Below are 125262 nucleotides of genomic sequence, written 5' to 3'. Positions count from 1 at the left end.
TACTGCTTTCCCAGAGGATCCAAGTTTGGTTTCAGTTATGGTTCCCAGAACCAACATTGGGTGCCTCACAATTGCCTGTACATGCGCACACAAACATACAAACACACACATATAAACACACACAATTTTAAAATACCTTTAAGAGCTGGGGAGGTGGCTCAGAGGTTAAAGGTACTGGCTGCTATTCCAAAATATCCTGGTTTGGTTCCCAGCAGCCACACGGCAGTTAACAGCCACCTATGAATCCTGAAACCTTTTCTGGCACTGCCTGCACACGCTACAGAGACAGATATACAGGCAAAACACTCATACTGATCAAAAACAAATTCTCATGTATATTTTTGAGCCCAGAAAGTACCAGTAGTAAAACGGACCTCTTTATACTCGTCATCCAGATTAACATAGTTTTTTCTTTTCTTCTTGAAAGAGGGTATCACCCTGTAGCTTTAGATGGTTTAGAACTCACTACGTAGATCAGGCTGGTTCCATACAGTGATCCTCTTGCCTCTGCTTTCCCTAGGAACTACTGGGATTAAAATCATATGTGCTTGTAGGCCCAGCAAAAAAATTCCAAGTGTCTTATAATTTGTGTGGCAATTCACTCAGAAATCCACTTCAGGAAGTTCTCTTACTCTAATGTTACAGCCGCACTTCATGATCTTAACAGTGATTCCTAGTGTCATCTAACACATGCTTGTCTTCAAATCCATCTTCTTTCCCTTATAACTTTTTTTTTTTTTTTAATTCAGCTGGGCAGTGGTGGCACACGCCTTTAATCCCAGCACTTGGGAGGCAGAGGCAGATGGATTTCTGAGTTCCAGGCCAGCCTGGTCTACAGAGTGAGTTCCAGGACAGCCAAGGCTATACAGAGAAACCTTGTCTTGAAAAACAAAAAAAGCAAAAAAAACAAAAAACAAAAACTCAGTTTATTCCAAGCAGCCTCTAAATGAGGGATGCATGCCACATTTGGCTACATAGAGGAAACCCTGTCTCAAAACAAACAAAAAAGAAAGAAAGGAAGGAAGGAAGGAAGGAAGGAAGGAAGGAAGGAAGGAAGGGCTGGAGAGATGGCTCGGTGGTTAAAAGCATTGACTGTTCTTCCAGAGGTCCTGAGTTCAATTCCCAGCAACCACATGGTGGCTCACAACCATCTGTAATGGATCAGGTGTCTTCTTCTGGAGTGTCTAAAGACAGCGACAGTGTACTCAAATACATAACATAAATTTAAAAAGAAAGAGAAAGGCACACTTCTTCTTTTTTGGGGGGGGGGTTGTTTTTTTTTTGTTTGTTTGTTTTTGGTTTTTCGAGACAAGGTTTCTCTGTGTAGCCCTGGATGTCCTGGAACTCACTCTGTAGACCAGGCTGGCCTCGAACTCAGAAATCCAAAAGGCACACTTCTTAGACTTGAAAGCGGTGGGATGAAGGGAGTCCTGCCATGCAGGATGGCTTTAAAAGGGACTACTCTTTGCCCGCTGCTGTGTGAACCAGAGGGGACCCATCAGATGGAGGCCCAGGGCCCCCCACGTCTTGGGTGGGAGAAGGAGACAAAGCCTTGAAGAGAAAATAATGAGCTTGTTCCCTTGCAGCTGTCCAGATGTCCCCAAGCCTCTCTCTTGGGAAATGGTGTTTATGACATGACAATGTCTGTAATTTGGCCTTTTGCATGCCTGGGTAATTAGCGTAAGTTATCCATCACTGGTGTCTCATTCAAAGCATGGACACTCTTCCATTCACTCTGAGGAGGCCTGTCCTCTACGGGAGTCACGGAAGGGGCCCCTGAACCTGTGCTAATACATCCTTATTGTGGTCTCTAAGTGGTGGAACTTGGCCAGAGACTGAGGCTAGGGCCAGGTGAGTCAGCTGTCTGCCCTGAAGCTGGAGTCAGTAGGCGGGGCAGGGAGCACTGGGATGTGCACTCCCCTCAGAAGGTAACTGCCTGGAAGAGGCAATTACACAGCCAATGAGAATGGCTTCCATAAGCTTATGTATCTGAAGCTTAGTAACAAGCAGTCACCCCATCTATCTTTCTATCAGGATGTAGCTCTGGTATTCCTCCAGTGCCTGCTTGCCTGCCTGCATGCTGGCATACTCCCCCCCGCCCCCCCCCCCCCGTTCTGATAACAGACTAAACCTCAGAAACTGTAAGCAGGCCCCCAATTAAATGCGTTTTTCTCTAAGAGTCATCTTTGATCACAGTGTCTCTTCACAACAATGCAACAGTGACTAAGAGCCAGGACTGTGGCCTAGGAGTCAATCCCAAGGAGGATAGGAGACAGAGACCTTGGGAAGAAATCAGTATTTAAAAAATAAAAAATAAAAAAATCAATAGCCAGTGCAAGGCCCAGGGTTCGGTCCTCAGCTCTGGGGGAAAAAAAAATCAAGGACAAGGACACAGAGGCTGAATGAGGGTGGCACTTAAAGAGAAAGGGGGCAGTTCTGCATCCAGGAGATAGGGACGAGGGAGATTTTGTAGGGCTTGGTTTTGTGGGGAGGAATCAGACAGAGGATGATGGAAGCTGGGAATGACTCCCAGGGAGTCAGCCGCCCTGTCTAGGGAGGCTGGGAACTGAGGTAGGACCTGCAGGTAGGGGTGTGTGTGTGAGTTCAAAAGTGAAATGGAGAAGGATCTGGAAGAAGGGATTCAGTGGAGACAGAGGGGTGAGAGGGAATGGGAGAGAAAAAGCATTCATGATTTACACTTGTGAAATAGTCAGAGAACGACAAACAACAAACCACGAAGGGGTTAGAAACAGCTGCTGGCTCAGCAGTGTAGAGTTGCTCTTGCAGAGAACCAGGGTTCCGTCCCCAGAACCCACACGACCACTCATAACCTTCTATAACTGCAGTTCCTGAAGATCTAATGTCTTCTTCTGGCCTCTACAAGCACCAGGTACGTGGTGCATTCATATATGTGTGCAAAATATTTATATGCATAAAATACAAACACTCGCCAGGCAGTGGTGGCGCATGCCTTTAATCCCAGCACTTGGGAGGCAGAGGCAGGCAGATTTCCGAGTTCAAGGCCAGCCTGGTCTACAGAGTGAGTTCCAGGACAGCCGGGGCTACACAGAGAAACCCTGTCTCCAAAAACCAAACCAAAACCCAACCCAACCCAACCCAACCAAACCCACTCTACCTTGCCTAATAAGGTTTTTCTGTGTAGCCCTGGATGTCCTGAAACTTACTCTGTAGACCAGGCTGGCCTTGAACTCAGAGATCTATCCACCTCAGCCTCTCCTCTCAACCGATGGGGTCAAAGTTGTGCGCCACAGTGCACCAGGTAAAAAAATACATCTTTAAAGAGTAAAGGGAGATTTTAAAATCATTGAAGACAGGTTTCTAAGCACAGAGAACTGAAAAGTCAACTGGAGCCGGAGCTTGGGGCCAGGAAACTGAAAGCACACTGGGGTCTCAACAGGAATAGGCCCTAGAATATCACCTGCTGAGTGGAGCTACCAGCAAAGCCAAGGGGAAGTGGCCACTTGAGTATAGCACACAGGCATGAAACCGTGGACAGGAGAATATGCTTACCTCTAGGCTGCCCCGGGCATGAAGACTGAGCAGGGAATTCCATCTTCCAGTCTTCTTTGTAAACATTTACTGAGAATCTAGTTCCTGCCAGCCAATCTGAGGCTATACACAACCTCCAAAGACCCTCTCTTCCTGGTACTCACATAGGAAGGGAAGTCATTGAGAACAGGTTACAGGGATGGGAGCACGGGAGTGCATCTCATTTTTATTGCTTTTATGGGCTGAGGCTGTAGTGCAGTTGGTACAGCACTTGTCTAGCATCCAGAAAGTCCTGGGTTCAATTTCCAGCATGGAATACAAGCGAGCATTGGTAGTACATGCCTGTGGTTACAGCACTGTGGAGCTGGAGACTGGAGGTCCAGAAGAAATCCAAGGTCATCCTTCCCTTGAAGGCTGGCCAGCCAGCTTTGACTACATGAAATCCCTCTTTAAAAAAATTATCTTTGAGAAAAGGTTCCTCTCTATAGCCCAGGTTAGCCTAGAACTTGCAATTCTCCTGCCTCAGCCTCCCAAGGGCTAGGATTATAAGCCCACCATACCAGGTTTGGAGTACAATGTTAAATAGAGTCTACAAAGGTCTTGACAGAGGAACATTTTGAGAAATGGCCAGGAAGCCAGCTTGGCTAGAGCCTAGTGTGGATGAAGTCCAAGAGATAGAGCAGAGGGATGGGGCGGCAGGTTACTGGAGACCTTTTGGGTCTCTTTCTGAACATGACAGGAATTTTGCGATCATACATTGGCATACATTCACAGGAACACCCACATACACACAAAAATAGATCTTGGGAATTGGAGCCCTGGGAACTGGCATTACAGATGGTTGTGAGCCACCATGTGGGTGCTGGAAACCTAACCCAGGTCCTCTGTAATAGAAGTAAGCACTCTTAACCATTGGGCCATCTCTCCAGTCCAATTTATTTTATTAATGAATTTATTTATATTTATTTATTTATTTATTTATTTATTTATTTATTTGAGACAGGGTTTCTCTGTGTAGCCCTGGCTGTCCTGGAACTCACTCTGTAGACCAGGCTGGCCTCAAACTCAGAAATCCGCCTGCCTCTGCCTCCCAAGTGCTGGGATTAAAGGTGTGTGCCACCACTGCCCAGCCAATGAATCAATTTATTTATTTGATTTTTTTCTGAGTCAGGCTTTCTCTGTATAACTTTGGCTGTCCTGGAACTCTCTCTGTAGATCAGGCCAGACAGATCCATCTGCCTCTACCTCCTGGATGCTGGGATTAAAAGCATGAGCTACCACTAACCAGCCCATTTCATTTTTATTTCATTTATTTGTTTATGTATGTGTGTGTGCCTGCACTTGTGCACTTGGTAGTCAAAGGATAGCTTGTGGGAGTCCTCGGGCTTCTGGAAGTGCCTTTACACACTGAGCCACCCATCCTGCTCATTTTGTGTTCTGGTTTGTTGTTTTTGAGAGTCTCATCCAACCTGGAACTCCTGATCCTCTTGCCTCTGCCTCCCAAATGATGGATTACAGGAATGGACCAGCAAGCCCTGTCTTTTGTTTGTGAGAAGATGGATCCCACTTGGTATCCCTGGGTGACCTAGTACTAACTCTGAAGCCCAGGCTGGCCTTATCTAGGGGCATCTCCCTTCCTCACCCTGAGTACTAGAATTCTAGCTATGTTTGGCTTTTTTGTTGTTGTTGGGGTTTTTTTTGGGGGGGTGGGGGAGTGAGACACGGTTTCTCTGTGTAGTCCTGGCTGTCCTGAAACTCATTCTGTAGACCAGGATGGCCTTAAACTCAGAGATCCACCTACATCTGCTTCCTGAGTGCTGGGATTAAAATCCTGCCCCAATTCTGCCCTGGCTGGTTTGTTTAACAGCCTCTTGCTGAGTAGCTTTGGATAGCCACAGACTTGAGAGTTCTCTTGCTTCTGCCTCCTGAGTTCTGGGACTACAAGCTACACTACCATGTCCAACACCCATACTGTTACAATGTACTGTGTGTCCACTTCTGGGACATGGAAACTGGCTACATAATAGGAGCTCTAGTACAACAAGACCTTGGGTTCAATCTCCAGCATGGCACAAATAAGTAAAATTTAATCCGTGAATTTCTAGGGAGTGAGGATTTGCTCACTGGTAGAGAACTAATCTAATACAAGAGGCCCTGGGTTTGGTTTCTGCCATTTCAAAATAAAGTATGTTCTATCACATATAAATTGTACCACACCAAGTCTGTTTCTAAGAAGCAGAGAGCTGGGCACAGCAATGGTCACCTACAATTCCAGACAAAATGCAGAAGGCAGAGGCAGGACAATGGCAGGAAATTCCAGACAGGGTAGTCTTACCTTAGGAGTCTCAAGCTAGCTGGGACTACAAAGCAAGACCCTGTCTCAAAGAACCAGGCACCTTAATAAAGGAGAATGTTTGAGCCGAGGAGGTAGAGTTATTAAGTCCTTGCCACCAAGCATGAAGTCCTGAGTTTGATATGATCCCTGGAACCTGTATTTAGAAAATAACAGCAAAAAAAACAAAAAAGCTGGGCGGTGGTGGCGCACGCCTTTAATCCCAGCACTTGGGAGGCAGAGGCAGGCGGATTTCTGAGTTCGAGGCCAGCCTGGTCTACAGCGTGAGTTCCAGGACAGCCATGGCTACACAGAGAAACCCTGTCTCGGAAAAACAAAAAGAAGCAAAACAAAAACAGAAAATAACAGCAAGACCAGGTGGGGCTGGAGACGTGGCTCAGCAGTTAGGAGCACTGGCTACTCTTCCAGAGGACCTGAGTTCAGCTCCCAGTACCCCTATCAAGTGGCTCACAGCTCCTTAGGCACTCAAATGCAAACGCACACACATAGACATACCCATAATTATGTTTTAAAAAAAAATCTTTAAAGAACAACAAAGCTGGGCATGGTGGCAAGCACTTGCAATCCCAGCACTGGGAAGATGAAGACAGGTAGGGCCCTGGGACTCTCTGGCTGGACAGCCTAGCCTAGGTGGCGATTTCCAGATCCTACCTGGAAATCAGGCTGGCCATGCAAGCATGGCGTGAGTGTGATCTCTAGAAACCACATAGCAGAACTCTGATTCCTTCCCATCGTCCTTTGCTCCAAACACGCTTGCCCAGTGGCATTCCTGTACCCACATACATATAGAAATTTACATATGTGTGTGTAATTATGTGTGTGTGTTTAAAAGGAGATCTTGTCTAGTGGTGAGTTTCTGAGGAAGGATACCTGAGGTTGACTTTTGGCGTCAACGTTTACACAAACACACACACACACACACCAGACTATATGCACTCTGGTTACCTTTTTTTCATATATATATAAGTCAAAAAAAGTCTTTTACTGCCGTATTTGTTTTCCTTCCTTCTTTAGGAGGAAGCCCTCCATCCCAAGCAAACCACTACCCTACTTCCTCTGACCTCCATCTCCCAGTGTTCCTCTAGGTCACAGACTGTCTCTGTGAAGGCTTGTCTGGACTCCCTTAGCCACACATGAATCAACTGTCGGACCACTCCTCAGTCCTGGGTTCCCAGGACTATTGCCCCTGGGGTCCTTCCACCTGCTCTGGATATGCTTCACACTCTCCTTCCTCTGTCCCTTTTCACATGTCATGTCCCGTTGTTACTCCTGTCCTCTCTGCACCTGCCCAGCCTCCCATCACGACAGCATCCCCTCCAGGCACCATCTATTCCCAACACTGACGGGACAGACATCCATGAGGACATTTTAAAGAGCATCAGGGGCACGTGAGGAGGTAGGGAGCTTTGGTGTGGAGCCTTTTGATAATTTTAAGGCAATATACATGCATGACCCTCTTCTGGGATAGCTGGGGCCTGAACTTGGCAACTCTGCCAACCTTGCCCCTCCTCCTCCTCCTGCAGGTTTCCTGTGGAATCCTGAGAGTCACGCAGTCTGTGATCACCAACTGTCAGTTATCCCTTCAGTTCCATGGCCACAGTCTGGTGAGATGGTGCACAACTTTAATCCCAGCACTCAGGAGGCAGAGGCAGGTGGATCTTAGTTCAAGGCTAGGCTGCTCTACAGAGCTGGTTCTAAAGCAGGCAGGATTTTTGGGAAAATCCTGTCTCAAAACCCCTGCCTCCCAAAAATGGAATTGATTTTCCTGCCATAAATTCACCCCCCCCCCCACTCCACATGTAGGTTACTCCTACAGGAGAAAATTGTTAATTTTCTTAAGAGTAGGGCTCTTGGGCCTAGCACATAAAAAGCACTGCCCTGGGACTGGGAAAGCGTCAGTCAGTCAGTGCCAGGAGGTCAGAGTGCACTGCCTGAGCAAGGTGGCAGCACCAGGGCCTTTGCATGTACTGGTGGTCTCAGGCTGAGGCGTGGCCTCTGGTTACCTTCAGGCCATGGCTGAGCTCAGAGCATCACTGCGGCTCTTCATCTCTGGCTTCCTCTGCACCTGCTCCACCCCATCATAACTGGTGTATGTCACACGAGTTGTGCTTCCCCAAGCCACTTTCATCTCTACCCTAACACCTGCCCTTGCCCCAAAATACTGGGTATTGAACCCAGGAACTTGTGTGTGCTACGCAGGCTGACACTGAACTAAATCTCCAGCCTTCTTTTGACACCTCTCCCCTTGTTCAAGTATGGGAACATGGATGTCCCCCACTACCACACATTACTTGGCCCAGTGCCCCACATCTGGGGAATCCTAAGAGACAGCACACCTGGAGTGTACCAGATAAGACGCACAATCAAAGTGTCTCCTCTGCCAGCTGAGTTGTTATTAGAAACACAGTTTTATCATGTAGGCCTGGCTAGTCTGCATCTTATAAGTGCTGGGATTTTAAGTGTGTCCCACCCCTTTCTGAGATACTTTTAAGTTGTCCAGGCTGTCTTGATTTTTCTATTTGTAGATTTTCATTTATTTATTTACTCTACCCCAGGCTGGCCTTAAACTCAGTGATCCTCCTGCCTCAGCCTCCCAAGTTTACAACTGTGTACCACCCATCCCAGCCCAATCTTAACTGTCTTTCCTCTCAATCTGTCAGTCTCTAACCTGGAATTTTCCAGGCTGAGGTCACCAGGCCTGTCCCTCCTACAATCCTTCCTCTCACTTCCGGGTGGCTTGTGACCACTACCACCTGTATCCTTAGTGCCTGTCGGTTTTCCATGAGACGAACTCTACTGGCTCTGGTGACAGGCTGCTTGCCCACCCAGCATCTTTCCAGTTTAGGTCTTCCATAGAAGCAGACCAACTGGAACAGCTGAGTGTCTCCTGAGAGGTGCCACCTCCTGTACCACAGACCCCAGAGTAGGCGTCAGTCACGATGCTTCACTCCTGTTTAATTGCTGAGTGTACCCTGGAGCCAACCCCCTTTGCCTTACCTTGCCACTCGGTCCCAGTGGCCTTACCCCTACCACCCTATCTCCTTTACACCCAGCCCAGTCTTCCCCACCCCTGCTCTGGTGTCCAGCGAGCCCTCCTTCACCTTTCACCTGGACTCCTGCATGTCCGCCCCTCCCCCACTCCATGCCCAGCTCTATTCAAGTATTCAGGTTCACTCACACATGGCCTAGGAGCTTATCAAAAAAAAACGCTAGATCCTTAGGCTGGGCCTGGTGGTACAGGCCTACCACCCTAGCAACGAAGAAGCTGAGGCCAAGGGATTGCTGTGTGTTTGAGGCCAGCCTGAGCTAGGGAGACCCTGTCTCAGAAAACTTATTTAAAAAAAAAAAAAAAAAAAAAAAAAAAAAAAGGCAGCTGCATTTGCATTTGAATAAAACCCCTGGGAATTTACATGAACTTTAAGACCCAGAATAACTGCAGTAACTACCTCCTAACTTCTAGTCTTCATGCTAACCCTAAGCGTATTATATGAGAGATAGTGAGTGGATGAGTGTATATAGCCAACCACATTTTACCCAAAAGGCCCCAGGCCCTGGGTTCTATTCCTGAATCATACAATTAGGAGGATCTAATTATCTTATTGTCATTTTACAGTTTGGCAAACCAAAGCTATTTGCATCTATTTGCTTATAAACCCTAAGTGCTGTGTCTTTAGCCCCCAGGCTTAAACCCAAACCTTCCGACAAGACACTCATGGCCCCTTCATCTGTTTGTTGCCTATTGCCAGCTCCTTCCAGTCCTTCCTCCAGCTGCATTTGCTAAGATTTGGTTGTCACAAAACACAGCTTCAACACACTGGGTTGGGGGCTCCTGTCTCTGTCACCTGGAGCATGCTGGGTGGGTCCTTGCCTGGAATCTCTTCTGCCCTTATCTGCCTATGAACCCTGGCTCAGCCACTGGGCCCCAGCTCAGGCCTTCCCAGATGGACCTGATGAACACACTGACTTCCTGTTCACAGCACTCTTACAGACTGACCATGGGGAATAAGTGATGTCTCTCTATTGCTGTCGCTCCCACCAGGGCAGGTGTTATCTGTATCTCTCTCTGCCAGCCCAGGAGTCTCTGAAGTATTTGCTCAACGTTCTTGTCCTCAAGTCTGTAACTATATCATGAACCCAAAGCTTCAGGAAGACTTGGTGGCCCAGAGGAACATGGTAGGGAAAGCATACATCGGCTCGTCCGCAGGCTGGAAAGTTCCCCAGGAACACAGTCACCAACCCACAGTGTTAAGTCCAAGGGGACTTCCAAGATAAGTCACCCAACCAATTGTCAGACAGTAACTAACTGCTTTGCACAAGGCTACACTGAGGAACAGAAGGCTTGGGGACTGGATTCCAAGTAGCTCTGAAGTCTAGGCTCATGACTCTTACGAATTTTCTCCCTTCCTACCCATGCTAACTCCACAGAAGTAGCTGTTGCCCTGATGTGGTCAAAGGGAATACTTCAGGCTCACTCGGTTTGTAAAGTCCTAGCACATGCTAGGACTACAGGTTGGAGAAGGGGCATCTATCCTCATTTTACAATTTGGCAAACTAAAGCGATTTGCATCTATTCGCTTATGAATCCTAAGTGCTGTATCGTCCTGTGAAAGAACATATTCAGGACCACTGAGACAGCGATGACTCTCCACTGCCTAAGGCCTGGGAAAGCCCCAGACTGCCAAAGTTCCTCTTCTGATCGCATCTAGCACAGGGCCTGTGATTTAAAAAGGAACATGCTGGCTCATCTCCCTTCCCCCAATAGACAGGTCATGGGTGGTCATAACCTTTGGTTGGGAAATCACCGTTCCTTGTACCCTGTACAACTTGCCCATTTCAATTCCTGGGCTGGTACAGCCTATTTTGGAAAAACGGAAGGTCCCGGCTATGGTATTCTACCCAGTCATAGACAGTAAATGGCAGGGCTGGGACTGGCACCTGAGCCAACTGGAACACCGTTTTCCCACTACCCCATGCCACACCAGACAACCCCACCACCAGAAGCCTCTCACGCACTGGCTGGGTCCCTCCCGCCCCCCGCAAAAGCACTTAACCTCTCCATGCGCCCCCCAAGGTCAGCGGCTTTGCTTTGGGGGCTGAAAACAGTTCGCAAAGGAGGCGGAAGGCAGCCGCGCAGTCCGTTCTTCCAGCCCAGGTCTGTCTGCATCCCGGGCCGCCGGGACCGACGAAAGCAAACGTAGGGCAAAAAGCGAAACCCGCCACTCTCTTCAGCCTCCCACGCACCGTTCCGGGAACCCGTAAGCCAGACTTCGCGGAAGCGCGTCCCGCGGCAGGCGCTTGGGCCCGGGACCGCCCCGACCGCAGCCCGCAGCCTGGGCCGGGAGGTGCGGGGGCCGGCGCGGTCGGGCCCGAGCAGCAGCACGGCGCGCGCTTCCGCCCCGCTCGGCTCCGGCGGCGGCCAAGGCGGCCCCACAATCCCCTTCTGGCTCCGGGGACGGGCGGGGCGGGGCGGGGCGGGGTGGGGCGGGCCGAGAGGGCGGAAATAATTTTCTGTTTCGCCCTCTCTGCCCCAGTCCCTTTGCGGCAGGACGTGCTAGGCAGACGGAGATGCAGGAGCGGGACGCACCGCCTGCACTGGCGCGTATCATCGGCGGCTAAAGAGAGGAGCAGCAGGGATTGAGCGCCTACTGTGTGTTAGGTCTTTACGAAGGTATTCTAGGTCCACACCGCAGGGTAACTCCCCACTTATGGAGGGACCTGCGGAGCCCAAGAGTTGAAAGCTGCACGGCCAGCATATGCGTGACACCTCAAATCAGTGATAAGTCATGCTACAGAGAGCCCTATAAACTTAAACCACTTGTTGGTCGAGACCTGCTCTTGCTCGTTTTCTGTGGATATGTACAAAGTGGATGCACAAGAAAGGTTGGAAGCTGGCGAATGCGCCTGACAGCCCAGCCTCCGCTACCCACTGCGAATCCAGCCTGGCCTGCAGAGGGTTCCCCAGGATTAGATGGGGAGCCCTTGCAATAGGGTGCGTAGAGAAGAGGCGAGCGGGCAGTTCAGCTTTTCACAGGCTGGAGACACGGTAGCAGAGTCCTAGCAGAAGACAAGACTGGGTTTAAATCTTGGCTCTGTAGCTTTCAAGCTGTATGCCTTTGAGCAAGTCATCTAACCCATGGCAACCTCCTCAATCATCCCATCATAAAATGGAGGACGTTTCCACCCACTTTAAATGATCATGGAGAGAATTAAACCAAGTAGCATTCCTAAACCACTAACCGTGCATCAAACATCCGTCCCGAAAGCTTTGGGTACATGTTGGACACGGGCTTGACTCAAGGCAGGCTTTCTGTTCCCAAGCCACCAATTCTTGGGCACAGAGAACAAGGGGTTGTGACCCTCGTCCAGCGAAACCCAAAAGTGGCCACTTTTTGACAATAAAGGTTTCATATGCAAATACTCCAACGTTTTGAAACTGACGCAGTTAGTTAGGACAGACATTTTCGCGGCTTTCTTGTAGTTTGGTGGTAGAAATAATTCGTTAAAAACTCCGAATAAGGTTTCTCTTCTGAGTATTAACTTTTCATATGAGCAATTTTCACAATCTGAGTAAAAAGCGTCATAGCCGTGATCCCGGCCTTCGACGTGTCCTGACTCAGAAGTCCCAAGATAGACTACCGAAAGTCCACTTTTCTATCACCGTCTCTTCGTCCCCTCAGTCTCAGTGATTTCCAAGGTCCTAACTGAGCAGAGTTGAGGGCTCCAGCCCAGAACTCAGCTTCACAGACCTCCCCAAACTCCCGCCTCGCCAGGATTAAGGGAGTAAATCCCTGACGCCACCGACCAGGTCAAGGACAAGTTCTTCCCCGCCTCGTTCCCCCCTCCTGGGCGGGGAATCATCCCCCCCCCCTTCCGGGATGAAAGGTACTAAAGAAACGCGGAGGCTCTGGCCCCTTGATGTTCCGGTTGAACAGGTGCTAGTGAAAAGGAGGCGGGTCTGGCGGAAGAGTGGGCCGGGGGGCAGTGCGCTGAAGGGGGAGCGGCCCCCTCCACCCTCAATCCCCACGCCCGCCTTCTCCTCCCCAGCCCTCTGCCCCTCCCCCCCAGGAAGCGTTCCCGGCCTAGAGGTCTTTGAAGTGTGGATGAAGCCCCCAGGGCTGCCTTCTCCCCTCTGCCGCCCAACCTCCCGCTGAGGGGGTATTTGACCTTTGGTCCCTGTGGGGCACCGTCTTCCCCCTTGCAAAGAAAAAAAAAGGGGGAATCAGATCTCGTCTTTGGGCTTATACCAGTCTGGGGGAAGTCGTGGGTCGCTCTCCATCAAACCTTAGACCCAGTTTCGGGGACTTTAATCCTTCGTTATGCGTTTCTGTGTGCTATTGTGTTTCTGTGCATGCCCAGAAGTCAGGCGTGATTCTGTTGGCAAGTGCCTCCAAGGCAGCGATCTCTTAACTCGCGTTAAAACGCGAGGCACGCCTGGAGGCTAGAGGTGGAGTTACGTCTTTTAGAGATCAGAGATCTTGGAGGAAGGTCGGGTACCTCAGTGTTCGCCTAAGGTGTCTTGAGACCTTGACAGTCAAGACTTCAAAGAGAAGCTCCCAGGAGGCAGGAATACCTCTATTCTGGCGAACAGCCGACCCTAGCATTCAACAAATATTTGTGCGGGGCGTGGTAGTGTACCGCTTTACTCTAGCACTTTGGTGGCAGAGGCAGAAGTAGGAGTTCAAGGTCATCCTGCACTACGTAGTGAGTTCGAGGCCAACCAGAACTACTGGCGATCCTGTCTCAAACTAACAAAAAGATTTGTAGAGTAAGTAAAAGTTTACACGTGGCATTGTCTACCCTGCAGAGTGGCCTCCAGGGACAGCACCCACGAACTGCCATCCAGAGACAACCTTCCCCTTCCAAGAACAAACACGGGTAAACGGTTTACATAGCTCCTGTTCCTTTTAGAACCCCTGGTTTTTCATCTCCCCTGGATTTCCCTAGGGTTGAAGAACACCCAGAAAAGGGGGATGGGGGATCGGAGACCCAAAGTGTGACACAGAGGGCCGGCCGAGGGGAGGACTCGGGAACTACCCACTTAAGAGTCATAAAAGGGAAAAGAAAAGACGGGGAAAGCAGCACTGAGCGCACGAGCGAAAAGCTCCCTACCAAGCCAGGCTTTGTTCCCTGAACCTAAGACTTTACCCGGCGGCGGGCGGGCCGGGAGCGAGCGAGCGAGCGGAGGCGCGCGGCCATGGCTGCCGCGGCCGGGCAGGGGGGCCGGGGGGGCGGCGCGTGAGCGGGCGGCGCGGGGCGGGCGGGCGGGCGCCCGCGATGTGCCACTCGGCGCCTCCCCCGCCGGGCCCTGGTTGCACCGCGGCCGGGCGGCCCTGGTAGCCGGCGAGCGGCGCGGAAGGGGAGCGCAGCGCGCGAGTCTCATTGTTGGGGGGGGGGGGCCCGTCGGGGCATGAGGGCGAGAGCACGGCGGGGGGGGCGGCCAGACAGAGCGAGCGAGGAGGAGGAGGAGGAGGACGCCGAGGAGGAGGAAGGAGGAGGCAAAGAAAAGAAGCGGCGACGGCGGCGGAGGAGGGGGCGAGGAGGCGCGCGGCCCCCGCTCCCTCCCTCCCCCCCTGACCCCCGACCCCCGCCGGCCGGCCCCCAGCCCCAGCCCCGGAGGGAGCTCATGGGAGTATGAAGGAGATGGTAGGAGGCTGCTGCGTATGTTCGGACGAGAGGGGCTGGGCCGAAAACCCGCTGGTCTACTGCGATGGGCACGCGTGCAGCGTGGCCGTCCACCAAGGTAAGGGGGGGGGACGGCCGGCGGGGGGCTGCGGGACCCCGGGGCGGCGCGCGCACTGGGTGCCCTCGGCCGCGCCCTCCGGAGCCCTCCTGGGGCGCGTGCCCCTCCCCCACCCACCTGAAGCGAAAGGCGGCGTGGGCTCCCCCCCCCCCAGCCTGGTCCTCCAGGACCGGGTCAGGCATTGTTTTCTTGCCTATTGTTCAGTCCCGCGCCCCCCACCCCAAGTTGAAGGAGTTTGGGGGAGAGTCCAGGGAGCAAGGAGTGAACTCCCTGAGCCCCGCACCGCCGGTGTCAGGGCTGTCCCGGGAATGTTTACCTGCGAGGTCTTCCCCCCCCCCTCCCTCCCGGTTTATTTTGGTTCCCGCTCCGGGAGGAAGAGGTCAAGGGGGGGTCATCCCCCTTCGCTTCCGGATACTGGGAGGAGCGGAATTGGGAAGGGAGGAGAAGGGTCCCACGGGAGAAGGGATCCTGAAGCCCTCCGGGGAAGAGCTGAGGCTGGGAGAGCGGTTGTACAGGGGGCCGGAATGGAGGAGAGGGAGGTTTGGAGTTTCCCCCTGCCGCACATGGTTCGGGAGTTAACTCCTTAAGGAATCTTGCCGAGGGCGCAGGCTGGCATCTCCGCCTGTCTGGCACAGGCAACCACCACCACCCCCTTCCTGAGACAACCCTTAATGCTGTGGCTGCGGGCCTTTCCCGCCACACTCCTCTGGGTACCTGCACGGCACCTACCCTCAGTTTTGACTTTTGGCCTGTACGTGTGACAGAAGCAGAAGATGAGGTCCTTGAACCCCCGACTTCCTTGCCTCATCCCTTACTGGCCCTTTAAGAAGCACCCCCCCCCCCCAATAACAACAAAACGTGTTACAATCATGACTATTTCTTGTTCTGGTGCCTAGGGGACTGGTCAGGGCAGAGGCTGGGGAAACAGGTCCAGAAAAAAGGGGTAGGAGGTGGGGTGAGAATGGTGAGTGAGATCTTTGCAAGTTTAAGGTCAAGGACTCTGTCAGAATTTTTGCCCCCTTGCAATGCTTGGTTCTGTGACTTAAGGCTGGCTCTGTGCTGTTGGAGATTTCTTGTGGTCTTGTTTCATAGAGTGATCCTGGGTCTGGGGAGCAGCCCCAACCACTGGACTGGTTTTAGTCCGCTGGGTCTCTTCCCCGGCCCCCAGTCACTCTGGGAAAAAAACCAGTGGCTGACAGCTTTGCTCAGTGACTCTCCTTCCCCCACCCTTAGCTTGCTATGGCATCGTCCAGGTGCCAACAGGACCCTGGTTCTGCAGGAAATGTGAATCTCAGGAGCGTGCAGCCAGGGTGGTGAGTTCAGCCTCTCCTCTCTCCTTTTCCTCTTCCCCCACACCTGAAGCATCTCCTGCTGGTTGATAGGTACCCTGAGGCTGGGGCAGGACTAAGCTTTGTCACTCAGGATTTCCTGTTTCCTGCCCCCTATCACCTGCCCCATCTCTCCCTGGGCTCAGCACTCAGCTCTGCCCCACCTCACCTCCAGCTTGGGGGCTTTGATTTTGGGGGGGGGGGGGTATGTGTGGTGTAACTTTTTATTGTGGAAGGTTTTCAAGATTGTGGAAGCCTAGGGGTCACAATAGTTTTCCTTACTCAGCCTTCAGCAGTTATGAGCTCATGGCCAAGCCTCTGCTCTACATCCTCAGCCCCTACCCCCCCCCCCATCTTATGCCATCCTGGGGCCTTTTGGATGAGTTCAGGGAGGGTCCGGCTCAGCAGATTCCCCCAATCCCCTGTGCTCCTTGCGTTGGCAGAGGTGTGAGCTGTGCCCACACAAAGATGGGGCATTGAAGAGGACTGACAATGGAGGTGAGGGAGCCCTGAACGCCTGCTGAGGTCAGCCAGGCCCCCCAGCAGATGTGGGGTGGAGGCTGGTTTCCCCTGCTCTGGTTGGTACAGGAAGGTTGTGGATGCAGGGGACATCTACAGCTTGGTGTTGGGGGTGGGGGGGAGCGGGGTCTTGTGCTTGCCGTCCTGCTGAGGCCGGTCCCCACACCGCCCCAGGCTGGGCCCATGTGGTGTGCGCCCTCTACATCCCCGAGGTGCAGTTCGCCAACGTGCTCACCATGGAGCCCATCGTCCTGCAGTACGTGCCTCATGATCGCTTCAACAAGGTTAGCACACACTCCTCCCTCCTGGCCAGCAGTCCTGGGGTGCCAGCATTATGCCCTCTAGTACTCTTGGGGAACTCAGGAGATGGATGGATACTGACCTGAGCTATACTACCTTCTGTGCACAGACAGATGTGTGCCTGTGTACTGTAACTCTGTAGGCTCCCTCAGAGTGGCACAGTCAGAGGGTGCTCAGAGGTCACGTTTTATTAAGCTTCTAATATATGACAGGCCGGGTACGGCAGGTACCCAAGTGCTTGCTGTTGATCAAGACAAGTCTAAACAAGCTTTGAGGAAAAGGACACCCAGTGAGGCTTGCTTGGGTGTAAGGTGGTCATGGAAGGAGACGTTTAGGTTGAGACCTGGGGCATAAGAAAGAACTGACTTTGAGGATGGCCGGCCAGTTCCAGGTTCCATGAAAAAGACACACAGTATATGCACACCCCAGCAAGTGTGGGAGTGGGCACGTCGGGGCCTCTCAAACCTTACCAAGGAGTGTGCTGTCTGATTACTTGTGGATGTGGAAATTAAATTGAGTACTCGGGCTGGAGAGGTAGGTGGCTTGGTTATTAAGAGCACTTGCTGCTCTTGCAGAGAATCCAGGTTCAGTTCCTGGCACTAGTGTGACAGCCTGACAGCCCGAAACCACGTTTACATCCAATTCCAGGGAATAATCAACCTGGTGCCCTCTTCTGGCCATTAAGGGCACCAGGCACGCAACGTGGTATACATATATATACATACATACATACATACATACCTATGGCCAGATACACATACAAGATACACATACAAGAGATAAGCCTTTAAATTGAATACTTAGAATTTACTTCCTCAGCCTGACCAGTTGCATTTCATGTGCTTGCTGGTCCTGTGACTAGTGGTTGCTGACTTAGATTGTACAGGTTAGAGAGCCTTTCTCTCCCTACAGAAAATTCTATTGGATGTTACTGATCTGGGTGGTGGGAGACAGGATGGAATTGAGGACAGGCCAAAGGATCCCTCAACAGGAGAGGTGGTGTTCTCTGTTTGAGGAGGGGTCAATTGTGCTGTGCTCCACAGACCTGTTACATCTGTGAGGAACAGGGCCGGGAAAGCAAAGCCGCCTCAGGAGCCTGCATGACCTGTAACCGCCATGGATGCAGACAAGCTTTTCATGTTACCTGGTGAGACTCCTGCGCCCAACTGCTCTGAGGTATAAGGTGTCTGCTGAGTGGGAGCGGCCTGACTGCTGTCTCCTGGGAGATGGCAGCAGTGCCATGCTTAGGTCTTGGGTCCAGGAGGAAGGAGGTGGGGGCTGCCGTGGTTTGTGGCTACACTCTTCTGACCTACCTCTCCTCAGTGCCCAGATGGCAGGCCTGCTGTGCGAGGAGGAGGTGCTGGAGGTAGACAATGTGAAGTACTGTGGCTACTGCAAGTACCACTTCAGCAAAATGGTGAGTCCGCCCGCCTGCCCGCCCGCCCGTCCGCCCGTGAGGACACGTGGGCTCTGGGCCTTGCATGTGCCTGGTGCCGGGAGAGGTAGAAAGACCCCACCCCTCGGTCCCAGGTCGACAGGGAATGAGTTGCAGCCTGAGGGTTGCAGCAAATTAGAACTGAACCAAGCAGTTCAGCCTGGGAGACACTCCCCACCCCATGTCTGTCAGTCTAGGGGTCTACGCTACGGAGAACTAGAAGGCTAACTAAGATACACACTCTTGCTGGGACAGTTTCTGCCACATTCATGACTTGTGTGGTTCTCCCTCAGCCCCAAGTATGCTGCATGTGCTCCATTTCACAGATATGTAAGTTAAGGTTCCCCAAGGTTAGAAGGCTTGTTTCATAGCTGGTGAGTGGGATTCAGGCCAGTTTGATCAGAAAGCTCCTGAGGAAGATGGAAAGGAACCTGTGTTGGTGGCTGCAAGGGAGGCTGTTTGGGACCAGGCATGGAATGAGTTTGAGTCATGGGAATGAGCTTCATTCAGTCCAAGGGTCTCATGGCTGAGCAGACTTGGACAGTCCTCATACTGAGATGATCTGCAGAGGCAGGGTGCAGGCAGGACTCTGTGCCCCAGGCCACAACTTGGAGAGTTTCTAAGCCAGAGAGTAACAGGATCAGATTTGAGTTACAGGCAGATTACCCTGGCAGGCAACCATGGAGCTGGGTTGAGAGACAGCTGGGAGGATGGGGGCGGGTGACAGAGGCTGATGTTGCAGTCACCGTAGGTGGACCTGGTTGAGGAGCCTGAGAGTGGCCAGAGAGGCGGAAGGTGAATGTGAGCTCATATCCAGGCTGTAGCTACCACGGGGTGGGGAGGGGTGCACTCCAGAGCATCCTGGTTTGTGCCTTTTGCCCTGCTGTAACGATTAATAGTTAGTTCCCTTCTTGGTGTCCTGGGTTGCTTATAAATTATCTGGCTTCCAAGCTTTTAGAGTCTCAGAGTGACTTAGGACAAGGTTAGTTGTTTGTTACCTTTGTGGGTGACACCAAGTGGAGACAGTCAGATTGGGTGGGAGTCCCCAGGCAGATCACAAGGGTGGATGGAGGGTGCAGGCTGAGGCTGTCTCGATGGGTGTCTAGATGTGAAAGAGACAGGGGAGAACCAATCTAGAGCTTGATGAGGTCGAGTGGAGCCTGAGGAGGCCTAAAGTTAATCCGAGGCTTTGGCAGTTGGCAAGAGGTTGGTGACCTCAGGGAGCGGCAGCTGTGAGCCTGGGATGAGAGCAAACCCAGGAACGTAGTGTAGTTTAGGTTAGTGTTCATTGCCAGCAGCCCACCCCCCACCCCAGTCCAGGGCGTACGGCTGCACAGAGGACAGCAGGGCCAAGGGGGGAGGGGGGAATGGTCAGAAAGAATGATGTTCCTGGGAGCAGGGGTTCCCTGCGTGTCCTTTGCAGACTGTATTTCTAAGGGAAGGAGATGGAAATGGGCCATGGTCGGTTCTGCTAGCGGGGAGCACTGTGGATATAGGAGTGGCTTAAGAAAGCCCAGGTCCAGCTCCACCCCCAACCCCACTGCACCTTGTTGGGGCCTGAGGCTGGTCCTTGCTTCTTCTGAGCCTCTGTGGTTGAGTCTGTGCTTTGGTTAAGACACCCAGGGAAGGTCTAGGATATCTAGGCTGAGTGAGCACCGTGGTAGACACAGGCAACCTGCAGCAGCAGGGGAGCTGCTTCTAGGATCATGCGACCTTCAGGAACCCTCCCTAAACTGAGAAAGAAAGGCAGTTCCTCTCAATCTCTTCCCCCAGAAGACGTCCCGGCACTCCAGCGGGGGAGCAGGAGGAGGAGGAGCAGGAGGAGCAGGAGCAGGAGCAGGAGGAGGAGGCAGCAGCGGCAGCAGTGGTACCAGCGGTGGTGGAGGTGGCTCCGGGGGAGGCAGCAACAGCTTTCTTAGTGGCAGGAGAAGCCGGTCAGCCTCACCATCCACCCAGCAGGAGAAGCACCCTACCCACCATGAGAAGGGCCAGAAGAAGGTGAAAGCCCGCTCTCTTACACACCTCTTTTAGAGACTGGCACCAGGCACCTGGGCCTTCTGAGGCCACTGAGGTTGGAGAGGGAGCTTGGGAAGCACAGGCGCTGAGATTGGGACCTGTCTGTGTATTTTCCAGTTTTTCTCATGACAATACAGTGTCCCTACACGTTTACACACATCTCCAGTCTGTCTCCTTGTGCCCCATCCCACAGAGTACCCACTCGTGTTCAGCTTGCGTTCCAGGAGGGACACTCTTGTGAGTGCCTGCTTGCTAGCGTGTGTGCGTGTGCGTGTGTGTGTGCGTGTGCGTGTGTGTGTGCGTGTGTGTGTGTGTGTGTGTGTCTCGCTCTGTCACTGGCACGATAATGGGACAGGCTATTTTTAGCAGGAGGGAGGATGGGGGAGGGGCTCTTGGCTCTCAGAGGATCTTGTGTGAGCCTCTCCTGTCCAGCTGGAGTTTTCCATCCCTCTATAGACAGAGAGGACTCTCTAAGCCCCATTCCTAAGAGGGGTTCAGATCTCCACACCCACATGTCACGGTTGACCTCCCTCGAACAACCTCTGTATCAGTATCTGGTCATGTTTCCCTCCTCCAGAGTCGAAAGGACAAAGAACGCCTTAAACAGAAGCACAAGAAGCGGCCTGAGTCCCCCCCCAGCATCCTTGCCCCGCCTGTGGTTCCCACTGCTGATAAGGTACCACTGTTTATACTTGGGATGTAGGGTGTGCTGGTCTGGGGGTGAGGAAGCGTGATGTCTGAAGGGTTACAGTGAGCAGCGGCCTGCTTGGGCATCCTCTCACAGCTCATGGTTAATGTCACCTCTGCTGCCACCACCCGGTTGAGCTCACAGAGAGTCCACTCTGCCCTGCAAGCCTTGACACTTCTTGAGGACGATGTGGGGTGCCTTTCTGCTCGCTAGCTACCATATGTGCATCTTTGTCCAGGCAGAGGCTCAGCATTGGGATCTTCTGAGAGCAAAAGTATGGCCCTTGGGCTTCTGAGGGCCCCACCCTGCAGGATTGGTGAATTTTTACCAAACTCCTACCACCAGGAGACAATCTAGATCCTATTTCAAGCCTGTGGGAGTGGAGGTGGGACCGCACCACCTTTATCAGCAGGCTTGGCTCTAGTGGTAATGGGTAGTGTCTGAAGGAGCAAAAGGCAGGCCCTACCCTAGACCATTGAGTGATAATCCAAGCCTGAGCAGATTAGCCAGAGTCTCCTGGGGGCTGGAGAAAGCACTCCCTCCTGTCCCATTACTGACAGTCACCTCCACTCCCTCCTGTGGTTGGCAGGGCACTGGGCATCTTAGCAGGAGGCTCAGGTATCAGGTTTCCAGGGTGATGTTGCTGTGGCAACTGCCCCAGTAACTCTCCCCTCCTGCTTTGCTTCCCTGAGCTCACCTGGGAGGCTGGCCCGACCTTTCCAGGAGCCTACAGACTGGTAGAAAGACTTGGAATGTCCCCTACTAATTGGGTAACCCTGGACAAGCTTTGCCTACCCCCCACACCCATCCCAACATTTAAGCTCCCCTTCCCCCAGCTCCTCTCTCCCTGGCTTTCTGAACCACATCTGGCTCCCTTCAGAACTCCAGCTGCTGAAAAGAACAAAGGAAGACAGAGAAGAGGGCTCCACCCAGGGAGGGGCAGCAGTAATGGGGTGGCTCAGTCTTCCCCCTCATTTGTTCCTTGAGCACAATTTGAATACCTGGTATCCACCCAAAAGAAAATCTTCCCTGGTACTTGAGGCACGCATACATAAAGCCCAGACTGTCTTCAGAACCAAGAGAAGGGACACATGGGGAGGCCTTAATTTATTCCTCAAAATATCCCAGTGTGGTAGATGGCTTATCACTTCCCCTTAAGTGAAGCAGAGGCACAGAGAAGCTGTATAATTTGTCTAAAAGTACAATGTAATACTAAATGGTGAGGTTCTGAACCAGTGTAGTCTGGCTTGAAAGGCTTTGTGCTTACTTAGCACACAAAACTGTCCCTGCTAGGTCTAGTAGCAGCCAGCATCAGACTCCTTGTGTACTGAACCCCACCCGTGTCCCTGGCACGGAGCTGGTCCTGATTCCCAGGAACATATAATGATGTAGCTGAGCTAGGTCCAGAGGCTTCTGGGCTCACAATAGGGCCCCTCTCATCCCTGCAAACACCCTGCTCTCCCAGTATTACACCTCAGACATGGGGCAGTATCCTTCACTCCAGGGCAGTATGGCTTCTGCTGTCCTGCAGGCATGGCTCCCAGTGGCCTGAGAGGAAGACAAAATGGGTCACTTGCCTAGGTGTGTCGGGGAGGCTTCCTGGAGTGGGGAATTCTTGGCTGGACGTTGGCTGAGCAGACTGGCTGCGCGGTGAGGGTTTGCATGTAGGCCCAGGTATCCAGCAAGAGCTTGCAGTGGTCAGAGATGGGCTAGAGCCACGTGGCTTGTGAATGGTAACCACTGAAGGGTCCTAGGCCAGTGCAGGTTGTAGACTGGTCTCTCTGTTGGGTCATGAGGCAAAGAGAGAGACTTTGGGTTTAGGGCATTCCCTAGAATTCCGTAGCTGCCTTCCCATTTCTGTGTTCCAGGGCTTTCCACAGGCTCCTTGCCTCCAAGTCCTGCAGGAAGGACTCCAGCCCAGGTCGCAAGCCTTCACTCCTGCATCAGGCTGACCTTGACTGCAGCTGACGCTGAGACTCTTGTCTCTGTCTTAGGTCTCCTCAGCGACTACTTCCTCCCACCATGAGGCCAGCACTCAGGAGACCTCTGAGAGCAGCAGGGACTCAAAGGGGAGAAAGTCTTCCAGCCATAGCCTGAGTCATAAGGGCAAGAAGCTGGGCAGTGGGAAAGGTGTGAGCAGTTTTACCTCCGCCTCCTCCTCCTCTTCTTCCTCTTCCTCCTCCTCCTCTTCTGGGGGGCCTTTTCAGCCTGCAGGTGAGTCTGGGTGTCCTAGAGGAGGCGGAGAGTGGGAGCCCCTTGACCTGTGCTGTTGTGGCAAGGGTCTGTGCCTGGTGGTTTCCCTGTGTCTCTCCTTTGTTTTTACAAACTGGTGTGGGGTGACAAGGCAAGGAGCCCCTCCCCCCAGCTGGATTCTCCACCCTCCTCTTTTTTGTATGGGTGCTTTGTCTGCACACCAGAAGAGGGCATCAGACTCTGTCATAGATGGTTATATTGGAACCTGTTACAAATGCTTGGGGCCACCATGTTAGTGCTAGGAATTGATCTCAGGTCCTGTGCAAGGGCAGCCAGTGCTGCTTTAGACTGTTGGGCTGTCTCTCCATCTCTTTCCCTCTTAAACCAGAGCTCCCTTTCCTTACAGGGCCCACCCCTGTAACCCCACAGTAGCATCCCCAAAAGGATGTCAAAAGGGCCATTTGAAAAAAGCACCAATATTAGTTCCAGACACAGAGGCCCGTAATCCCAGCGTTTGGGAGCTGCAGAATTACCTGAATGTGAAGCCAGCCTATGTTACGGCATAAGAACCTGTGCTACTGTCACAGTAATTTGCTCGGTTTGCTCAAGGGTGGGAGTCACTTCCCTCCAGGTTTGTTTCCAGCAGGGACTGTCATCCTAGGAAAGAGGTGGTAGAGCTGGCGGGGACACCAGGCTGCACGAGTACCTAGTGGGGAAGAAGGGAGATGGTCCAGCAGTAAAACCCCTCCTTTGCTCCAGGCTCATCGCTGCAGAGCTCTCCTGACTTTGCAGCCTTCCCCAAGCTGGAGCAGCCTGAGGAAGACAAGTACTCCAAGCCCACGGCCCCCACGCCGCCAGCTCCTCCCTCACCCACGATCCCTGAGCCCCCCAAGGCTGACCTCTTTGAACAGAAAGTTGTCTTCTCTGGCTTTGGGCCCATCATGCGTTTCACTACCACCACCTCCAGCTCCAGCCGGGCCCGAGCCCCTTCACCTGGAGACTATAAGTCTCCCCATGTTTCAGGGGCTGGAGCCTCAGCAGGCACCCATAAACGGATGCCTGCACTGAGTGCCACCCTTGGGCCTGCTGAGGAGGCCCCTGAGACTACCCTGAAAGAGAAGAAACACAAAGCCAGCAAGAGGAGCCGACATGGGCCAGGCAGACCCAAGGGTAGCCGAGGCAAGGAGGGTGCTACAGGCCCGACCGCCTCCCTTCCTGCAGCTCAGCTGGCTGGCTTTACTGCCACTGCAGCCTCACCCTTCTCTGGGGGTTCCCTGGTCAGCTCTGGCCTGGGGGGTCTGGCCTCTCGTACCTTTGGGCCTTCAGGAAGCTTGCCCAGCTTGAGCCTGGAGTCACCTCTACTGGGGGCAGGTTAGTGTCCCCTGTAACTAAAAAACATCTCTGTGTACAGCCAGTCCTGTGAGAGAGTAGGGGCATAAAGAGGAAATACAGTTCTGTGGAAACGACCAACAGGCAGAATGGAGGTGGCTGTTCTAAGATGTTCCCTTAAATGTCTCCTGAATGAAGAGGTTGGGCTGGACACTGGCAGAACTTACAAGGTTTTGATAGAGGAATAAGAAAAGCTAAGAATTTCCCGGACTGAGGCAGAGTCGTAGAGTATGTAGACCTCCCGGCAGGCTATGTTCTCTGAGGAGGAGGGGCTGCCTTTACCTTTGTCTGGAGGACTCGGGTAGAGGGTGACCTTACCTCTTTTCCTGTGTCTTTGTACCTTTAGGCATCTATACCAGTAATAAAGACCCCATCTCTCACGGTGGAGGGATGCTGCGGGCTGTCTGCAGCACCCCACTCTCCTCCAGCCTGCTGGGGCCCACAGGGACCTCAGCCTTGCCCCGCCTCAGTCGGTCCCCATTCACCAGCACCCTCCCGTCCTCTTCTGCTTCGATCTCCACCACTCAGGTGAGACCCTGTTCCTAACTCCTTTCTTAGGCAGGATGCGGACAGAACTCCCCTGTGGTCCATGTCCTGTCTTCTCCAGCTATTCCTTGTTCCCTACCACACAGTACAACTGTATTCAGCTGTGCTAGCTCTGAGAGCAGACATGAGGCTTGTTTGTTCCTCCCAACAGGTGTTTTCTCTGGCTGGTTCAACCTTCAGCCTCCCTTCATCCCACATCTTTGGAACCCCCATGGGTACTGTTAACCCTCTCCTCACCCAGGCGGAGAGCAGCCACACAGGTATGCTAGCCCTGCTCCTGTTCCCCTTCTGAAGGGTGCATGGGTCCCCTCCCTCTGAGTTGACATCTCATACTACAAACCATGAGGCACTTTATCGGAAAACCAGTGCAGGGGTCAGGCATGGCAGTTGTTAGATGTCCACGCGCAGCTTAGAACAGACCACACCAGAACCAGCGGTTTCAAGTGGGGTTTATTCAGGAGATAGGGCAAAGATGGGGGCGGGGAGAAGTAGAGGAAGAAGATGGAAGAAAGGAAGAAGAGAGAGAGGTCAGGGGGTTCTGCCTGTGTTATATGGACGGTGACATAGCCATCTGGGTAAAGGTGAGGCAGCCAGGTGGATTCTGGGAATGTATGGCGGTTGGTTGCCTTGGCAACGGTGTGGGGGTCGCCTAGATGTGATGTTACTGGGTTCAGAGCTTGATACTTAGCCGTGCCACTCCATCACACAGAAGAGACCTCAAAGCAGTGGACAGAGAATGACAAAGCCAGTTCAGCCAATCAGGTCCCAGCCCAGTGTAAACCCTCCCTCTCCCAGTTCTTGCTGTACAGTTGTAGTTGGGGTCACAGGTCTTGGCAGCTGGGCTCTCTGCTCTCCGGGTATTTAGGAGTTAGGGGTAGGAGGCACTCCCTACCATCTCCCTAGAGTCTGCTCAGTCCGAGAGCCCAACAGACACCCAGCCTGTCAGCCTGAGTGGAGGGCTTAGCTGCAGGCTGCCAGTTCAGGTAAGCTTTTCAAAGAAAGCAAATCTGACTTTAGTTTCAGGGCCCAGTTGGGTAACATCAAGGTTTTCTGTAGCCCAGAACCAGGGTTCTGTGGCCAACAGTTTTTCTCATCTGAGTTTATGAATATAGAAAGTCAAAGCTAATTATGCTAATACAATGATTAAGGGCTCTTGCTTCGCGCTTGGTGAACCCTCCAGCCAAACACTTCACTTTATGGCCTTATTTTAATCCTCATTTAATCACTGGGCGGAGGCTGGTTACCTACACAAGGTCACCCAGCCAGCACCCACTTTCAGTTTATCCAGGTTTATCTTGACCTCAGATTCTGTAGCTGAAAGATCTGGAAACAGGTAGCAGGAACCAGTGGCAAGGGGAAGAGCTTTCCTGAGGTGGGGTGCCATGCTCAGCTCCTAGCCAACATGAACTACCAGGCTAGGATTGGGAGGGTACTGAAGAAGGTCTGTGCTGAGGTCTTGGGAGCAGCACCCTGTTCCGGAGGGCTCTGAGTCCCCCTTCCCCCCTGATCCTTGCCTTCTCCTTCCAAGAGCCAGACCTAGAAGACTGCAGCTTCCGGTGTCATGGGACCTCCCCCCAGGAGAGTCTCTCTTCCATGTGAGGGAGGGTGAACCTTGGAGGAGGGAGGAGTGGGCGGGGACTGGATCGGGATGCCCTGGTGGAAGGTGGGGGGGCCTGGAATCAGGGTGCTAGGTGAGCCTCTGGAGCTAGGTGCTAGGTGCTCGGTTCTCCTCTGGACCCAGGTCTCCCATCAGTAGCCTCCCTGCGCTCTTCGACCAGACAACGTCAGCGCCCTGTGGGAGTGGCCAGTTAGACTCCACAGCCCCTGGAACAACCAACATGGAGCAGCTGCTGGAAAAGCAGGGTGACGGAGAGACTGGTGTCAACAGTGAGCAGGGGTGCACAGGGATGGCAGGCCTGCCCCAGCCACACCCCACCCTTCCCCAGGGCTTCAAGCCTCTTCACTGGCCTTGCCAGTGGTGGGCGCCAGGGTCATCTCTAGCCTAGCCTAAGTGAGCTCTGGGTGCTTTCTGTTTGTCAAGACCTCCTGGCATAGATGTTAACCAAACCCCAGGTTGCACCTACTCCCCCCCCCCATCCCATGGAGCATCGGGGCCCTCCTAAGATCAGCAAACTTATGTACCTCAGACCCACCTTACCGCTATCAGGAGGAGCCTCTCAAAGGAGATCTTGGTCACCTCTTCCCTCCAGACCCTGTCCCTCATGCTGGCCCTGCCTCTTTGATGCATTATCCACTAACCTCAGGCTGCTCCTCTCTCTCAAGTTGTCGAGATGCTGAAGGCCCTGCATGCACTGCAGAAGGAAAACCAGCGGCTGCAGGAGCAAATCCTTAGCCTGACGGCTAAGAAGGAGCGACTACAGATCCTTAATGTTCAGCTCTCTGTACCCTTCCCTGCCCTGCCTGCTGCGCTGCCAGCCACTAACGGCCCTGTCCCTGGGCCCTATGGACTGCTTCCTCAAGGTGAGGGGATCCAGTCCAGGCTAGGGTGAGGATTCTGCCTGGTGGCCTGAGCTCCATTGCAGCTCCTGTCTTCCCTCCATTAGCTGGCAGCAGTGACTCCCTGAGCATCAGTAAGAGCCCGCCTGGGAAGAACAGCCTTGGCCTGGACAACTCCCTGTCCACATCTTCCGAGGTATGCTCTGTGGGGAGAGGACAGGAAAGAGAGCTGTAGAGGGTCCTTTTGGTCTACTTACTAACCAGCAGCTGTTGGAGGCTGGCCAGTGAAGAAGTAGTTGACTGAATAATTGGTTATCTTCTTATTCATTATTTTAAATAAGTAATACGAGTGAGAACCTTTTTAATACAGGGCGCTCACTAAGTGAGCAGTGAAGGACAGACTCAGTCCTCCTGAAGGTAGGCTGAGTCCAAGGCTGAGTCCAAGGCTGGGCCCAGGGAAACATTCAACGGTTGCAAAGGAGAAACAGAAAGATGAGCTCGGTTAAAGGCTGAAGGAGTGTGAGGGCAGTGGTGGGGAAGGAATGCGGAGGGAGAAGCGTTGCGAAGGGTTTATTACGGGGCCTCACACGAACTAATCTCTGTGTAATTGGTGGCGGCTGGAATAACGCTATTGTTATGTTGTGGTTATTATTGGAATCGAGCAATCTTTGTTTATTCTCTGCCACTTACTGAGACTTCGGGCAGTCGTAATCATAAAAGTAACGCCAGTTGCAAACTTGGAACTCAAAAGCATGAGTCTCTTCACTCTCTACACTGACTTTATGGGATGCACAGTACTGTCACCCATAGGTTATGAAGACGTAAACTGAGGCAGAGATGTTGAGCCCAGGGCTCCCCAAGCCATTGAGTAGTGGGCATGGGATTTGAACCTAAGCCTCGCTAGTGTGAGAGTTCCGGTGCTCTTGGCTTCAGAGCTCTCTAACCATTAAAAGTCAATGGCTTAGCATTGTGGCAATAAGAGCCCTAACTCTGGACCTGGTTCTCTTGAACAACCACAGACTTTGCCGGTTGTTTGTCCTTAAGCCTGAGGAACTAAGGGTGCTGGGCCTCCTGGGGTGCTCAGTAAACCTCGTCTGAATACTGTGCAGATCTAGCCTTTATCCTTGGGCTTTGCTGTTTCTCCAGGGTGTCTGCAGGCTTGGGGGGGGGGTTGCTATGGAAAAATGCTGGTGGATTCTGGGCTGAGGGCCAGAAGGGTCACACTGGCCCTCTGCCCTCTGACCTGTCCCTTCCCCCTCCCTCCCCAGGACCCACACTCAGGCTGCCCGAGCCGCAGCAGCTCTTCGCTCTCCTTCCACAGCACGCCCCCACCGCTGCCCCTGCTCCAGCAGAGCCCCGCTACTCTGCCCTTGGCCCTGCCTGGGGCTCCTGCCCCACTCCCACCCCAGCCACAGAACGGGCTGGGCCGGGCGCCCGGAGCAGCAGGGCTGGGAGCCATGCCCATGGCTGAGGGGCTGTTGGGTGGGCTGGCAGGCAACGGGAGCCTGCCCCTCAATGGGCTTCTGGGAGGGTTGAATGGGGCTGCTGCTCCCAACCCTGCGGGCTTGAGCCAGGCTGGCGGGGCCCCCACGCTTCAACTGCCAGGTTGTCTCAACAGGTGAGGGAAAGTTCAGCCCTAGGGAAGGGAGTGGGAGGGTGGATGTGGGAGGGATTTTCCCCCCATGCCCCTTATTCCCCCAAAGGAAAAAAAATAACCCCTGGCCCTATGGGATTTATAGTCCTCGCAGAATGTTGGCTTAAGGGACTCCCCAGATTTTCCAGATATAGTCCAGGGGACAAGATCTTATCCATGTCCCTACTGTCGGTCTAGACAGGCTGTCCATCTGCCTGGGCCTGAGGGAGTCTGGGAGCTCCTGGGTGTGGGGTATGCTCTGCACCTCCTCATCTGTGTTCTCCCTGCCTCAGCCTGACAGAGCAGCAGAGACACCTCCTCCAACAGCAAGAGCAGCAGCTGCAGCAGCTGCAGCAGCTCCTAGCCTCTCCACAGCTGACCCCAGTGAGTGCCCCCTCCCTGCTGTCCCCCCTCCCCAAATTGCCTACCTCTAAGAATGAAGGCCCCCAGGGAGGGTTCCAGGCTGGTGAGATTGAATCTGGGGGGGGGGCCTGCGGGCATTAGGAGATGAGACTGTTTACAGAGCCTCCTGGGCATTGGGCAAGGGGTCTTGTGAGGCCCTGGGGCCCTAGGTCACATCCCAGTGAGAGTTTGGAGATGCCAGGTCCAGTGACTGAGCTTTGCAGTCCCTGCCCCAAGTCTCCAAGGGAAGGTGTCTGAGCAGGGAAGGTTCAGTCAACACCTTGGTCTGTCATATGCTTGCTCTATCACTCTTCTTCGGAGAGAAGTGGTTTCACCTATTAAAATGAGGGACTGGCTGGGTGTCCCAGCGTGCATTAGGTCCTTGTCTGTGTCCCCAACAAGGCACACGAGTGCTGTGAGCTGTAATCTAAGCATCTTGGCAACTGAGCCTGGAGGATGGCTATGAGTTCAAGGCCATCCTGGGCTACATAATGAATTTTAGTCTACCCAAGAGTACAGAGTAAGACTCCTGTAACAACCAAGAAAAACAAAACAAAACAGAAAACTCCAAACAGTAAGAAAGTTGTTAAGGTGGCTCCACAGATAGAGGCCCTGCTGCTGAGCCTGCTGACCTGACTTTTCCCTGGACTCATAGAGGGAGGGAAAACAGATTTCCTGACCTGTGCTTGCAGCCCCTAACACACTAAATATGCATAACTTCACTTATTATTAGTTCTGTGTTGTTGTTTTTGAGATGGAGTTTTTTTATGTAACCCAGGTTGTCCCGGAACTCACCTTGTAGATCAGGTTGGACTTACAGACTGTTGAAAGCTACCTCGAAGCTGCTAGGACTCAAACCCTAGTCCTCTTGGAAAAGCAGACAGTGAGCCAACTCTCTTGCCCATAAACCAGTTTTTTTGTTTGTTTGTTTTTGTTTTTTGAGGCAGTATCCCACCAGCCTTGATTGGTCTTGAACTCATAGAAAGCCTCCTGCCTCGCGTTTGCCTTTGAGTACTACCACATCCAACCCATAACCTATTTTCTAAAATATTTCAAGCCATTTCTTGGAAGGAGAGAGGGGATGGGGGAGCATTTGGAGATTGCTGCCCCAGTAGAGTGCTTTTCCATTTGGAATGGCGTTGTGGTTGTCTGAGGGACTGAGGGCCTGACACAGTGGGCAAGGCCAGAAATGCTCCCGGCCTGCACTTGCCCAGGTACTCAGCTCACAGGTATTTACCTCATATGTCTGCATTTTTTTTTGTCCAGATGGGAAACAGGCTCAGAGTGCTAAAGTGGAGACAGAACCTTGATTGTCTTCCTGTCTTGGGCTTTATGGTTCTAGTATGAGGGGCCCTGGTCGAGCAAGGCAGGCAGCCCTGGGGAGAGACAGCGGGAGCCCACTGCCAATAACCAGGCTGTCCTCCTTGCAGGAGCACCAGACTGTGGTCTACCAGATGATCCAGCAGATTCAGCAGAAGCGGGAGCTGCAGCGGCTGCAGATGGCTGGGGGCTCCCAGCTGCCCATGGCCAGTCTACTGGCTGGAAGCTCCACCCCACTTCTGTCCGCGGGCACCTCTGGCCTGCTGCCCACAGCATCAGCCCCACCCCTGCTGCCTGCTGGAGCCCTAGTGGCCCCTTCACTGGGCAGCAATACAAGTCTCATGGCTGCAGCGGCTGCGGCCGCAGCAGTGGCGGCGGCAGGCGGACCTCCAGTTCTCACTGCTCAGACCAACCCCTTTCTCAGCCTTCCTGGGGCAGATGCCAGTGGGAATGGCCCCAAAGGAGGGGTGAGTAAGAGACCCAGGCCTTCCTATATTCCTTTGAGACAAGCAGAGGAGGATGGTTATAGCAACATCATCAGATAGGTTTCTAGTGGGAGGCAGCAACCCATAGGTCAACCTGATAGCCTGCTGCAGACAGCAGGACCTCAGCTTTCATTGGTGGTCCCTTAGAGGAAAGGCCACTGAGCAGGTACCAGTAATAAAGGGACCATCTAGAAAACAGCCGTCCAGCCTGGTGATGGCCCAGTGTGTAAAAAAATAGAGGAAAAGAAAAAGGTGTTTGCTACCAAGCCGGGTGACCTGAGTTTCATCCCAGTGACCCATGTAGTAGAGAGAGCTAATCAGAATACTGTCCTCTGCTGTCCACACAGACGTGTGTGTACATACACACACACACATGCACACACACTAAAGAAATATATTTTTTGTTTTGTTTTAAATTCTTTTTTTAAAAAGAACATTTTATGGGAGGAGTAGCTGGGAGGACATTTCTGTGTACAGCGGTTAGAGAAAGATGGCCCTCTGCGTGGGCTCACAGAAGGAAAGGCCGTCCTTGGCAGGCCAGCCTGGGCCCAAGAATCCAGCTTTTGGCACATGCTAGACACCTCCTCACTCCACAGACTATGCCCTAGGCAGTGGCCTGGCCAACTCAACTTCTCTTTCAGCAGCCTTTTCCACCCTTGAGAGCTGGTCCTAACTGGGTATCAGGACAAGATGTGTACACACACACACACACACACACACACACACACACTAAAGCCTTTCTTCTTGTCTTTCCAGACCGCTGACAAAGGAGCCTCAGCCAGCCAGGAAAAAGGCTAACTCTACCCTGCCCCTCCTGACCCCTAGTTGGCTCAAGAGTCCTTGCCTGGAGTGGGGCACCTGGGCCCAGACTCTGGAGAGCAGGCCCAGAGCCTGTGCTGATCCGCAGGGAGTATGTATGTGCCTGGAGTTCCAGGTGCTGAGGAGAGAGACTGGAGGGATCCCTTCCACCTGGCCCACCCCCTCACTGCACTGGCTGCTTCAGAGAGGATCTGAGGAGGACAGGTTCCTAGCCTGCCTAGGGGCCCTCATCCTCCCCAGATGCCTAGGGGCCCCCAAAGAGCAAAATAGGTCTTGGCATAAGAAGTGGAGGGTTGGACCTACCACATAAACCAATCAGCACTTGAATGGGGAAGGTGAAGGGTGGGCCCCCTGGCCTATCCCAGTGTGGAAATTCCTTATGGAAAAAGGGCTGGTCCCACCTGACCTTCAGTTTCTTCCCAGCAGAAGGGATGCATCCCTTTGTTTCTTATCACCCCTCCCCGCTGATGGTCACAAGCTGAGCTTGGAAAAGCCTACAGATGTGGGGGGCTGAGGAAGGGCAGGATAGCACCTCTTGGGGCCGCCCCCCACCCCTGATGGGGCTGGGCGGGGAAGTCCCTTGCTGTCCTTGGTGTCCTGCCCCTTTTTGCACTATTGGCTTGAGGAGTGCCGAGGGTGGGGAGAGGGAGCTGCCTGACTCCACAGATCGTGAGTGTGTGTGTGTGTGTGTGTGTCTGTCTGTCTGTGTCTCTGTGTGTGTGTGTATGTGTGTGTGTGAGAGAGAGAGTCAGTCTGTTTAACCTGTCTGTCTGTCAGTTCTTCCTCTGGACCTGGGGCAGCCAAGGGCAAGGACAGGAGCAGTGGCCAGTATGGGAGCAAGAGCTTCCAGCTCTTGTACTCTCAACCCCTCACTAACTCTGGCCCTTTTCCAGGGCATGAATGGTTAACTTATTAAAAAAACAAAAAAACAAAAAACAGACCAGTACTCCAGTATTGGAGAATTCTTAGGGGCTGGGGGCTCTGAATCAGGGTAATATCCTACCTTCCTTCCCCTGGACCCCACTCCATCTCAGGGCCCCCTCAGGGCCTCCTCCCCCACTGTTAGTTTGATGGTCCTGGCACAAGAGCTTGGGGAGGGGTTAAGAGTCACTTCTTTGTAGCAGAAGTGCCCCTCCCGGCAGTAGGTAGCCTGCCTCTTGAGTCCTTCACCAGCTAGTAGAGCCACTTACGCTAACCACTGTCCCTTCACCCACCAGCTATTTCCCAGGGTGTAGTAATAGGCGGCAGAGACTTTCTGCCCAGGGCAGTAATGAAAAATGTTGAGTGGGACACAGCACTGCCACGGGAGTCTGTGTCCTTTCGGTTGCACTGGCTGGGACTGAGGGTCAGTCCCGGTTCCCTTGCTCATGTCTGTGGGTCTCTCTGCATGTGTGCATTTTGGTGTGTTTATGTTTTCAGTTTCGTTTTGGGGGTTTTTCGTTAATTTTTTTTTTGAATAAAGAAAAGATGTGTATATTTTTGGCAAGGACAGAAATGTAGTGCAGATATATTTTTGCCTGTGCTGCTCGACTGTTTTATTTTCCCCCTCTGATCTGGGAAACAATATTCCTGTTGATAAGACTGTAAGATGTTAGGACAGGCCGGGACCCTTCAGAGGCAAACTCTGGCACTTGGAAGGGTTTTGGGAGACAGTTGAGATGACCTCAGAAATACTCACTTTTCTAACTGCTTAACATTAGAAAGACATCTTCATCTTTTCAGCTCTTGTAGATCACTTGTCTACAAGACAGTGATTCTTCAGATTCTTAGATGACCTTTTTATCCAGGCCCACACCCTTGTCCCACTCAGAACCAAGTATCTTGTATTGTGGTGTTTGGTGAGGTGTTTGACAGGTGATCACCTGTGGAGAAGCCGCTCAGTGCTCTGCAACTCAGCTCTCAACTGTCTCCAAGCTGCTTTCCTACTTCGGGCCAGGATACCCTAGCAGGGAATCAGGTTAGGCTTACCGAGAGCTCTGGGCTGTATGGTTTGGTGGTGCTCTTCTTTTGGGTGGGGGGAGGGATTTTTCAAGACAGTTTTCTCTGTGTAGCTCTGGCTGACCTAGAACTGGCTCTGTAGACCAGGCTGGCCTCGAACTCAGATCTGCCTGCCTCTGCCTCCCGAGTGCTGGGGTTAGAGGTGGAGATGGGCCGGTGGTGCTCCTCCATATACTGAGATGAGGGAAGTTAGGACTCGGTGCAGCACCCCAGGAGAATTATGAGGATCCTTGAAAGGGAGAAGGACACTGCAGAATGGCTCTGACAACCTCACATTTAAAAAAAAAAAATTTTTTTTTTTTGACAAGATCTTCTTACGTAGCTTTGGTCGTCCTGGAACTTGCTATGTAGAACAGGGTGGCCTCTGCCTCCTGAGTGCAAGGATTAAAGGCGTGTGCCACTATGTCTGGCTTTGGTCTTTTTTTTTTTTTTTTTTTTTTTTTTTTTTTTTTGATAAAGAGCTTGGTAGAAGGAGGGAAAGGATGCAGATTTGGGGCCATCTCTGTCTGGGAGGGGGAGGATGTGGTTTGCAGAGCGGAAGTGGAGTCTGAGAATGCATGACTAGATCTTAATGTCACCACCCTCAGTGAGAAGAGGTGAGGGAGTGACATGTTAAGCCTGTGCCCACAAGGGGTAGGGGGGTGGTTGTAGCTGGTAGATGTCAGAAGGGACCTGGCTGTATTTTGGGGTCATTTGAGCTGGCTTTACAGGTGACTATTCTAAGCCTAGGAGCGACAGGACCTCAGTAACAGCAATGCCGAGCCTTTGTACCTGACCTTCTGGTCATGACTGCCCCACTGTCGAGCCTTTTAGCTGCAGTTGGTTGGCTGGCTGTCCCTGTGTGTGTGGTGGGTGTGTGGTGTGTGAGTGCCGGTGGCAGGAAGGTATCTATGTAGCACTGACTGTCTTAGCTCTGAGCTGACGAATCCTCCACAGACAATGACACTTTAAGGGTTGCCTTTAAGAGAAGAAATAAATTGTATCTCCCATCCCCCTCCCTGATCCCAGCTTGTGGGTTTCTCCCTCAGGCTCCTGGGTCTACTGCTGGCTCTGGGTAGCCTGATCATGAGGCTGGTGACCTATTCCCTTCCCTATGTTGAGACCCAGGGAGTGCCCATCCTAGACTCCTAGGAAGGGCCTAGACAAATGAGGGGAGCGCAACATTTCCATTTCCTTTTCCCACCCTGGAAATGCTGGCGGGTTTTCAAAGACACAGGCTGGCCCTGCTAGTCTCTTGTCATCCTAATAGTGCAGTGGGCCAAAGTGAGTAACAGGCAGCTGGTGCCTAGGGAGGGGTGCCCAATAGGATGGAGGGAGGTGGGGCCAGGGAGCCCTTCTGTTCCCTCCAGCCACGTCCTCCTGGATTACAGGTGTGTCTAGTTCCCAGCAGACCACCTTGTCTTGACCTACTGAAGAGCTGGGGACTGAGGGCTGTCCTTTCTCCTGTGTTCGCTTTCTCCAGCCCTACTTGGGACTGGAGACCGGAAGGAGTCTGGCTTGCTTTCTTCCATCCCAGCCTGTTTCCATGTAGCAGACCCTTCCTGGGGGAGCAAGGAAGGGAAGCCACAGATTGCAAACCCAGGGGCTCATTTTCATTCTTTCTGAAACCTTTATATCCTCAGCCCAAGAGGCAGTGTTCCCCTGCGACCTCCAAGCCTGGAATTGTGCATAGCCTGGGTCTTGTATCTTTGTATAACGGATGTTATTTGTACGAAGGGCAGTTCGTAAACAGCACTTGTTCTTTTAATAAAAGAATGTTTTACTAAAAAAAGAAAACCCAAAGAGACCTTGCTTTGTCTGGCTTCATTGTAGGGAGGGAGATGGGTTGCCAACTGTGGAGGCCTGTGGGCGGAGGACAGGATATGGGCAGTGACCCTATTTCTCAAGTACTTGTAAGAATAGTTCAAGCCGGAATGCACAGAATGTGCAGTGCAGGTGAAGATGCAGACATCCGAGCCCTGCAGAGTGATAGATCCTCACACTGCCTTGGACTCTGTAGGGCCAGGGCGGCACCTGCCGGATCCAGGGCGACTCGGCCCTGCCCCTCCAGTACGGGGCCAGGCGGTGTCTTCCTTGGGGGCGGAGCAGAGAGGGCGGCGACCCGGACGCGGCGACGCGCAGAGCGGCCATGCGCAGCGTGGGGACGAGCCTGCACGCTGTGGTCATGCGCGGCGTCTGGGTGAGCGTCCCCTCTTTGGTGACCCCAGGCCGTTCGGCCCCGCCTCCCCGGCCCAGGTCAGACTCCACCCCTCGGCCGCGCGTCCCCACGGGGCAGTCTTTTTCCGGAGGGAGCGCCCGAGTAGATGCCAAGATCTCCAGGGACTCTTCTTTGACCCTTTTCCCAACGTTTTCTTTAAAAAAAAAAAAAAACAAAAACAAAAAAAACTAGCTCCCACGCTCCTTTGGCCTGTGGTCTTTCCCTTCCCTGATGGGCTTCCGGCGTCTTCCCTTCTCCACTGATTTTATTTTTCTGTTTCCAAATCACATCGGCCTGCCTGCCTTGTCGAAGCTGTGTCAGAGGCGGGAAATCTCCTCTTGGCTGGTGAGTACACCTCACGTCTTCTCTCAGCAATTGCCATCAATTCCCCAAGCCTCAAGAGCTACATCAAAGACAGCGACAGGGACAGCATTGCTCCCAGCATGCTCTAGGGAAGGTTTGTCGGACCAGAAAGCAAGGAGCTAGGTTTCCCGCTGAGGGGAGGACAGCCACCTGATAGGTCAAGCCCCAGAGTTTGAAGAAAGTTACTGGACCCTGCCAACTAAAAGTACATCCAAGGCTTCCTTGGGATGATCCTGAGCTACTCGTCCACCTTGGTCGCAGGCCCGATGGTTCCCCAGAGACCCAGCCAAGCCAGTGGTGGCACAGAAAACACCCATCAGGTTGGAGCTGGTTGCCGGGAAAACCTACAGGTGGTGTGTATGTGGCCGAAGCAAGAAGCAGGTGAGTTATTTCTGCAGCTTTCCACTCACGTGTGACACATCCTATGGTCATACCATCCTGAACAGGCCTGATCTCAGAAGCTAACAGGGCCAGGCCTGTCAGTGTGACATCCATCCCCCCCACTCCCCTCTTGCTTGGGGTCAGCATGGTCTATCCTGGGAACTTTCAGGCCGTCCACATTTCCCTTTTCTCTCTCTATATATATACCTGAGATATAATTAGGGGGTGGGCTTTGGTGTCAGGAACCAGCTCACTGGCCAGGGACACCACCATCGGGATGGGCGTTGTGGCTGTGTGCACATGTCCGAGAAGCATACAAAGCACAGAAGTGGACGACTGCCCTCCAGTAATGACCACAGATCTGTGGCTGGCTCAATCTTCTCTCCTCGAAGTTCTGCCTCATGTGTACGCCTGGGCTCCAGCTCCAAGACACCAAGGGCCTGTCTCTCCTCCTTCCATGCAGCATCTCTGCCCATGTGCCAGGCTTTGGACCTCACAGATTCTGTTCAGTCTTCCCCAGTGTCCCTTCCCAGGTCTCTTTTCCCCTTGGATGTGACTTTTCCTGCTTGCCTGTCGCCTTCTGATGCCATTCCAGCTGTACAGGAGCCCTCTGCTTCTGGAGAACTCTGCCCTTTTTCCCATGCAGTGGCTGGGATGATAAACCCAGCTCTGGAGGCTCACTTACTTTGTGGCCTTTGGACAGATATTCCAGAGGGTGGGGCAGTTTCAAGGGCATGCCAGCCAGAGGACTGTGGGTACATGCCCATGCCTGTTAGGTGGGGTGCTGGCTTTCACCAGTATGTCTCTCCTCACACTCTGCCTCTGACAAGGCCTCACCCCTCTTTGGGCCTCGTTCTTAACCATCCTCTGCTTTGAAGGGTTCTCCTGAGAGACTGTGGTGCTTATGTTAATAATACTACTCCAGGCAGGCTGATTGTTGTGGACACACCCCCTTGGCTTATTGTTTCCTGTAACCAAGCAAGACTGAGCTCACCCTGGAAAGGCACTGGGGTGCTGGGCTCTCTCCCATCCTGAGGAACATTGCAAAGAATGTTGATTTAGAATGTCACTTTCGAACGTCGCTTTCATGGGCCAATGGGGATTCACCTAGCCATTAAAAAAGAAAAACAAAAACTGAGGCTGAGGGTGGGAATGTAACCCAGTGGATAGAGGAAGCCCAGTTGATGTGCATGGAAGCCCTAGAGTCTGTCCCTAGCACTCAGTAGGCTGTAGCAACATCCACAGTCCCTTGGAAGGTGGAGGCAGGAAGACTGGAGTTCAAGGTCAGTCTGGGTCACATGAGAACTTGACTGGCAAGATGTTTCGAGGGTAAAGGGACGTTCTACCGCAGCTTGCTGACTTACGTGAGCACTAGGGCCTGCATGGTGAAAGAGAACCAAGTCCCCACAAATTGTTCTGTGCACAACACACACACACACACACACACACACACACACACACACACACACACACACACACACACAATTTTAAAAATGTAAAACCCAAACACGAAATGCCAACCTTTTCATGTCGTTTGATACTGGGGTACATTGCCTCTACCTGAGGCCCGTTTCCTCTTCCAAACTGTCTTGGCCTTATAATGTCTTCCTATGATCCCCACATTGTAGGACTCCGGGAAAATGAGACTCCTCAACCCACCCACCCCCACTCTAACCTCTCTCTCTTTCTCACCAGCCCTTCTGTGATGGCTCCCACTTCTTCCAGCGCACTGGCCTTTCCCCACTCAAGTTCAAGGCCCAAGAGACACGCACAGTGGCCCTATGTACCTGCAAGGCCACGCGGCGACCCCCTTACTGTGATGGCACCCACAAGAGCGAGCAGGTACAGAGAGCAGAAGTAGGCTCCCCACTCTGAGGGGAGCTGGGATTCCATGCGTCCTCCAGGCTTTCCTTCCATGAAGGCTGTAATGCTGAGCCACGCACAGAAGGGAAACATCCAAGGACCACATCTTGTTAGCAACGGTACCCTGAACAACCTGTATTCTCCTGTTGGGCAGCTGAGAGCAGGCCCTGGTTCAGCATCTGGTAAAGCTGTCATTAAACACTTGAGGCCCACCCTCTAACTGTCCCTGTGGTCACTTTCAAGGCTCACTGGTCTTCTGCTAAAGTATGATCTGTGGCGACAGAGGGTATCTGGTGACCAAAGTGGGATAGTTCAGATCCACTCCAGTTAGCACAGTAAGATTGGGGAGCACCACACTCCTCCTCCTCCTCCTTCTCCTCCTCCCTCTGTCCCAAAGAACCACAGGCGCAAGAGTATAGACAGCATTTATTACAAAGCCAAGAAATACAAATGACCCAGGACAGGAGGGCACAGTCAGGACCGCAGACTCAGGACATGGTGCAAACAGCCAGGGCTCAGACCCTCACACTAAGCCAATACCCTGTCCTCCCCCCTCCCCCCAGATCTATATACACTTGAGGAAAACCAGGCGAGCAGGGTCTGCCCCTAATAGGTGGTCCATCAGGTCGAGTTGGGGTCAGCTCATTCTTTATTTTCTTGTGCTTCTAGATGCCTCTGTCCTATCCCTGCCTGGCCTCGGCTGGGGATGAGGAAGTGGACTGGAGGGCTGTTGGCTTTTGGCAGAACTGGAATCTGTGCTTGTCTGGGGTTACCCACCCCAACCCTCTACTCTAGGCCCCCAGTGTCACCTCCAGTCTTGCTAGATTAGGTTCCTGGCTCAGGGTAGGGCAGGAGAAAATGAAGTGTTCACAATGCCAAAGTCACACATAAGACTTTATAGGGCCGGGGTCTCCCACAGGAGGAAAGGGGGTGGGGTGGGGGGTAGGGCAGAACTATCAATTCTTTGCACAAGGTTTCCACTGTCTGAGGAGGTGAGGGAAATGCCTTCTCCACAGCCACCTGATCCTCGCTGCCAGAGGACAAACTGTACTTGTAAAAGGCACTGTCTCAGCAACTTTCTCAACATTCAACAACGAGGGGCTTGGACAGGGATGGGGAACAGCCAGGGTGGACCCCCCAGTCAGCTAGGGCTAAGGGACCCAACATGCCCTCTGCCCTGGAAAGCAGAAAGAACACAGGGAAAGACATTAATACTTCAATGGCCCCTTAAGACCACCAGGTTACCCCTCCCTCCCAGAAGAGCAGAGTGAACTACAAAGACCCCTAGACCTGGACACCCCCCACCCAGACACACACACACACACACACACACACACACACACACACACACACACACACACACAGAGTTTCTTTCCTGTGGCATTTAAATTAATCTGGTTGGTCCATAGAAAATAAGTATGTATATTTGGTTTTTCCTATGTACATATATATATTTATATATATATATATATAGATAGATTTATTTATAAAACCCACCTCCCACTCTGAAGATGGGAGGAACCAGGGAAAGTCAAAAGTGGAAAAGGGGCCCAGAAAAAGTAAAAAGGAGGGAAAAGATGGCTGCAGAAGGGGAGGGTCCCTTTCCTCAAGGGGGACAAGGAGCTCCATTGACAGTCATCTTGCGCCCCCTGCTGGTGGAGGATGGCGTTTGCAGGCAGTTCGAAGTGCCCCCATTGGTAGCTGTGGCGGTCCCAGCGGCAGTTGAAGGTGGAGTGGGGGAGGTAGGATGGGTAGCAGGGGGGCCGTGGGAGCTGGGAGAGCCATGGGATGGGGTCGCAGGGCTGGGCAAGGAGGAGGAGGTTGCTGGAAGGGTGGCAGGGCTGGGAGCCTTGTCGCTGACTGACTCACACTCGGACGCCCCGCTGGTGTTGGTGCCTTCTGAGGGAGTTGGCACTGTGGGCAGGGTGAGTCGCTTGCAGGCTGGCTGGACACGGTACTTGAGGGGGAGAGGTCCATTCTGTGATGAGAAGAGGTCAGCAGCATGAAAAGTCTTTTCAGAAGACCAACCACGGGCTACCCAACCAGGGGCCACCCAACTAGGGGCCACCCAACCAGGGGCAAAGGGAAGCTGAGCCTTGAAGAGAGGCCCTGCAGAGTGAAGAGACAGAGCCAGACAACCAAATAAAGAGACACAGACCCAGTGAAGAAAGAGTGTAAGAGACTTGGGTAGGGGAGGAGACCATGCAGATCAGAAGACACCACACTCCACTGTAGCCACCACCCCTACTGCTGACCCCAAATCTGAGTGGTAGTAGCCAGGGCATCAACAAGGGACATGTGGGAGGGAGGCCAGTAATCTCAGCACCCAGGAGGCTAGACTGCTCTGAATTCTTGGCCAGCCTGGACTTCATACAAAATATGAGGCCAGCCAGGGAAAGGCTCTGTCTCAAATTTAAAAAAAAAAAAGAAAGAAAAAGAAAAAGAAAGAAAAGAAAGAAACAGTCTGGAACTGACCTGGGAATGATGAGCCACCAGGGCCTGGCTCCAGAGACAAGGGATGGAGTATCTGACAGAGCGTGTTTCGTGTCACTGTGGCCACTGACCAATGCCAGGCCTGGTCAGGTAGGACCTTGGACTGCCCCCACCCTCCATCCTCTGCTCACAGGCTCACCCTCCGCCAGGGGTAGATGTAGGCAATGTCCATTAAGGTGTAGTATTCCTTCAGGGGCTCATCTTCGTAGAGGATCTCCACCTGGAGGGAGGGAAGAACACCCATGGGACCTGGCAGCTGTACCCTGGCTGCCAAGGATGGGAGTCTTAGGGGATAGAGGTAAGCCAATTGAGAGGTGGACTCCAGGAAGCCTCTCCTTACTGTAGATGTGACTTGCCTTCCAGAATTGTTCCAAGAAACTCCCCCAACCCACTGATGGGGAGGGGAGGCTTCTCTCTCTAGGACCCCTTTGACCCAGGCTCTTGCCTGTAGCCCTAAGGGAACCACAGAAGCAGCTTTGATACCACCATCGGACCATCTGACCTAACCGATAAGCACAATGCTTACAGTCCCCCTGCCCATGTGTAGGCTAAGGGAAGCCTTGAACCTAGGAGCTTGTCAGAGAAGCAAGGTCAAGCGCATCAGAGACCTCCAAGGGATCCCGGGTTCAACCTGGTTTACCAGTCAGTATCCTAGAGTTCCTTAGTCCTATCAAAGGCCTGGCATTTGCATGCACACATCCCTGGGGCTAGCCCCTCTGTACACCAACTAAGACAATTACAGACTGTCTTATCCTCAACAGTGGGGCTAGGCTGTTCGTCCCTGCACGTCCAGCTATACAACTCGGAGATGGCTGTGACTCCCACCAATCAGACACATCCACAGATCTCTGCTGACTGGGATGGCATGGACATTCACCTTGTACTTGCTGGGCACATCCATTTTGTTGCGGAGGAACTTGGCGAGGTGCATGACGGTCATGGCTGCTGGGCACCGCAGGAATCGCACTCCTGTCTGTGGGGAAGAGGCCCCAGTGAGAAGGTGTATCTATGGCGTTCTCAGCCCACAGCCCACTCCTCGACGGGCGCCAAGACTCACCTTCTCCTTGTCCCCATCCCCATTCTCCATGAGGCTCTTCTTCTCCTCTCGGTCCCTAGAAGAGAGAGAGAGAAGCTAAGGACTACAGAGTTGCTGGACCAAATGCATATCTGACTGGATCTTAGAGAATGGGCCAGGGTGGAAAAGATTGAACTTGCCTGACGCCTTCGTAGAACTCAATGGAAAGACTGACAATCTCGTCGTCACCTAGAGCCCCCTTATCCTGTTCCAGGACCTCGCCTCGGTCTTCGTTGGAGCCATTGGGGACTGCAGAGGGAGATAGCGCAGAGGGGTTGGTCAAAGATAGAGCAAGGGACTGAGGACCTAGGGAAGGGGAGTAGTTCAAGGGTTGAGCCCAGTTCCCTCTGGACAGTACTCTAGCTGGGAGGTCTGCTGGAGGTCGGAGGGACAGTGGGGGCCAAAGCTGGCACATTCACAGCTGGGGCAGCCCTAGGCAGTCATGTTGCTTGTGGGTTCAGAGAACGTATACTCACCCTCTGTCAGGGGGTATGCTGCATAGAAGTCCCGACGACGTTTCATCTCATCTAAAGGAAGGAGGCAGGGATGAGTGGGTGACAGCTGGGAAGCAGGGGGTGAGCGGGGACAACACAGGGGCTCATGATACCTTTAAAAAGCCCAGGCACCAACTTGTAGACAATGTCCTGGAGGGTTTTGTCTGATCTGAGAAAGAATGTACAGGAACATTAGCGGCCACAGTCCCTTCGTCTTTAGCCAGGGATCAGCTCTGTATCCCTTCTTCAGACCCAGCATTGAGACATGCAGGCTCCTGGTCTGGCATTTCTTAGCCTATGTCAAGCTGGAAGCCACTGGGAGGTAGGGTACGGGGACAGAAGCCCACCTGATACTCAGCAGTGGTCGGGTTTTATGGACCTGGACATCACACATGGGGCAGTATTTGTTGGTCTCCAAGTAGCGCACGATGCAGGTTTTGCAGACTTGGAGTGAGGACAGAGAGAAGACAGTCAGAGCCCCTTCTTGCCCAGGCCTGTGCTTACCAGCTTTCTCTTCCCACTCTGACCCAGTAGCTCAGGATTGTTCACAGATGCAACACGGCAATGCGCAGTCACACATCCGGGCTGTTGTACCTTGTCTAGCCTTAGGGGAGGATGGGTCCTGTATCTCTGTGAGCCAGGGTGGTGTCCTGCCTACCATAGAAACTGCACCAAGTCCTGGGCTCCCCTGAGCCAGCCAGGTAAGACACCTTAACAGTCCTGGATCTCTTGTAACCAATCTGACAGTGCAAATGTGTGACCCCTGAATCTACAGGGGTCAGACTTCAGCCAGAGATATCATAAATAAAAAGTGGAGGTTTCTTATGCTGTCCCAGGAACGAGCTTCTGGGTCTAGGAACCTACCACCACCACCACCACCACCACAAACACACATACTGTCCCTTCTTGGCAGTCTCTCAGTGATCCAGGGTAGCAAGAGATGTTCTCCATTTTCCCTAAGCAGTGTCTCCAAGCTGGGCACCCCTGAACTCAACTCACAGGAATGTAAGCATTCCACAATAGTGGTGGCATCGATGAAATAGCCCCCACAGAGGGCACACATGAGGTGAGGGTTCAGCTCCGTGATTTTAATCCGCGTGGTCCGATGCATGATGCCGGGGGTCAGGACTGAGGAGCCTTGGGAAGTGTCACCCTGGGAAACAGAAACGGGATCAGAAATCCACCCTTAGCTGCTTCCCTACACTGCTTCCCCCTGGGCCCAAAGCCTGGGGTTATTTTTGTTGTTGTTTTGGTTTTTTGGGTTTTTTTTTTCCCCTGTTTCAGATGTGCAACTAAGTACCAGTTTGAGACTGGCTGCATCTGGCCCTCCCTCTGAGTATTCACTGGGTGGTGGGGGCTCAGGAGGCTTCTGTCACCCTGAGAAGCCAGGTCATATACCATCTCAGAAGCAGTAGGAAAGACTAAAGTCAGACCATAAGAAGCACTACCCAACTCTTGAAGATGGATATGGAAGGGCAGGAAAAGGGAATAAGGTATCAGTGCTTTTAAAGCTCTCCCTGGGTGGGATCTGTGAGCCTGTGACAGAGCTCTGCAGGTGAAAGTAGAATAAAGCCTGGTGACCCGCACAGAGGGAAGAGAGACAAAACGACGCCTATTCCTGGTTCCAACCCATATCCTTTCAAGTGGTCAGGTATTTACTGAGCACCAAGAGCTATGAGAAATAGTTCAGACAACTCAATTCAGACCAGACTGAAGAACAAATTATTGGCACTCCATCAATGAGAGATTCTTCATGAGGGAACCTTCCAGAGAGACACGAGGCCACCGCCTGTTCTTTTGACTGTCCCACTCTGGCCTTAGAACACTCCCTTCCTCTGCTGTGTCTGGACACAGATAGCTCCTTGAATGTCTGCTTACTTGCTGACCCTTTGGCTTTCTGGCCAATCCTAAGGCTGGTTTTCATATGTCCCAAGTTATAAAGAAGGAGCTGCCAGCCCAACTTGACACTGTACTCTACAGGTAATCCAAGGGCCTGGCAAAAAGACCTCTCCTGTCCCGTGGCAGAAACCACCCCATATTGCCCACCACACCTTCAAAAGCCACTAACTGTTCTCCAGTGTGCATAATCTAGGAACCCAGTCTTGAACACACAGAATTGCTTCATGTGCCACTGGGATCCCACCATGTCCCATCCTGGTGACTGTTGCCACCTGTCCACCAACAAACCACAGGCTCTCCTAGATACCTGCCGAAAAATGGGCAGAGAATGTTCTCTGTCCCCAGCTTTCTAATGCACCTGGCCAGGCCCTGGAGGCAGAGGTCAGTTCAAAAGCTGGCTCTGGCTCTGGCCTCAAGGGGGCTACTACCTCTTTCCTCTCTCCCAGAGCAAAAGCCCAGGAGCCTTGAGAGGCTGGCCAAGCCCCAACTGCTCCTTTACAACACACACCCTTCTCTCTTTTCCACCACACAGGGTTTTCTAGGACAAGAAATTCACAGCCAGGATCTGCAGTTTCTATAGAGACCCCAGGATGAGCCTGGCCTGAACCCAAACAGCTAATAAAGCCCCAGGGCACCTGGCCAGAGGCTGGGATAGATGGAGCTACACAAAAGGCCACACTTGGGACAGACACCAAGTTGCAGAAAAGAGAGAAGGGAACAAGCCAGCCAGAGGTGGCCCAGAGACTAGGTGCCCTGACCTGCAAACCTGGGGCAGAGTTTCTGCCCCTAGAGGTGGCCTTAGCTGGTATTCCCTGCATGGGTTCCCCCTTCACAATTTCAAAGAGGCTGCTGGCTACTCTACTGTTTAGTTGTTTCCATAGTAACACAGTCTCTGGCAAGAAGCCCAAATATTATTACAACCATCCAGAGGATAGAACAAACTCCAAGTGGCTGTCTCTTTGAGCGTGTGTAATAGCCACCATGTGTGTACGTGCTGTCTGGGCTTCCAAAGGTACTTCATGTGGCTGCTTTCCTTGTGTGTGTCTGTGTCCAGAGACACACAAGAGTCAGAAACAAACTGTATCAGAGTAGGATCCTGCTAGGGAATCCAGGCTGCTAGGGTAAATATCCTGCACGTGCGCGCGTGCGCGCGCGTACACACACACACACACACACACACACACACACACACACACGAAAGAATATATGTGCTCTTCACCCACACACTTCATTTGCAAAGAGATACACGTTCCTAAGAAGCCACAGGAGCCCCACACAGTCTGTCATTTTAGAGGTTTCACATCAGAGCAGGCCCTGCCCCGACCCCCAGCTCTCTTTCGGGGCCATAAGGGAAGGAGATGCTATGAACGGAAATGTTCCTTGTCACCCCTAGGAGCAAGAGAGCCTCCCTGTTCCCCATTCCCATCCCTAGGGTCCTCAGAAAGCCACCACTGGGACTGGGGGTGGGGAGAGGCACTGATTGGCTCCTCACCTGATTGCCATGGTTACCTGCAGGGCCCTGTCAGCAGGTGCCAAGAGTGGCTGTAAACAGGAGCTCCTCATCCCTAGAGCATCTCCCCCCCCCCCCCCCCCCATTTCCCTGCTCAGGATCAGGACCTGCGTTTGTTCCTTCCTGGGGCTGTAGTGCTGGAGGGGAGGAGAGGGAAAAGGAATGACGTACCTACAGAGGGGACAGCAGGGAGGGACAAAGGGCCTGTGGAAGAAAAAGTGAAAGGCACAGGTCCCAAGAAACAGAAAAGGGGCTGAGACCATTTGGAACTGGTGTCAGTGGAGCTGGGGAAGAGACCAGTCCCTTCTACTTTCTTCCAACAGCTCCCTCTACACCCCCACACAGTCTTAGTCCTCTCTGGTTCTAGCTCCTGGCTCCCAGGGGCCCCAGGCGGGGAAAGGGGTTTGGTCAGCACCTAGCACCCAGTCCCTTGCCCTTTGAGCTCATCAGTCTCTCCCTACACTTCCAGCCTACAGCTGACAAACATCCCACATCTCTCTAACGAACTAGACTTTTTCTTCTGTAGGTAGTGGCCTGATGCCACAGAGACAGGGTCCTGCTGCCCCCAGGGACACCAGCTACAGCCCTCTGCCTTGCTGGCTCACCAAATCAAATCAAGACCCAGGCCACAAGAGGTCACTCAAGGTCACATCCTAGCCCTGGACTAGTGGAGGTGTAAGTGATCTCTGAACGCTAGGCGTGAAGTCTTCTCAATTTACAGATGACTTGCCCAAGGTCACTCAGAAAAACAAGCGATATCCGCCTGCCTCCTGTTCTAATGTCACAAGCTGGCACCCAGGTGGGCGGGCGCTCCTTACTCAGCTGGAGAGCTGAGCAGGTGAATAGAAGGACGGAGGGCAATTGCTTAGAAGGGCAGGCAGGAAGCCTGTGGGTCTGCTGAACGGGAGGCAAAAGCTGATGCCTTACACCACCTCTGCTGTATAGATGGGGAAACTGAGGCACAATGGAAAACAGAGCAAGCGAGCCAGAGTATAGTGTGTAGACATGAACTTCTAGCATTGGTTCCCCCACTGGCTTCATAGACCCAGCTCTGCAAGCAAACCTCATGTGTTTATGTATGAGTCAGAGGGTTCTGCAGCAGGACATTGAATCTCTTATCTTTTCCTAACCCTTGACAGTCAGTCATACAGCCCTTAGTATGGAAAAAAAGATAGCGGTGGGTAGCCTCTACCTACCACTCAGTTCCTGAAGACAGAATTTAAAAAAATAAATGAAACAACAATAGTAAAAAACAAACAAAGACTATACGGCACTGCAAGATACACTTATCCAGAGCCAGACACACCCCCTTCATCTCTTACATCCATAGCCCCCAGAGCCAGTTAAGCGTGGTCATACACACAAGCCAGACAGACACTTGGCCAGACACACATCACCACATGCACAGCTAGGCTGGAGCCAGGCTGCTGCTACTCCACAGATGCAGACATCATTTCCATCCACCCATCACATCCCTGCCTGAAACCGGAGCCACAGACATTAACCTTCTATGAACCTTCTAGTCCTCTCAGGGTATATTAGAATTTAAGTCATGTAGCAACAAAGGCACCTCAGGCCCCCAACTCCGCTGTGGGGCCAGAGGCTGGAGGGCTACAGTTGGCATCTGACCTGTGTAACATGTAACCTCTTCCACTTCAGGCTGTCTCCATTCCCATGGCAACAGCTCCATCAACCAAGATCACTCAGGGAGTTACTTTCCCCTTTCTCTGCTCACCTCCCAATACTTCAACTTGTACAGGATCAGACGACAGCCAGACTGGATCCTGGAGACTGTTCCCTGCCTCATTCCAAACACGGTTCTAAGTGCACAAACCCCAACCTCAAACCAGGGGAACCCCTGGGAAAAACCTCTCCACCAAAATGCTACAACAGAGCTGGCTTTATGCTCCTCCGATTACAGTAATAACACCTTGGAGCAGGGATTTGTGTATGTTGGCGGGGGTTGGGGGAGGGGGGTGTCATGAGTTTCGGGAACAGTACAACTGCAAGAAGTCCAGGGAGGGAGGCCCAGGACTCTGAGAGCTGGCTAAGAGAAGCCCCTCCCTCAGCGAGAGGAAGATCAAGGGACTGAGGCAGCGTGGGGGATGGCGGGAGCACGGCTGGGGGCTACGAGAGACAAAGACGCAGAGAAAACTCGAGGTAACACCTGTACATACTTAAACATTTAAATTCACAAATATATACACCCTCCTCGATCAAGCAACCAAGGCAATTTTGGATAGACCCGGGAAGCGAGAGATGGAAGCGTAGGGGGCTTGCCTAGACGCCCCTGGGAGACAGGAAGGGCGCAGGGTGTCTGCAGGCCCAGGGTTCCCCAGCTTTCAGAGCTAGCAGCGGCAGGGCTCAGGGAGAAAAGAGTAGCTGCTTCCCCTTTCGTCCCCCTGTGGCAGAAGGGCCAGCTCATCAGACCCCTTGGCCACTAATGAAAGGACAGAGCATGCTAAATCTCTCCTCGCTCCCGTGCTTCCCCGCGAAGCCTAGGTCAAAGGATCAGGAACCCCAGTGACCCCGTGGCCACTCCTTCCCTCCCTAGAGCCAAAGTTTGGTGGGGCCCCAGGAGGGAGGTAGGGGAAAAGCTCCGACGAGGTGGTTCAGGGAGGGGGCGGGGCGCCTCGCACCGGGACGAAGGGAACCTCTGGGGGAGGTGCCCAAGATCCCGACCCCAGTAGTTAGGGCGCCCTCCCTCGGCCACCAGAAAGCCAAGTCCCCTTCCTCCGGGCCTCAAGTCCTCGCGCGTCTACTACGCTCACTGCCCACTCGGGAGGCGACCCTTGCCCGACTCCAAGGGGGCCGGTCGGCCAGAGCCACAGTCAGCTCCAGCTTGTAGACACACTCGGGTCGGGGGACGAGACCCACCCTAGCGTATGTCCCCAAAGCCCTCGTGGCCGCCCGGACCCTCCCCCTCGATACCTCGCAAGCAGGGTCTTAGCAGGGGGCTGCTGCACAAAGAGGAGGTGGTCGAGGGAGACTCCAAATCGTTAAGAGGGGGAATCCACTTCGGCCATCTTGGAAAGGAGGAAAGGAAAAAAAAAAGAGAGAGAGACCGGGAACAGGAGAAAGAAAGGCGGACCGGGCGAGCTTGGACAGCGGCTGGCGGGGCGGGAAGGGGACGCGAGCGGCAGGCCAGGCTGGGGCTCCCGGCTCCCAATGGGGTCTGCGGGGAAAGGTGAACGGGTCCCGGTCGCCAGCCCTAGACGCTTACGAGGTAGCAAGGAGGCAAGCGCGAGTCGGCGTCCGCTTACCTGGCTTCGGGGTCCGGTGGGTCTCGGGGAGGGGGGGATGGGAGGGAGGGAGGGAAGGGAGGGGAGGGGGGCCACAGCCCTGTCGCTCGCTCGGTCGGCGGGAGGGGAGAAACCTATGGTAAGAAAGGAGTTTGTAAGAGCAGCTTGGGGTGGGAGGGAGAGTGGGGAGGGGAGGGGACCAGCGGGGAGGGGAGGGGCTGTGGGGGGGGGACAAAATGGCTTTTTTCCTCCAGACAAGAGTAGGTCCCGCCCACTACTCACCCACGTGACCTCATTCCTTCAGGATGTTTGCAGAGAGGGAAAGAGGAGGGGGAGAGGCTAGCTCGGCTGCTCCCCACCGCCTTGCGCTGGGCTTCCCCCAAACCAAGAAGAGACCACCTCTTATCCAAACAGATCCCTTGAACCCGGAGGAAAGGTCCTGTTGTGTTACCTCCCGTCAGGAAACCACCTCCTCCTAAATTAAGTGTGTTCTCCCCCCCTCCCACCGACCCTGCGATCCCTACCCTAGCTGGGGAGCTTGGAAAATGGTGAGATGCAGACTGGGCGGAAATGTGTCTCGCAGCACCCGGTGCGTCGCCGCTACCAAAGGGCGCTTCGGCGGGGGACGCGGCGCCGCCGGCCACGCGTCCGGGTGAGGTTCGCTCACTCCAAACTGAAATCTCTTGGGATTCCTAAGTGCGTGTGTGACCCCGAGCGTGCCCTCACCCCCCACCCCCACCCCACCGGATCGGGGTCGTCGCACCTCGCGGGAAGCGCACGGTGGCCGCGGGGCTTGGCTGTGGCCGAGGCTGGCGCGCTCAGCGTGCTCGGGCGGAGAAGAATGGAACGCAATCCGGGGCGGGGAGAGCAGCCCGAGACACGAACTCGGGCGTCGAGCCAGAGACACAATAACTAGCCGAAATCGAGAGGCCCCGACGCAGTAGGAAGCGCGGAGCAGAGCGAGAGGACGCGCGCCTTTTCGCCGCCGGTGCGCCTCCCTCTCGGCCGCGGAGGGGCCGGCGAGCGCGAAGGTGGCTGGTGCCAGCCCACTCTGACTGTCGCCCTCGGCTCCACCCAGCGCTCGCTCTCCAGTCCCCTGCGGCCTCGGGCCCCGGGCAGGGTAGGAAGGAGAGCTGGAAGAGACGGCGCCAAGGAAGCGAATCGATTCTGCGTTACCACAAGAACCGTGGGCCTCCTTAGGTCGCTCGATTTCTCTGATTCGTTACTTATGATTTATTGGGGGTGGCCACTGTGACTGTCTCTCCAAAGAGCTAGATTATCCGGCCTGAAACACCTTTAAGCGCCTGGACGGTGGGTTGGCTTGAGACAGGAACGAATCTTTGTGGAGCCTGCCTCCTCTCCTTGTTCCAAGCCTAAAGCAGTCCCGAAGTGAGTGCTTTCATACACTGGTCGGCTTATCAGGAGCCCTGTGAAGGCTGTCCGCCTAGTGACCCCACCAGCTTCAGCTTGTAAAGAAAAGGCAAGAAATTTCCGCTTAAACCGGGTGGTCCACGTGGGAGCAGAAGAGGCTCCGGGAGGGTCGGTCACTTGCTTCCCAGTCCCTACATCGGGAAGCAGGAGCTCACAGATTACTGTGTAAAGGGGTCTCGAGTTAGACACGCCCACTGTCATCAGGGCCCACGTGTCCCAGCATCTTGAACTCTGCTATAGCAAACACAAATGCTCAACGCGACTGCAACAAGCCAAGGGCTACGCCTGGATACCTTTGCTTATTGGAGTGGGAACCCATTTGCTCCTCAAACAACTATTAAGTTCCAGTTCCAAATAAACTGCACACTTAAGACCCACCACCCACTAAAACACCAATAAATCATCTATGCTGGGATATTGCTAATCCCTGTGGTTCATCAGAACCCCTGACTCGATTGTCCCAACATCGCAAGTCCTCTGGTCTCTCTGCCTTTATTCCACTAACCACCTGGAAGCACCTGGCAGGTGCCAACATCAAGTATTGTTTTAGGCACAGTAGGTAAGCTGGGCTTTGACACAGAGCAGGACCTGTGAAGGCAAGTCTGGAAAGACCTTTCTCCATTCTTGTTTGAAGTGCCAGGTGGTCCTCTAGGCTTGTGTGGGTCTGCAAACATGGGAGAGGGAGTCCAGAAGAGACTTCCTTTGAGCCAGATGTCTAGAGAACTGATGGAAAGAGTCCCCTGCACATCCTCCTCCTGCCCACCTCTTCTGTGCACTCTGGAAACATGAAGAACCCTTGTTTCCCGCCAGGTTTGTATCTTACCCTGTCCTCTAGCTGATTGATCGCCACTCACTCGTGTTGAGCACGATCCGTTTTAAATCAGAGGTTCCCAGAGAGCAGGAACCTAGGACTTCAAGGCAAGGACCAACGGGCATCTGTTTCCATCTGATATTAGAGAAGATCCCTTTTTAAATGGTGACAATAGTTGGAGAGAGTGTTTCCTCCTTTCTTGTGTGCAGTTCTACCTTCGTGTTCGTTACAGGTCCTCCCTCCTGCAAACGATAGCCTTTGTTGGTCTCTGCATTCATGTCCCCATCCCCCTGTCTATTTAGGTCCCCTCTCTATAGATTACGGCTAGATTCTTCCTGCTTCAGCTCTTTTATCCCTCGCTTTGTCCCTGTGGTTTCTTTCCTGACTGTTTCCATCCATCGGGACAGATGTCTTATTTCAAGCTATTGATATCGTCAACAGATGCAGACAATGGAAAGCTGTCCAACCTCCAGAGCAAAATGTATTCTTAATCAAAGAAAAATTGCATTGTTAAACATGGCAGTGAAGACCGAAACCCGGCTTTGGTTTTCTGTCAACCTGATTGGGAGAAAGAATGGCGAGAGGTGGTGGTGAGGAAGAGACCCGGTCGCTGACCACAAACGAATTTCTAAATACATTGACCATCTGGATTGGTGTATCACAAATTACTGCTTCTGGCACATCGGTACCGAATTTGATTTTTGCGCATTTGCGATTTAAAAAGGGCGTACTCAAAAGTACAGACCGTCCCTGGGTGGGCTCGAACCACCAACCTTTCGGTTAACAGCCGAACGCGCTAACCGATTGCGCCACAGAGACGGTGACAGTTGTTTGTGAGGCAGAGAGCTGAGTCAATAGAAGTGAGCACGATATGGCGCAAGACCAGCGACAACGCAAGCCGTTACAGTAGCTTAGAAATCCAGCGAAACAAATCCGATCTCGAAGAACCGCGAATCGTGGCTGTGGCGGGGGGAACGGAGATTGTGTTCGGGAGAGGAAGCAAAGGGGCGCACACGTCCCACCTAGGTTGCCCTGGAGCCGTTGGCCCAGGCTATCCTCTGTCAATGGATGTGGCACAGAACGTTCCTTTGTAGAGTGAACAGAGACTTGGGGCTACGTCTATCAGCCAGCAGGGATTGGGGGACTCCAAAAGCTGAACAACCTGTAGCCCACTCCCGCAAAACAAGACAAAAAACAAAGCTCCACTCTAGAATTGAACCCTCTCAGCTCGAACCCGCGGCGCGGTCTTCCCATTCTGCACAGAACGGGAGGCTTCGGTATACTCGGTGCCTATACGTAAAGTGGCATCTGCAAAAATCCCGGCAAACAGTAGGGATTTGTGAATGAATACGTGAAGTCAGCTAGCTTGAGTAAAATGCCTAATTCCTACAGCACCACAGTAAGCGCCAGCTTACCCACTCCGCTACAGCGCCAGCCCTACAAGGCCCTGTCCCAAGCCCACGTGTTGCAAACTCCGCCCCTAGGCGGGACGGCCGGGAGTCTAGGTCCGCCAAGATCCCAACATGCCCCGGACCGCAGGCTCTTCCGCACTCACAGTGACTTTTCACTTTCCGCTTTCCATACCTCCGTTTTGGTGTCTCAACCAAACTATGCATATTTGTGACTGATGGGACGGGTGTCCAATAGGAAGCTGAACTAGTCAATCCTTGTCGGCCCGCCAGCCAATGGGGAGGACTCGGCCACAGCGTCTGCCCTGAGAAACCCAGAGCCGGTTTGCAGGCAACTCAGTGGTGGTCGTGCTCCCAATACATCGCAATCATGGTGAGATTGGGGAATAAGGAAAGGAGTCTGGGATGGGAACTGAAAGCATGGATGGATAAGGCTTGGGTTCGGGATGGAGAGGGCCTGGTGGTCAGTGGACTGCACATGGGAGGACCGTGCGTATGAGCGCGGTTCCTGGGTGCCCCACCGGGCCCATCTCAGGGCTGGAGCTCCTGGCGTCCTGCCGCCTCTTGAGTGGAGGGAGGGCACGGGTATATGAGCTTTGGGGTCCAGGACTGAGCTGAAGATTATGGCCGCACTTAGCTCCACGAACTGAGCTCCTTGTTTGCCCGTAGTCTATTATGTCCTATAATGGAGGGGCCGTCATGGCCATGAAGGGAAAGAACTGTGTGGCCATCGCTGCAGACAGGCGTTTCGGGATCCAGGCCCAGATGGTGACCACGGACTTCCAGAAGATCTTCCCCATGGGTGACAGGCTCTACATAGGCCTAGCCGGCCTGGCCACTGACGTCCAGACAGTGTAAGTGTCCTACACGTAACCAGCCCCACCTTCACCCAGGTCTTTTCGTTGAGCAGTTTGATGTCAACCATCTGCCAAAAGCCACCGTTGAGTGTGAGACTCAGCTGAACATTACAGCCATACAGAGATGGGTCCTAACCTACGTTTTCTGGCATCATTCTGTGCTGGGCTTTACGGGAAGAAGCTAGGGAGTCCCTTAATCATCGTCTTGATATTACTGGCCAGCTGTCTCATTCTGCAATTAAAAATATTGAGTCTTTTGTTCAAGATGCACGGTGATGAATGTCAGCCAGGATCCCAGTGTAGGTCTTTTCACTTAACTTACCTAGTTGGCGGTGGTTATGTGATTTGAGTGACGAGAGAGTCTGAGAGGGTTGTTGTTTGTGATGGCCCTAGTGTGCTGGTTCTGATTGCTGTGGTTGGTGGTGGGAAAGTGAGTGTGGGACCTTTAAAAACAAAATTCACTGATTATTATTTTACTTACTTTTATTTTATGTGTATTTGTGTCTGTGCCTGCAGAGGCTAGAAGATGTTGGGCAACATTCATGCCCCGAGCTGGAGCTGCAGGTGGTTGTGAGCCCTTATGTGGGTGCATGAATAGAAAGCAGGTCCTCTGAAAGAGTAGCCAGTGCTCTTCATTACTGAGCCTTCCCTCCCTACCTTGATTATTATTATTTTATTGTGTTTGTATGCCCAGGTTCCACAGCATGTGTGTGGAGGTCAGAGGACAGCTTGCAGGAGTTGGAAGGTTAGGAGCTGCCTTCCTATCGTGTGGTCAGGCTTGGCGTGGGTGTTATTACTCGCTGACCCATCTCACTGTCTCAAGGATGGGACGCTGTGAGCTGTTGCCAAAGAAAGAGTCATTCATTGATTCACTGAACATTGAGGTCAAGAGTCAAGTCTTCCCCTGACCCCAACCCCAGTACTAGAAATTGAAACCAGGATTTTGAATCTTAAGCATATGACACGCACTTGAACTGCATCCTTAAGCGCAAGCCCCCATGTCTTTTTTATTATTACTATTTTTTATTATTATTATTATTCCATATGTCTGTCTGTGTGTCAGCTGCATGCTGTACCCCAGGAGGCCAGAGGTGGTTTTGGATTGCCCAGAACTGCAGTTGTGAGTTGCCTTGTGGGTGCTGGGAGTTGAACCTGGGTTCTGTGGAAGAGCAGCCAGTGTTCTCTGTTACTCATTGAACTATCTCCCTAGTGCCTTTTTATCTTTGAAGTGTAATACAGTCCACCCTGAAGGTTCTGAAGGTTCTGCATCAGATTGAACAAGCGTAAATGGAAAGTACTCGGCCGTAATGGGGCTGTGGTTCAGTGGAGTGCATGTCTCGAATGTACAAGGTCCTGGGATAAATATCTAGCATCGGGGAAAGAAAGAAAGAGAGTCACGATGGCCCTTGCTTATAATCCTAGCACTAGGGAGCTTGAGGCAGGAGACTGATACCTGACTTTAAGGTCAGCTGGGTTACCTAGCCTAGGTTAACCTGGGCTACAGAGCTGAGGGGGCAGAATATGAATTTGGGTAGAATTTTCTTGTCAGTATTCCCACACACTGGGGTAGAAGAGCCATTCACGTGGTGTTTACGTTGTTTTAGCACATAGTCACTGAAGGGTGTTTGAAAACCCAGGAGATGGTTACGCATTAAAAAGTGACTTAGATGGGGTGGCTCACCAGTTAAGAGCACTGGCTGTTCTTCCAGAGGTCCTGAGTTCAATTTTCCAGCAACCACATGGTGACTCACAACCATCTGTAATGGGATTGGATGCCGTCTTCTGGCATGCAGGTGTACATGCAGTTAAAGCACTCATACACATAAGATAAAATAAATCTTTTTTTAAAAAAGTGATTTAGAGCCGGGCGGTGGTGGCGCACGCCTTTAATCCCAGCACTTGGGAGGCAGAGGCAGGCGGATTTCTGAGTTCCAGGCCAGCCTGGTCTACAGAGTGAGTTCCAGGACAGCCAGGACTACACAGAGAAACCCTGTCTCGAAAAACCAACCAACCAATCAACCAACCAAACAAACAAAAAATGTAAAAAGTGATTTAGAAATAATGGCATTTTCATATAAGAAACTGTCCCTGCTGCGCTTTGGATCTGTCAGAGATCCTGGAACCAGTGTTTGTGGTTATTGAGGAAACAACACAAACATCTAGTCTAGTGCCCGGTGTGACATTTCCAAGATAGCTCTTATTATGAACATGTGACTGAAATTGAGCAGTTAGGACTGTGACAGATGGTAATTTCTTTAATACCCATTTTGAGGAGCTAAGACAAGCCCCTCAAAGGGGCGGGGTTTTGAAGTTATGCCTTAGGTCTGGAGATGCCTTAGTGGCCTGTTGAATCTAGGGGAGCAGAGTCTAGAGGGAGAGGGGGCGGGGTTGGGCCAGGTTGTGAGCTGCACCTAGAAAACTGAGCCTTTATTTTTAGTAGGAGATTGGGGGAGAACTCAGAAAAGGAGAGGAAAGGGAAAGCAATATGGCTTAGTGGGTAAAAGTGCTTGTGGCCAAGCCCAGTGACCCGAGTTCAATCCTTGGAATCCAGATGGTGAGAGTACTGGCTCCTTACAGGTTTCCCTCTGATCTGCACATGGACAAGGTATTGCACTTGTGTGTGCACACACTCTAAATAAAATAACTAGACAGAGGGAGAGAGAAGAAGGGGGGGGAGGGGAGGAAAGGGGAAAGGACAGATTAAGATTTCAGGGAGCATGAGGCCTCAGCAGCAGCAGGTGGTAGCATGGAAGATGGGAGGGAAGCTTGTCAGGCATCATGCAGAGTCTGCAGAACACAGAATGCCCCAGGCTCGCTCAGAGACCCTGGCAGCCCTCCTTTACTGTAGCCTTTTGCAGAATCTTCTCACTAGGTTTACCTACTTACTGTGTACAGCAACTCCTGATTCATTAAACCTTGGTTTCCTTATCTGTAAGAGATGAAATGAAAATCACCCCCAAGACTGTTTGTTCCTGTGTCTTGGGAAGCCCTGTTTTGCTCAGTAGATGCAGCATTGGTTGGGTCTATGCAGGGTCTATCCCAGAACTCTGAGGTGGCCTAGGGGACACAAAGTCGTCCTTCATAGGCACCTTCTCAGCGAGTACCTGCTCAAGCAGTCCTTGGTAGGGACAGAAATCGTATGTCTCCTTGTGTTACTCCTGGCTGCCATGGTTGAAGACTAGAGGACTTTTAGCAATGACTCATGCTCTGCTCCTCCTACCCCAGTGCCCAGCGCCTCAAGTTCCGACTGAACCTGTATGAGCTGAAGGAAGGTCGGCAGATCAAGCCTTACACCCTCATGAGCATGGTGGCCAACCTCTTGTATGAGAAACGGTGAGTGGAAATGAAGCCGGGACCTGTGGGGCCCAGAGGCTTGGCTGACCCAGTGGTGTGGAAGCTGCTGTGGGAGAGTCACCCCATGGATCCCCGCTTTTCTTTATTTCTCACCTTACTGTCCTTCTGTCGTTCCCTCATCCCTGCCTGTCCTGCAGCTCCTCACACACACCAGTGTTGCATGTAGTTTTAAAGAACATGCTCTCCTGCCTTCACCCTGGAGCTGCTGCGCTGCCAGCCCACTCCTGGCTCCCTTTTGTTCCACTGGCTCAGCTCCAGGATTGGCTCTGGGATTGGCGCTGCCAGCACTGACCAGGCTTCTCATTCCTACCTGCTTTTGCTTCAGGAGGGCTCAAGTTAGCAGCCCACTCTCTCTGAGATAAAGGACATAACAGATAGCTTTATTATTTTAGAACTTGCTGGATAAGCACAGTTGCTGGGCACAGAGATCTCCTGCCGCAAAGGCATGCCTTTACCAATTATCTCCATTTCTCTTCCTGCTCTAAACTTAGTTGCTTGTACCAGCTAGCCCCTGCCAACCTCCTTTTCCATCCACCCATAGCGGAGGCAACAGGCCCTAGCTGCCCCAAGACCTTGCATGATTGCAGTGTCCTCCTTGCAAGGCATGGCAGAAGCAGCTCCTCTCTTTCCCTGCATCTCCTTTTCCTCTTGGGACCCAGAAGTCCCAGCTGTACCTTCCATCCAACATTGGACCCTGGCCTTCTTTATTGACAAGTCAAGAACCAACTGGGGAACAAGACCTTACGGACAGAACCTCTCCTTACATACCAGGCTGGCCCTGAGGTCATGGTGATGTTCTTGCCTCTGGCAAAAAAAAAAAAAAAAAACCCGAAAACAAGAAGTTTAAGGTCATCATATATATCTAAAGAGGATAGTATAATTTTTTTTTTTTTTTTTTTTTTTTTTTTTTTTTTTTTTTTTTTTTTTTTGGTTTTTCGAGACAGGGTTTCTCTGTATAGCCTTGGCTGACCTGGAACTCACTCGGTAGACCAGGCTGGCCTCGAAGTCAGAAATCCGCCTGCCTCTGCCTCCCAAGTGCTGGGATTAAAGGCGTGCGCCACCACTGCCCGGCTTAAAATAAATTTTTAATGAAAGAAACAAGTTTGTTGGGCTGGAGAGATGGCTCACCGATTAAGAGCACTGACTGCTCTTTCAGAGGTCCTGAGTTCAGTTCCCAGCAACCACATGGTGGCTCACAACCATCTGTAATGGGATCTGATGCCCTCTTCTGGTGTGTCTGAAGACAGTGACAGTGTACTCACATACATAAAGTAAACAAATACATCTTAAAAGAAAAAAAAAAGAAACAACTTTGCATCAGAGTATCCTGTTTGACCTGGGCATCAGGCCTCATCCCCTTCTCCTTGTCAGACTCTCCTCTGGCTCTGACCCTTCCTGGCTTATGGGTCAGCCTAGGCCTCCTACAGACTGGGCAAGTGTGCCTTAGCCTCCATCAGACTCCCTTGTACAACCTTTTTTTCCCTTTAAGTGTTTATTTTGTGGTGAATGAGTTAAACTTAGGGCATCATAGCTTCTAGGTGAATGCTGTACGGTTGAGGTCCATATTCAGTCGTGAATAATTTTTATAGTGTTATTACTGAAGACCATGCCCTGAGTAATACTGCTGGCTGTGTGTAGTCCCCTGGAACCACATGGTGGAAGGAGAGCCAGTTTATGCAAGTTGTCCTCAGAGCAACACACACACAAGCACACAAACTGACCTCTGCGTAGCGCGCGCGCGCGCGCGCGCGCGCGTGGGTGTGTGTGTGTGTGTGTGTGTGTGTGTGTGTGTGTGTGTGTGTGTATGCATACATACACTCAAGTTATAAAAAGTGCTACAGGCCAAGGAGACATGTGGATAGTTCTAGCTGAGAGCCTGCCATTTGGTGCTGACAGGGTCTCTCTGTGTAGCCCTGGCAGAAATTACTATGTAGGTCAGGCTAACCTCAAACTCGGATGCTCCTGCCTCCCCACACCCAGCTTGGACTTATACATCAAGATCTCTGAGAGTTTTGTTTGTAGTCCAGGTTGGTGCCCAGCATAATCCCCCTGCTTCTTGAATGCCAGGACTACAAATGTGTGCCATCATATCCAGCCGGCTTTTAATTTTTTAAAATTGTTTTTGCAATAGTGGAGCTCAGTTGCAGGTCTCCATGCATGCTAGGTGTGTGCTCTGTCACTGAGCCATACCCTAACCCGCTCTCAAATCCTTCTTGTAAAGAAGTAGAAGTGTAAATCTGTAGATTGAGTGCAGGCCTGGTAGGACTTTGGATCAGTAAGGAGGTTGAGAAGGTAGAATTCTCAGAGAAACTAGGAAGGGAGGGAGTTCCAGGAGGAAGAGGAGGAGAGGTCGGGGGGTGGGGGAAGGGTACACACACATTGCTAGGTGCCAGGGGACACGGAAGGGGCTGCACAAAGCTGGCCACAAGGCAAGGACATCTTCCTGCCCCTCCCTCGTCAGCCCCCTGCCTGAGCAGGCATGTGTGGAAGCCAATGGTCTTCACCTCTGGACTCTCACCCTGCCACAGGTTTGGTCCCTACTACACAGAGCCTGTCATTGCTGGCCTGGACCCGAAGACCTTTAAGCCCTTCATTTGCTCTCTGGACCTCATTGGCTGCCCCATGGTGACTGATGACTTTGTAGTCAGTGGTACCTGCTCTGAACAAATGTATGGGATGTGTGAGTCTCTCTGGGAGCCCAACATGGTAAGTTATCAACAGCAAGGCTGGCCTCTGTACCCACATCAGAGACAAATGTGTTTGTGCAGCAGGAGGTAGAGAGGAAGGTGTGGCAAGCAAGCAGGCCACCGCTGCTGCTCCATTGGAGGATTCCCTCTGGGTGGGCTGGCAGTGAGAACAGCCTTCATACCTACCCTGGTCCCGTGTTTATTATAGCACCATACTGGATTTCCAGGGTCCTCCCCCGTGACTGGTAGTACCAGAGTGAGCACGCCTTTAATCCCAGCACTTGGGAGGCAGAGGCAGGTAGATTTCTGAGTTCTAGGCCAGCCTGGTCTACAGAGTGAGTTCCAGGACAGTCAGGACTACACAGAGAAACCCTGTCTCGAAAAAAACAAAAAACAAAAACAAAAAAAAAAAAAGTGTACACACCACTGCCAGGCTTTTTGTTTATGTTGGTGTTTTTCAAGATATGGTTTCTCTGTATAACCCTGGCTTTCCTCTAGACCAGGGTGAGCCTCCAACTCAGATCTGCCTGCCTCTGCCTCCGGAGTGCTGAGTAGAAACCCATTCTTGCATAAGTGAGTCAACCTTGCTCTGCCTCCATTTTACCTTAGCTGTGAATGGGCACATTCTTCAGAGAGGGCACTGAGAAAAGGTTGTGAGAACAGTAGAGCTGCACTTAAGGGACGCCAGGTACAAAATGACTCCATGGGCTTACTGCCATCAACAAGGCAGACATTCGGACGTCTGCGCAGAGGAGGAAGAGGAAAAGGCTGGCCCCAGGCAGGCAGAACAGCCTGTACTGGGGTAGGGTGTGTCCAGAAATGTCCGGTCTGTTGTGGGTGCTGAGGTGGGAGAATGCGTGAGGTGAGATGAGGCTGAAGAGGGGACAGGGAAGCCTGAAAACCACGCCATGTTTAAATGCTTTCCTTCGGTGGACCCTGAGGGACCACCGGCTGCAGCTGGTGTGGTGAGCTGGTCCTGACTGGGGACAGGGGGACAGGCAGAGTCAAGGTGGAGAATTCAGAAGGGGCAGGTTTGAGGGGTGGGCTTATAAGATTGGGTGGGCTGGGTTTTGAGGTACCCATGGGATGGTCTCGGGCTGCTGAGAAGCTGGCCAGAACCTAGGGGAGATGCTTGTCACTTGTCACTTTACAGACGGGGTGGAGGCTCTGAAACGGGATATGATTATGACACTTACCCAATGTCACACTTTCAGGTGTTTTCTTCATCCTGTTTCTTCCCAAGGAAGGAACTGAGAGGTTCCTATCCAAGGAAGCATCCCTCACTCCACACACAGCAGGGTCTAGAGCAAGGCAGCCAGAGTCCAGAAAATAAGGGTTAGCAAGTCAGGACATGTCCCTGGTCTGAACGCTTTACTCCGTTGGCAGGACCCAGAGCACCTGTTTGAAACCATTTCCCAGGCCATGCTGAACGCTGTGGACCGGGACGCCGTCTCAGGCATGGGCATCGTTGTCCACATCATGTGAGTATAGGTTGGGAGGACTCTGTAAATACCCCACAGCGCACCGCTGACCCTGTCAGGTGTGAGATCAGAGCGGTGCCACAGGAAGCAGAGCCTGGTGACTGCAGCTGTATTCTTGGCACTGAGGAGGCACTGGGGAGGCTCGGGCAGAGGATTTTGAATTCAAGATTAGTTTGAGGAAGAGAGGGACAGAAGGCAGACAATGGGCCTACAGCAGCAGTTAATGTCTTACTAAGGTAGGCACCTGGGTGCGGCCCAGATTCTCCAGGCCTCAGGTGACACTCTATGACTGAGTCTCCTCACTGGACATTTCTTTCCTTCCCTAACAGTGTCCCCAAAGTTTCAGGGGTGATCATGGACAGCAACTTCCTGCAGACCCAGTAGCCTGTGGCTCCCCACCCTCCTACACCCTCTAGTCTGCAGCCCAGAGCTGTGGGGCTCACATCACAGTCTCCAGCCAGACCTGAGGTGCACAGTGCATGCTCCCTGCTTGAGGCTGTCACTGGGACCCTAGTAGGTCAGAACAGTGTCTCCTTTCCTCATGGCTCCTGCTTACTGACCATGAAAAGCAGAATCCAGCCATCCAAAGTTTTTGCATCTGCAGTGAGACCAGGTGCTGTGGAAGCACTTGCTCTGTAGGCCTGGGGTCTCCACTCCTTGGAGGGTGGCTCAGTCTACCCTAACCATCTTGCCTATTCTGCCCTGAGGACAGTCCGTGGGCAGCAGACATCTAGGTCACCAGGCTTTCCCTGTCTTACAGCTGAGGGTCAGAGGAGAAGCAGGCAGGAGGGACAGTAGACATGACTGTGTGATTTCTCTCTTGACAGTGAGAAAGACAAGATCACTACCAGGACGCTGAAGGCCCGGATGGACTAACCTGTGCTCTAGATGGACTAACCTGTGCTCTGGTCCCGTCTCCCTTTTGTTGTTTTTCTTTTTAATAAAATTGCTTTTCTTTCATGCCTGCCTGCCTTTGTTTTTGCAGCTTTGTCCCCATCAGGGACAGTCTGGTAGAGCGACTTGATCTCAGTTGTCTTTGGTTTCCCTTTTTTGGTGCAGGGAATTGAACCTGGGCCCTCGGACATACTAAGCATACATTCTGCTATTGAGTTACACCCCAACTGGTTCCTTTTGGATTTGCCCTTGCATCCTTGCATCGTTGACACACCTGGGCCCCCTCCCAGTCACCAGTGGATGCCTGCACTGTGCTGAGCTGTGCAGAGCGTGCCTTACATATTACAGAACACAGTCATTGTGAGCCAAGGCAGTTTACAGCAGCCTCAGAGATGAAAAGCACACACACACACACACACACACACACACACACACACATCTAAATCTGATTGGTACAGGTGGTGTGAGGATATAAGCCCCTGTTCCATTTGTCCCCAACCCTGGGTCCCTCTCATTCAGCTCGGTTGGTGGTCTTTCACCATGCTTCCAGTGTCTCCGTGGATTTGGTCAAGGGCCTGTGAATGGTAAGTCAGTGTTGTTTATCTTTGTCTTCAGTTCATCACTTTGGCTAGGAGGAGTGGGTGTGGTCTCCTAAGATGACTTCACTATCCACCCAGAGCACCGTCAGACATGCTTGTAACCTGCAGTAGACTCAGTGTTCCGTACATGGATGTTTGCATGGTTCCCAGGTAGCCTCTGAATGATCTGGGGGTCCATTCAAACTCATCCCTATTTAAAAATAATTTTTTTGTGGTGCTGGGAGAATCAAACCCAAGGCTTTCCAGTATACGGCAGTATTTTTTACCTATTCTCTGCAAACTGGGATTATAGATCCACACAAGCCTGGTAGGGTTTGTCTTTTTTTTTTTTTTTTTTTTTTTTTTTTTTCTGAACCAGAAGGTCTGAAATGAGCTATGTTTTGTTTCTGAATCTCAGCTGCCACTGACATAGCTGGTTTGGTCTATACTGAGAGCTACTAAAAAATTTTCTTAAAGATTTATGTATGAGTACTCTTAATCTGCATGTACACCTGAGTACCAGAAGAGGGCGCAAGATCCCATTACAGATGGTTGTGAGCCACCATGTGGTTGCTGGGAATTGAACTCAGGACCTCTTGAAGAGCAGTTAGTGCTCTTAACTAACGCCCCTACCCCACCCCTGCCTCTGTGTGTGTGTGAGTGTGTGTGTGTCCCCGTCCGTCCTGGAAATGAAGCCTAGGAGCCTACACGTGCTAGGTAAGTGCTGTGCCATTGAGATACACCCTCCAGCCCAAGAACTAGACTTTAAGGTACAATTATGTAACAGATGGGTAGCTGAAGGCTCACAGGGAGGCTCGATGTATTTGAAGGCACACAGGCAGTTGGGATACATGGCTCCCGGCCACTGTCTATCCACAGCTGAAGAGGGGGGGGGGTACATGGTAATATTATCTAATGGGCAGGCTGCCCAGTCCTGTGAGCTTAGTGTCACTCATCAATTGAAACAGAACGGGCTGTTGCCACACTGCCTCTCCAAACCATACACTGATTTTACCTCTAAAACTGGGACAAAAACGTTCTAATTCTAAAGGAGGGAGGGTTGCATCTCAAAGGACTCGCATACCAGATGTACAACAAAGCTTTTTGAGTTTTATTTTGTCCTCCATTTGGAGATTCTTTTTTAACACGCATGCATTTTAAAACAGTAACAGAGGCTCAAATTGTTGAGAGCAGACATCAGACAAGCACAGGGGTGAAAATTCCTATTTAAAAAAATGGAACTTGCAGCTGGAAATGGACAAGTCACATGTGGTGGGTAGTACTTTAATCCTGCGGTCCCAAAGACGACTCTAGATTTCATTCACATTTTGTGTGTGCAATGCTCGGACCCACTGCTGAGATGTGCTAAGCAGATGGTCCCCCTAAATGTAAGGGCTCCCACCTCACAACATGGCTGTGGGCAAGGGATGGGCTCTTCTGGTGTCTCCTCAGCCTCCTTCCTGGTAACTCAACCTGAAGGACAGCTAAGTCTCATTTCCCCTTGGTGACACTCTTCCTAAGTGGCACGTTTCAGAGGACTGGGACCACGGCTGGCAGATTTGGGGTAGCTGTCTAAATATGTTTCCCTCTGAGACCTCCCCTACCCCACCAGCCATGACTGCTGGTGAGGTCTCTAAACTTGGGAAATCACAAGGCCAGAGGTCTGAGGGCTGTCTCAGTACACTGTCCTTTCTGCCCAAAACACCAGAGTAGGTCAAGCAGTAAAAACAGCTAACGGTTTTTCCCTCTCAACCTGAATTGTTAAAAAGACAACTGGGGACGGGGGTGTGGGGTGGGGACTGGCTACTGAGAAAGTCCTGGGTCTTTGGTCCACCTCCCCAGGGAGGCCTGGCACATTGTGAAGAGGGAAAGTCTTGACAGAAGTCCAGTCTCTCCTCGACTGAGCACAGCTAGGGGACCTGTTCAGGCCTAAAGCCCAGGACTGAAAAAAAGTGATTGGGGAGGGGGAAAGGGGGACAAAGAGCTGCCTGGAGGGGAGGACTATAGTGCCACTGAGAACAGCCTGGGGGCCACTTATGGCACCAGCCACAAACCAGTAACCCCTGAGCTAGATAGGGAGAGATTTAGCACTGCAGCAAAACTGCAATGTACTCCTAGCGCTGCCCTGCAGGCCCGACAGGGACAGCTTTAGACTGGGAACACGGCCTGAGGCCACTGCTTGGTGTCAGAGTTTTCATAGTACCCCTTGCTTGCATCAGCTGGATGTGAGACATACTTTCTCAGCTCAACAATTTCCACAGGAGGGATGGGGACTGGCTGCTACACAGTAAGCGGCAGGGTGAGGGACCAGGAACGGAATCCTCCACCCCTTCCCACCCCCCCTCCCCAACCCCCCTGCCCGCATCGAGACTTCAACCAGTTGTCTGGGACTCTATTCTTAAATGTCTATTTCTGGAGGACCCAACATGATTCTGGATGCCATAAGACAGTCTGGCTGTTCTTCATGGCCCTGAGGACTCAAGGTAAGGGTCTTGTCTTCTACTTGACACCTGCCCAGAGAGAGACTGGTGGGACTCAGGAAAAGAGGGAGCAGATAAATGGGGGGGGGGGGGGTAATCACTTGGAGATTGAAGCCAAATAGCACATCTTTGTCACAAAGATAAAGAAAACTTGTATGAAACAAAGATAAATAGCTTTTAAACATATGAATGCCAAAGAAATCAGAGTCAAACCCCAGGTTTTTTAAGACGGCGCAGAGAATGACCTTTAAAAAAAAAAAAAAAAAAAAAAACCTAAAATCCATCAAACCACAGCTCAAATATTTTGACCTACTCAACAATACTGTCAGGAAAACAAAGATAGTGAAACAGAAAGTTACCTCTCAAAATTGTAAACAATATACAACAAAACGAAATGAAACCCCCACAAAACCCACCGTTAACGCAGTTAGATAGCTGGCAGTTGCTTGGATAGGCTTTGCAAACACTGGGATCAGCATTCAAGCCTGGGACAGATCCGGGTTTTTTCACTCTGGATTGTGAGGTGGGAGATCAAGTCCCGACATGATTCCTAGGTAACCCCTCTCCTACATTAAAATCATTTCTCCACAAACCATGTGGTTCCCAGTCCTTCCCAAGACCCCTGTGGTTCTGCTGCCCAGAACCTTGTCTGTTCTCTTCCTAGGAAGGTGTGGGCCCCCATCTGCCTCACCCAATTGGCAGCCCCAGAGAAGCCCAAGACTGACATGTTGCTTCCTTTCTTAGTTCAGTGCTGGGAAGGGAGGACACGGCACAGTGGCACAGAGGCTCCAGCTCCCCAAGCTGAGCTCGGCCAGTTTGGGAGGCAGGCGTCGGAAATCATCTGCTCACCCAAGAGAGTTCCACAAACCAGCTTCACATCTTTGGGGTTATCTACAAAATTTCCATCTCATCCTAAATTCCTGATTCCTTCTGAGGGGGTTGGGAAGAGGTAGGGAGTGTCCCTCTCCCAAGGACAGGCCAATAAGGCCATTTTTCTTCCTAGCAACCACTTGCTCTGGTGGCATCAGAATGACTTGTGTAACTCCCTTCCGAGGCCCTGGGCCGGAATCCTGAAGGAGGCTGCAGGATGTCACTCTTTCCAAGGAGGATGGCAGGTGCATCCCAAGTTCAGAAAGAGTGCCAGTAACAAGGAAAATCAGTCAGCCCTGAGGCTGGGGGATGGGCAAAGCCCCACATCAGGCCTCCAAACAGGCTTTCCTGGGTCACCTCCTCAGGTGACTCAGGCAACCTCAGGTGGAGCACCTTGCTGGCTGAAAACTGTCCAGGTGAGAAGTCACAGGCACAGGAGCCAGACACCTGCACGGTAGGTCGGGGCTTGGAGTGGCATCTCTGAGACGAGCTCTGCATCGACCAAATGCCAGTTACGGGTGATGGCACCCAGAGGTCAGTAGTTAAGATATGGTGCACACCACCCCGGTTGATATATTTTAGTTTCTGGGATTTTCCCAAAGGGAAACAACCATCGGAACACAGGGGTCCCAATAAACGCAAAGATGCTTTGTAGTTCCCCTTGAGCCAGTGGGAGGCAGGCTTGAGGGACATCAGAATTCCACTCAGAGGCGCAGGTAGCTTGGGCGGGAATCTCTGGGTTCTTTGAGAACCGGTTGTCTGAGGGCCCAGCTGCTTTCTGGTCACTCACCATCTCATGAAGACGAACCTGTTCCCCTCTGAGGCTTCTGACTCGGGTCCTAGATGTCAGGGTCAACCTGCAATGTTCTTCTGCGAGGACGGGATGGAGGAGCCTAGGTAATGTTTCACTTGGATCGGAGGTGGAAACATGGAGGGAATTATGCACAATACTCCAGGAAATAAAGAGTCCATCTAGGTGAGATCAAAACGTGGCTGACTGAGGTGTCTGACTTCTTGTGGTGTCAGAGTAACTGCTGTTCTCATCTCTTGTGCTGGCCTTAACTGAAGGGAACTGAGAGCCTGACAGGAATGGGGGGGGTGCCCTAGGGTGACATACAGTGTTATAAAGAGCGATCCTGGAGCAATGAATTTAAGAAACAAACCCAAATCAACCCACAAAGTCAACTCCAGCCCCGGGTATCATAAAAGGTTACAGAGATGCCGAAGAGGAAACCCTGTTTTAACCAGGGACAGAAGGGGTGTATCAAAGGTGGGGGGGGTGGAGTGAGGCTGCATCCTGTGAGCAGGTACGCACACAGGCATCCCCCTTCTTCCTTTCTAGAGTTGCTTTGTGTTACAGGCTGCAGTCCCTTTCCTAAAGCCCTCATGACCCCCCCACTGTGCTCCCCACCCTCCCTTCTAGCCCAAATACACCCTTTCCCTCTCCCGATCCCCAACCCCTTGTCCAGCAGTCTGGCTCTGGCAGAAGGTGGAGACGACTACGTCAGGATGTTGGACATGAACTCGTTGAAGCGTTTTGAGTACTGTTCCGGGTTCACAGTGGAGATCTCAGCCCCCGCCTGGAACACACAAAATATGGACCAGGGTCAGATGCTCCCCAAGCCTAACCAGAAGTGCAGGAGGTGACAGCTGAGAGGCATGGAGTCTTCTGGAGCTTTTCTATTTATTTGGTTTGTTTTTTTTTTTAAATACAAATAAACAAACAAACAAAAAAATCCCACTTAATTTTACACCACTGGTTCTCAACCTTCCTAAAAGGTGCAGCCTTTTAAATACAGTTGTTCATGCTGTGCTGACCTACTTTTCCTGCTACTTCATAGCTGTGACTTTGCTACTGTTATGAATAGTAATGTAAACAATTGATACACAGCCCCTGTGAAAGAGTCTTTTGACCCCAAAAGGGTTGAGAACCGCTGTCTTAGACAAAAAAAAAAAAATTTTTTTTTTAAAAAGATGGTTCTGGGTGTGACCCGTGCTCAGCTTGAATTTATATAGTCTTCTTGCCTCGGTTTCCCAAGCACTGGTGTGTCATTAGGCAATGATCCTGTGTCATTCAGCACCAAGGGTCACCAGGCTGGGCAGACCACCTATGTCAGGTCAGAGCTCTCTGGGGCTCTCCTCTGACTGATACATCCACTGAAGAAGTAGAGAGGCAACTCAGAGGTGGCACAAAGGCCCTGGCCTCTGGGGGGGGGGGGGCACCTGGAGGAGAGCCTGGCCTACGGGGAGCACTGTGCACATGTAAACAAAGCTATTCTTGGTTATCCCACAAGATGCACAACACGCCCAGTAGCCCCCAGGGAAAGCAACTGGCAGCTCGGGCCCAAAGGCCAGACAACTCCTGGGAAAAATAAGTTGTGTTTATTACCTGGCCAGGCTGGGCAGAGGTGGAAAAGCAGGCAGCAGAAGGGAAGGTAGGAGGGGGAGAGGTACTCTCCTCCTCCCCCAGGAAGAAGGGATGGGTACATTCCCAGAGCATGGGGTACAGATGTACTGCACTGGGCTGGACCTGAGGAGATTGGGAACTCACTCACCCCATGTTTTACTGTTTTGGCCGCATGTGCAGCTTTCTTCTTAGCGTCATATGGTGTGAGGATGTCAATGATGGCCATGAAATAGACCTCCTTCTTAGGGGCACCTGTAGGGAGAAGACAAACCGTGTCTGGGACACACCCATAACTCCTGGGTCCCAGGTTCAGAATTCCTCTGTCATTTTGGAGTCAGGGTGGGAGAGGGCTCCTTACAGTCCTGTCTCCTTCAACGTTCACCCACTCCGTAGGACCAAAGCAGCAATGCAAAAAGGTCTGTCCTTCCCATGAGCTGTGCCTTGTCACCCAAGACAGCCAGAGAAGTGACACAGGACCCAAGAGAAGGAACTCCAGGTTCCAGTCCTCAGGGTGGCTGTAAACAGAAGCCTTGAGGCTGGAGGTGGTAAGTCACCAGTGAATGAGGTGGGGACACAGACAGCCCAGATTCCAACAGTGAGCAGAAGCATGCGGGGCTGGCTGGGCAGAGCTCTTACTTTCATGGCTTTTCATGGCATAGACGTCCACGGAGGGGTCGAACTCTCCAGGGCCAAAGAACCGGGGGAAGCTCAGGAGGTTGCCAGGGCTGTCTGGAGGCGTGCCGTAGGAGCAGAGCTGGCTGCCACCTACCCCGTCATTCTCACATTCCTCCTCCTCTGCTCGCTCTTCCACCTCCATCTCCTCCTGTTCTGCCCTGTCTACGTCGTGAATGCCCACCAGGAGACTGTAGTCCATGATCTTCAGCTGGGCCAGGAACTAGAAGGTGAGAACAGACAGGTGAACGTTTATACGAGATGTCCCTGAGGCATCTGGAAAAGGGGGAAAGCAACCCTTTCAACTCATCACCACACAGGCTTTAAAAATGCAATGAGAGGAGCTGGAGAGACAGCTCAAAGGTTAAGAGCACTGTCTGCTCTTCCAGATGGTCCTGAGTTCAATTCCCAGCAACCACATAGTGGTTCACAACCATCTATAATGAGATCTGGTGCCCTCTTCTGGCCTGCAGAAAGCTGTACACATCATAAATGCAATGGGAATAGTCTCTACCACAAAAATGGTGTCTGGTGGTGGGGTGACAGGACTCCCTGAGGACAGGCAGGTGGCTACAGGATGAGCCAGACAGGCATGGACCGTAGGATAAGGATCAAAGTGCCCGCTGTCTGAGGGAGGAGCAGCCCAGAATGGTGTCTCTCTGAGGAGGGACCGTGAAAGATGGAGAGGAGACTGATGTCACACAACCATTCCTCTCAAACCAAGACTCCCAACTCCTTCTGGGTCCGAAGCCAATAGAGCAGACTGGTCTTAAGGCTGTTTTGTTTTGTTTTTTTGTTTTGTTTTGTTTCGAGACAGGGTTTCTCTGTATAGCCCTGGCTGTCCTGGAACTCACTCTGTAGACCAGGCTGGCCTCAAACTCAGTAATCCACCTGCCTCTGCCTCCCAAATGCTGGGATTAAAGGCATGCGGCACCACTGCCCAGCAAGGCTTTTTAATGTAAACTGGGTGTGATCATACACAAATTTAATCCCAGCACTTGGGAAGCAGAGGCAGGCAGATCTCTATGAATTTGAGGCCATCCTGGTCTACAGAGTGAGTTCCAGGACAGCCAGGGCTACATAAAGAAATCCTGTCCCAACCCCCCCCCCCACACCCCCCCAAAAAGAGAGACTGTCTCAAAACAAAAAAGATTTTTAAAAATGTATTTAATACACGACACTGAACTGGAGAGCTGGTTCAGTGGTTAGGAGCACTGGATGCTCTTTCAAGAGGATCTGGGTTCAGTTCCCAGCACCCATATCAGGCAGCTTATAACTACTGTAACTCCAGCTCCAGTTCAAATATCCTCCTCTGGTTTCCACAGGCACCTGCACAAACTCAGGTGTACACACACACACACACACACACACACACAAATAATAAAACAAAAAGGCAGCCCTCGCCCACCACTCCTTGCTGAAGATCAAAAGAAGCTGTGTGGGGCCGAGAAGAATCCTGACCCTCCCCTGGGGAAGTAGGGAGTCAGAGCCAGGGAACAGCTGGTTGGAGGACCTCAGCAGCTGGTTTCCAGTTGCTAACGCTCCATGCCCTTCCACTGTGGGAGCTGTGTGTGTGAAATGGTCTAGTAAAGACATGAGGAGAAAGCAGGCCACACTGGGTTACAAATGCCCCACTTGTAAAATGATGTTTGTGGAGGTTTGAATGAGAATGAATGGCCTCCATGGGTTCATATATTTCCATACTTGGTCCCCAGCTGGTGGAACTGTTTGGGAAGGGTTACAATGCGTGGTCTTGTTGGAGGAGGTGTGGCCTTGCTGGAGGAGGTGTGTGGCTAAGGTGGGCTTTGAAGTTTCAGGAGACTGGGCTGTTAGGAGCCACAGCGAGCGGTGATAACATTCGCCATTACAAGATGGTGCGGGCATCCAGTGCTCCCACAAGTAAACAACTAAACTGCGCAGGTGCAAGAGGCGAAAGCGCGCCAAGCCACTGCCCATCCCGGGATGTAATATGGGGTGATGAGTGAACAGCCAATCAGAAGTGAACACGCCACTCTAGGGTGCATATAGCAGTGCCTTTCCCGGGCTTGGGGTCTTCCGCTTCTGCTGATACAAGAATAAAGCCTCGCTGTAGTAACCACCCGAACACTGCGAAGGGGACTCAGAAGGGGCGCGGAATATCGGGCTATTCTGATCCTATGCTTTTTGCCAACCCCCCAACCCCCCCCCACAGGCAGATGTGAGTTCTCAACTGTTTCTGTCGCCATGCCTTAGCCCTGCCATCACAGGACTCTAAACCTCTGGAACAGAAGCCCAATTACATGCTTTCTTTGCTCAGTTGCCTTGGTGATGGTGTTTTGTCACAGCCACAGGCAAGAAACTAAGACAGTGGGACCCCAGGAATGCCCATCCGTACAGGTGTTAGCCGAGGCTCACATGGACATGGCCCTTCACCACACTGCTGGGAACAGTGAGTTCCATTCTCTCAAGGTTAAAGAGGCTTCCGGTCTGCAAACAGGGCGAAGACATGGAGGTACCTCAACGTCCCGCTTCAGTTTTTCCAGGAAGTTCTTTTTACTCTCTTCTCCCACGTGCAGCTTCTGCCCTTCATTGAGAAAGTCATTATCTTTGAATGTTGGCAAGTCCTTAGCCTGAAAGAGCAACAGCAGGGTCAGGTTAGGCAGGTTAACTCACTCAGCCAGGAAGAATGGCGGGTCTGCCAGGAGCAGTGTGCAGAGAGGGGAGGGGTCTTTAACACAGATGCACAGCATCAGAGAGACAAGTGCGAGGCAGGCAATGACAGCAGTCGTGGATGGAGTGTATCAGAACTGAGGACAGAACAGAGGACCCCCTCCTGCTGAGCCTGGGCAGAGCATAGAGAGCTACTGACTGGCTCAGGCTGGACCACAGCATAAACACCTTCTCTATCTTAGCAGAACCACAAAGAACCCAGCAAAGGCAGAAGCCAGTGCTGGGTGTGCCAAGGGCAGGAAGGTGCTTGATGACACAGAACCTTTCATGGTGACAGACTGTATGTTTGAGAGCTGGGCTGGGGAGTCATAGAGGGGACATGACAGATGGCCAACAGAAGGTATCACCGGGCAAGTGACCCTTTCACATACCTTTTCCTTGTCACTGGCTTCTCTGGCAACAGTGGAACCCTGAAGGGACAAGAGCCACCAGAAGTCACGCTGAGGCAAAATCCTTTTGCAGATACACATGTGTGTAACATACGTGTACGTGTACATAGGGGTCAGAGGCTGACAGTAGGTGTCTTCCTCTGCCTTTTTTTTTTTTTTTTTTTTTTTTTTTTGTGACTTTTTGACACACAAGAGTTTCCCTATGTAGCCCTGGCTTCCCTGGAACTCACTATGTAGACTAGGCTAGCCTTCAACTCACAAGAATCTACCTGCCTACCTGCCTCTACCTCCCAAGTGCTGGGATCTCTGCCCACTCCCCACCTTTGTGTGTGTGTGTAAGAGAGACTGGCCAGCAAACCCAAGTGACCTTCCTGGTTTTGCTTCCCAAGTACTGGGCCCAGAAATGAACAGCCAATGCTTGGCTGTTTTCTTGTGTGCTGCAGACTGCACTTGGATTTCACAGTGAGTGCTTTACCTGCTGAGCCATCGCCCGAGCTCCCAAGGCAAACTCCTTTGAGCACGTGAATGTACACGAGATACAGTTAAGGAGTGCAGGGATGCAGGCTGGTTAGCATCTTAGAGGAGCCCGGAGGCAGCCATGGCCACTCTGGCACAGCCATTCCTGAACTGATGACTAAAAGACCTCGCAGATGCGCAGTAAACAAGGTTGCCCTGGATAGCTCTGTTCCCACACTCATGGAACTTTCCTTACAGCAGTGGCCAAGTCATTCATCAACACAGGGCTACGTGGTACCGGAAGGAGACACTCTAGGCATGAAGCATAGGCCTGGACCTGGACTGAAGGGTGCGGCGGTGGCCAGACCTACTTCTTCTTCTTTTTTTTTTTTTTTTTTTTGGTTTTTCGAGACAGGGTTTCTCTGTGTAGCCCTGGCTGTCCTGGAACTCACTCTGTAGACCAGGCTGGCCTCGAACTCAGAAATCCGCCTGCCTCTGCCTCCCAAGTGCTGGGATTAAAGGCGTGCGCCACCACTGCCCAGCCAGACCTACTTCTAAAAGGAGTTAAGAAGTGATTGGTTAGGGGAAAGAGGAGTGGAAGAGGACAGGGCTGCTGGGAGGGAAACTATGCAGACAGTATATATGAAACCCTGGCTAGGGACAGAGGACGGACTGTGTGGCTGCAGCAGAGGGAGGGGACAGGAAGCGAGGTGACAGAAGTCAGGAAGCCTGATTCAAGAACAGCACCCCAGTTCATAACCCTAAGCACATCCTTCTTGGTGTACAGAAGTGCATCCGTGCTGTCACTGCGTGGCACTGGACAAAAGCCAGCAGGTATGCACTGGGACAGCCTGCCCCTCGGCGTGCACGGCCCATAGACAGGAAATGGAGTGCATCAACTGTCACATATGCTATACCTAGAGCTTAACTAACCTCTTTATTACCGTCACCTTGACTTCAAATAGCCGGTCTACAATCATTAGACACGTCAACTCTAGTTACTCATCCCACTAAAAGGTGTGCTTCCCCACTCCCAATACACACAGCTGGAGGCGCAGTCTCTCCCAGCCACAAGGATAGCAGTGGACCCACAGAAGAACACGGAGCCCTTTACCTTGAGGTCATATTTGCGATGTACCGTAAGCCGATGACTGAATACGTTCCTGGTAACCACCATGTACGTCTCCACACCATCCACGGTCAGGCGGTACATGCCCAGGAACTGTGGCAAGAGGGTATTGCCGTGACACTCCACTATGAACTAGAATGGAGAAGAGGAAGGGCTGAGGGACAGAGAAGCACCTGGAGCAACTGGGTCTCTCTCAGGCCAAGATGCTCTCGGACATTCACAGGCTCTGTAGTGGCTCTGGAAACAGATCAGTGGTCGAGAGCACTGACTGTTCTTTTAGAAGACTTCGGGAGGACTGAATGACTCCAAATCCACAACCCTGACTATACCTTGATTAAAGCCCAGGGCTTCTGCTCTAACATCGACGATCAAAAGAAGGTCCCTTTATCACGTCTCAGTAACTATCCCACCTGGTTAGCAGTTGTAATGGTTAACTCCGGTGGTACTTTAACTGGTCTGGAAGCATCTAGGCAAGAACTAGAGAGATGGCTCAGTGGTTAAGAGCATTTGCTCTCACCAGGTGGTGGTGGCGCACCCCTTTAATCCCAGCACTTGGGAGGCAGAGGCAGGTGGATTTCTGAGTTTGAGGCCAGCCTGGTCTACAGAGTGAGTTCCAGGATGGCCAGGGCTACACAGAGAAACCCTGTCTCGAACCCCCCCCCCCAAAAAAAAAAAAAAAAAAAGAAAAAAGAAAAAAACAAGAGCATTTGCTCTCTTCCCGAGAACCTGTATTTGATTGCCAGCACCCACGTGGCAGCTCACAACTGTCTATAACTAGTCCCAGGGGTTCTGACACTCGCTCCTGGCCTCTCTGGGCACCAGGCACACATACGGTTCATATACATGAACAGTGCACAGACATATATGTAGGCAAAACACCCATACACATAAACAAATTAATTTTTTAAAAAGTACCTAAGAGATTAGTACAACATGCCTGGGGCTATGGGATCTACTTCACAGGCAGGAGGACATGAGGGCAGACCTGAGCTATGATTTAAGTAAGCTATGGGTGGACCATGGTATGAGGTCATTATTAGCAAGTGGGGAAGGTGGGAGATGGGAGAAGCTAGAGGAAGTAGTATTTGGGACATGTCCTCAGGAGCTGTGTCCTGCCCTAGTCACTCCCTACAGGTCCTTTCTCTGCTCCTAGCCTGTCTCTCCCTTGCTACACATTTCCAGAAATATGATACTCTCCTTAAGCCCATGAGGCCGAGGGACTGAGTTCTTCAAAGCCACGAGCCAGAACAGATCCTTCCTCCCTTTTGTTTTGTATTACGCTTGATTGGTTGCTTTTATGTGGTACTACAAGTCAGAGGACAACTTGCAGGAACCAGTTCTCTCCTTCAACCGTGAGGACTGAATTCAAGGCATGAGGTGTGGTGGTCTGGAAGAGAATGGCCCTCAGAGGCTCAGATGTCTGGACACTTGGTCCTCAGTTGGTAGCGTTGGTTGGGTAGCTTTAGGGAGGGGGGGGGGGCCTTGCTGGAGGAAGTACATCGCTGCAGGGCTTTGAGGTTTCAAAGCTACACATCATTCCCAGTTCACTCTCTTGGCTGCCTGTTTACAGTTCACGTTCGGCCTGAGGTTCCAGTTGCCAGGCCTGCCGCCTCTACTCCACCATCATGAATGCTAACAACCCTCTGGAACTGTGAGTCCAAATAAATTCTTCTAAAAGGTGTCTCAGTCATGGTGATTTACCACAGCACTTGAAAGGGAACATATCAGGTCAGTGGCAAACACCGTTGCCTGCTGAGATGTCCCTTTAAGCTGTTTCTGTCAGGTGTTTTGCCACAGCAATGAGAAAAGGGACTAATGTATTAGGAAGCACCTGCCACGACCAGAGTGGACCTAGCCTCCCCTCCAAGCCCCTCTGTAGCTCTCTCTTTCCCTCTCCCAACCCATCCTCCACAGCCCGGGCCTGGGACTCACCATACCTGGTGGTATTCCACAGCCCGGGCCTGGGACTCACCATACCTGGTGGTATTCCACAGCCCGGGCCTGGGACTCACCATACCTGGTGGTATTCCACAGCCCGGGCCTGGGACTCACCATACCTGGTGGTATTTCTTTAGGATGTTGTGCATCTCAGCCACATCCTCACTTGACACAGTCTTGATGACAAAACGCCGGTCATAGGTGGTGAGGAAGCGCGTGCCACACCTACCCTGGCTGTCACTGTTGATGGGTGCACTGCGTGTCACTGAATTCTGAGGAGTCCAAACAAAAGCAATTGATTTTTGATAAGAAACAGGGTTCCCTCCCCTTTTTTTTTTCCCCACAGTGCTCTGGTGAACCCAGGGCCTCGCACGTGCTGGGGAAGCACCCTACTGCTGAGCTACGTCTCCATCCCTAAGATTCTGGCTTCAATTTGGAACTTCTATGGACTGACAAACACCAAGACAGAGGTGCCCAGGGTGGACCTTCCCTAACCCTTTTTCTCTTAGGGTGTTCTTCTCCAGATAATCAGAGTTGCTCCTACCTCTGATATGTGTCACGTCCACTCTCACTCAGAGAGCCGCTCAAAAAACTAGAACTGCCTCAGTGAGGTGACCAAGTTCTTTTTTTTTTTTTTCTTTTTTCTCCTTTTTCTTCTTAATGAACTATTGGTTTATTTTATGTATAGAAATACACTGTCTTCAGACACACCAGAAGAGGGTGTTAGAGTCTCTTATAGATGGTTGTGAGCCACCATGTGGTTGCTGGGAATTGAACTCAGGACCTCTGGAAGAGCAGTCAGTGCTCTTAACCACTGAGCCATTTCTCCAGCTCCCAGGTGACCGAGTTCTAATCTTGACCCTCACAAGCAATATGGCCTCAAGGGAGCTGTTTTAAGTTTCCCCACTTGGAACACAGGGAGACAGACTAAGAGGACCACTGAGTCTCTTGGGTAGTGAAGCTTAGGAAAGATTCAAAGGCCCACCTCAGGGAGCCATGGTATGTATGCCTCTTTTCTAAGTATTGATCCCATCGCTTGAAAGGATGAGGTCATCTCTCTTGCCAGTGCCTCCCTCATCTGGGCATGTCGGAAGGCAATTCAAGGAGCCTGTGCTTCTGTCCTCTGGTCCTCTGTCCCCAATTATGCTCACACAGAGAAGTCCAAAGAGGGTGGGACACGTATACAGACGACGGCACGGGGACTTCAGGAGGTACGATGCAGGGGCAATCCTTGCTGCCCTGTTAGGATCTGCTCACAGCAAGCTTCCTTTCCCAACCTTCCTCAATCTCTTGAAGTCCTTTTTGATCACGTAATACAACCTCACAAAACCCTCTGGAGGGGCTACAGGGATGGCTTAGGCTTAGGGCTTTGAAACATCTATTCCCAGCACTTAACAGTAACTCCTACTCCAGGGGAATCCGATAGCTCTGAGCGCCATGGTGCTCGCTCACACATACCCACACAGAGACACACCCATAATTAAAAATAAAGTGAATCTTAAATAAAAAGGCCAGGTTTGATGACACACATCTTGAATCTCAGTACTCAGGAGGTAGAGTCTTGTGGATCTCTGTGAATTCAAGGCTAGCCTGGTCAACATAGCAGGTTCCCGGACAGAGCTCCATGATAAATCAAAGGACAAATCAACAACCACCACCACCGGTGGAGAGCCAGCACTGTCTTCACAGGGGCAGCGATACCTTGAGTGTTGGCATTCTGTGGTAAGGGGGTTACATTAAAGAAGCATGCCCTATGAGTCCCCAGCCCAAAAAAGGTGAGTAGGCCATGTCAACTGTTGTCCTCTCTCCCTGCCTGGCCCTGTAACAGTAAGCCGAGTGGAGATACACAGTCCTGCAGCCTTGTGCGCAGCAGCATCCGAGATACGCAAGCACTGGGAATGCGGGAGCTAAGAGTCTGCTCCTTGAAGGGCAGCCTTGCTGCCCTCATTTCAGCCTTGAACACAGTCATGTGCCCAAAAGGCTATTAGAGGCACAATGCAGACACGGAGAGGATGTGGTGAGACAGCCCAGGGACAGGGGACAAACCACAATGGAAGGAATGGAGCCCAGCAACTAGGGGTAGCAGAAGATATTTTCAGAAAAGCAGACTTCATTCAGGTTAGGACTGGGTTCAGAGTTTGGTCTCAGCAGAGGGGCTGGAGAGAGCTCAGGACTTCTCAGCCACCGACCTTCCCTCAGGCGCAAGCCTGGCGTCTGCTCTCCTCTCCTTCCTCAGGACACTTATAGCTGCCTGCATGTCCTCCAGAGTGGGGGAAGAGAAGTCTCTGGTCCCCAGACCCACCCCACTCCCGTGAACTCTCGCAGGTTCACAACAGTGCCTTCTGGGGTTAGGCATTTGTTTTTGATCCCGCTGAGGTACTGGCACAGGTGACAGAAAGAGTAAAGCTCTGGTCTCACTGCTTAAGGGCAAAGAACATCTCCACCTTCACTAGCAGGCTGTGTGCTAGGAAAGAGGGCTCTAAGCAAGGTAGAGACAGCACAGAGCCATGGCTGCTGAGTCAGACTCTGCTGCCCTGACTGACATTCCTGATAGACCAATGGCTTCTGGGACAGGATCAGCTCTGAAGGCCCCACCATGCCTACCCCCTTCCTGCCCCGCCTACCATGAGACAAGGGGCATGTTCAGGAGGTGAAGCTCATACTTGGCAGTAGGATGGTGTAGGTTATGTCACCCTTGATGCTTTCTTTGCTAATCTGTCTTACCTGCTTTTAACAGGCCTCAGCCAAACTACCAAGGAGAGGGCTTCTCAGCCTAGACCGGGAATGTCAGCCTGAAATTCTGAAATTCTGACACACAGCTCTCTCCTGTTTCCCTTCCTCACCCTCCCCAGGGCAGGAACATCCTCTGAGGCTCCCAAAGCTTGCCAGTCCTAGTCTGCTGGCACTAGGCTTGAGGTTGGACAGGGAGATGCAGTAGCCCAGGGGCAGCTGACACTCTGTCCCCTGCCTGTCTTATAGCTTCCTGACCTCCCATCCCTGGATCCTCCTGCTGTGCCAAGACAGCTTCATACCTGGTAATCCTGGTCATCAATGCCAAACCTCTCCCTGAGGTTTCGGAACACCATGGGGCAGTACTCCTTGAACTTGAAGCGGCTGGGGAGGTTTTCCCTGGAGAAAGCAGACACAGGCTTTGTGAACCACACTTAGGCAGCTTGAGACACCAGAGCCCTTCAAAGTGTGGCCTGGAGAAATTCTGGAAGTGAGTCTTAAAATCTGCATTGCTTGTTTGTTTGTTCATTTGTTTCTGAGATCTCACTCTGTAGACCAGGCTGGCCTCGAACTCGCAGAGATCTGACCACCTCTGCCTCCCAAGGGCTGGCATTAAAAGCACATGCCACCACATCTGGCAAAAATCTACATTTTCAACAAACACTGTAGGCGATTCTAGGCAGGTAGAACTTTACACCTCATCTCTGTAAGAATTCATCCAATGGTACACGTGTAATTCATATGTCTTTGCTTGCTTGCTTGCTTGTATGCAGTCCTTAAACTTAAAAAGAAAAGTGCATCTCCTGGGAGGTGAGACCCAGTATATGCAGCTGCTCACAATATGCTGGGGCGACAGTGTCTAGAAAGTGCTTTCTCACTGAAAGGCCATTCTTCTTCTTCTCTGGGATACTGCCATGGAACTATCCTGAGGATAGCTGTGTCCAAGGAGCCCTGCCCAGATGCCCAAAGGTAAAGATGGCTTGACCCAAGTGTTCACCTGTAATGCCAGCAGCACTCAGGAGACTAAGGTAAAAGTGCCGAGAGTTCAAGGACACCCTGAACTACCTACTGAGTTCCAGAACAGCCTGGGACATACACCCCAAACAAACACACTTGGTTTGCACTGAAGATATCTTGAGTCAGCTGACTAGGAATGTGGTTTTTGAGTTTGTGCTTTTTTGTGGTCCTAGGGATCAAGCCCAGAGCCCCCCCCCCCCCCCTACACACACACACGTAAGGCAAGAACTTCGGTTCTACCATCAAGTTACATGCCACCCCTGGAGTCAAAGCTTTATAAAGGCATGCTACACCTTAGTCAAGCTGTCTAGAAATGAGCCCCTTCCCCATCTCCTCCTTTATGGTAAGTCTGCCGAGGGACTCCCTTCCAGACTGAGGCCCCCTGGCTATACCACAATGTCAGACTTCCTGAAAATCAAAATAAAAGGCCCTTCCTACAGCCTCTCTATACATTTCTAGAACAGCACTGTTGTCTACTGCACACTACACCTGGAACTACTGAAGTGAACAGGAGCAAAGATGAAAGACAGTTATGTGCTCGGGTGTTCTGCTCTGGACCAAGATGCTCGTGGGATGGGAAACCCTGGATGGGAGGCATGTCTGCCCCTGGAGCCCTAACCTCTCAAACAGCAACACCGGCAAGCAGAGTTTGGTATTCACCGTCACTACCCAAAGTTCGCACTGTTGACTTTATAGCTTTCTGGACATCAGACCAATGTCTAGAAGTTGTCTCAACATCTTTGGAGACCTTCCAGTGGTCATCTCTTACCTACCACCATTGAGGACCTATGTTAAGCCAATTTTTGTTTGTTTGTTGAAACAGGACTTGCTGTCATTCCTTGGGAGAACACTTGGAAGGTGGTTGTTCAGAACACAGATGGCTTCTAGAACAAGATGTCCCTACCTAGTCCGGCAGAGAAAGGCCACTAGGCGATGCTCTGAAATCAAGCTTTTCCTCTGGGCTCACAGTCTGAAAATGGCAGGGTGACTGCTCACCCAGCTGGTGAAGGACAATGGACGGCGGGGCCAGGAGGAGCATGCGGAGGGGAGCGTGGTGGGAACACCAAAAGGTTTCTGGTGTGGCCCGTGGTGAAGAGTAAACTAGGGCTGCAAGAAAGGCTTAGAAGCCAGGAGTGGGTGAGGGCCTAGAACTCCAGCATCCGGAGTTGGAGGCAAGCAGGCTGTCAAAAGGTCAAAGCGTCACACTGAGATCCAACCTGGGCTAAATGAGATTCCGTCTCAAAGCAGCAATGGCAGCAATAACAAGAAAAGGCTCAGAAGGTAGGTATAGCATGTGGCATTTATAATCCTAGCATTCAGGAGGTTGAGGCAGGAGGTCTGCCAAAAGTCTGAGGCCAACCTTGTCCACTCAGTAGGATTCAGGCCTCTCTGAACCCCAGCCATATACCTGTAACCCCTGAGCTAATGGGGCAGAGGCAAAATTCGAAATTTGAGCCTGAAATTTGAGGCTAGCCTGGTCTACATAGTGAGCCCCACGCCACCTACATAGACAAATCTTGTTTCAACGAACAAACAAACAAACAAACAAAATGGCTTAGAGTAGGTCCTCAATATGGAAGAGATGACCACTGGACGGTCTCCAAAGATGTCAAGACAACGTCTAGACACTGGTCTGACGTCCAAAAAGCCACAAAGTCGCCAGTGAGAGGAGTTATTCTGGGTAGTGATGCTGAGTGCCAGGCCCTGCCTGAGGTTTATCTTATCTCACATGGGTGGAAGAACAAAGGACCTGGCTATATCCAGACCAGGAACAAGCTTGGTAACTGAGATGAAGACAGGGCCCCTAGTGCAGCTCAGCAGCTCAGCTCCCAGCATCTCACTTCTCTGGAGCTGGTCCTGGGTGAATCACCTGGGGTGCGCAGCCACACGCCCCAAGGGACACTGAAGGTAGGTGATACAGAAAGGAGCCGGGCATGGGGAAGTCACGTTCTTTAAATGCATCTTCCAGATTGTTGGTCAACTCTGCCAACAAGTGTTCTTGTGACTCAGTGTCAGGAGCTTTAAGGAAGGAAAGGATTGTCCACAGAACCTAAGCCGCCCCCAGGAGACCACTTACTTATTGAAGAGATGATTGTCCACCTTGATCTTGCTATAAGCTTTGAAGTCATCAGGCATTAGCATGACAGGAACAGGGACATTGCTCAGCTCATTGATCTGCAAAGGAAGGGTGACGAGGGTCTCAGCCAGGAGACCCCAGCCTTGGAGACAGACTGTCAGCATGGAATGCACCCCCATCCGTATTCTCTCCCTGTCTGCTTCTGCTCTTCTCAGACTCACCTCCACCTGTCCGAGTCTCCTCTTCCCCATAAGGAAGAGTTCAAAAGACATGTGTTCCCTGAGGCTTGCCGTCTTCCTCAGGCCTACCACGTACTTCAGGTAATGCTGATAAGGCTCGTGGGCCTGCTGGACTTCAGCTAGGCAATGCCATACGGCTGATCTTTCTTTTCTTTCTGATGCTGGAGATCGAATCCAGAACTTTGCACATGCCAGGTCGTACTACTGACTGTGCTAGTGAAGGTCACCTACTTGACCTGTGGGGACTCCCTTGTACACAACAGTTACTCAAAAAATATTTGCCAACTGTAATAAATGCATTAATGAATAAGTGTCCTACAACCTCGTGAAGCACACTATGTGAAGCCTTTGGTTATCTTAATACAAACTGAGGGTCATTCAAGAAATTAGCTCATGGCAAGAAAAAAGCTCAGGGTGGGCCTGAGTGGGTGTAACCTGTATGTCTGAAGGATTAAATTTGAAGTCATGGGGTGTGGTGTTGCATGCCTTTAATCTCCACACGCTAGAGTCAGATACAGCCAGGATATCTGTGAGTTCGAGATTAGCATGACCTACAGAGCTCCATTGCAGCCAAGGCTACATAATAAGGACAAGACGCTAGATAGACAGACAGACGGATGGATGGATGGATGGACGAACAGACAGACAGACAGACAAATAAAATATAATGAGCAGAGGAGTTAAACATCTGGGCCCTGGTTCATTTTGACCCCCATGAGGAAAGCTAGACGAGTTCACCATGCAACAACCTGCTTACGCTGAATTGGGGGGAGATGCCCTAATGCATACGAACACACACAATCGCACACGCACACACGCACGCACAAGGCCTAGACAAGGGAGCTGGCTCCCCATTGGTGCAGCGCCGAGAGTGGCTCCTGCACTTCCCCATCTAGTTTAGTCAATTAGTGGTATAATTAGCCACAGATGTCCTCCCCCACCCCAGCAGAGTATTTGACATTTGACCCTCAACCCAGTCGCCACTAATGCATTCAGGATTTACCGAGAAAACCTAAGTCATGACTTAATGGACTGGGGGTGAAGGGCACAGCCTTCTGTCTCCCAGATCCTCTCTCCGCAGACCCTCCAGGCCCCATGTGGCAGGAAGGGGATATCCTACAGCCATTAGGACTCCATCAGGAGTACAAATGGGGGAACTGGCATTTAATTTGCTGCTCCTTTTATGTTCTAAATCTTTTTTACTTAGAAATGTCAGATGATGGAGTAAGTTTCAAGTTAATGGGGCCAGTGAACCACTTTCCCAGAGTTGGAAAAGCCCAATGCACTTATAGGTAAACTGAGGAAGATGGAGTGTGTGTGTATATAGAAGTATAGAAGGAGGGAGGAAGGGAGGGAGGAAAGGAGGGAGAGAGGGAGGGAAAGAAGGGAGAGGGGAAGAGAGAGAGAGGAGAGAGAGAGAGAGAGAGAGAGAGAGAGAGCGCATAAGCACGCAGTGAGGGAGCTATTCAACAAATAGCTGGCAAAACTAAAACCTTGACAGGGATAGGTAAGCACACCCCAGGTAACTGCATTTATGTGAAACTCCAGAACAGGGATCTAAACACAGAAATCCCATACTACAGTCTGTGTGGGCTACTGATGGCCAGGAGTGAAAGGAACTGAGGAGACATGCTCCCCTCCAAACCCCTGGCATGGTGGCACACCTTTAGAAGCATCCCAGCGGGCTGAAGAAATCGCTCAGCGGTTAAGAGCATTGGCTGCTCTTCTAGAGGTCCTGAGTTCAACTCCCAGCAACCACATGGTGGCTCACAACCATCTGTAAGGAGACCTGATGCCCTCTTCTGGTGTTCACGTGTACGTGCAGATAGGAAGGAAGGAAGGAAGGAAGGAAGGAAGGAAGGAAGGAAGGGAGGGAGGGAGGGAGGAAGGAAGGAAGGAAGGAAGGGAGGGAGGGAAAAAAATGAAAGGAAAGAAAGAAAGAAAGACAGACAGACAGACAGACAGACAGACAGAAAGAAAGAAAGAACAACCCCAGCCAATCCCAGCACTATGGAGTCTTAGGGAAGTAGAGCTCTGTGGAGCTCTGAGTTCGAGGCCAGCTTGATCTTCCAGGACAGCCAGGGCTACATGGAAAGATCCTGTCTCAAAAAACAAAAAACAAGCCAAAAAGAAGCAGCAGCACATCCCAGGGTGATAAAAAATAGTCAAGGCAGGGGCCCTGGGACATGGTGCCTAGGAGGAGGAAAATCAAGAGTTCAAGGCCGGCTGAGCTACAAGAGAACATCTAAAATAAAATAAGACATAAGTACAAAAGGCTGGGCATGCGGCTTCGTGGCAGAGCACGTGACTCCCATATATATATAAGGCCCTGGGTTCAATCCTAGCACTGCAAAAATACAAAATATATAAAACCTATGTCGTTTGGTTACATGAGCATCTATTTTTTGTGAAAAGTCAGTATGCCCTCTGGTCATTAAAGATTCGTGGGGTTTACTATACTCGAAGTTTTCTTTGATAAAGGTGGTTCTGTAATTCCCAGCATCCCCCACTGTAATGCCCTTCATTGGCTACACCTTTCACTGGTCAAAAAAACAGCTGCACTGTAAGGGTGCCCCAGAGAACCTGACTGTCAAATCCGGGCCTGCAGTGGAAACTGGTCCATCTCCTTGGTCCTCTGCCATCAGACAATCCGTGGCTATCCCTCTGCCATCAGACAATTCATGTATCCTACTTCCTGTCCCTGGATTCCAAGCCTCGCTCTAAAAGTTAAAGGAGAAACAGACACTGCTGAAGTGGGAGGACCTCGGGTTTAAAGCCAGCCTGGGATATGCTGAAAGATCCTGGCTGAAAGATCAGAGTGGGGTGGGCTGGGACACGCCTGGAGATCTGGCAGTTAGGAGACAGAGGCAGAGACAGAGACAGCAGGATGACTCAGACAGGAAGACTATCACAAGCAAACATGGAAAACAAAGGAGAAAATCGCCTTTAATTCCAACACTTGGGAAGCAGAGGCAGACAGATCTGAGTTGGAGACCAGCCTGGTCTATACACACAGCCAGTTCCAGGCCAACCTGGTCTACATGGAGGTGAGGCTCTGACCTCAGAAAACAAACTCCTAAAGACATAAGGCAAAACTCATAAAAACAAAGAGGCAAGACAGAAAATGCAGTGCAGGGCCCTCAGACAATTCTGACTTTCCCCTAGTCTGAGATAGAGCCTTTCCTATGTAGACCAAGCTGGCCCCAAACATGTGATCCTAGTGCCTCTCTGCTTCTCTCTTTCCCCGGGTCATCTGCATGCTCCATGCTGCTTCAGTCTGACCTTCCCAGGTCATCCCTCCATTCGAAAGAACATTTCATTGGCTCAGAGAATACTTTACCCTCAGGTACTACAGACCCTGCTACAAATTGATTCTGGACTAATACAAGACATAACTTGGTGCTAAGGCCAGGGCTTAATGCTTCTGGAACTAAAAGACTGTATATTAACCACAATTTTACTATTATTGTTATTATTATTATTGGCTTGCTTTTTTAAGACAAGGTTTCTCTGTGTAGCCCTCTCTGTAGACCATTAATAATAATAAATTATTATTATATTATATATAACAATTATTATTATTATTTATTATTATTATTGGCTTGTTGGTTGTTTTTTGTTTGGTTTTTTTGAGACAGGGTTTCTCTGTGTAGCCCTGGCTGTCCTGGAACTCACTCTGTAGACCAGGCTGGCCTCGAACTCAGAAATCCACCTGCCTCTGCCTCCCAAGTGCTGGGATTAAAGGTGTGCACCACCACCACCCGGCTAATTGGCTTGTTTTTTATGACAAGGTTTCTTTGTGTAGCCCTCTCTGTAGACCAGGCTGGCCTCCACCTCAGAGATCCGCCTGCCTCTGCTTCCTGAGTGCTGAGGCACATTGATTACACTAATAGGACCAGGCAGAACTATTCTGAGGATTCACTAAGGAATGCTTTACTCATTAATTCTCTGAACTTTTTTTTAAAGCTTTATTTTTAATTACACATTTATGTGTATGTCTGTGCGTGTAGGCGTGTATATGATGAGTGTGGGTAGCTGAACGGCTAGAACGGGTTAGCAGAGCCGCTGGAGCCATCGTGAGCAGGTGGCAGAGATATTACTCACCATGAGAACTGGAAATGGAATTCAGAACTTGGGACCCTGCAAGAGCAGTGCACACTTCTTTTTTAACATTTATTTTTATTTATTTGTGTGTGTATGTATACACATTGTGTATATGGGGGGGGATGATAACCACATGCATGTAGGTGCCTCCAGAGGCTAAAAAGGGGTGTTGGATCCCCCTAGCTGTAGTTACAGGAGGTTGTGAGCCACCAGACATAGAAGCTTAGGAACTGAACTCAGGACCTCTGGAAGAGCAGCAACTGCTCTTAACTCCTGAGCCATCTCTCCAGCCCCTGTGTAACTCTTGCTGTAGCATGGTTTAAATGGCTGTAAGCTGGCTATCTTTGGGTTTCAATCCCAACCTTTTTATTACTGAGTCGACAACATAACGACAGAAGGGTTAAGCTCAGATAGTATAACAGTTAACAATTATATCTCACCTTTGGTTCCGTGGAGCCACGGATACAGATGGTGACTCACCCTGGAGACCAGAAGTGCCTTTTTCCCCTTAGTTGTACTAAATTTTACATCCCCAGAGAGCTCGATTTGATTTCAGTTGAACACAACTTATTGAAATAGCTACTATATACGTCTTTCTATGTTGGGTATATGTGTGGGAGGAGGGGGGAGGGTAGGAAGATGTTGTATACACCAAAAAAATAAGACACTCATGCTCTTATGGGGACCATGAAACAAACCCCACACATGGACTCTCAGGGAGCACACAATCAAGTGGGAATATGGAGAGACACGAGCAGAGGTTCTAAGGGCAGATAGATCCCTGCCCCTCATACATCAGGCTACTGACCGGGAACCTAAGCCTCTCCCAGCATTGCCAAGGACACTGGAAGACTCTACAGTAAGATCATGTTACATCTCTGCTTAAAAAAATCTTCCATGGTTCCTCATCAACCCCAGGGCAAAGTTTTAACTCCTTAGCCTGGCATTCAATACCTTTCCTGATCTGGCTTAGTCTCTGCCAAACTCGACTGACTTTAGGCCAGGAGTGTGCCAGAAGCCGAGGATGTACAAACAAAAAGACATCTTTTCCATTTGGCTGGGAAGACAGCCGGGTAACAAAAGCAATGTAATGAGGGTTGGAACTGTGTTACGTGTAACAGGAGATGAAAAAGCAGACTAAGGGACAGCTAACTCTGTCTGGCAGTGGGAAAGAAAGAGCGCTGGCGGCTAGGGCAGGTACATTTGAAAAAGGCATTTGAAAAAAGTCTAGGATGGTCCTGGGGTAGGGGGGGACAGAGGAAGGGAATTCCAGTAGTAGGGATAGCCAGCCCCAAGCCTTGGTTGTGAAATACAGTGCATGTTTCTGGAACAGTAATAGTGTGTAGGCACATATGGGAGGGTACAGGTCAGGAGTAAAGGGTTGGGGGGGGGGACAGTAGAGACAAGTAAATGATCCAGCATGCTATGAATATTAATTAATAAGTAACAACTGGTGGTGTATACCTACAGCCTAGTCATTTAGAAGTCCGAAACTGGAGGGATCACAAGTTCGAGACCAGCCTGCACTGGGCTTCCAAGCAATTTCAAGGTCAGTATTGGCAGTTTTGAAGAACAGGTCTCTAATCTCGGCACTCGGGAGGCAGACAGAGCTCTATGAGTTCAAGGCCAGCCTGGTCTACAGAGTAAGTTCCGGGACAGCCAGAGCTACATAGTAAAATCCTGTCTCAAACAAAAACAAAACAAATAACAAATCAAACAAACAAAACCAAAACAAAAAGAAGGAAGGAAGGAGGAAAGGAAGGAAGGAGGGAAGGAAGGAAGGAAGGAAGGAAGGAAGGAAGGAAGGAAGGGAGGGAGGGAGGGAGGAAGGGAAAGAAGTGTCTCAAAGAGTTTAAAAAGAGGCGTGGAAGCTCCAGGACAGCCAGGGCTACATAGAGAAACCCTGTCTCGAAAAACCAAAAAAAAAAAAAAAAAAAAAAAAAAAAAAAAAAAAAAAAAGGCGTGGGAAGTGATGGGCTGCAGTTGGACATCTGCTACCAAGTCTGATGACCTGAGTTCCATCCCAAGAACCCTGGGGGTGGATGGAAAAACTGACTCCTAAAAGTTGTCCTCTAACCTCCACACTCAAGACCACACACACAGGATCATAAATAAATAAATTAATGTTTTAGAATAAAATGAAGAAGAGCTGAGGCGGCAAGATAGCCAGGTTCCTAAAACAAACAAACAAACAAACAAACAAACAAACAAACAAAGGCTGGAGAGATGGCTCAGTGATTAAGAGTACTGGCAGCTCTTCCAGACGTCCTGAGTTCAATTCCCAGCAACATCATAACCATCTATAATGAGATCTGGTGCCCTCTTCTGGCCTGCAGGCATACATGCAGGCAGAACACTATATATTTAATAAATAAATCTTTAAATAAATAAACAAATAAAATGAAGTGAAGGGGTTTGAATGTAGCTCAGTATTAGAGAACTTACCTAGAATAATACCAAGGTTCTGAGTTCAACACCAAGTACAAGTACAAAGATTAACTGATTAAAATAACAGTTGCTTGTATTGACTAAATCCCAGGTTGATACTTTCTAAGACTGTAAAGTCAGTGTATTTAATGAATTTTCTCTCCTGTGTCTTTTTCCCCCATTTATTTATTCTGTGTGCATGTGTGCCCGGGGGATTGTGCAGGAAGATCCTTTATAGGCCCATTGAACAGTTGGGATGACAGAGTAGACCAATAATGGAGAGGACACCAGGTTAGAGAGATGGTTCCACGGTTCAAAGCACTTGTTGCTCTTACAGGGGACTCAGGTTCAATTCCCAGCACTCAGTCTGTAACTTCAATTCCAGAACATCTGACGCCCTCTCCTGGCCTCTGTGGGTACTACATGCAGGCAAAACCATACACATAAAAGAATGTCTTTCTTGTGGGGGTGGGAGGGAAAGCTAAATTAAAAGAATGAAAAGAATGAAAGCCTAGAGAATAATCCAAGATCCAGCTGAATGATAGTTCTGTCTCAAGAGGCTTCTTGCTTCCTCCAGGGCGAATTAATTACTCAGGCCTGTGTGAATCTTTATAAGCTAAGTATCACATTCAGGGTAAATTTATTTATTGTTTGTTTGTTTATCGTGGGTCCTAAGGCACACATATGTAGGTCAAAAGACAACTAACAGGAGCCATTTTCTGTCTTTCCTCCACGACATGAGTGCCAGGAACTGAATGCATATGGTCAGGCTTGGTAGCAGACGCCTTTACCTGCATCAGAGCCGCCTCATAGGCCGGGTAATTATTTCTTTACATCTAATCTCTCCACTTGGCTGAGAATCCTTACACATGATGGGAACCAAAAAGTTGCTCAATAAATGTTAAGCTAAAGGATAAATGGGGGGGGGGGGAGGCGGGAGTTGGAGTTCTAAAGGGTGAAGGTGAGCAGAAAGATGAACCCAGGGAAGGCAACCAAGACCTGTAACTGTGCCAATATCTCCCCGTCTGAAGATGGGAAGGGTTAAAGTTAGCTGTTGACGCTATGGCCATACTGTGAAGTCTCACATACCAGAAAGAGAAAAATAAATTTCATTTGGTAGACAGAGGGAACTTAAAGTTTTGTGACAGAAGAGGTCCCAGGAGATGTGCGCTTGCTTGACTCTGCACGGTCCTGAGCCTATCTCTTCCCCTTTCAACGCATCCAATGCATCATGGGATGCAGACCTGCTTGACTGCCAGGCTAAACACACCACACTGGAAGGCAAGCCTGTTGCATCTCCTCACATAAATGGTTTTCGGATCATCCACATGATTAAGTCCATGAGCCATGAGCATAAATAATACAGAGGCTGAGGAAGCTGAGTAAGGAGCAAGGCTGGGCATGGTGGCGCACACTTCCGCACCGGGGAGGAAGAAGCAGGAAGACTACATGCCAGACAGTGAGATCCTGGCTCAAAAGAAAATAAACTGGGCCCTGTGGAGGAGGGGATTTCCCAGCTGCTTAGGACGGCTGCAAAACCAGGGCCTGCCTGGGATACAGAATAAGTTTAGGCCACCCTGTGCAACTTAATGAGATTCCATTTCAATAAAAAAAAGTAGAAAGGGGGCTGAGGAGTAACTCAGTTGATAGAGCATTCATCTGGCAGATGCATACACGGCCCTAGGGCTTGATACCCAGCACTGCATAAAAACAAGAGTAAGGATCCAGCCATCCAGCATGTCAATCAAGCACTCAGAAGGTAGAGGCAAGAGTTCCAGAAGTTCAAGTTCATGCTATGCTACACAGAGAGTTTGAGGCCAGCTTGAGCCGCGGGATCAGGACGACATTGCTCCTGGTGGGTTGCTAGCCTTACATGAAGTTTCTTTTTCTTCAGAAGCCTGATATGGCACTATATCTTAAAGTTACAAAAGGAAAAAGAAAAGTGCTTGCCTAAAATGAACAAGGATCTGGGTTCATAACCATATCCCAGGACCACAAAAACAAATGAACAAAAAAAATAAAAAGAAACAAACAAACAAATAATCACAATTCGTTTTCAAACGCACAAAGGGTTTAATAGACATTCTCCAAAGAAAGTATACAATGGCGGGGCATATGGGAGGATGCTGAAGAACATTAGTTACCAGAGAAATGCAAATCAAACATCACAAGGAGACACTGTTTCCCACCCACTAGAATGCCTATGCTAAAAAAGACAGTAACAAGTGTTGACAAGGAACTGGAGCCATTACATCACATGCTGCTGGCGGAACCATACAATAGTATAGCCACTCTGGGGAAGAGCTGGCGGTTTCTCAAATGAGTAAATACAGAGTTACCATCAACTGCTACTACTTACTCCTGGTGACACTCCACACTTAGGTGGTTCCTAAAGGGACTAACAACCACCACACAGGGCAGCCTTCAGGTACTGTGTTCCTTCAGAGAGTACCTACTCCCTAATTCCAGACCCTTTTCACTAAGGCCCCAGGTGTTTGTTCTTTCTTCACTAGTACTGCTCTGTGGGCTCTAACACCCTCTCCACCCTCTTTGCCTCCACTAAGGAACACAAGGGGCTGCCTATCTTATGCAGGGACTCTCCTGACTACACTGAGTTCAAATGCCTCTCTTAAAGCAGAAACAAATCAAAAAAAAAAAAAAAAAAAAAGTTTCTCTTTTCCAGTCTGAAGTAAAGAAAGCAACTAGCTCATGAGACTACAACTGGCTTTTGTCATAGACATATGCATTCACATGTGATACACCATTGCAGCTCTAGATCAACGTGACAAAAGGCTTCAAACACTGAGAACCCGAAGAACTGAAGAAAAGGTGGTATCTGAAATCTTAAGCGGCAAAGAGGTGTTAACAGGACGCTTCTGAAGAAAGGGAACCTTCAAGAAAGACCAGCAACTCACCAGGAGCAAATCGGCCCTGATGCCCGGGAGAAATAGCAAGACTTTCTGGGCACACCTTATCTCGCATGGCACCTCTACACCTTACGGTAGACCAGAAGGAATCCGGACAGCTAACTAACTGACCTTCAAGGCTCCCCTATCCAGGGCAGCGGCTCCAGATCCTCCTCCACCTGTGTTCAGACTTGTGTGGATCTTGCCTAAAGACAACGCTTTTCCAGCTAGCACACCAAACTTTCTTAAAAGTTAGCAAAGGGAAACAGTAACCACCATGCCCTCTTGTGCTGAGTCTTCCGTCAGCTGTCCAGGTCTTTGCAGACTTATGAGAAAACCAAATACCATATACAGTATCAGGAACTGGTATGCAGAGTACACACACACACACACACACACACACAGTACATATTCAGGCTGTCTAGCAAGACCATACCCTCATCTAACCTTGGTCATGGCTGAGAGAGTAAAAGGAACAAAAGACCTGTCACTCAAGAACTGCCACTAACCAACGGAGCCTCTTGGTGCTGGACAAGGAACTGTATCTTACAGCAAGCACAGGCAAGCTACCTACCCTAAGCCCAAAGGCTTCAGTCTCCTGAGTGAAACCAGGGGCCCGAAGTTACCCATCTTGAGGCCTCTCCTACCAGCTCTCTGCAGACAGGATGCTTTCTAGTGAGAAGCAGGATGTCAAACAAAATCAAGGAGTGACTCCCAGAAAGGGATGCAGGGTTCACAATTTGCTGACCCAGTTTCCCTGGAAATGTCAGATGACCCCAGAAGCAGCAGGAAGCAGGAGGGGCAAACTCCGCTCACTGTTGACCTCCGGCAGCTTTAGAGGTCCAAGGCGTCACACTACCATGCCAGGATACTCATTAACCCCAGTGATGACACGGGAAAGGGCAATGTGCCCAAGACTAAGGCCAACAAGGACCTCACATACAAATGCACTCTTCTCTAAGGGACATAGAGATCTGACACGCTGGCTTAGACGGCTGTTCCTCCGTCTCTAGCCAAAGCCTCCTCTAGGTCTTCTACCAAAGCAACAGAAAAATGAAGTCTTGCTGGCCCTGGGCCCCTGGGTCACTGTTTGGTCTTGTGGACAATCTCAAGTGTTCGGAAAAGTCTGGGAGCCTAAAGAATAAAACCCATAGGAGACCCAACCCTTCATTCCCCCCATTCTAAACTTGTGGCTGGTGAAGTTGGCACCTCAGGTCCTTTCACTTCCTCTGTTTGCTCCCCGTGTAGGGACTCACAAAGAAATGGTGAGAAGGCAAGGAGCAAGCCGCTGAAAGAGAACAGATCCTGAACAGCACATGAACGGAGTCAACCAGCTAACACCTGTCCACATTCAACTTCTCGGCAGAGGCTGCTGCACAATCCCAAAAGCACCCAGGACCCAAAGGACCCCTCATCTGGGACAGTATCACCATTATCACATCCTGGAAAACCATACGACAGACGAGAAGTCAATGTCTTTGAAACATCACAGAAGAACGGGGAAGATACATTATTTCTATACCCAAGTCTACACTCCCTCGGGCCTTGTGTTCACACTTATCCTTCATCCAAGGGGACCCAAGCCAAGTGTCTGTGGTCTAGAGAAGACTCTGCTTCTCCAGTTGGTACGTCTTCATGAAGAAGAAAAGGAAACCCAAAAGCGATTTCCAGAGCCAGGGGTGAGGAGGCCTAGAAGATGGGAAACTTTGAACAGCCACACCAACCGAAGGACCACAAACAGTTATATTCAGACAAGCCAGTACCACTTGCCCTGTCAACTGAGCAATGATCTGGTAACCAGCTATAAGGAACAAGAGGAATAGCCATGCAACAAATACGCTGAGGGTAGAAGCAGCGTCGTTGCAGCACCCAGGCCTTCCTTCTGAGCTCCGGGGTTGCACGGAGCCAGCATACGGACGCAGGAAGCTAAAGGGGCTGGAGCGAAGGGGAGACGGCATAGCATGGGGACACCAGGCCTCGCGTGGCGAACGGGGAGTGCACGCCCGGCCGGACAGCGTGCACGGGTGGGCGGGCATGCAAGTGGCTCGGTGGAGGGGTTGCAGGCGTCACCCGCGGGGCGAGCGTGGCGAGGCCGGAGGGAGTGGGGGCGCGCACGGGGAAGCTGGTTACCGTGTGGTTCACCCCCCACATCAGGACGCTGAGAATCGGCTCGCTGGCCCGGAATAGCTTCACTTTCTGGCACACGAAATGCTTCTTCTTGGTCTTGGTTTTGCTGGCGCTGAGCGGCGCCACCGCCACCGCCGTGGTGCTGGTGCAGTTGGACGACATGCCCGGGGCGGCGGCGGCGGCGGCGGCGAAAGGGGGGGCGGCGGAGACAGCGCACCAGCGAGCGGCCCCAGGCCTCCCCCGAACCGATCCCCACCCCCGCTGCCTCACGGAGCCATGGTCGCGCCCGTCCCGTTACCTCCCCACCCCGCCCCGGTGGTTCCGTCCGCCCCACGCCCCGCCCTCGCTGCGCCGCCCCGCCCCGGGGAGCAGGCCAGCCCGTTCCTCACCCCGCCCCCGGGCGGCACCGCCCACTGGATCCCGGCTCTCCCCTCCCCGTCGGAATGGTACCGTCCGTCCCCGGGCAATTGTGGCCGCCCCGCCCACTCCTCCTCCCCCGGCCTGACTGGAACCCGGCAGGATTCACGCGCGGGAACGAGGAAGACACGGAATGGACAGCCTCGAGGCATTCCACAAGAAGGGCTCCCTGCTCCGAGCCCCTCAAGGCCGGAGTTTGGCTTTGTTTCCACCTGAAGCACTAAAATGGCGGCAGCGCCCCAGCTTCGGGAGGGGAAGAAAGGCCGGCATGGGAAGAGGCTGGGACATACCATCCATACCCCGGGGGACAGAGGAGTAACGCAGCAAAGGGAAAGGAAGTCCTGCCTAGAAAACCAGGGACCGCCCCCTCGCTCCACCCAAGCGTGGATCTTCCCACTCCCCTGGGCCGACAGCGCGCCCCACCCGCGGGGCACGCCCCCTTTCCCCGGGGCCAATCAGAGGAGCAGACCGGGAATCCTAGGTTTTATGAATGGGCCGCGCGCCCACCCACCTGCCGCCTAGCCTCCTCTATACTGATGGTCAAGTTTAGACATTGCTAGCATCTGCGAACGCGCATTGTAATAATCCTTTCATTCTTGTCCAAGAAATCTTGAGTAAACTGGCCACGGTTTATTACGTAATTCCACTTGGACGAAAGGTCTCTGTATTCGACACAAAATCACAGGTCAACACTTGGGATATCAAGACTCAGTACCAGGCACGTGGTCGGTTGCTCTACACAGTTACAAAAATAAATGTAGCCTTTATTACCAAGTAATAAAATAAAAGCCATAATTAACTAAAGCATGGGGCATCAGGATGAGGTGATTAAATGAATAATGTTACATTGTGGAGGGGGGAGGACGACGACTGTGTTTTAAGAATTACAGTGTCTGGAATTTTAGTGCTTAAAAAAAAAATCCAAACATATTTTAGGAGGAATTAGGAACTGGTAGAACAAGGAAATGGCTTAATATATGAGTTAAGAGCACCTCTGAGGGCCACATGGTCTGTAATCACAGCTCCAGAGGCTGAAACAGGAGATCTACAGTTTAAGGTCAGCCACGGCTAAGGTGAATCTGTGGTCTGTTTAAAGAGCACCTAGAAGTTCCCTGGCCAAATGAGGACTTCTGGTGAAAGAATAGAGAAAGGAATGGCAATAAAGACATAGGAGTGGCCCCCTGAGTCTTGTCTTAGATTTTTAGTTCTTACAGGTAAAAGATCAGCTAGGAAGCTGGGGGTGGTGGCCAGTAATTGCAGCCAGCACTCAGGAGGCTGAAGCAGGAGAGCCACCACCAGGCCACCCTGGGCCAGTAAGGGCGCTGTATCAAAGACAAACCACAAAGCAGCAGTAGTAGCAACTGTGTGTGGTCAGAGGATCTGAAGTTCAGGGTCATCTTCAGCTTACACAGTACATTCAAAGCTAGCCTGAGCTACAGACCCTGCCTCAACAGACAGACAAACAAATAAAAAATAGCCAGAAAATAAACAGCTTCCTCAGTATTTTCTATTAGGAGTCACAGGACATCCTGATAACATGGATCCTGATTCCTGCCCTACTGGGTGCCCTATGAGATTCTGCGGAACAGAGGGGAATGTGTACCTGGGCAGGTGCGTCCTTCCTGAAGCCAGTACATACCTATAAATGCAACCTAACACATTTGTAGAGGACAAGTCAAAAGGTTAGCTACCCCACAGCTAGATTCTGTCAGTAACCCCGTAGCTCTCCTATGCCCTGAGTCAGAGAGGAGAGCAAGCCGAGCCGCCTTACTGTGTTACTTTTCGGATAAAGTCATTGAACAGAATGACTTTTTAAAAGCAAATATGGAATTATACATTTGTATATATACATCACACCATTACAGCTTGAAGCCCAGGTAGTTAGTTAGCAGTTCACTTAGGGCCTTTGGTTCTGTTTTCTCTTCCATCTTCTTTGTCACTCTCTTGGCTCTTCCCGATGAGTGGCTATCCTTTCACATAACCTAAAGTTACTGTTCATTTATCCAAGTAAGCACCATCCGTCTGGGTGGCTATGGAAAGAGGCCTCTGGAAGTCTGTGCCATTCATTCAGGGAGGGAAGAGGGGTGACAAGCATCCAAGCCTTCCAGTGCCATCCACTAAAACATAGTCAAAAACCACAGTGCATCCAGCCAAAGTTCCTGAGGATCCCGGAATCAGGTCACATCCGTTTTTAAACGATGTGAAGTGTTTCAGGAGTCAGTGGACAAAGGGCACTTTGAACAGTGGTGGTTTTTCATCTGTACAAGAAGCCATTTGAACTCTTATAAAGAGAATTTTAAGGAGTCAGCAGCCTCCCTGGCAAAGTCAGGCAAAGCAGTAAAAGAGACTGGTTTTCATCTTCTCATGAAGTTCTTCTCCAGAGCTACCGACGTCCGCTGTAGAGAATGGATGTTGCGCTTCACCCGGTCCTCCAAGGAGGAGGTTGACGCACTCTCCAACTTCATTCGGCTAGGGAAAGAAAGACAGGTGAGTGGAAAAAAGAACATTTTCAACTGGTCAACCCTGGCAGAATCAGAAGAAACAGGTTTGTAGCCAGAAAGCAACTGTAGAAATACAAGTTCTTTTCAGCCCACATAGACAATTTTCAAAGGACTCCATCTGGACCCAGGGTTTTTAAATGTCCATAAGGGAAAACTCATCTATTTTGGAAAACAAGTCAAGTTTCTTTGGAAAAAGGTTTCCTGAGCCACAAATTTTTACTTAAAAGGAAGGCCAAAGAATTTCAGTGATTTGGGAAAAATACCAATTACTTCTTCTACATCAAATAAAAATGCTATATCTGGTTAGAATCTGGGAGCAGTGCCACAGTGGTCCCAAGGCTGAGTTCTGAAGTCTTTGCACAGATGAGCAGCACCACCAACCCCAGCAGTGGGCCTGCTGCCACATGACCTCATGGAGCCCACGCAGGTGGAGCCCGGGCATGAGGAACCACTTACTGGATGAACTTGCCGGACCGAGAGTCCAGCCTCTCCAGCCTGTGCTCCCGCTCGTCCTCCCTGGCGTGCCGCTTGAGGGTGTTCATCCTCTCCTCCTCCCTCCACTTGGCATTTTCCATCATCTCTTGCCGTTTCCGCTCCAGTTCCTCCACTGAGAGTTTTCTGTGGAGCACAAAAACAATCCCAGGTTCTACCCATTCCCCAGCAAAACCAAACAGGACAGAAGCAGCTCGGCATGCAGGCGGCTCACAGGCTTGGCAGCTCGGGGTCCCCTAAGAGGAGGAGCAATGCCATGCGAGGTGAGCTTCCTTCTGATGCCTCAGGCAGATGGTTCCAACCAACCCATGAAGACTTCAGTGAAGTACTTCATAACCACACTCAGTAATCTCTGGGATAATTATTTTAAAACAACTACAAAATAGACTGAGAGCTAATCAGGAACCTAGCCTTACAACAAGTTTGCCACCACCACTAAGAACTCACAGAACAAAGGACTGGGCCATCCCGTGAGTACTGCTATTTCATACTCCGTAAGAGATGCTTACAAACCCATGGATTTAAAAAAAAAAAAAAAAAAAAAAAAAAAAAAAAGCCATGGCTACCAGTTAAGGCCAGCTCAAGAGTACTTGCTGTGCAAGGCTGAGGTTCTGAGTTCAAAGCCACAGTACCCCTGTAAAAGCTGGGCATAGCCACACATGCCTGGAACCTTACCACTAATGGGCAAAACCAGGCAAATCCCAGGGTCTGGCTGGCCGCTGAGCCCAGCTAAATCACTGAGCTTCAGGTTCAGTGAGAAACCGGGCTCAGGGAATAAGGTAGAGTCCAATGTCCTCCTCTGGTCTCAGTATGTGTGAGTAGGGGTGTGCATGACACATACATTCATGGATACAGCCCAAGAATGTGAAGTGCCACTCTGGGATGAAGCTACATGCCAGCAAACTGACTTGACCTCAGAATATAACAGGTAGATCGCCTCCCTGGCATTCATCCTAAATGAAGTTAGAACAAAAAAAGGAAGTGATGAGTCAGATTAGTCACCACTTAACAATGTCAGACATCCAGATCTACTGCTTCTAAAATGGTATATTACAGTTTATACATAGATAGTTTATGATACACAGACTTTAAAGGGGAAAATGACAGAGTTCTGTTTTTAAAAAGTGCCCATTTGGAGAAACAAACTAAAATACTAAAACCTGACATTTAGTTATCCATGGTAACTATGCTTCCTGTCAAAAACACTAAGCTGGCTAGCCAGGCACCCAGCACTCAGGAGGTGGAGACAGGCATCTCTATGAGTTCAAGACTTCCCTGGTCTATATAGCAAGGACCAAGACAACCAGCGCTACACAAACACTGTCTCAAAAACAAAACAACAGAAACAAAACCACTTCCTAACTAAGAACGTGGCACTTGCCCATAGCTACACAACTTAGGAAGTGGAAGCAGGAAGACAATGAGTTTGTTTGTGTGAGGCCCTGTCTCAAAAACCAACAAAAATCCCTAAAACACAGCTCCACTAAATAAATATATAAAGCTGATTACACAGGAGGACTGCAGAGAATTCCAGGCCAGCCGTGTGAGCACATGTGTGTACACACGTGTATATGTGGAAGACCACGCCAATGCCAGATGTCATCCCCAACCCATGCTCCACCTTAGTTTTGGAGACTGGTCTCTCACTGAACTTGGAGGTCATCAATCCAGTCAGACGGGCTAACCAACAAGGCCCAGGGGTCCACTTAGACAGCAGCCCTTTATACTTGGTGAGCTATCTCTCTAGCACTATTTTTGTTTATAATCTTGTTATTAAATGTGTATGGGTGAGTGGGGAGGTGTACCACAGTGCATATGTAAAGGTCGGAGGACAGCTTGTTCTCTTTTTCCTCTCTATGGGTGTTAATGACTGAACCCAGGATGCCAGCCTTGGTAGCAAGGTTTTACCACTAAGCCATCTGGTCAGCCAGATTTTGTCTGTTCAGTGTGCCTTATGAGTAAAAGCTGACCAGAGGGTGTGGCTATCGGTGTCCACACCTGTTAACATATCACTTGAGAAGCTGAGGTAGGAAGATCACCACAAGCTCAAAGTCAGCCTAGTTCACAATGTAAGACCCAGTATAAAACCAAGCTGGGCAGGACTGGGATGTAGTTCAGTTGGAAGAATGCTTGCTCTGAATGAACAACGTCCTGTCTCCCCCAGCACCACATAAACTGGGCATAGTGGCATATGCCATTTATCTTAGCACTCAGGAGATGGAGGCAGACTGACCAAGGGTCACCCTTGATTACACACTGAGTTTGAGGCCAGCAGCCTGGGATATATGAGACTATGTTTGGGAAAAAAAAATCAGAGGACTAAAGGAAACCAGATACAATACCAATTTTCCTGCTGCAAGCTGCCTCTAGATACAGCCTTATGAAATCTGAATTTAGCCGGGTGCAGACTTACCTGGTGTATCCAGAAGCATGCCGCCTCTGGTAGACCTCCTTTTTAGGTGATGGGCTGTCTCTCTCTTTCCTGTTTACCTTAGAGGTGTGCCTGTAATAGACCCAGAGGAAAAGCCTTTTCGTATGGGGGATTATTAGTACACCCTGAACCAATGAAACTCCCTTAAAAGTATAATCTAGGCTGGGGCCACTAAGAGGGCTCAATGGGCAAGGCACCTGCCACCAAGCCTGATATCCTGATTTCAATCTCTAAGGATCCATATGGCAGAAGTCAGAACCAACTCCTTCACACTGTTCTCTGACTTCCACAAACATGCAGTGACACAAAGGTGCACACACTCACACACAAATAAATAAGAAATTTTAAGTTATAATCCAGGGCCTCAGCAGTTGAAATTTCCTGCTAGATACATATGAAGACCAGAGCTCAGATCCCACCCACATAACAAGTCAGGGACAGTCCTGCGCATGCCTGTAACCCAGCACTGAATGGGAAGGAGTCAAGGGTTTGAAGGCTTCCAGCCAAAGGGAAAACCAGTGAGCTCCAGGATTAGGAATTAGCTGCCTCGATGGAATAAGGGGAACAGTGGCAGATACCTTCTCTTGTCCTCCATACGTGCACACGTATGTGCACCCAGCCTCACACATGTGCATTCATCACACATATACACCATACACACAGGAAAATATAACCCAAATAGGAGAGGAAATTCTGCCAACACATTATAGTCCTGCAAGTGCAACTCACTGTGACTGCACCATGACTGCACTGAGACTGCCCTGTGACTACACTGTAACTGCACTGTGGCTACATTGTTACTGCACTGTGACTACACTGTGACTACACTGTTACTGCACTGTGACTACACTGTTACTGCCCTGTGACTACACTGAGACTGCCCTGTGACTACAATGTAACTGCACTGTGACTACACTGTTACTGCACTGTGACTACACTGTTACTGCACTAGAACTACACTGTAACTGCACTGTGACTACACTGTTACTGCCCTGTGACTACACTGTAACTGCACTGTGACTACACTGAGACTGCCCTGTGACTACACTGTAACTGCCCTGTGACTACACTGTTACTGCACCGTGACTACACTGTAACTGCACTGTGACTACACTGTAACTGCTCTGTGACTACACTGTAACTGCACTGTGACTACACTGTTACTGCACTAGAACTACACTGTTACTGCACTGTGACTACACTGTAACTGCACTGTGACTACACTGTAACTGCACTAGAACTACACTGTAACTGCACTGTGACTACACTGTTACTGCACTGTGACTACACTGTTACTGCACTGTAACTACACTTACTGCACCAAGACTACATTGTTACTGCACCATTACTGCACTGGGACTGCACCATGATGGCGCTGTGACTGCCCTGTAAATACACCATGACTGTACCATGCTACACTGTGACTGCACCATGGATGCACCGTGGCTATACCATGGATACACTGTGACTGTACTGTGACAGTACCATGCTGGCAGAGAAATAAAGCTGAGACATCTGAGGATGGAGGTGAGAAACGTCATCCAAGGCAAACTCCCAGGCCTTTAGAGTCACAGATTATTTTCCATTCAATCCCCATACTCACTGTTTGCTGGGCCTTGGGGACCGTGACCTTCTGCCAGGGGATCGAGACCTCCTGTCCCGGGCCCTCTCTTCCTTGGAGCTCTTCTTGCTGACATGCTTTGGGGGTGAGGAGCTTCTTGATCGGGAATGGTTCTTTATCACCCTTTGTTCACCCAGAGCACCCTGCAGCCCCTGGTGACGGTCAGAGTCCCTCACCTGTATCATTAAGGAACAGATGGGCAATCAGTCAGAGGAAAACCTAGCTGTTCATACAGAAATGCAGTAAAGCAGGGGAAAAAAGGAAGGGTCTTTAAAATGCCAAAAGTAATCACGTGACTATATAGCTACACGTAGGTGTGTGGAGCTTACCTGAATCCTGGTACTCAAAATGCTAAGGTAAGTATACTGTAAGTTAAGACCAGCCTGCTCTACACATGTCACTTATGTGCAGTTCTCGGCAGGATGCTAAGATGCTTCTCTACTTAAAGGACTCTCAGAAAGAGGCAAAGGGCTCAAGCATAAGAAGCAGGCTTGGCCTCCAGCAGTCCCAGCCCCCACTACCCAAACTCCGTTATCTGCTGGCGTCAAGGGTGACCCCTTGGACTGCACAGTCCCACAGTCACCCCCTTTGAAAAGCCCACATCTCTACCTGTAAGCCATATCCAGGGACTTTGGACAAGACAGGAAAGGAATTTGCCATCTTCTTTTGAGACCTAAGAGATTAAAACATATACACATTCACTGAAAAAAGACAAAGCACGTGAGTTCAGTTTGAATCTCTCCTGCTCAGACCTGCGTCTCCCAGCACCCAACTATTCCTCCATGGCTTGGCAGCACCCTGTCTTCACTGGAAGACACGTCAGCAGAGTCAAGTTTCTCCTGTGAAAAGCCGTGGGCAGAGCGCTCAGCCTCGGAGCCTGACTACATTCTCCTCTCAGCCCATGTTGCTATTCCGGGGACTAATCGTGAGTCAGCAGCAACAAAGCTGACTGTCCCCTGGGAGAATGCAGAATGGGCCCACATGGTTCCATTAATCCATTCTTTTAAAAAGGGGAGAGACTATAGAACACCCCCACCCCCAGTACCAAGGACGCAAGCTGAGATGAAAGAGTCCTGTCAGAGCTCCCCCTAAGATCTGGGAGGTGAATGTCCACCTATCCAAGAGTGCACTAAGAGCGGGCAGTGGTAGCGCACGCCTTTAATCCCAGCACTTGGGAGGCAGAGGCAGGCAGATTTCTGAGTTCGAGGCCAGCCTGGTCTACAGAGTGAGTTCCAGGACAGCCAGGGCTACACAGAGAAACCCTATCTTGAAAAAAACCAAAAAGAAAGGAAGAAAGGAAGAAAGAAAGAGAGTGCACCAAAAGACACAGATTTAGCATTAGTATTTCCAAGGAATTCAAATGCCAGTGGCCAAGCTCTTCACTACAGAGTGAGGGCACACTGGCGTGTTCCCCATTTGAGAGCCCAGTGGGGGGCAGCTCCCAGCTCAGGATGGGTGCTCAGTCCTCCCATGAGATGGATGAATACATGGGTAAGAAGGCTGTGCTGGGGGAGCTGGCAGCACCTGCTTACCGGGCGTGGCTCTGCTCATCCTCGCTGCTGGAGCGATCACTGCTCGAGCTCCTGTGCTTGTGCTTCTTGTGCTTCTTCTTCTTCTCCTTCTTCTTTTTCTTCTCCTTTTTTTCAAGACTCATTTGCAACTGGAAAATGTCCAAAAAATAATCACATGAGATTACTGACACCGTTGTTCATACCTGGTGTAGGGAATGGTTCACATCCAAACTGGCCCAGGACATTATCAAGGTATCCATGTTGGGTACAAATGCACCCCAGATACCTTCTGAAAAATATTTCTGAGCTGGGCAGTGGTGGCGCATGCCTTTAATCCCAGCACTTGGGAGGAAGAGGCAGGTGGATTTCTGAGTTTGAGGCCAGCCTGGTCTACAGAGTGAGTTCCAGGACAGCTAGGGCTACACAGAGAAACCCTGTCTTGAAAAACAAAAACAAAAACAAAAACATTTCTGGTAAGTGAGCAAGGAAGCCACATTTTTAAAAGTATTATTATTGGGAGCTGGAGAGATGGCTCAGAGCTAACAAACACAGGCTGTTCTTCCAGAGGACCCAGGTTCAATTCCCAGCTTCCATGTAGCAGCTCACAACTGTAACTTCTGTTCTAGGGGACCTGTCGCCCTCATACAAATATTCATGCAGGCAAAACACCCAATGTACATAAACTATAAATAAGTAATAATAATTACTATTGTTATCACTGTGTCCCTCTGGCAGGCCTACCACTCATTGGCTAACTACACTTGTCACTGACTGCTCTTCCGGAAGTCCTGAGTTCAATTCTCAGCAACCACATGGTGGCTCACAACCATCTGTAATGGGATCTGATGCCCTCTTCTGGTGTGTCTGAAGACAGCTACAGTGTACTGAAAGAAAGAAAGAAAGAAAGAAAGAAAGAAAGAAAGAAAGAAAGAAAGAAAGAGAGAGAGAGAGAGAAAGAAAGAGAAAGAGAGAAAGAGAGAGAAAGAGAGAAAGAGAGAGAGGAAGAGGAGGAGGAAGAGGAAAAGAATGGGGGAAGGAAGAGAAAAAGGAGGAAGAGGAAGGAGAAAAAGCAGCAGCAGCTTCTTGTGCTAAAGGACTTAGCACTTGAAAGCACTGGCTGTTCTACCAGAGGACCAGGGTTCATTTTCTAGCATCCATATAGCAGTTCACAACCATCTGTATGTCCAGGGAATCTGATGTCTCTTCCTTTCCTGCCTCTTCAGGAACCAAGCATGAACACAATGCAGACACACACATGCACTCAGTGTTGACATTCACATGCAGGCACACAGTGCAGACACATACACAGACACAGACACACAGTATGCACACACACAGACATACAGTGCAGACACACAGGCTCAGAGGGCAGACACACACACAGGCACACAGTGCAGACACACACACAGGCACACAGTGCAGACACACACACAGGCTCACAGTGCAGACACACACACAGACACAGGCACACAGTGTAGACACACATGCAGGCACACAGCATGCACACACACACATAGGCACACAGTGTAGACACACACACAGGCTCACAGAGCAGACACACACACAGGCACACAGTGCAGACACACACACAGACACACAGTGCAGACACACACACAGGCACACAGTGCAGACACACACACAGACACACAGTGCAGACACACACACACATAGACACACAGTGCAGACACACACACGGGTACACAGTACAGACACATGCACACACAGGCACACAGTGCAGACACGCACGCACGCACGCACGCACGCACGCACGCAGGCAGGCAGGCAGCCGTCCCCGTCTCAGTGTTCAATGCATGACTTACCAGCTCTTTGATTTTCTTCATTTTCACAGGATTGTTCAGTACTTCTCTTTTTTTCTCCTCCTCTTTCTTCCTAAATAGAAGAAAGAATTTTAATGGCCTTTTTCCCCCCAAAGGAAATTATGTTATCCTCCTCAACAAATTGTATTTAATGATTCCTTTTCAAAACCCATGCACACCTAGCCAGGGCTATACAGTGAGAACCTGTCTCAAAAAAAAAATACGAAACAGAAAAATGACAGGAACCACAGTCACAGGTCACAGAATTTACGCTAAAACCTACAGGATGGTGTGGAAACAAAAAAGCTCCAGCAAATACACACAAGAGAACATGCATGTAGGGTACTGCAGAGTACAGCCGTGGGGCTGGCTTCATGCTCAAGGCTTCCCTCAAGCTTAAGAAATCCGGTGTGAACCTGTGACTCCACAGGCTGCAAGATTCCAAAAACTATCTTCACTGCTTAGCATAAAAACAGCCTCATCGTGTGGGAAGTAAAGACACCAGAATGGTTCTTTTGGTTCTTCTTTTAAGAAGAGAAAGAGAAAAAGAAAGGGAGAGAGAGAGAAAGGAAGAGAGGGAAGGAGGGAGGGAGGGAGGGAGGGAAGGAGAGAGAGAGAGAGAACGAGAACACACACACATTGGAGCAAGGCTCAGCAGTTAAGAACACTGGAATTCAATTCCCAGAACCCACATTGTGGCTCACAGCTGCTGTAACTTCAGCCCTCTTCTGGCCTCTGTAGGTGCCAGGCATATATGTATATGGTACAGAGAAGCACATGACACTAAAACAGTCATATACAGAAAATACATTTTTAAAAAATCAAGAGCTGGGCAGTGGTGGTGCACGCCTTTAATCCCAGCACTTGGGAGGCAGAGGCAGGTGGATTTCTGAGTTCGAGGCCAGCCTGGTCTACAGAGTGAGTTCCAGGACAGCCAGGGCTACACAGAGAAACCCTGTCTCAAAAAACCAAAAAAAAAAAAAAAAAAAAAAAAAAGAGTTGGACGTTGATAGTGCAGACCTCAGCACTCAGGAGGCTGAGGTAAGGACCATGGTAAATTCAAGGCCTAGGCCACATAGACAAATGCAGTCTCACTAAATCACAAAGTCAGCCATGGTGACACACATCAGAGTCAGGAGTTCAGTCATACTCAGCTACAGTATGGATTCGAGGCTAGCCTCAAACATGAAACACTGCCTCAAACAAGCAAGCAAGCAAGCAAAACAGTGGAGGATGGAAAGTGCTTGTCACACAGCATGAAGGCCTAAGCTCCACCTTGCAGCATGCAGGTGAGAGAGCTGAGTGAGGAAAGTGTGGTGGCATGCACCCTCAGTCCCAGCATCTGGATGACAGGTGTGGGTCCTCTGTAGGCCTGGTCTATATAGCAACCTCTAGGCCAAACAGAGCTACATAGTAAGGCCCTCTCTCAAAACCAGTAACACAGGAACGTAAGCAGAGCAGCACACGGCCATAACCCTAGTGTTCTGGAGACAGAGGCAGGAGGATCCTGGGCTTGCTGGCCAGTGTAGACAAAAGCAAGCTCTAGGTTTAGCGAGAGGACTCCATCCCAAAACCTGAAGGAAGAGGGCTGAGTAGAGAGCAAGTTTCTGTTAAAGGAACTTGCTGCCAAGCCCCTCGGACTTTGACTCCCTAAGCCCATATGGTGGAAGAGAAAACCAACTCCCCAAAATAGTCCTCTGACCTCCACACACGCTGTGGCAGGTATACACATTGGGTTCACATGCACACGGGCACACATACAAGTAAGGTGGAGTGACTGAGAGGCATCTGATGTCGATTTCTAGCCTCCACAAACAGGTAAGCACACACACGCACACATGTACACTAACACAGAAAGCACACTCATCCATAGATATAGACAGATAGATAGATGATAGATAGATAGATAGATAGATGATAGATAGATAGATAGATAGATAGATATCAGGGAAGGGGCTGAAGAAGAAGGAAGGAAGGCTTGTTTGCTAGCTGTGCACCTGCAGTGGATGAATGTATCCACTGCAGGTTAAGGGAGTATTTACCTCATTGCCAAGGAACTAGCAAGTGTCTGTCACCTTGCTTCTACCTCCTTTTAATTTTTTTTTTTTTTTTTTTTTTTTTTTTTTTTTTTTTTTTTTTGGTTTTTCGAGACAGGGTTTCTCTGTGTAGCCCTGGCTGTCCTGGAACTCACTCTGTAGACCAGGCTGGCCTCGAACTCAGAAATCCGCCTGCCTCTGCCTCCCAAGTGCTGGGATTAAAGGCGTGCGCCACCACTGCCCGGCTCCTCCTTTTAATTTTAATATGACTTATTATGTTTAATGTGTGTGTGTACATGCATGTGTGTGCGTGCATGTGTATGTGTGTCTTAAATCTCCCTGGAGCTGGAGTTACAAAAGCTCTAAACTGCCTGGCATGGGTACTGGGATGCAAACTCAGGCCCTCTGCAGGAACAATACATGTGGTTAACAGCAGTCATCCCCCAGCCTTCCACCACTTATGTTTAAGAGTCTGGTGGATAAACCTAGTCTGGCTTGGTGCCCTTGCCAGTATCTTTCCTGGCCTATAGCAGCATCCTCACAGGATCTCTCTCACCACCAGAAGCCCAAGTGGGGACTTGGAAAGCAGGAACAGGCATACAGCAAGAGAAGCGCCAGCCTTGGCAGTCCCCAGGCGTCCCTGTGACACTTCCAACGCCCAGCAGTACCTTATGATGAACAGAGGGTCTTCCCGAATTTTGCTGGCCATGTCAAGAAGGGAATTGGCACCCGACGGGGCAAAGATTGAGCCTGGGAGGAGTCCTGTCTCAGAAGAGCAGCCGGCTTCCCTCTCCTCCATCTTCTCAAAAACATACTTGTCAATGGGGCGCCCCAGCAGGTATTCGTCACGGTTCACCATGCCACCCGGACCTTGGTACATCCAATCCAACTTTTCTTCTTTTTTCCTGGTTTGAAAAAGAAAGGAGAGAGAGCAAGAGAGAGAGAGAGAGAGAGAGAGAGAGAGAGAGAGAGAGAGAGAGAGAGAGAGAGAGAGAGAGAGAGAGAGAGAGAAGGGAGAGAGAAGTTAGACACACTCTCACCCAGAGGGAAGGGGAAGGTAGGTGGGGTCCCCGTTGAGCTCCACACAGGACCTGACCTGATCAGCACTAGGCCTCTCTGCAGACCCTACTGCAGGCCAAACAGCATTTCTGACTTGGCAGACAGACAGGAAGCAACAAGGCTTACAAATAAATGAAGAGATACTTTTCACAATCCATGAGGAAAAACCAGAATCTTCCAGCTGAGGCATGGATCTTTACTAGTCACCTAGTCTCCTCTACCAAGCTTATACACTATACCTGCGTGCCAAAGACAACTGTAAAATGATGAACGCATTCCACGTCAGCACAGAACTTCAGTGACCCCACACGCAGCTATGCTCACTGACTAATTTTGCCCTTAGCACAGTGGCCCCAGTGGGGCTACATGTTTGAGAAGAAAGGGGAAAGGACCAGATATACCTGCTTAGTAAGTGAGCTTGCACTTGAGAACTAAAAGAAAGTAAAATAGTAAATGAAGCTTTAACACAAAAGGAGGACACCAAATTATGTCACAGCATTATACTTAATGTTTCTTTCCTTGTCGAAAAAAATGTGGCTTTAAATGGAACCTTTATGAGACAGGAAGCTAAACATTTTTAAGTATAATTTTATGTGTATGACTGCTTGGCTTGCATGCATGCCTGTGTACTGTACGAGTGCCTGGCACCTCAGAGGCCGAGAGAAGGCACTGAAGTCCCTGGACATTTCCAATAAAAATAATTTAAAATAATACAAACATGACCATTGTAACTTTTTTGGCTATTAAAAGGGTCTGTTGGAAAAGCATTAGTCTGTAATTAAGAATTGATTGTGGCTGCTGGATCAAACTGCTATTAGCGTATCCAGGTTACTCACGCTGCTAGAGTCAAGTCGGAAGGACACGCTGTGTGCGGGCTTCTGGCCGGCTATGGAAAACTATGAGGGAGGTGGTCTTTACAATGGGTGCCACAGACTGTGGCGTCCAGGTAATCACAGGCTTTCCTAAGTCTCCTCTGCAAGTAAAACACAGACTGGGAGGGAGTCTGCCCATGTGAAGACTGGAGCTCCCAGGGAGGAGTTGTTCCAGGCCGGCTGAGGATGACCAGCTTCTTTTTTTTTTTTTTTTTTTTTTTTGGGGGGGGTGGTTTTTCAAGACAGGGTTTCTCTGTGTAGTCCTGGCTTTCCTGGACTCACTCTGTAGACCAGGCTGGTCTTGAACTCAGAAATCCACATGCCTCTGCCTCCCAAGTGCTGGGATTAAAGGCATGCGCCACCACTGCCCAATGACCAGCTTCTTATCCACATAAATGCTCCATTACAGCCCTATGCCACTGCACCCAGGCCACGCTGCACTAAGGAGCAAAGCCAGGGCTTTGGGCATGCTAGGCAAGCACTCACAAGAATAAGCTCCTGGGTTTTAATTTGCTCTAAATTTTTATTTACCATTAGTGTGTGTATATATAATGGGGAGGGGTATATACATCACAGTATGCATGTGAAGGTCTGAAAGGACAAACTTCAGGAATCAGTCTCTCCTTCCACGGTCATCTGGCAAGTAGCCAAGGTTGGGTTTGAACTCCTAACCCTTCTGCCACTTCCTCCCAAGTGCAAAGATTGCAGGTGTGTACAATCAAGCCAAGTGGATTTGTTTGTGACAAGATCTTTTGTTTTATAAAGGTGTATGTGTGACTACTGTGTATATGTGCAACACAGGATTCCTGACACATGTGGAGGCAGAACTAGACTAGGCAGCTGTGGGCTATCTAACATGGGTGCTGGGGATGAACTCAGGTAGGTCCTCTGCAAGAGCACTACACGTTCTTAAACTTCCAGCCATCTCTCCAGTCCTTAACTACCTAATTAATTAGTATGTATGTATAAGCCCAATGTGCATGAGGTACTCGGGCGGCCAGAGGAGGACGTGGGAACTCTTAGACCTGGAATTACAGGGGATTGTGAGCACCCATGCTGGTGCTGGGAACTGAACCTGAGTTCTCTGCAAGAGCAACAAGTGCTTTTAACCACTGAGACATCTCTGTAGCCCTTGTTATTGTTGTGGTGTTTGCTTTGTTTCTGAAGGGTTTCATTGTTATTTAGGCTAGCCTCAAACTTGAGATGTTCTTGCCTGGGCCCCCAGTTTGTTTTTATTTGTTTATTGGTTGGTTGGTTCTGGTTTTGAGCAAAGTTCCCTATACAGCCTTCGCAGGCCTGGAACTTGCTATATACCTTAGACATCCTCCTGCCTCTGTCTCCTGAGTGCTAGAATTAAAAGCAAGTGCCACCACACCCAATTCTCTCAAGTCTTGCTATGCTGTCCAGGCTAGCTCTCAATGTCAGTGCTTCCACGGTTCTGTGCTCTGCCTCCTGAGTTCTGACATTTGTCACAGCACCTATCTGAGGGAGAGGATTTTAAAAGCACATGTTCACTAAAGAAAAACAACAAACCTAATAAAGAACATGTCTGAGATGACCTGCCACACTGCGCCTTGTGTGCCTGCTACGCACGGGGCCAGTAATAAGTTACACTTATTTACATGTAAGCAGTTTCTCATCACATCTCCTGTGCCAGACAGGTAAGTAAGGCCAGAAAGATAGAAAAGAGTTGCTCAGTGGCTACCAGGTGAGGCCCAAAGTCAACAAATCATGGGGGGTTGGGGGGGACCAAGTGACTGAGAGACACTCAGAGACCCAAGGTAGAACCGCCTGCTCTACAGCTGCACGCACAGAGGCAATGAGCTTGCAGGGGATAAACCAAAGACCAATTAGCATGATGCAGAATGCCGGTGCCAGACAGCTGAAGAATCTCACTGGGCAAAAGGAAGGGGCCATGTGCAGTTAAGATGAGAGAGAATCCACTAATAATAGAAAGGGGCGGAGAGTGAGGGAACTGGCAGGAGAGCCAGCAGCCTACAATTAAAGAAAGAATAAAACGCTTCTGGGGAAAGGAACTGAGAGAGGAAGGCACACACTCTTTGCTTTTGAGATATTGGTCTTACCATGTAGCCAGCCCTTGTGAGCGATCTATCTAGTCATAACCCACCCTGGCCTAAAATGTATCTGAACGGCAGAGTACTTGCCCAACATGTATGCGGCTCTGAGCTTAATAAACAATAGAGTGGGTGGGGAGCCCAGGGTACCTGTGAATTCTATCACAGAACTTGGCTTCCTTCTGGGTTCACCATTAACCAGAACTGGGGAATTGTGGACAGGCTGCTTCTGTACCTTCATCTCTGAAGCACAGCCATCAACCCCTGCCCTTCACTGTTTCCCCGAGGCTTCAAATGAGAAGCCATTTGAAGAGAAAGCATGTAAAATCAGAGCAGTGATCCTCTACACTTTGGTTTTGCTAACACGAAGGGTGTAGCGTAGATTCTCCATTAAAACTGCACATCAGCTTCACGCAGGGTGATTTAAATGTACAGATGGCACATGGTGGTAATGCCAGCATTCAACAGAGGCAGAGGCAGGAGGAGCAGGAATTCAAGGGGTTCTGTGCTACAACATTTGAGGCCGGCATGGGCTATGTAAACTACCTCAAAAGAAAAAACCAGGCCAGACAGACAGGCCTGTGAATAAGTGTTTGCCACCAAGCCTGACAACCTAAGCTCATCTCTGGAAACCACAGAGAGGAATGAGAGGTACAACTCTCGAAAGCTGTCCTATGACTTCCACATGAGTGACAGAACACACACTCACATGCCCAGAATTGGGGATTTAGCTCAGTGATCACAGTGCTTGTCTAGCAAGAACATGGTCCTGAGTTCAGTCCTCAGCTCTGGGGGGGTGGAGGGATTACAAAAAAGGGCAAAGAAACCCCACCAGGGAACCCCATTGTCTCCTGAAATCCCTTCTATCCCACAGGAACTAGATGAGATAGGATTGCCCATCTTTATCTATTTAATGCAAGAATCAGGTATCACTGTCTAGAAACTGCAAAACGAGGTGACACTATCAGCAAATGCTAAGACATACTCTACTGCTCTGTGGTAGACTGCTTGCCTCGCATGCCTGAGGCTTTGGGTTTGATCCCCAGTTCCAAAAGGGATTTGGAGATTTACAAGTGTGTATATGAGAGGTCTTCTTTGCTCTAAGAACAATGAATGCACTACAAACACAGAAAAGATCATCTGGAGAGATGGCTCAGCAGTTAAGACCACTGACTGTTCATCCAGGAGTCCTGAGTTCAATTCCCAGCAACCATGCATAGTAGCTCACAACCATCTGTGATGGGATCCGATGCTCTCTTCTGCCATGCAGGCAGACATGCAAACAGAGCACTCATATACATAAAGCTTAAAAGACGACCTGAACCCCTAGAGTGGAGTCAATCATTAAATCAATGGTGTTCAATTAGATAAAGTCAAAGCATATCACTATGAAAGCATTGAAACCAGCCAAGTGAACAAGTCAATCATCTACAAAAGCTGGGGGGCCTACCAACTGCCGTAGGGTCCTTCAGGGCCAGCCTGCCTTTCTAAGTCCTGAATATTGATCTTTTTCCCTCTCTCTTCTTTTGGATACCTCTGTCTTTTCTTTTGGATACTAACCAGGCCTACGTGTGCTTTCTCTAGCTCTTTGGGCTGCCTTCCCTTTGTCTAAGGATTCCCTCCCCACCGTGTGGACGTGTATAGTCACAAAGCTGACCTCCATGACAGCTTATCCCAAACAGGATGGCTTTTGCCCCTTCTTTTCTCCACTCTCCTCCTCTAGGAGATTTATAGTTTGTCTGCCTTGGTTTTAAAGTCTTAACAAATTGTCCAAAAAAAAAAAAAAAAAAAAAAAAAAAAAAAAAAAAAAAAAAAAAAAAAAAAATCATGGGAGACAGGAAAATTGCAATCTCAATGCTTAGGAGGTCAAAGCAGGAGGAGACCAGTCTGGGCTATTACATGAGACCCTGTCTGCACTTTTTAAAAGGCTGTTTTTATTGTATGTATTTTGTCTACACATATGTGCACCACATGTGTGCAGTGCCCTCAAAGGCCAGAAGAGGGTGCCACACGTTCTGAAACTGGAGTTCTGAAGTAATTACAGACACTGGTGAGCAGCAGTATATGCTAGGAATCAAATCTGCCCTCTGCGAGTTCTCTTGACCAATGAACCATCACACTAGCCCCCAAATAAGGAAGTAAATATTTTAAAAACAAAACAAATAGTTCATGTTCTTGTTCTGTTTTTGTATTAATGCTGGCCTTATTTTCTTTTTGTTGTTATGATAGAATACCCTGACAAACGCAACTTAATGGACAGAGGGTTTACTCTGGCTCACAGTTCAAGGTGCAGTCCACCACAGTGGAACCAAGGTGGCAGGAGCTGAAGCCGCCAGTCGGCCACACTGCCTCCCCGTAAGTGCTCAGCTGCTGAGTCTTACACAGTTTGGGATCCCAGCATAGACAAGACTCCTGCCACAGTCAAGATGGCTCTTCCCACTAACTAACAGAATCAGATAATCCCTCCAGATGTGCCCAGAGACCCATCTTCCAGATGATTCTGGATTCTGTCAAGTTTCACCATGAACAGTTATCATCACCATTCCCTAAATACATAGTATTTCATTTAAAAGTTCTATAAACTTCATTCACTGTAAAATATCAAAACCATCCCAACCCATTTCTTGAAAGAATGGGGCTTTCTCCCTATGTTTAAGCCATGATGAAATGTTCATGGACTGAAACTGAGCCTCAACTCACAACTATGGATGTAACAAATCCCTCTGCCATGAAATTAAAGAAAAGCCCACATATCCCCCAGGGAATATGGCCACATCTTACCCCGAAGGCTTGACCACGAAACATGAACAAGGAGAACAGCAGAAATGGCTCTAATACAATCTGTCTGCAGTTTCTGTACCATCCTGATTTAGGAATGCACTATAAAATGTATTTCATGCTTTTTATTTCATGAGATAAGTAGGGTAATTATCTACTGCATTTGCCCTATAGTTTCCAAGAAACTGACCAAAGGCGAAATTCAGCAAGACCATTCATAGCTACAACAGGATTTGATCGACAGTCTACTTATTCACACGTTTACCCATTGCCCCCAAGATAACCTTGTAATACACTCACAGAGGCCTCGGGCAGCATGAAGACAATGACTCTTTGTCACAGTTAAGGTTATTTGTCCACTGTCTCATGGCAGCATGGCCTACACTAGTTTGGTTATACCTTATCATGTCTGGTCCTCAACAACCCTTACAGACTCGGGTATTATGACTTCCTGGGTCTTACTGAGATGTCAAGGCTCCCAAACCTTCTCTCAGGTATGTACTCAGGACACACAAAGCAAATCAAGTTGGTCAGGTTGCAGAATCCACGTGCTGAGCTGAGCCACTTAACTCTTCCGTGGCACCTGGATCAGGCAGGCATGACCAGCACTGCTGTTCCCCACACACCACAGCAGCCGTTCCCTACACACAACAACCGTTCCCCACACACCACAACAGCCATTCCTCACACACAACAGCCATTCCCCACACACTACAGCCGTTCCCTACACACTACAGCCGTTCCTCACACACCACAGCAGCCGTGCTCTACACACTACAGCCGTTCCTCACACACCACAACAGCCAGCTCCTTACTTGACAGCCCCGACATCCTCAGCGTAGCGCTGCATCTCCTCCCGAGCTCTCTCCTCTCGAAGCTCTCGCTGCAGCTCCTCAATCTTTTTCCTCTCCGCTTCATGTTTCTGCTCCGCCTTCCACACTTTCTCCACATTGCGAAGGGTCTGCGGGTGCCAGCTCTTCTTCAGGTTCTGTGTGAATGACGGGAGGAGGAAAGAACACAGTGATTGGTAAGTGGAAGGTGAGCAGTCTAACTAGCCCTGTGTTCTAATTTCACCTCGGATGCTGCAGAGGACAAGGATTTACTTCATCGTGTAACCCAGGTTACAGACCACCACTGTGGGGAAGTCAAGGAAGGAACTTCCAACAGCTGGCCACTGCAAAAGCACAGACGTACAAATGCACACATGCCCATATGCCCATGCTCGCTCACGGTGCTCAGCCGGATTTCTCCACTTTCATACAGTTCAGGACCTTACCTAGGGAATGGCACTACCCACAGTGGGTGGGGGCTTCTCACATTGATTACTTAAGACAATCACCAAGAGACATAACCACAAGCCAACCCAATAGAGACAATCTCTCCTTAAGGTTCTCTTTTCAGATGATTCTAGATTATGTTACGCAGACAGTTAAAGCTAACCACCACAGCCGGCCTCACTCAGCCTTCCCATAGCCAGCACATGCAGTCCTGTAAAGGCAAGAGGGCAGCTCAAGAGTACTTGACTGGCGGGCATAAGGTTGTGGGCAATGTCGGTCGTTACAGTTTGAGGATAGAACTGGTCTTTTCTGAGTTTCCTTCAAACAGCTTCGACCTTAGACTCTACTAGCCATGCCTACAATGGGAGCTGATAAAAGCAAGGCAGGGGGAAAGGGTAAAGCAAAAGCTATCTGACTTTGAAAGGCAACACAATTCACTGGGACAGAACACTCACTCTTCTGCAAACATCCTTCTTTCTGTTGAATCCACTTGACTGTGCTGTGCCTAAACCTGCATGCTCACACAGACCTAGCCCTCAATGAATGTTTCTCCTCTCTCTGCTTTGCTTCAGGCTGTAATCCTAGAAGTTTCCCCGAGGAGGCAGCACCTAAGGATGGGTAGAATATAGCTGGCAGCGTGGAAAGCACAGCACAGTGTGAATAATTCCCTGTGGCTGGAGGTGGAGACAAGCTGATGGAAAGGGGGGTATCAGATAAATCCAGCTGAGAAGGGAGCAGAGCAAATCCTTCCTAGGCATGCGAAGGAACTGCACTCCACCCTGCTGGTGGCAGGAAGCAAGAACTGGCACGGTGCAGGCAAGACGCATGACTGCCTATCAGGTGAGGAACGGGATGGGAGAGGTATAAATTAATTATTTATTACAACCCCCCCAACAGAGAGGTGCAAAATGGGAGACCAGTTAAGACTAAATGAGATAAAAATACACAAGGTGCCTTGCAGATGCATGTGTAAAGTCAGGGCCTTGCTACTTAGCTCAGGCTACCTGCAAATCTGAGATCTTACTAACTTCACTCCCTAGGCACTGGAACTAAAGGCATGGAATCTGCTTTCTTTCTTTACTCTTCACCGCCTTCCCCCTTATCAGGTTGTTTTAGCCTTCCTTTCTTCCTACATTCTTTCCATTGATCAGGACTGCCTTCACCACCACCACCACCTCCTCTTCTTCTTCTTCCTCCTCCCTCCTCCTCCTCCTCCTCCATCACCACCACCACAGACACAGGTGCCCTTACTTTGTCCTTTCCATCTCAGGGCACAAATGGCAATCAGTGTCTGGAGAAATTTATAAATGTCACAACTGAGCAAGAGTGTTAAATGGCATCCCATGGCTAGAAGCTGCTGAATAAACAATTTACAGGACAGCTCCACCACCACACACACAACCAATGATCTAGATTGGTGCTTTCCTGCTACAAATGACCAGTCTTGGTTGCAAACTTCAATTGAGGCATTGCCTCTATCAGATTGGGCCTGTCTGTGAGTGTATGTTCTTGATTACAAACTAAGGGAGGAAGGCCCAGCCTACTGTGGGTGGTGCCAACCCTGGGTATGAGGGCCACCTGTGAAAAAAGGTAGCTGAGTAAGGCAAGAGAAGCAAGCCAGTAAGCAGCATCCCTCCATGGTTTCTGCTTCAGTTCCTGCCTCTGCGTTACGACTTGAGCTCCTTCTCTGCTTCCTTTAATGATGGGGTCTAACCTATAAGATGTAATAAGCCTTCTCCCCCAAAAGGTGCTTTTGATCTTGGTCTTATTACAGAAGTAAACTAACGCACTGTCCATAATAAACAGTTACATGAAGAACATACTAAACTAGACTAACTTTGATGGAGACCTGGAACTTTATCAAACTAAGGATACCTGACAAACTCAGCTTAATGGACAGATACCTAAACTGATGTACTTACTGATTCAATTAGCTTCACAGATCAATAGTGTCCTAAGCTAGCTCTGTGCTTTGTGGATACTTCTGCCTCGTTTAAGGCATGAGTTCCCCACAAACGAACTACAGGACTTAAGAGGAATTGCCACTTAGCCTAAAAAAGCGTTACCGAAACAGAAGAAAGCTGCCTCATCACTACACATCAGAGCAAAACACTGATGTAAGGAATTAAACAAAGATGGAAAACATTTAAAATGGATTCGTCTAAATGGCACAGCTCAGGATTGGAGATGACTGGAGCCCACCCTTTGACAGTCCAGGTCCAGGATACAACTGTGAACTCCCAGCTTTAAAAGGGGGAGGAGGAGAGGCGGGGGTACTGTGTCCGAAGATAACACACACACAATAAAGTCTACATGCCCAAGATCTGCCTCCTTCCACACCATGGGTCCAATTGTCCCCTCCCTGACCTCAGATTCCCTAGCCCGGGGGCCCCCAATCAGCAAATCCAGACACCAGCAGACATCACTCTCTGCACATCTTCCCAAGTCTCAACCCAGTCCCTCTGTGGGCTTCACCATCAGCTCCCTCTCCATGTTTATCATCCCCTTGTGCTGAAAACAAGACTTCATTACCAGGGTTACCCACTGCTATCCCCGACTTCCACCCCATCCCTGCCGGTTTCGGTCTCCGGCGCCAGTGGGTCTCCGGCCTCAGTCGTCCCTGTCCAGGCCTCCAGCACTTACCAGGTCTCCGCCTCCCATGATGGTGGAGACGGTTCCTCAGTCTGTGGACCTGAAAGATTCAGAGAATGTCGAGAGGAAACCTAGTGAAACAGTTCAGAGACCGCCTCACCGGACCTAATCCCTAAAGGAACCAGCTGCCCTTTTCCCCGCCCGCTCTAAATCGCACTTCCGGGAGTGGCGTCATATAACTGCGTCAGCGTCTCGGATCGATGACGTTCGGTACAAGCCCTAAATCTACGTGAACCTATAGCCGAAAGTACTTTCTATCCTCGTTCAGCGTTTTGGTTTTTTTTTTTTTTTTTTTGGTTTCCTTACTTAAGCACCTCGTCCCAACTGTTGAAAAGCCACGGGCAGGATTCTGTTGCCTTGGCAACGCATCAGGGCTCTGCTGTAGAAGCGTGACTCTGTAAGACGCCAGTATCTGCCAACTTAGGCCGCCTTCCCAGCACACCGCTACGCCAGGATTTCCAAACCAGCTTTCAAAAGATTTCCAAACCAGTTGGACTTCCGGCCAACTCCCTCATTCCCGGCATGTTTTATAGAAATAGATACCATCAAAACAAGCCAGATAGCGTGGCAGACTCCCATCATCTCCACGCTTGGTAGATGGAAACTGGAAGATCAGAAGTTCAAGGCCAGCGCTGGCACAAAGTTTGAGGTCATTCTGGTCTGGAGACCACTGTTTTTATTTTATTTTATTTTTTTATTTATTTATTTTTATTTTTTATTTATTTATTTTTTTTTTTTTGGTTTTTCGAGACAGGGTTTCTCTGTGTAGCCTGGGCTGTCCTGGAACTCACTCTGTAGACCAGGCTGGCCTCGAACTCAGAAATCCGCCTGCCTCTGCCTCCCAAGTGCTGGGATTAAAGGCGTGCGCCACCACCGCCCGGCTTATTTTATTTTATTATTTATTTATTTATTTTATTGCTTTGTAAACAGGTGTCTTTCTATGTAAAAACCCTGGCAATCTGGGAACAATGTAGATCAGGCTGGCCTCGAATTTAGAAAGACAGATACTACCTGCTTCTATCCCCAGAGTGCTGGAATTAAAGACTTATTACACTACGTCCCGCTTGTGTTTTTATTTTTGAGTTGTTAGAATTAAAGAACTGGAAAAATGTCTCAGCCATTAAAAACACTGGCTGCTTTCAGAAGACTCTGGTTTGGTTTCTAGTACCTACGTAGTGGCGCATCACCATCTGTGGCTCCAGTTCTAGTGGATCACGAACCCTCTTTTAGCCTCTCTGACCACCAGCCACACATGATGTACAACCATACATTCATTACAAAGCCCCCATACACATAAAATAATTTTTTTAAAAAATTGAACTAGCTGGATATGGTTGATAAATAAGAGTTTGGTTCGAGGCCAGCCTGGTCTATAGAGTGAGTTCCAGGACAGCCAGGGCTACACAGAGAAACCCTGTCTCAAAAACCAAACCAAACCAAACAAAACAAAAAAACAACCTAGAAAGGACTAAGGGATGGCTCAACCAGCTCACAAGCTCACAACTTCCTGTAACTCCAGTTTCAGGGGATCCAGCACCCTCTTCTTACCTCCATGAGTAGACACATACACTTTAAAAAATTGATGGTGGTGTGCATGGCTGTAATGGATAGCCTTGTCTGATATCAACAGGAGAGGCGGCCCTAGGTCCCAGGGAGGTTTGATGCCCCAGGGTAGGGGGATGCTGGAGCAGTGGGGTGGGAGAGGTTGGGTGGGTAGGAGAGCACCCTCAGAGAGGCAAAGGGGAGGGAGAAGGTGGATGTGGGATGGCGGGGTTGTGGAGGGGTAACAGGAAGTAGAATGGCATTTGAGATGTAAATGAATACAATGATTAATTTAAAGGAAAAAAAAAAGGCAGTTGGGTCTTTATAAGTTTGAAACCAGCCTGGCCTAAATAGCAAATTTCAAGACAGCTAAAGCTTACACAGTGAGTCTCTGTCTCTAAATAAATAAGTAAATAAAATGCAGAAGGAGGAAGAAAAAAAGGAGGTGGAAGAACTAGCTATAAACCACCTTCCATTCTTTCTAGGGTCCAATCTTTTTTTTTTTTTTGCTTTTCCCTCTGTGTAGCCCTAGCTGTCCTGGAACTCACTCTGTAGAGCAGGCTGGACTCGAACTCAGAAGTCCGCCAAGGTTCTGCCTTCCAAGCACTGGGATTAAAGGAATGCGCCACTGCTGCCTGCCTCCAGGATCTACTCTTGAACCAGGGCCTCACACTGTTAGGTTATTGCTCTCCCACTGAGCTGTAACCCTAACCCAAAGACTTTATGGTAACTGAAGCTCAAGTGGAGGTGTATGGTTTATTGGTCCCTTGAAATGTAAGAGGACCAGGCTAAAAGTTGCTTGTTCTCTCTAATGATACTGGGTTTTACTCCCACTTATGGAAACAAAAGTTAGAGGGGGCACCCGGATTTGAACCAGGGACCTCTTGATCTGCAGTCAAATGCTCTACCCCTGAGCTATACCCCCTCATTTTACTGTAGTTCTCTTCCTTGTCCACTTATGGTGAGTCACTATGGACTGGTTCCACCCACACAAATGCCCCGGGGAGCTCTGTGTTCTCAAGCCTCACCTTTGTATACACTGTCTGCTTTGGCTTTTCTGTTGGTCACCAAGAAACAGGGTGGGGACATGAAAACATGACAACTGGTTGAAAAGAAAGTTGACATCGTGAACAGAGAATCCTGTGATGTGGGCTAATATGTACCCTGGAAGGTCATCTTGTGCCCCCTGCCCTCCAATTAATTGTGGGTAAAAGAGACGGATACCGTCCACTTTTTTTTTATTTGTTTTTGTTTGGGGCCTTTTTTGTTGTTTGGTTTTGGACTAAAAATTGACTTAAAGCCTCAAACATGCCAGCTAAGCTTTCTTACCACCACCACCTATCTATAATCCTGTGTCCTTTGCCTTTTTTTAAAAAAATTTTAGACAATGTCTCTCTATGTCTAGCCATGAACATGGGATCCTTTCTGCTTCAGCCTCAGATAGCTGGAATTATAGACCCAAACTCCCAGACACATTTAAAATGTCAGTTTTTTTTTTTTTTTTTTTTGGTTTTTTTTTTTTTTTTTTTTTAGATAGGGGATGACATCACATCAGGGAAATCCTATTCTTTTTGAGATGTGATACAGGGTCGTTGTACAGTCTTGGCTGACTTGGAACTCGCTGTGTAACCTAGGCTGGCTTCACGCTTTTGGAGGTCTTCCTGTTTCTACCTCCTTACAAGTATGTGTCATCATGCCCCTCGAGGACCTTCTTCCTATGCCTACTGTTTTTTTTTTTTTCTTTTTGTCTGTTTTAAATTATATTTTAATTGGGTTTGAGGATGTATATGGGCATACACATGTCACAGAGTGCGTGCAGGAGTCAGAAGGCAATTTGTGTAGTCAGTACCCTCCTACCCTCTGAGTCCTGGGAATATAACTCAGATTGTCATACATAGTTCTGAAAGATAGAAAAATCATAAGTTGATCCCCTGAACCCTACTTTTAAAGCAAAGACATAAAAACCTGTAAGTCAAACACTGTGTTGCCTCAGTCCCAGGAAATTAGCTGACCATTTGAACAGATGGCCCTAACTAAACAAATCTTAAGATTCATGGTGTCAGGATGCTATGGGCCCGAGATTAGCTTGGCCGGGCTTTGAACTAACAGCCCTGAGACAGTTGGTGCCAGGATGCTAAAAGTTTGAGATAAGCCTGACCCCCTTGAACTGGAGCTCATGATATATAGTGTGAAACTACTTCGAAATAGCCAATTATAAAGTGACACACCATGCATCTTAGGAATTTGAGATCAAATGTATCCATGACCTAGTGACCTGTTCTCCCTCCTTCCCCCTTCCCTAACTCCACTCTCAGCCTTCCCTCTTCCCTAACTCCACCCCCACCTGGTTTGTAGATGCCCCCTTAAAAGCTGTAAACTTCTTTTGTTCTGCTGCTGAATTCCGCTGCCCCTGCGCGGGCTTGAAGGAAAGACAGCCCTGGCTAGCCAGTAAACCTCTTGCAATTTGCATCAAGTTGTGTTTCTCGTGAGTGATTTGGGGTGCGTCTGCAGTTCTCCACGGATTGGTGAGGTCCTTTTCATTTGGGTTTTACATTTTGGTTCCCTGACCGGGAAACAGCAGCCACCCCCACACTCCCAGAAACAACCTTGGAGGTAAGGGGATCCCCAGTGTGAGTGAGTGAGTGCATGAGCCGGCCGGCGAGTCCATTGTCTGTTTGAGGTGTGTTTAAAATAATCTGTATTCGGTCCGAAATAATCTGTACTCGGTTTGGAGTATTCTGTAAAGCACCGGCAAGTCAGTTGTCGGGTCTGATTCTGTATCTGTACCTGTATTCTGTATTTGGGAAAGCGCTTTTTGGTTTTGCAGCTGCTTCACTGGTCGTAATGACTGGGAAGCTGTAGTCGGCAGACGTGCTTGGATGGCTACAAGCTGCCAACCCTGGAGACGTCCGGGGGGGGTTAAGGAGGGCCAGAGGTGTCTGGTGAAAGCCTCCTATCTGAGGAAAGAGGATTGCGGTCTCCTTCTGAGAGGGGAGTCTTGCAACCCCCTTCCATCTGAGTCGGTTGTGTGGTTGGGGAGCACTCGGTGTAGCCAGTGTGTTTCAGGTTGTTTGGTTTCTGCTTGCTGTTTTTGTGTTTTGTCCTTGTTGTGCACGTGATGAGGAGACTCTTGACTGCTGGAAGAAGTTAGAGAGACTTGAGGGGCTGCAGGGCTTTACTCTGCAATATTTGGTGAAAGGAACAGAAAGTGAGAGAGAGAGAGAGAGAGAGAGAGAGAGAGAGAGAGAGAGAGAGAGAGAGAGAGAGAGAGCTAAAACAGTGTGCTCTCAGGCGTGTTAACAAAAGAAAAGGCTATTTCAGAGCCCTTCTGGGAGCAGGAGCAAATTAGGAGGTTTCTCTCTGGCTCCTACTGAAGAGAATTCTTAGTTATGCTTTCTCTATCTACTGTGTGTCCTTGGCGCGCCAAATCTGTCCACGTGTCTGTCTTTGTTTCGTCGGAATGAATAAATGTTCTATGTTTCATGTTTTAAAACAAAAAGGTTAAAACTTCTGGCTTGATTTAACTTAAAACTCTCTTAAAGGATAATCTTAATTTACACAATAGAAGCTGATAAATAAATTACCTTGCTCTGGGGCTGGAAATAAGGCACACCAGAAAGAACCCTGGCAGGTATGATTATTTGCATAAGCTGCTCTTGGAGGGGGCCAACAAGTTTTTTACTTCTATGGTAAAAAAATTGATGGCTGTTTTCCTAGGAAAATTTTTTGTGACCGTGTTTATTAGCTTATTAGGCTCAACAAATGACAAGGTGCTTTCTTTTGAAATTACAGCTAGAAAAAGTAAGAAAGATTTGTTTGGATGAAATATATAAAATGTACATCTACTTCACTTTTGTTTCTGACTGGTTTTAAAGTACTAAATGTTCTATGTGTCTTGGTTATATGTTATTAACCTATAAGTTAGTTATTAGATATGATTAAAAATTACAACTTTTGGTAACAAAAAGCTAGATTAAAATTGGTAACTCAGGGTTAAAGTCATTCAGAGATCAGATATATAAAGATAAGATTTAAAAACAATGTCTCTTTAGTGAGATATTAAAAGCTGCACTATCATACATTCAGATATAAAAACTGGCAGCCGAACTATGTAAGATAAAAGTAATGTACTTGCTGTTAATTAAAAAAAAAAATAGATTGTTTACATTGTTAAAAATTGGTTTTGTTTCCCAAAGTTATGGTTATACTCTAATATTGCAAAAGAAACTTAAAAATATAAATTGCCAGTATTCCATTGAATTTTTGACTCACCCATGTTTATGGTTGAGAAGAGGATCGAACAGGTGGAGATGATTGCAAAAGTAATAAGAAATAAAAACAGCTGTGGCACAGTACAGGCCTGCTGCCAACTTTATTTGATACAGTGACGGAGGCAAATTTAGCCTCACCAAGATTGAAAAGGAGATATTATTAGAAAGTTTTGCCTCAAGAAATGGTTAATAGCTCTCTGAAAGGAGTTTCAATGCAAGTCTTTGTTCTCATAAAACGAGCTTTAAAATTTTGGGGAGTGCTTGTTGCTCCAGAAAACATTCAAAAGCAATATCTTTTCAATACTTGAGACACCAGTTATATTCCTAAACGAATTGTGGCACAGAAAATTCAAAAAAAAAAAGAAAAGATAGTTTACTTACTTTAAATGATTTCAGAAGCTTCTAGGAGATGCTAATTAGATAACAGCTCACCTTAGGCTCACCAGAGGAGGACTTAAGCCTCTGTTTGATGTTCTCAAGGGAGATGCAAATCTTAATTCCCCTTGACAATTAACTGATGAAGGAGAAATAGCTTTGCAGAAAGTAGAGGAAGCTGTTAGTTATCAATAGATACATTATACAGACTGGTCAATTGTTGGCTGTTTCACAACAGTTCTTTGGGAAAAGGGACCATTAATATAGATTCATATTTCTTTATCTCCAAAGAAAGTTTTAACACCCTGTTTTAAAGCTGTTGCTGTGTTAATACAGACTTGTAGGTCAGGGTTACAAAAGTATTTTGAGAAGAACTTAATGAACTGTTCCTTATTCCAAAGAGCAATTAAATTGGTTATTAAAGAATACTGATATTTGGCCTATCATATGACCAACTTTCTAGACAAATTTTGTAATCATTATCCAAAAGACAAGTTGTTACAATTTTTCTATACATGCTTTTATATTTCTTATAAATTTACACATGCAGCCTATAGTGTATATACTCTATTTACAAACGGCTCATCTAATGGGAAGACAGTATATGTAATTGGATCCTCTTCAGTTTCCCCCTGCTTCAGCACAAATAATTAAGTTACGTGCTGTAGCCACTGTTTGAAATGCTGAGGAATGAAGCTTTCAATTCCTATACTCGTAGCCAGTAATATAGCTCATGGTTTATAATTGCTTGAAATTGTTCCGTATTTAGATATTGCTAATTCTCAAATTTTACAAATACAGTTTAATTTAAGAAACATGTACTTTTCCTTAATTTTATAAGACATTTGAAAGCTCATGCTGGATTGCCTGGATCCCAGGAAAATGTCACAACAGATTTATATACTAGGCAGATTATAGACATTCTTCCTTCTTCTTGTTAGTTCTTCTTGAGACAGTGGAGGGGGAAGAGCCTTGGCAGGGGTTAGGACCTTGTTTTAGGAGATATTTAAAGTTGCTAAATAAAAAAGTTTACTTGTCTAAGTTACTATACCACTGTGGCTGGCCTGCTTTCTCTGATCCTCTGAAGCCAGAAAGTGCAATTTCTTCAATTTAACACATCCTGAAAACAGCCAAGGATTAAATAAACAGCCTTTGTTCTATCTCATCAGGAACTGCTGGGTTCTAACTATGCCTGCTAGTCTCAGGTTGCAGAAAGAAAAGACATTTAGAAGAAGTTGTTGTAGAGTTTATTACTAAGTGTGAAAAGTTTCCTAGGAAAGCTGTTTAGGGAGAGAAGTGGAAAGATCCTAAGTGGAGAAAAGGAAAACATATACCGTAAGTGGAGATAGGTGAAAAATTCTATCCTATCTCTCCATTGTATCTGCCTGTCATCTCTTTGTCCTCAGTGCTTGTATATCTTTCAGAATACATAATCACACGTGACAGGGTTCATCACAGGCTCACACCTTGGGTCAAATCATGGGATGAGGTGGAAGTTTGCAACAGAGAATGTTTACATGCACGTCCATTGGGAGTGATTGTCTGGCTGGACATCCATTGCCTAATAACAGTCCAGTTACAGAAGAGCTTAATCATCATTGATATAATTTTAGAAATTCTTATAGGATCATCATTAGAACTAAGAAGCCATCTATTTGTCTATATAGCATCACCACAAGATATTATATCTTCATGGATCTGCAGAGAT

At 50.0% G+C, this 125262-nt stretch overlaps 6 protein-coding genes and 2 non-coding genes across 18 annotated transcripts; 3 read left to right on the top strand and 5 right to left on the bottom strand.

Annotated features, from left to right (window-relative positions):
- Positions 1-14440: 14440 nt before the first annotated feature.
- Mllt6 (MLLT6, PHD finger containing) lies at positions 14441-35913 on the top strand. Of its 5 annotated transcripts, none has more exons than XM_034505191.2 (20): positions 14441-14603; positions 15837-15916; positions 16375-16429; positions 16625-16734; positions 17794-17897; positions 18074-18167; positions 19959-20183; positions 20779-20877; positions 22884-23103; positions 23842-24453; positions 24818-24999; positions 25169-25277; positions 26546-26612; positions 26759-26904; positions 27301-27498; positions 27582-27670; positions 28743-29092; positions 29401-29491; positions 30940-31296; positions 32071-35913. In XM_034505191.2, the coding sequence occupies exons 1-20, from the start codon at positions 14495-14497 to the stop codon at positions 32110-32112; spliced, it is 3339 nt and encodes a 1112-aa protein (XP_034361082.1). In that variant the 5' UTR covers positions 14441-14494; the 3' UTR covers positions 32113-35913. The 5 variants fall into 5 exon arrangements, with proteins under 5 accessions (XP_034361082.1, XP_034361085.2, XP_034361083.1 ...); XM_034505194.2 differs by having other exon boundaries at positions 14466-14603; positions 19962-20183; XM_034505192.2 differs by having other exon boundaries at positions 14466-14603; positions 22884-23019.
- A 367-nt stretch (positions 35914-36280) lies between these two features.
- Positions 36281-39155, top strand: Cisd3 (CDGSH iron sulfur domain 3). 2 transcript variants are annotated; one of them, XM_076935855.1, is made up of 4 exons: positions 36281-36405; positions 36652-36673; positions 36953-37072; positions 38768-39155. In XM_076935855.1, exons 1-4 carry the CDS (start codon positions 36296-36298, stop codon positions 38945-38947), a joined length of 432 nt encoding a protein of 143 aa, XP_076791970.1. In that variant the 5' UTR covers positions 36281-36295; the 3' UTR covers positions 38948-39155. The 2 variants fall into 2 exon arrangements, with proteins under 2 accessions (XP_076791970.1, XP_034363305.2); XM_034507414.2 differs by lacking the exon at positions 36281-36405 and having other exon boundaries at positions 36419-36673.
- Positions 39156-39346: 191 nt separating this feature from the next.
- On the bottom strand, positions 39347-50718 carry Pcgf2 (polycomb group ring finger 2). Of its 5 annotated transcripts, none has more exons than XM_076935853.1 (12): positions 50412-50718; positions 49931-50066; positions 49670-49782; positions 43997-44150; positions 43345-43441; positions 43111-43166; positions 42980-43030; positions 42644-42752; positions 42486-42540; positions 42306-42401; positions 41568-41648; positions 39347-40913 (listed from the first exon to the last, which is right to left on the bottom strand). In XM_076935853.1, exons 4-12 carry the CDS (start codon positions 44106-44108, stop codon positions 40542-40544), a joined length of 1029 nt encoding a protein of 342 aa, XP_076791968.1. In that variant the 5' UTR covers positions 44109-44150; positions 49670-49782; positions 49931-50066; positions 50412-50718; the 3' UTR covers positions 39347-40541. The 5 variants fall into 5 exon arrangements, with proteins under 5 accessions (XP_076791968.1, XP_076791967.1, XP_034362775.1 ...); XM_076935852.1 differs by lacking the exon at positions 50412-50718 and adding an exon at positions 50173-50372; XM_034506884.2 differs by lacking the exon at positions 49931-50066.
- A 1917-nt stretch (positions 50719-52635) lies between these two features.
- Trnan-guu (transfer RNA asparagine (anticodon GUU)) lies at positions 52636-52709 on the bottom strand. Its single transcript has one exon. It is a non-coding gene; the product is annotated as a tRNA-Asn (tRNA).
- An 810-nt stretch (positions 52710-53519) lies between these two features.
- Positions 53520-62638, top strand: Psmb3 (proteasome 20S subunit beta 3). The gene is made up of 6 exons (XM_034508077.2): positions 53520-53672; positions 53969-54153; positions 57382-57489; positions 60039-60216; positions 61584-61678; positions 62506-62638. The coding sequence occupies exons 1-6, from the start codon at positions 53670-53672 to the stop codon at positions 62552-62554; spliced, it is 618 nt and encodes a 205-aa protein (XP_034363968.1). The 5' UTR covers positions 53520-53669; the 3' UTR covers positions 62555-62638.
- A 1602-nt stretch (positions 62639-64240) lies between these two features.
- On the bottom strand, positions 64241-94139 carry Pip4k2b (phosphatidylinositol-5-phosphate 4-kinase type 2 beta). Of its 2 annotated transcripts, none has more exons than XM_034504636.2 (10): positions 93831-94139; positions 82025-82122; positions 79233-79329; positions 76320-76472; positions 74248-74394; positions 72660-72698; positions 72075-72188; positions 69544-69802; positions 69056-69159; positions 64241-68080 (listed from the first exon to the last, which is right to left on the bottom strand). In XM_034504636.2, the coding sequence occupies exons 1-10, from the start codon at positions 93987-93989 to the stop codon at positions 68000-68002; spliced, it is 1251 nt and encodes a 416-aa protein (XP_034360527.1). In that variant the 5' UTR covers positions 93990-94139; the 3' UTR covers positions 64241-67999. The 2 variants fall into 2 exon arrangements, with proteins under 2 accessions (XP_034360527.1, XP_076791964.1); XM_076935849.1 differs by lacking the exon at positions 93831-94139 and adding an exon at positions 82246-83299.
- Positions 94140-94854: 715 nt separating this feature from the next.
- On the bottom strand, positions 94855-117527 carry Cwc25 (CWC25 spliceosome associated protein). The gene is made up of 10 exons (XM_034504637.2): positions 117358-117527; positions 114253-114425; positions 107322-107558; positions 104621-104690; positions 102822-102949; positions 101899-101962; positions 101272-101465; positions 99651-99740; positions 97202-97363; positions 94855-96713 (listed from the first exon to the last, which is right to left on the bottom strand). The coding sequence occupies exons 1-10, from the start codon at positions 117373-117375 to the stop codon at positions 96599-96601; spliced, it is 1251 nt and encodes a 416-aa protein (XP_034360528.1). The 5' UTR covers positions 117376-117527; the 3' UTR covers positions 94855-96598.
- Positions 117528-119761: 2234 nt separating this feature from the next.
- Positions 119762-119833, bottom strand: Trnac-gca (transfer RNA cysteine (anticodon GCA)). The gene has a single exon. It is a non-coding gene; the product is annotated as a tRNA-Cys (tRNA).
- Positions 119834-125262: the final 5429 nt, after the last annotated feature.

Source organism: Arvicanthis niloticus, chromosome 6 (genome assembly GCF_011762505.2).
Source record: "Arvicanthis niloticus isolate mArvNil1 chromosome 6, mArvNil1.pat.X, whole genome shotgun sequence".
Taxonomy (NCBI): domain Eukaryota; kingdom Metazoa; phylum Chordata; class Mammalia; order Rodentia; family Muridae; genus Arvicanthis; species Arvicanthis niloticus.
The sequence above is the reverse complement of the archived record's forward strand: the minus strand, read 5'-3'. Positions and strand labels throughout refer to the sequence as shown.

What these genes read in the sequence shown, in the direction of transcription:
- Mllt6 (XM_034505191.2), top strand. Translation starts at nt 14,495, where the DNA reads ATGAAGGAGATGGTAGGAGGCTGCTGCGTATGTTCGGACGAGAGGGGC. An exon ending in CTTCGATCTCCACCACTCAG is followed by an intron (nt 25,000 to 25,168) that starts GTGAGACCCTGT and finishes TCCTCCCAACAG; the next exon opens with GTGTTTTCTCTGGCTGGTTC. An exon ending in GGCGGAGAGCAGCCACACAG is followed by an intron (nt 25,278 to 26,545) that starts GTATGCTAGCCC and finishes TCTCCTTCCAAG; the next exon opens with AGCCAGACCTAGAAGACTGC.
- Cisd3 (XM_076935855.1), top strand. Translation starts at nt 36,296, where the DNA reads ATGCGCGGCGTCTGGGTGAGCGTCCCCTCTTTGGTGACCCCAGGCCGT. An exon ending in GGGAAATCTCCTCTTGGCTG is followed by an intron (nt 36,674 to 36,952) that starts GTGAGTACACCT and finishes CCTTGGTCGCAG; the next exon opens with GCCCGATGGTTCCCCAGAGA. An exon ending in GTGGCCGAAGCAAGAAGCAG is followed by an intron (nt 37,073 to 38,767) that starts GTGAGTTATTTC and finishes CTTTCTCACCAG; the next exon opens with CCCTTCTGTGATGGCTCCCA.
- Pcgf2 (XM_076935853.1), bottom strand. Translation starts at nt 44,108, where the DNA reads ATGCATCGGACCACGCGGATTAAAATCACGGAGCTGAACCCTCACCTC. An exon ending in AGCATACCCCCTGACAGAGG is followed by an intron (nt 42,753 to 42,979) that starts GTGAGTATACGT and finishes CTCCCTCTGCAG; the next exon opens with TCCCCAATGGCTCCAACGAA. An exon ending in ACATCTACCCCTGGCGGAGG is followed by an intron (nt 40,914 to 41,567) that starts GTGAGCCTGTGA and finishes TTCTCATCACAG; the next exon opens with AATGGACCTCTCCCCCTCAA.
- Psmb3 (XM_034508077.2), top strand. An exon ending in GCCACTGACGTCCAGACAGT is followed by an intron (nt 54,154 to 57,381) that starts GTAAGTGTCCTA and finishes CTCCTACCCCAG; the next exon opens with TGCCCAGCGCCTCAAGTTCC. An exon ending in CTCTCTGGGAGCCCAACATG is followed by an intron (nt 60,217 to 61,583) that starts GTAAGTTATCAA and finishes CTCCGTTGGCAG; the next exon opens with GACCCAGAGCACCTGTTTGA.
- Pip4k2b (XM_034504636.2), bottom strand. Translation starts at nt 93,989, where the DNA reads ATGTCGTCCAACTGCACCAGCACCACGGCGGTGGCGGTGGCGCCGCTC. An exon ending in TTGATGACCAGGATTACCAG is followed by an intron (nt 76,473 to 79,232) that starts GTATGAAGCTGT and finishes TGGACTCCTCAG; the next exon opens with AATTCAGTGACACGCAGTGC. An exon ending in AAGCCAGTGACAAGGAAAAG is followed by an intron (nt 72,189 to 72,659) that starts GTATGTGAAAGG and finishes TTGCTCTTTCAG; the next exon opens with GCTAAGGACTTGCCAACATT.
- Cwc25 (XM_034504637.2), bottom strand. An exon ending in TGAAGAAAATCAAAGAGCTG is followed by an intron (nt 102,950 to 104,620) that starts GTAAGTCATGCA and finishes GACATTTTCCAG; the next exon opens with TTGCAAATGAGTCTTGAAAA. An exon ending in TCCCCAAGGCCCAGCAAACA is followed by an intron (nt 99,741 to 101,271) that starts GTGAGTATGGGG and finishes GGTCTATTACAG; the next exon opens with GCACACCTCTAAGGTAAACA.